The sequence below is a fragment of the Mobula hypostoma genome, chromosome 10 (assembly GCF_963921235.1).
Source record: "Mobula hypostoma chromosome 10, sMobHyp1.1, whole genome shotgun sequence".
In the NCBI taxonomy this organism is placed as follows: Eukaryota; Metazoa; Chordata; class Chondrichthyes; order Myliobatiformes; family Myliobatidae; genus Mobula; species Mobula hypostoma.
The window spans coordinates 122716500-122860678 of record NC_086106.1 but is presented as its reverse complement, the minus strand read 5'-3'; the positions used below and the strand labels follow the sequence as shown (position 1 = coordinate 122860678).

The window sequence follows — 144179 nt, the reverse complement described above, 5'->3', positions numbered from 1 at the left end:
TTTTTTATCATGCACGTGCCTGTATCTCGTAAATGTCCCTAATATATCTGCTTCTACCTCCACCTCTGACAGCGTGTTACATGCACCCACCATTCTCAGTGTGAAAAAAACCTACCCCTTATACTTCTTTTCAATCACTTTAAAATTTTTTCCTCTTATTTCTGCCCTGGGAAGAAGTCTCTGGTTGTCCAGTCCAACTATATCCCTTATCATCTTGTATACCTTTATGAAATTGTTTCTCATCCTCCTTCATCCCAAAGAGAAAAGCTCAAGCTCATTTAACCTATCCTCATAAGACATGGTCTGTACTGCAGGCAGAACCCTAGTAAATCTGCTCCGCAACCTCTCTAAAGCTTTCATATCCTCCCTTCAATGAGGCAGTCAGAATTCAACACAATGATGACCTTTGAATATGTGGGCCAACGGGGATTTATAAATAATTAGTAGGGCACAGTGTTTATTAAAGACCATGAAATTGGTAGTTTATTAATGATTATCAGAAACACAGTACTGGATTGGGCATGAAATCACTTCATGGAATTTATTTATTAAAAGACTAGACGTACATGGACTATTATTTTGCAGTAATCAGCTGGAGAGAATGACTGATTAAATTTTGAATGATAGGCCATCCATGCAGTGCTCTAGGCATCGCGAATGATTTGATCATCGATGCTACTGCAGCTCAAAGAGAACAAAGTAATCTCATTAATTCCAACGCAGAGATAGGATGAGAGTAATTTTACGTCTGGTAAGTTTGGATTACTTTGGTGAGATATTCAAATTTCTCACACAAACTTAATAAAACCTTTTGGTTTTTAGTTATTCCTGTATAGATGGTACTTTCATGCACATGTGTATGTGCGTCCACACATATGTGTGTTTGTTTGAGCATGTGTATGTGGATGAATATGTGTTTGTGAGTATGTGAGTGTTTGTCTGTGTCTCTGTGTGTTTATGAGTGTGTGTGTGTGTGTGTGTGTGTGTGTCTGTGTGAGTGTGTGTCTCTGTGTTTATAAGTGAGTGTGTGCACACGTGTGTGCTCGTATGTGTGTTTATGAGTGAGTGTGTGTGTGTGTATGTATGTGTGTTTATAAGTGACTGTATGTGTTTGTGTGTGTGTCTACTCTATGTATGTGTGTTTGAATGTATATACTGTACATGATATTCTTCCCACTGTCACTGGAAAGTACACCCTTATCTACCCTGGACCAAAACTCTGGACTTCCTTCCCAAACTCTCTCTGCCCCTTTCTATTCCTTTGCATCTCCTTAAAACACGCAACTTTTTTGAAGCTTTCAATTACTTGCACCAAGTTGCTGCCTTCAAAAATAAATTGAAGTCATGTTATTTCACAGTGAAAGTTAAAGTCAAGTTTATTATCATTGGACAAGTACATATATGCACAGGTGCAATGAAAAACTTGCAGCAACGTCATAGACCACATCGCATCATGAGTACAACATTCTGAAGAAAATCATAAATTACAGAAAGTTAGACAAGCTGGGGCACATTTCATCCCTGAGTAAGCATCCCTTTTTAAAAATTTCATCACTTATGGGAATGCTGGATTCACTAGCAAAGATAGTGTTTATAGTCCATCTCTAATCTCCTCTGAAACAAAAGTTGTCAACAGTTGAAGGTCTGGAGTCACACTGAATTCTCTAACTTCTGGTAAACTGTCTCTCCTCTGTTCCCTTCTGGATCTACCCAGTTCATTCCACACCCCCCCCCTCATCCCCTATCATTTCTACCAAAGGAGGTGTGAGGTGCTCCTTCCCTCCACTAGACTGCAGGTCACCCATGAGCAAGGTGTAGCACCTGCTTAGCCCGCTGATCAGGGTCACATGCAGCCATGGGAGCAGGTGGTGGATGGTCGTATGAGCAGTTGGTGCATATCACAAGTCCTGGTTATGCGACCACTGATGCCAGGCAGACAGTCTCTGAGGTGTGTTGATAATGGCTGGGATCACCGGTCTTGTAAAGACACTGCCTAGAAGAAGGCAATGGCAAACCATTTGTGTAGAATTTGCCAAGAACAATCATGGGCATAGACTATGCCATGCCCATAATTGCCTACGTCATACAATACAACACATTATGATGATGAACTCACCTCTATCTCTCATCACACACACACCTGGATAAGGGCAGTAGTTTTCCTTTTGTCTGATGGACATTAATGAACCAAGTGGAGGTTTCCACCAATCCCGTAGTATTATGGTTCTGTTACTGAGATCAGATTTTCCCCAAAATTGAAAATTAATTGGATTATCTTAATTTAAATTCCCCATCATCCAGCATTCAAACTTCTGTCTCTACACCAAAGGTTCTGGACTCTGGCTTCTAGTCCTGTACCTTAAAAACTAGGTATTGTGTATTTAATATTTCAGTAATGTTAGAGTAATCTCAGAGATATATTGTTTGATCAAGCATTCTTTGTTGTTTATTTAATTCCTTGCAGTTTATTTGTACAAATATGTGAATTGGATATACCATGATGCTACCACATGATATGTGCACACATTGCTTTAAGAACAAACTTAAGACTCGCATCTCCAGGCTGTCTTGTTTTCCTTCGAATTAGGTTAACGTTTTGAAACTACAAAATGTAACACTAGGCTATCCTGCTTCTTTGCTGAGGTAAAAGTTGATAATTGAACACTTATCACCTCCATGGTTTCACTGTTAAAACAAGAGCATCTGGCAAAGGGCAGCAAGAGCAGTTCAGCTGGTAGAGTTGCTGCCTCATAGCTCCAGTGACCATGTATGAAGAGCGTTTCATTGCTCTGGGTCTGTACTCGCTGGAGCTTAGAAAAATGCTGGGGGTATTCATTGAAACCTCTGGAATACTAAAAGGCTCAGACAGAGTGGATGTGGATAGTTTTCTTCCTGTAGTGGGAGAGTCTACGACCTGAGGGCACATCCACAGAATAGAATGTCCCTTTAGAATAGAGATGAGGAGAAATTTCTTTAGCTAGAGTGTGGTAAATTCATTCCCACAGATGGCTGTAGAGGCCAAGTTATTGGGTATATTTAAAGCAGGTTTTTGATTAGTAAGGCGTCAAATTGTACGAGGAGATGGCAGGAGAATGGAGTTCAGAGAGATAATAAATCAGTCATGATGTACGTTTGTAATTGTGGAGCAGACTCGATGGGCTGAATGGCCTAATTCTGCTCCTACGTCTTATGGTTTATGGTCTCAGTGTCTGAGCTGAAGTGATGTGTGTATGGAGTTTGCACGTTCTCCCCGTGAGTTTCCTCAGGATGGTTTGGCTTCCTCCAACATCCCAAAGACATGAGGACTGGTATGTTAATTGGCTACTGTAAGTTGTCCCAAGAGTGTAGACTTTTGGGAGCAGCAATGTAGTCTAGCGGTTAGCGTAATGCTTTACAGCGTCACTGATTGGGGTTCAATTCCTGTCGGTGTCTGCAAGGAGTTAGTATGTTCTCCCAATGACCGTGCAGGTTTCCTCTGGGTGCTCTTGTTTCCTCCCACATTCCAAAGATGTATGGGTTATATGTTAGTATACTGTGGGCATGTTATGTTGGTGTTGGAAGTATGACAACACATGCAGGCTGCCCCCAGCACATCCTCAGACTGAGTTGGTCATTGACACAAATGATGCTGTAGCAACTGCTTGAAAAAACACGAAAAGTAGCTGGGAAGCGAAGTGAGGGAACATTGCACTGTATGATGCGCTTCCAACTAACTGAATTCCAAGTTGAAAAAGTACACTTAATCCTTTATTACAAACCAGTTTAATCTCTCCCCGTCCCAGTGTAGAGTGCCCTCCTGCTTCAAAACATTCACCATTGTCCCTGTACCAAAAAAGACCAAGGTAACATGTCTGAACAACTGGCGTCCTGTCACACTCACCTCAATAATAAGCAAATGCTTTGAGAGGCTGGTCAAGGATGACATCTGTAGCTTGCTACCACCCACACTGGACCCCCTACAGTTCACACAACCGATCGACAGATGACGCAATAGCCACAGCTCTACTCACCATCTTTATACATGTGGAGATGAAAGATACTTACATGAGAATGCTGTTCTTGGACTACAGTTCGGCATTCAACCCCATAATTCCCTCCAGGCTCGACAAGAAGCTCAAAGACCTCGGCCTTCACCCTCCCTTGTGTAGCTGGATCCTGGCCTTCCTGTCAGATTGCCAGTGGATGGTAAGAGTGGGCTCCCTCACCTCCACCCCTCTAACCCTCAACACAGGTGTCCCTCAGGGCTGTGTCCTAAACCTACTCCTTTACTCTCTGTATTCTCATGACTGTGTCGTCACTCACAGCTCCAATCTGCTAATTAAATTTGCTGACAACCCTACACTGATTAACCTTTTCTCAAATAATAATGAGGCAGCCTACAGAGAGATCATTACCCTGACACAGTGGTGTCAAGAAAACAACCTCTCCCTTAATGTCGCAAAAACAAAGGAGCTGGTTGTGGACTACAGGAGGAATGGAGACAGGCTAACCCCTATTGAAAGGGGGGTTGAGAGGGTGAACAGCTTTAAGTTCCTCAACATAAGATGCACGACAGCGCCTCTTTCACCTTAGATGGTTGAAAAATTTTAGTATGGGCACCCAAATCCTAAGAATGTTCTACAGGGGCACAATTGTGGAAAGGTACATAAGGCGGCACGGCATGGCAGCAGATCTGATGTTACTTAAATTTAATTTTTTAAATTTAATTTTAAGGCACAATTTTTGATTAGGGCACATGGAAAACAGAGCGACCATCTACCATCGCCAGATACTGCTACAATACAGAGATCGCCCAAAAACAAATCTTCATGAAGATCTGCTGGTTAAATTACGCGACCTCGGCTTGCTGAGGGGACCGGGCCTACAGTCCTCGGAGTCGCCTGATGCCGGTGGCCGGAGGTGGGGACGCCATAAGCGGTGTGTGAGGAAGTGGAAGCGCGGCAAGCGGGCAGGAGTCCGTGCCAGGTGTTACGTACCCCGTAACTGGGTTGCCAAACCAGCAGAAATGGATCACTCAGTTGGAGTCTGGAGTACTAGAACTAAGAAAGTTTTATTAAAGAAACAAGCAACACATTAATCGAAAGGATAATAAATGTAACAGTTCAGTGATGATAAACACACATGTGCACAGAATTAAGATAACAGCATCAATCAAGCTCTATCGTTGTCTAGGGGTAAATGACCAATTTCAAAATGACTCAAAGTTCAGTCCAGTTTGTAGTTCAGTTCGCAGTAATCGTTGTCATGGCGATGGACAAGGTGGGGAAGAGAGACATAGAATAGGAACAACTCATCATTCAGCACAGCTTCACTCACAGACCAGCGAGATGGCTCACAAACAGCATTTGGGCGGGTCCTTGGTGATGTCACCTGAGGTCACCGACTGTGACCCCTCCTCCAGATGCGGTCGATCCTCTGCAGTGAACCCGGCACCCAGGCAAGGGCGGACACACACCGGGTTCCCGCTGATCGTACCTTTCCACCCTGGTCGTTGTCTGGTACTTCTCACCCACTCGTGAGAAGCGTACCGCTTCCAGGGTCTCGTTACCTCGGGTGGCGTGTGTGTCCGTCTTAGCGAACCTGTCCCTTTTTATCCCCCTGCTGGGGTATCGCCTGTCCATCACTTCAAACAGTTCAGGGTTCAAAGGGGGGAGCCGCTCCAGACAGCTCTTCCTCCCACATCCCTTCATTACACATCTCCAGACGCTGCTCCATTGTTCCTTATCTCTCCTTCCCCTGAGGGCAGGTGGCAGACCAACTGCTGATGCCACTGATGCTAGCCCAGGCCAGCAAACATCTTAATTTTATGTGTATTCTCGTAACACTTCCCCCCTTTAAGGATTTTTACCGGGAGGTAAAAATTACAAACATGACTACATTATCTGATACATACACAATATACATCTTTAACAGTTCTTTAGCTAATACAGAGAATTTGAAGCTGTCAACACCTTGACAGACAGTCATCACATTTTCTGTTCCTTTTACACGTGTTATTAATAATCCCTTAGACCAGGCTCCAACTCAGCAAACTTCAGAGTGGCCAAAAACACTGATGAATTGCGACCAATGTAACCTCTCATTTGGTTTTGTCCCGGACCACAACAACAAGGGTCGTCCCATTCCGACTCAATTTTCTCTCGCAAGGGCTTAGTAGGAGGGGGACGGGTATTGACCGCAGAGTTATTGCAAAACTTCCTGCAGTACCCCACCATCTCCAAAAGCCTTCTGAGGGCCCTCTTGTCTGTCGGGGTTGGGAGGTCAGCGATAGCCTGAACTGTAGCTTGCATCACTGCCAGCTGCCCCTGTGTCACCACAATTCCCAGATAAGTGACTCTCGTGTGGCCGAATTCATTTTTTTTTCAAGGTTCACTATCAAACTGGCTTCAGACAGCCGTATTAAATTGCCAATACACACCTCTGTGGTCATCAGCCCTTTAGTCACTGAATTACTCAAAAAATATGGGTGTTGTTTACTTGGCTACCCTATTGTAACAGACATAACCCAACGTCCCAGTTCTTTGCATTTCCTCGGGACAATCAAACACATGGGTGCGAGTCGTTTAATTACTCCTTCGGGGATTAAGGGAGAGACCTTATCAGTAGACCTGGCCAAAACAATAGCCTTCTCCCATCTGACCGATCCCATCCTAATCTTTTCAAAATGGTTTTTTCCTCTTAGCAGGGGGCCCCTAGCTTCATTGATTTCCACGCTAACACCGACTAGGTTTGTTAGCATATCAAAAGCCGGTGACCGTCTCAGTTCGCGTCGGTCATGATCAATAACATTTTTCCCCCTGGGCAGCCGGTAACTCTCTTTCATGATTCCACCAACTGTTTCCTCCAGCACCGCAAAATGTCCACCGGGGGGTACCTCGTGGGCCATGTTAAAAACCTCATCCCCATAACTCTTTTGCACCACCCCCCATTCCTCATCTGCGGGTACTGTACTTGATTTCCCTTTCTTCCTTAGCACTTCCTCATCCGCACAATAGCCTACTAGTTCCCTTGTCAAGGCTGTGTCAGAGAGAGCTGTCTCTGCAAAAACCATCAGCCCCTCGTCTCGCTCCTGCGTCTGCACAAATTCTTTCCTGGCTACTGCTACGTCCGTCCCAGCTCCCTCACTACCTCTTATCTCACTACACCCTGTCTCATACAAGGTTGGCAGAAATGTTTCAGCCAAATTCACCATCGCGGGCGGGGCCTCCATGCTGGCAGGCTGACCCGTCAATCTCACGACTGGGAACACGATTCCTCCGGCGATGTCATTACCGAGCAAGACTTCCACGTCTTTCATCGGTAATTCGGACCTCACCCCGATCGTGACTAGTCCAGAGACCAGGTTGCTCTGTAAATGTATCTGGTGCAAAGGGACTGACTCTGTCCCTTCCCCAACACCTTTGACCTCTACCTCCCCAGTCTGGGTCTCTGAGCTAAACTCTAATACACTCTTCAGTATTAGTGACTGACACGCTCCCGTGTCTCTCCAGATCCGCACTGGAACTGGTTTTAACCTCTTTTTCACTGACACCAGTCCGGCCGAGATAAACCTCTCGCGCCCTTCCTGGACTTTTTCAGACCTGTCCTTCCCTAGCGGTTCGTTTAACAGCTCAATACAGCCATTCAAAATTTCCGCTTTTCCTTTCCCCGTCTCCTTTCTTGGGGCAAAGCACCTGGACGCAAAGTGTCCGGCTTTCCCACAATTATAACAGACGACCCCAGGAGACTTCCTACCAGACTGCTCCCGGTCTACCTTATCCTTTTCACTAGTCCCCGGCTTACTTTCTGACTTTTCCGGTGGACTCTCCCCGCCGTCCTGACTACCCTTCTGGTAGCCTTTACTCGGGGCAACCTTCATTTTATGCGTCAACGCATACTCATCCGCTAACTTAGCAGTTGCGGCTAACGTGGCTGCCTCTTTCTCATCGAGGTAGGGTCTCATACCCTCAGGGACACAACCTTTAAACTGCTCAATCAGAATCAGTTGCAGCAGTCTGTCATAATCCCCCTCTACCCCTTTCGAGGCGCACCAACGCTCACAATATGTTTGCATCTCACGAGCAAACTCCAAATACGTGCGGTCCCACCGCTTCCTCGCATTCCGGAACCTCTGCCGGTATGCCTCCGGGACCAACTCATAAATCCTGAGGATGGCCTCCTTCACCACCTCATACTTCTGGGCATCTTCCGCGGATAAAGCGGAGTAAGCTTGTTGGGCTTTCCCTTTCAGTACACTCTGAAGTAAAACAACCCACTTATCCCTCGGCCAGTCCTGACTTATAGCTACTTTTTCGAAGTGGAGAAAGTACCGATCCACATCGGTATCGTCAAATGGGGGAACCAGCCTAACCTCCTGGGTCGCCCGGAACCCTCCACCTTGGTTCGGCACGAGCCCCTGCTCGGCCCTTATCTTTAACTTCTCCAGCTCACATTCCCTTTCCCTCTGTTTCTCCTCTCTCTCCAACTGTCTGTCCCTCTCTCTCTCTTCTCTCTCCAACTGTCTTTCTCTCTCTTGCCTTTCTACCTCTTTCTCTCTCTCTTGCCTTTCTACCTCTTTCTCTCTCTCCCGCCTTTCTAACTCTTTCTCTCTCTCCCGCCTTTCTAACTCTCTCTCTTTCTCCCGCCTTTCTAACTCTCTCTCCTGCCTTTCTAACTGCTTCTCTTCGTGTTCTAACTGCCGTACCCGGAACTCGTGCTCGAGTCTCAGTTTTTCAAGCTGTACCTGTACCGCGTCTCCAGCAGGTTTTTCAATAGACACCACCCCCAGCTCACCTTGGGGAAACACACCTTTAGATACATAGTGCTCTACAATAGCTCTGTGTATCTCCTCTCTCCTCATTGTCGACTTCACCTTAGCAAGATTCACCCGTTTGGCCACAGCTATCAATTCCGATTTCCTGGCATCCTCTAATGCCTCCAAGGTCGGCGCCTTTATAAATTCCTCAACCTCCATTTCTGCTGTTTGTCTTTTCTTTCTTTCGGGAATTTTAACCCAATCAATTTACTCCGTCCCAAATTTAGCGTTCAAAATCCCGGACGAGCCCCCACTTATGTTACGTACCCCGTAACTGGGTTGCCAAACCAGCAGAAATGGATCACTCAGTTGGAGTCTGGAGTACTAGAACTAAGAAAGTTTTATTAAAGAAACAAGCAACACATTAATCGAAAGGATAATAAATGCAACAGTTCAGCGATGATAAATGCACATGTGCACAGAATTAAGATAACCGCATCAATCAAGCTCTATCGTTGTCTAGGGGTAAATGACCAATTTCAAAATGACTCAAAGTTCAGTCCAGTTTGTAGTTCAGTTCGCAGTAATCGTTGTCATGGCGATGGACAAGGTGGGGAAGAGAGACATAGAATAGGAACAACTCATCATTCAGCACAGCTTCACTCACAGACCAGCGAGATGGCTCACAAACAGCATTTGGGCGGGTCCTTGGTGATGTCACCTGAGGTCACCGACTGTGACCCCTCCTCCAGATGCGGTCGATCCTCTGCAGTGAACCCGGCACCCAGGCAAGGGCAGACACACACCGGGTTCCCGCTGATCGTACCTTTCCACCCTGGTCGTTGTCTGGTACTTCTCACCCACTCGTGAGAAGCGTACCGCTTCCAGGGTCTCGTTACCTCGGGTGGCGTGTGTCTGTCTTAGCGAACCTGTCCCTTTTTATCCCCCTGCTGGGGTATCGCCTGTCCATCACTTCAAACAGTTCAGGGTTCAAAGGGGGGAGCCGCTCCAGACAGCTCTTCCTCCCACATCCCTTCATTACACATCTCCAGACGCTGCTCCATTGTTCCTTATCTCTCCTTCCCCTGAGGGCAGGTGGCAGACCAACTGCTGATGCCACTGATGCTAGCCCAGGCCAGCAAACATCTTAATTTTATGTGTATTCTCGTAACACAGGCAAAAAGCAAACCCCAGCCGGCTGGCTCTCCCGCCCATTCTGCTCTAAGATGTCCACTCCCTGGACAATAAATTAGACTACATCGGACTCCAACGAAATACTCGGTGGGAGTACAGAGTCTGCTGTGCGTATGCTTTCATGGAAACGCGGCTCTCGGATGGAATCCCAGCCTCAGTCATTCAGCTGGATGGGCTCATCTTGTTTCGAGCAGACAGAGATGCAGCTGTTTCCGGTAAGACTCGCGGTGGTGGCTTGTGTATTTACATCAATACGAAATAGTTCAAGAACCCTGTGCTGATTTCAAGATACTGCTCATCACTAGTGGAATTTGTGACTGTTAGATGCAGACCATTTTATTTACCATGGGAATTCACCACTGTCCTTATGGTCGGTGTCTACATTCCCCCCAGCCCTAATGCTAAGGACTGCGCTCTGTGAACAGTATGGGGCTATTAGCGAACTGCAGAATGCACACCCTGATGGACTGTTTATTGTCACCGGAGATTTTAACCACGCGAACCTTAAGTCAGTGCACCCCAAATTCCATCAGAACGTGGACTTTGCAACGAGAGGGGAGGACGCGTTGGACCTTGTTTACACAAATATTCCCAACGCGTACCGGGCGGAGCCCCGCCCCCACCTTGGTTACTCAGACCATATCTGTTATGCTAATCCCAGCATACAGACCGCTCGTCAGGTGCTCCAGACCAGTTCAGAAGTAGGAGAAGACCTGGCCAGCAGGAGCCATCTCTGCTCTTCAAGACTGCTTTGAGCACACTGACTGGCACATGTTTAGGGAGACTGCAACTGATGGCGACTCTACCAACTTAGAGGAGTACATGGCATCAGTGACTAGCTACATCAGCAAGTGCATCGATGCACACGCCCAGTGAATCCACAGCCACTTCCAGGACAGCGGTGACACACGGCACATGTGGAAGGGCATTCAGGACACCGCCAACAACAAGACAACACCACCTGCCTGTGCTGGTGATGCCTCCCTCCCAGATGCGTTGAACAACTTCTACGCTCGTTTTGAGGCGGAAAATGACGTGGCGGCGAGGAAGACCAACCCTCCTCCAAATGACGAGGTACTGTGTCTTACTGCGGCCGATGTGAAGAAAACCCTGTGCAAGGTCAACCCACGGAAGGCTGCTGGACCAGACAATATTCCTGGCAGAGTGCTTAGAGGATGTGCAGACCAGCTAGCAGAGATTCTCACTGACATCTTCAACATCTCCCTGAGCAGCACCGTCGTTCCTACGTGCTTCAAGGCTGCCACCATCGTCCCTGTGCTGAAGAAGTCTTCAGTGTCCAGCCTCAATGACTACCGTCCCGTTGCACTCACATCCATCATCAAGGAGTGTTTCGAGAGGCTCATCATGAGGCACATGAAGACCCTGCTGCCCCCCTCACTGGACCCCCTGCAGTTCGCGTATCATCCCAACTGTTCAACAGACGATGTCATTGCCATCACCCTCCACCTAACCCACCTGGACGAAAAAGACACGTACGTTCGAATGCTGTTTATAGACTTCAGTTCAGTTTTCAACACAACCATTCCTCAGAAACTGATTGGAAAGCTGAGCCTACTGGGCCTGAACACCTCCCTCTGCAACTGGATCCTAGACTTCCTGACTGGGAGACCTCAGTCAGTCCGGATTGGAAGCAGCATCTCCAACACCATCACACTGAGCACGGGGGCCCCCAGGGCTGTGTGCTCAGTCCACTGCTGTTCACTCTGCTGACCCACGACTGTGCTGCAACACACAGCTCGAAACACATCATCAAGTTCGCCGATGACACGATCGTGGTGAGTCTCATCAGCAAAAACAATGAGTCAGCATACAGAGAGGAGGTGCAGCAGTTAATGGGCAGGTGCAGAGCCAACAACCTGTCTCTGAATGTGAACAAAACAAGAGAGATGGTTGTTGACTTCAGGACACAGAGCGACCACTCTCCACTGAACACAACGACTCCTCCGTTGAGATCATTAAGAGCACCAAATTTCTTGGTGTTCACCTGGTGGAGAATCTCACCTGGTCCCTCAACACCAGCTCCATAGCAAAGAAAGCCCAGCAGCGTCTCTACTTTCTACGAAGGCTGAGAAAAGTCCATCTCCCACCCCCCATCCTCACCACATTCTACAGAGGTTGTATTGAGAGCATCCTGAGCAGCTGCATCACTACCTGGTTCGGAAATTGCACCGTCTCGGATCGCAAAACCCTGCAGCGGATAGTGAGGTCAGCTGAGAAGATCATCGGGGTCTCTCTTCCCGCCATTACAGACATTTACAGAACACGCTGCATCCGTAAAGCAAACAGCATTATAAAGGACCCCATGCACCCCTCATACAGACTCTTCTCCCTCCTGCCATCTGGAAAAAGGCACCGAAGCATTCAGGCTCTCACAACCAGACTATGTAACAGTTTCTTCCCCCAAGCCATCAGACTCCTCAATACCCAGAGCCTGGACTGACACCAACCTACTGCCCTCTACTGTGCCTGTTTCGTTTATTATTTATTGTAATGCCTGCACTGTTTTGTGCACTTTATGCAGTCCTGAGTAGGTCTGTAGTCTAGTGTAGTTTTGTGTTGTTTTACATAGTTCAGTGTAGTTTTTGTATTGTTTCATGTAACACCATGGTCCTGAAAAACGTTGTCTCATTTTTACTGTGTACTGTACCAGCAGTTATGGTCGAAATGACAATAAAAAGTGGCTTGACTCGACTTGACTTGACTTGAATTGAGAGCATCCTGACTGGCTGCATCACTGCCTGGTATGGGACTTGTACTTCCCTCAATCACAGGACTCTGCAGAGAGTGGTGCGGATAGCCCAGCGCATCTGCAGATGTGAACTTCCCACTATTCAGAACATTTGCAAAGACAGGTGTGTAAAAAGGGCCCAAAGGATCATTGGAGACCTGAGTCACCCCAACCACAATCTGTTCCAGCTGCTACCGTCAGAGAAATGGTACCGCAGCATAAAAGCCAGGACCAACAGGCTCACGGACAGCTGCTTCCACCAGGCCATCAGATTGATTAATTCACGCTGATACAATTGTATTTCTAAGTTATATTGACTGTCCTGTTGTACATATTATTTATTACAAATTACTATAAATTGCACATTGCACATTTAGATGGAGACGTAATGTAAAGATTTTTACTCCTTGTGTATGTGAAAGATGTAAGTAATAAAGTCAATTCAATTCAAGTCAACAATAAAATCATTTGCATTCTTCGTAATTCATGTAAGAGCAAATGGATCAAATAAATTCAAAGACAAGCAGTCAAAGATGAGCTGTCAATGAAAAATACTCACTCCCTCTCTATGCTGTCAAACGAGTGAACAGGTGACTATATTCATTTTATTTTAACAGCCATGCAATACTGCACGCTACCCACTAACCACCACCCAAACCCACATAACAAATTACTTTAACGCAGAGTAAGGATGCATAGCACAAATACAACACAGACTGACAATAAATAGATACATGGCTGTTACAGACATACTTCATTTTGCGTTTCGATGTCCCAATCTTATGCGACAAAGAAAGGTCATTCTTTCGTTTAGATTGTTTGTAGAATCTCAAGATGGGGGTTACTGTCAAAATCAACGTTGAGTTTTTGTCATTGGTGTAATGTAAAACTCAAGCGGTATCACAAGCATATACCACCTGATAAGCAGTATTGTCAAGAAAATTAACATAAATTAAACATGTATACACAATTTTTATACAAGTTCGACATGATTAGAGCAAAAATAAAGGCAATTTTAGTGAAAGGTGATCAAAGAAGTCACAGGATTGGCCAGACTGAGGTAATGATTAGGGTTCTGCTGGTTCGTTCATGGTATCCAATCCAGTGTTGCCATTGCTGCAGCTGGTTTCTGTATCTCACTCTTAGGAGAGTTGAATTATTGCATAGGATTTCCATTCCCAATGTCCCTTTGGATAACTTGGGTCAGAAGAATGGATATGTTGTCATTAAAGATGCAACAAAACACTTGCCTGAACTTCAGTCACCCATTTGTACTGTCAAAACATCTGTCAACAGCTACCCATGAATTTTGGACTGTTGGTTGTTCCTGGTGGTGTTTAGTTCCAATGAGCCAAAGTTCAAAGTAAATTTATTATCAAAATACATATATGGCTGCTGTATACTACCTTGAGATTCATTTTCATGTCGGCATTTACAGGATAAAAAAGAATTTGTGAAAGCTATTCACAAACAGAGACTGGCAAACAACCAAAGAGCAAAAGAAGACAAACTGAGCAAATAAGAAATATAATACTGAGAACATCAGTTGGAAAGATACCTTGAAAGTGAGTCTGTAGATTGTAGAATCAGTTCAGAATTGTGGTGATTGAAGTTCTCCACAATGGTTCAGGAGCCTGGGTGGTAGGGTAACAATATTTACTGAACTTGGTGGTATGGGACCTACTTCTACAATGAGGCCACACTCAGGTTTGAGGTGTAATGTATGGATCTATTTCTTTTAGAGCAATGACTCCCCTTAGCACAATGTATAGACTGATAACTTATTTATGCACATTGATCTGTTGTCTACACATGCGCATTGATCTGTTTTCTCACTGCAATGTGAATGAATGAACCAGTTAAAGCCATCTCTCGTGTGCATGCTTTTATTTTAATTGATATGAAGTTGTACGGACACCACAAATTGATGACGAGTATGAACCTGAATCTTAGAGAATATGTCCAACTACACTGACAGTTATGGGACAATTATGGGACAAGACAGTGAGAGGAAAGAGTTAAACAGTTCTGAGAAGGCCATCATGGACGCTAACAAAGGGACACGTGGGTAACTGCATAGTACACAGTAAAAGACACACAGCTAGCAAAGATAAAGCGAAAATAACGTGCCACTGACTTTAGTCAGGAAAGTTGATGAATTTGATCGTGCTAATGAAGGCTGGGAGTTACATATGGAGAAGACTGAACTGTATTGCAACATGAACAACATGCTTCTTAGCTTAATGGGTGTTGATGTACTGCCTCTAATGCAACCTAGTTACCCCTGCAAAGCCAGTAAGCAAGACCTTCGACGAAATTGTTCTAGTTTTACAAAATCACTTGAGCCCTAAACCACTGTTAATAGCTGGGAGTTTAGATTGGGGCCATTCAGGGCCCCAGATATTCCTTCCAGGTGAGGCAACACTTCACCTGTGAGTCAACTGGGGTGATATACTGTGTCTGGTGCTTCCGATGCGGCCTTCTATACATTGGCGAGACCTGTCGCAGGCTGGGAGATCATTTTGCTGAACACCTATGCTCTGTCCGCCAGAGAAAGTAGGATCTCCCAGTGGTCACACATTTTAATTCCACGTCCCATTCCATTCTGATATGTCTATCCACGGCCTCCTCTACTGTCAAGATGAAGCCACACTCAGGTTGGAGGAACAACACCTTATATTCTGTCTGGGTAGCCTCCAACTGATTGCATGAACATTGACTTCTCTAACTTCCAATAATGCCCCACGTCTCCTTTGTACCCCACCTGTTATTTATTTACTTACTTATTTTTTATTATTTTTTTTCTTTCTCTCCTTTTTCTCCCTCTGTCCCTCTTACTATACTCCTTGCCCATCCTCTGGGCTTCCCCCTTCCCCCTTTCTTTCTCGCTAGGCCTCCCGTGTTGACCATAGACTTGGGAGGGTGCCCAGGGTTCATCCTCCCATGCTTGGGCTCCCATATGATGACTAGGCTGGCAGGTAGCTCGGGGTGGCATAGACAGTGGCCCGCTAGTTGCAGTCTTCTCCCGTCAATTTTAGTGGAGAGCATCGATAGGTTGTTATAGAGCTCGACGTTCGTCATGTGCTGTTGCCAACTCACATCAAGAGCCATCCGGAGCATTCGTGTATAGCAACCATCTAGAGACTTTCGCATCGTCTTGGTGAGTGTCCACGTCTCGCATCCGTACTTGAGAATGGACTCTATGACTGCTATGAATATCCTCTTTTTAAGCCCTCTGGTCAGGTTCGACTTCCAGATTTCCTTCATGTCGTTCATAGCCCTCCACGCCAGCACCTTCCGTATCTTTATGTCCTTCTCCAAACTCATCATTCTTGACCCGAGGTACTTGTAGTCAAAGACTTTCTTAATGGTATCATTCTCTACGGTCTTGAGAGTGCCTTCATCGCAGTTAAGTGCCATATACTCTGTCTTTTTAGCGTTTAGGTGAAGTCCAACTTTATTGCACTCTATTTCCACTTTTGTCAGTAGCTGCTGTGCTTCCTCCATCTGGTCAGAGAGCAGGACTATGTCATCTGCAAAATCGAGATCTGTGAGCGTAACTGGTCTGACCCTTTTGGTTCGCCCTGGTTTTATGGTAAAACCAAGCTTGTCATGATCTTTGGTAGCTTGAAGCAGAGCGTAATCAAGGACGATTATAAAGATGTAGGGTGCCAGAGTGTCTCCCTGCAGCACACCAGCTAGAAGCTCGAACACTGCTGTTTCTCCGTCTGGTGATACAACTTTCATCATGGTTTTGGTACAGCTGGACTATAGGTTTAGCTAAAAGGTTTATCCAAACCTCTAAGAAGTCCATTAAAGCTATGAACAAGAAGAACATTTCTTTACCGCACAAGGTGGACAATTTCCTTTTTGTGTATCAGAGCACTGTTCATGTGATGACAAATCAAACACCTTTTCATGAGCAGGACTCTGAGATCTCACACAGACCTCCAGAGGGAAGTACAGAATAAACAGTTCAGCCAGTTGCCAAGTGAATCAGCAAGGAGCTTAGAGGTTAGACAGAAAGTTGTAGCGTGTGATTACTGAGAAGACAAGTGGACACCCTGCAGAATGGCTACAAGAGCTGGACTGCTGATGTATACAGTGGATTTTGGAAATCAGAAATGGCAAAGTCATATGGACCAGATACTGGATGCTCAACTGAAGAACACACCTGAGTCGATTGCATCCAACAAGACGACCACATTACAGTCACTGGACTTAACCTCTCAGTGATGCTCATGTCACTGACAGCAACGCGACACCAGAAACCGAGAACGTTGTCCTTGACAAGACACTGACCAAACCGGATGCCACTCCACAGGTCCAGAGGTGCTATCCTGAAAGAAACAGAGCACCACCCAAAAGACCGAATCTTTATTATAGTGAAGTAAGTTATGGACCATTGTTTATTTGAACGCAAACAACAGGAATTCTGCAGATGCTGGAAATTCAAGCAACATACATCAAAGTTGCTGGTGAACGCAGCAGGCCAGGCAGCATCTATAGGAAGAGGCGCAGTCGACGTTTCAGGCCGAGACTCTTCGTCAGGACTAACTGAAGGAAGAGTGAGTAAGGGATTTGAAAGCTGGAGGGGGAGGGGGAGATGCAAAATGATAGGAGAAGACAGGAGGGGGAGGGATGGAGCCGAGAGCTGGACAGGTGATAGGCAGAAGGGGATACGAGAGGATCATGGGACAGGAGGTCCGGGAAGAAAGACGGGGGGGGGGGTGACCCAGAGGATGGGCAAGAGGTATATTCAGAGGGACAGAGGGAGAAAAAGGAGAGTGAGAGAAAGAATGTGTGCATTAAAAAGAGTAACAGATGGGGTACGAGGGGGAGGTGGGGCCTAGCGGAAGTTAGAGAAGTCAATGTTCATGCCATCAGGTTGGAGGCTACCCAGACGGAATATAAGGTGTTGTTCCTCCAACCTGAGTGTGGCTTCATCTTTACAGTAGAGGAGGCCGTGGATAGACATGTCAGAATGGGAATGGGATGTGGAATTAAAATGTGTGGCCACTGGGAGATCCTGCTTTCTCTGGCGGACAGAGCGTAGATGTTCAGCAAAGCGGTCTCCCAGTCTGCGTCGGGTCTCACCAATATATAAAAGGCCACATCGGGAGCACCGGACGCAGTATATCACCCCAGTCGACTCACAGGTGAAGTAATGCCTCACCTGGAAGGACTGTTTGGGGCCCTGAATGGTGGTAAGGGAGGAAGTGTAAGGGCATGTGTAGCACTTGTTCCGCTTACACGGATAAGTGCCAGCAGGGAGATCAGTGGGGAGGGATGGGGGGGACGAATGGACAAGGGAGTTGTGTAGGGAGCGATCCCTGCGGAATGCAGAGAGAGGCGGGGAGGGAAAGATATGCTTAGTGGTGGGATCCCGTTGGAGGTGGCGGAAGTTACGGAGAATAATATGTTGGACCCGGAGGCTGGTGGGGTGGTAGGTGAGGACCAGGGGAACCCTATTCCTAGTGGGGTGGTGGGAGGATGGAGTGAGAGCAGATGTACGTGAAATGGAGGAGATGCGTTTAAGAGCAGAGTTGATAGTGGAGGAAGGGAAGCCCCTTTCTTTAAAAAATGAAGACATCTCCCTCGTCCTAGAATGAAAAGCCTCATCCTGAGAGCAGATGCGGCGGAGACGGAGGAATTGCGAGAAGGGGATGGCGTTTTTGCAAGAGACAGGGTGAGAAGAGGAATAGTCCAGATAGTTGTGAGAGTCAGTAGGCTTATAGTAGACATCAGTGGATAAGCTGTCTCCAGAGACAGAGACAGAAAGATCTAGAAAGGGGAGGGAGGTGTCAGAAATGGACCAGGTAAACTTGAGGGCAGGGTGAAAGTTGGAGGCAAAGTTAATAAAGTCAACGAGTTCTGCATGTGTGCAGGAAGCAGCGCCAATGCAGTCGTCAATGTAGCGAAGGAAAAGTGGGGGACAGATACCAGAATAGGCACGGAACATAGATTGTTCCACAAACCCAACAAAAAGGCAGGCATAGCTAGGACCCATACGGGTGCCCATAGCTACACCTTTAGTTTGGAGGAAATGGGAGGAGCAAAAGGAGAAATTATTAAGAGTAAGGACTAATTCTGCTAGACAGAGCAGAGTGGTGGTAGAGGGGAACTGATTAGGTCTGGAATCCAAAAAGAAGCGTAGAGCTTTGAGACCTTCCTGATGGGGGATGGAAGTATATAGGGACTGGACATCCAAGGTGAAAATAAAGCAGTGGGGGCCAGGGAACTTAAAATCATCGAAAAGTTTAAGAGCGTGAGAAGTGTCACGAACATAGGTCGGAAGGGATTGAACAAGGGGTGATAAAACAGTGTCGAGGTATGCAGAAACGAGTTCGGTGGGGCAGGAGCAAGCTGAGACAATAGGTCGGCCAGGACAGGCAGGTTTGTGGATCTTGGGTAGGAGGTAGAAACGGGAAGTGCGGGGTGTGGGAACTATAAGGTTGGTAGCAGTGGATGGGAGATCCCCTGAGCGGATAAAGTCGTTGATAGTGTGGGAGACAATGGCCTGGTGCTCCTTAGTGGGGTCACGATCGAGGGGTAAATAAGAGGAGGTATCCGCGAGTTGTCGCTGTGCCTCGGCAAGGTAGAGGTCAGTACGCCAGACTACAACAGCACCCCCCTTATCAGCGGGTTTAATAATAAGGTTAGGATTAGTGCGGAGGGAGTGGAGAGCAGAGCGTTCCGAAGGAGTGAGGTTGGAATGGGGACAAGGTGCGGTGAAGTCGAGACGGTTGATGTCCCGTCGGCAGTTGGCAATAAAGAGATCCAGAGCAGGCAGAAGACCAGAGCGGGGTGTCCATGAAGAAGAGGAGGGATGAAGACGGGAGAAGGGGTCATCGGTGGGGGTGGAAGAGTCCTTGCCGAAGAAGTAGGCTCGGAGACGGAGACGGCGGAAGAAAAGTTCCGCATCGTGGCGAACACGGAACTCGCTGAGGTGTGGGCGAAGGGGGACAAACGTGAGGCCCTTACTGAGAACAGAGCGTTCTGCCTCCGACAGTTGAAGGTTGGAGGGGATGGTAAAGACCCGGCACGGATGAGAGCTGGGATCAGAGGGGGGAGGGGGGAGGCTGGGGGTGTCAATGGAGAGGGGAGGGTTGGGGTGAGAGGAAGATGGAGCCTCTGAGGGCCCAGGAGCTGACGGTGGGATCTGAGGAAGACGGGGCTGCGGAGTGGTGGTGGGGGAAGGGGAGACGGGAGTCACAACAGCAGCACATAAAGACCCGGCCTGGAGTTCAAGGCTGGAGTCGCAGTTGGTGGTTGCGCGATCGCTTTGAATGTCTCCATGGTCGTTGCTGGAGTCCGGGTTTTGAATCTGTCCTGAGGTGTTGGAGCCGCCGAGATCAATGGCAGGGGCCGCAATTGAAAGTTCATGCCTGCTAGCGTCGGGGCCGGCAGGCTCTGGAGTCCGTAGATGTAAGATCTTGCGATCTTTGCCTAACATGACAAAGTCAAAGAAACGGCGATTGCAGGCGTGGATCCAACGGAGGATGAAATAGCGGGTAGGACCATTACAGACGGCGAAGAAAGTGTCCCGAAGGTGTGGAAGGGTCTGGGATAGGGACACCAAGTACCTCCTCATGGCGGAGAGCGTCGCCTTCAGAGCTTGACGGGAGAAGCGGCGAGAGGCAGAGTCAATGAAATGTGAGTACCTGGGATCCTCAGAAGGTCCAAATTGAGAGGCTTGGAAACGAATCCTAAAGCCAACTGGAGTAAGTTGGCGACGGAGGCACGTTCCAAGAAAGGATACATGGCAGTGATAGCGAGTTTGAGTCAAAGTCTGGTCGAAAAGTTGAAGAGCCGAAGAAATCACAGATGGGGAGCAGTGAGAGATGGTTTCACTGAACTCCCGTCGAAGAGAGGATCTAAACTTCTTCGGTGTAGGCATCACCGGAAGAGGCTTCGCAGTAGTGAATTTAAACGCAAACAACAGGAATTCTGCAGATGCTGGAAATTCAAGCAACATACATCAAAGTTGCTGGTGAACGCAGCAGGCCAGGCAGCATCTATAGGAAGAGGCGCAGTCGACGTTTCAGGCCGAGACCCTTCGTCAGGACTAACTGAAGGAAGAGTGAGTAAGGGATTTGAAAGCTGGAGGGGGAGGGGGAGATGCAAAATGATAGGAGAAGACAGGAGGGGGAGGGATGGAGCCGAGAGCTGGACAGGTGATAGGCAGAAGGGGATACGAGAGGATCATGGGACAGGAGGTCCGGGAAGAAAGACGGGGGGGGGGGTGACCCAGAGGATGGGCAAGAGGTATATTCAGAGGGACAGAGGGAGAAAAAGGAGAGTGAGAGAAAGAATGTGTGCATTAAAAAGAGTAACAGCTGGGGTACGAGGGGGAGGTGGGGCCTAGCGGAAGTTAGAGAAGTCAATGTTCATGCCATCAGGTTGGAGGCTACCCAGACGGAATATAAGGTGTTGTTCCTCCAACCTGAGTGTGGCTTCATCTTTACAGTAGAGGAGGCCGTGGATAGACATGTCAGAATGGGAATGGGATGTGGAATTAAAATGTGTGGCCACTGGGAGATCCTGCTTTCTCTGGCGGACAGAGCGTAGATGTTCAGCAAAGCGGTCTCCCAGTCTGCGTCGGGTCTCACCAATATATAAAAGGACCATTGTTTATTTGAATATCGTTTGTGAAAGGGAAATTCAATATTTTGTACATATATCGATTTATGCTACATTAATCTAAAGGAGGAGGAAATGTAATGTATGGATCTATTTCTTTTAGAGCAATGACTCCCCGTAGCACAGCCTATGGACGGATTACTTACCTATGCACATTGATTTGTTGTCTACGCATACGTATTGATCTGTTCTCTCTCTCTCTTTGCAGTTTGAATACACCAGTTATAGCCATCTCCCACACGTGTGCTTTTATTTAATTGATATGTAGTTGTACATAAACCACAGGAGGAGCAACACCTCATATTCTGTCTGCATAGCTTTCAAACTGTTGGTATAAATATCGATTGATCCGACCTCCGGTAGTTTTCCTGCCCTCCCACTTTTTAAATTTTCCAATACCCATTCTGGTTCCTCTCTCACCCCTTGTCTTTCCCCTCCCCTACCTATCATTTCCCTCTGGTGCCCCTCCACCTTCCCTTTCTATCATGGCCCATTCCTCTTCCCATCAGATACCTTCTACTTCAACCTTTTCCACTTATTGCCTTCTCATTTCATTCCCCTTCCCCCCCCCACCCACCTACCTTCCCCCCCTAACCTGTCTTCACCTTTCAATTGTCAACTTGTACGCCTTACCCTGTCCCCACCTTCTCAATGTGGCTTGTTCCCTCTTCCTTTCCAGTCCTGAAAAAGGGTCTCGGCGTAAAATATTGTCTGTTTATTCCCCTCCATAGATGCTGCCTGACCTGCTGATTTCCTCCAGCATTTTGTGTGTTGTTCTGGATTTCCAGCATCTGCAGATTCTTTCGTGTTTATTCACATCTATTCTTTCCTTTGTGGGAATGTTGATGGATGCAAACTTTCTTCCTCTACTTGCAGTCTGTGTTACTGCTTCAGGCATTGCAGTAACTAGCTCGGGGTCTTAAACAAAATGGTGCAATATAAAGGCAAGAGATCAACAAAGGCCAACAACTTTGTCAAAGAGCTTGGTAATTTCTTCAGCGGTTTGATCGAGGCATGACTACAAGCGTGTGAACGTCAACTAGTAAGAACAGCGAGAAGAGTTCAAAAGGAGACAGCTTTTATAGAGCGGGCAACAGAGTAGGAGGGCTTTGGTTCCACGGGGCTTAGGTGGTAACAGGTCGAGATGAAGTAGGTTACTTGTGTAGAATACAGACAGTAAGTATGTGTGTGAGGCCGGTGTTCTGTGCTTGGTGTCAGATGTGGGAAGTCCGGGAGACTCCCAGCCTCCTGGATGGCCACATCTGCCCCAGGTGCATCGAGCTGCAGCTCCTTAGGGAACGGGTTAGGTAAAGGGAGATGCAGCTCGAAGACCTTCGTCTGGTCAGGGAGAGTAAGGAGGTGATAAATAGGAGCTATAGGCAGGTAGTCACACCGGGGCCTCGGGAGATAGTCAGGAGAGGGAAGGGCAAGAGTCAGATGCTAGAGAGTACCCCTATGGCTGTTCCCCTTAACAATAAGTACTCCTGCTTGAGTACTGTTGGGCGGGGGGGGGGTGGTGTGATGGCCTACCTGGGGAAAGCAACAGTGGCCGTGCCTCTGGAACAGAGTCTGGCCCTGTGGCTCAGAAGGGTAGGGAAAGGAAGAGGATGGAAGCAGTGATAGGGGGCTCTATAGTTAGCGGGGCAGATAGGCGATTCTGTGGACACAGGAAAGAAACACGGATGGTAGTTTACCTCCCAGGTGCCAGGGTCCGGGATGTTTCTGATCGCATCCACGAGATCCTGAAGTGGGAAGAAGAAAAGCTAGAGATTGTGGTACATATTGGTACCAACGACACAGACAGGAAAAGGGAGGAAGTCTTGGAAGCAGACTACAGGGAGTTAGGAAGGAAGTTGAGAAGCAGGACCACAAAGCTAGTCATCTCAGGATTAATGCCTGTGCCACGTGACAGTGAGTATAGGAATAGAGTAAGATGGAGGATAAATGTGTGGCTGAGGGATTGGAGTAGGGGGCAGGGATTCAGATTTTTGAATCATTGGGACCTTTTTTGGGGCAGGTGTGACCTGTACAAAAAGGACAGGTTGCATTTGAATCCCAGGAGAACCAATATCCTAGTGGGGAGGTTTGCTAAGGCTATTGGGGAGAGTTTAAACTAGAATTGCTGGGGCGGGGTGGGTGGGAAATGAACTGAAGAGACGGAGGAAGAGGTGGTTGGCTCACAAATAGTGAAAGCTTGGAGACAGTGCGAGAAGGAGCATAGGTAGCTGATAGAGTAGGGATGCGCTCAGACTGATGGTTTGAGATGTGTCTATTTTATTGCAAGGAGTATTATAAACAGAGCAGATGAGCTTAGAGCGTGGATTAGTACTTGGAGCTATGATGTTGTGGCCATTACAAAGAGATGGATGGCTCAGGGGCAGAAATGGTTACTTCGAGTGCCAGGCTTTAGAAGTTTCAGAGGCCAGGGAGGGATGCAAAAGAGGTGGGGTGTGGCACTGTTGATCAGAGATAGTGTCACGGCTGCAGAAAAGGAGGAAGTCATGGAGGGATTGTCTACGGAGTCTCTGTGGGTGGAAGTTAGGAACAGGAAGGGGTCAATAACTCTACTGGGTGCTTTTTGTAGACCACCCAATAGTAACAGGTACATTGAGGAGCAGAAAGGGAGAAAGATTCTGGTAAGGTGTAATAATAACAGGGTTGTTATGGTGGGAGATTTTAATTTCCCAAATATCGATTGGCATCTCCCTAGAGTAAGAGGGTTAGATGGGGTGGAGTTTGTTAGGTGTGTTCAGGAAGGTTTCTTCACACAATATGTAGATAAGCCTACAAGAGGAGAGGCTGTATTTGATCTGGTATTGGGAAATGAACCTGGTCAGGTGTCAGATCTCACAGTGGGAGAGCATTTTGGAGATAGTGGTCGCAATTCTATCTCCTTTACCACAGCATTGGAGAAGGATAAGAACAGACAAGTTAGGAAAGTGTTTAATTGGAGTAAGGGGAAATATGTGTTCCACCGAGATGCAGCACTGAGCGTCATAGGAAGTCATTCCTGCCTGTGGCCATCAAACTTTACAACTCCTCCCTTGGAGGGTCAGACACCCTGAGCCAATAGGCAGTTCCTGGACTTATTTCCTGGCATAATTTTACATATTACTATTTAACTATTTATGTTTTTATTACTATTTATTACTTATGGTGCAACTGTAACGAAAAACTAATTTCCCCCAGGATCAATAAAGTATGACTATGACTATGATTATGACTTTATGAGGCTATCAGGCAGGAACTTGGAACCATAAATTAGAAACAGATGTTCTCAGGGAAATGTACAGAAGAAATGCAGCAAATGTTCAGGGGATATTTGTGTAGCGTTCTGCACAGGTACATTCCAATGAGACAGGGAAAGTATGGTAGGGTACGGGGACCATAGTGTACAAAGGGTGTTGTAAATCTAGTCAAGAAGAAAAGAAGAGCTTACGAAAGGTTCAAAAAGCTAGGTAATGATAGAGAGCTAGAAGATTAAAAGGCTAGCAGGAAGGAGCTCAAGAAAGAAATTAGGAGAGCCAGAAGGGACTATGAGAAGGTCTTGGCGGACAGGATTAAGGAAAAACCTCAAGGCATTCTACAAGTATGTGAAGAGCAAGAGGATAAGACGTGAGAGAATAGGACCAATCAAGTGTGACAGTGGAAAAGTGTGTATGGAAATAAAGGAGATATTAGATGTACTTAGTGAATACTTTGCTACAGTATTCCCTACGGAAAAGGATCTTGGTGATTGTAGGGTTGACTTAGAGTGGACTGAAAAGCTTGAGCATATAGATATTAAGGAAGAGGATGTGGTGGAGCTTTTGGAAAGCATCATGTTGGATAAGTCACCGGGACCGGACAAGATGTACCCCAGGCTGCAGTGGGAGGTGAGAGAGGAGATTGCTGAGCCTCTGGCTTAATCTTTGCATCATCAATGGGGACGGGAGAGGTTCCGGAGGATTGAAGGGTTGCGGATGTTGTTTCATTATTTAGGAAAGGGAGTAGAGATAGCCCAGGAAATTATAGACCAGTGAGTCTTACTTCAGGGGTTGGTAAGTTGATGGAGAAGATCCTGAGAGGCAGGATTTATGAACATTTGGAGAGGCTTAAAATGATTAGGAGTAGTCAGCATGGCTTTGTCAAAGGCAGGTCATGTCTTATGAGCCTGATTGAATTTTTTGAGGATGTGACTAAACACATTGATGAAGGTAGAGCAGGAGATGTAGTGTATATGGATTTCAGCAAGGCATTTGATAAGGTACCCCATGCAAGGCTTATTGAGAAAGTAAGGAGGCATGGGATCCAAGAGGACATTGCTTTGTGGATCCAGAACAGGCTTGCCCACAGAAGACAAAGAGTGGTTGTAGATGAGTCATATTCTGGATGGAGGTCGGTGACCAGTTGTATGCCTCAGGGACTCCTACACTTCATGATTTCTATAAGTGACCTGGATGAGGAAGTGGGGGGATTAGTTAGTAAATTTGCCAATGACAAAAAGAGTTGGGGGTATTGTGGATCGTGTGGAGGGCTGTCAGAGATTACAGTGGGACATTGATCAGGGCCTGTCTTGCTTGACGGGTCAGGGTCTTGCCTTGCTGCAGGTACCACGTGGCCCAGTACTACCTGTCTCAGGTCGGGTTGTCGGCGACTCAACTGGCACACCCCTTGGTGCACTCCGGTTAACCAGGGAGGAGGGTGTGTAGGCACCCAGCAGGACTAAAAACAAAACCTTTCAAAGGGCGGATGAACTCTTTGTGAGTCAATGGCCACCCACTGTCTGTGTGAGGAGTGGTGCGCCACCCTGTCTTTTCTTTCGTGTCTTGTAAGGCAAAGAAAAATTTGTGCCCGACACCGGCCCCCTAGGCCTGAGTCGACGCAGTAGTAGTAGTTGATCAGATGCAAAACTGGGCTGAGAAGTGGCAGATGGAGTTCAACCCAGATAAGTGTGAAGTGGTTTATTTTGGTAAGTCAAATATGATGGCAGAATATAGTATTAATGGTAAGACTCTTGGCAGTGTGGAGGATCGGAGGGGCCTTGGGGTCTGAGTCCGTAGGTCACTCAAAGCTGCTGTGCATGTTGACTCTATGGCTAAAAAGAGCATTGGCCTTCATTAATCGTGGAATTGAATTTAGGAGCCGAGAGGTAATGTTGCAGCTCTATAGGACCCTGGTCCGACCCCACTTGGAGTACTGTGCTCAGTACTGGTCGACTCACTACAGGAAGGATGTGGAAACCATAGAAAGGGGAAGAGAAGATTTACAAGAATGTTGGGGAGCATGGCTTATGAGAATAGGTTGACTGAACTCAGCCTTTTCTGCTTGGAAAGACGTAGGATGAGGGGTGACCTGATAGAGGCGTACAAGATGATGAAAGGCATTGATCATGTGGATAGTCAGAGGCTTTTTCCCCAGGGCTGAAATGGCTGGCATGAGAGGGCACAGTTTTAAGGTGCTTGGAAGTAGGTACAGAGGAGATGTCAGGGGTAAGTTTTTTATGCAGAGAGTGGTGAGTGCGTGGAATGGGCTGCTGGTGACGGATATGATAGGGTCATTTAACAGATTCCTGGATAGGTACATGGAGCTTAGAAAAATAAAGGGCTATGGGTAACCCTGGGTAATTTCTAAGTTAAGGACATGTTAGGCACAGCTTTGTGGGCTGAATGGCCTGTATTGTGCTGTAGGTTTTCTATGTTTCTATGTTCTAATAGGACAGATTGTAAGGCAGAAATTCTGGACTTTGGGCTATTGTGTAAAACTTTTACTAACAATTCATAACTTCTGCAATATTTCTGGTCATTTAACATACCAGTCCTAAGGTGCTTTTATTTATCTATCTGTCTATCTATCTATCTATCTATCTAGCTATCCAGCCATTTATTTATTTACTTTTTATTCATTTATGTATGTATGTTTGTATTTAGACATACAGCGTGGCCCACTGAGCCATGCCGCCAGCAACCCACCTATTTAATCCTAATCACATGACAATTTGCAGTGAACAATTAGCTTACTAACCGGTACATCTTTGGAATGTAAGAGGAAGCTGGGACACCCGGACAAAACCCATGCGTTTATGTGGGGGAACATACCAACTCCTTACAGACAATGTTGGAATTGAACTCCGAACTCCAATGTCCTGAGCAGTAATAGTGTCATACTAGCCACTACGCAACTGTGCTCTTATTTGGTCTTTTTCCTCTTTGAGTGGCAAAGGGTCAGTGATTCTCTTGAATGAATGAAGATATTGCATTTTTTCAAGTAGGTCTTGGGAGCATCCTTGAAGCATTTTTCTTCATTGTGACACAGTTCAGAATAGATGAGTAGGAAGCATCCCATCCAGATTTATCATGGCAACTACTCAGCCCAAGGCTGCAAGAAATTGCTAAGCGTTGTGAATGCAGCTCAGTCCATAATGCAAACCAAACACTCTCCATTGACTCCATCCCTTTGCCTCAGAACAGTGGTCAACATAATCAAGCACCGATTTCACCCTCATCTTCCTCACTTTCTCCTTCTCCCATCAGACAGAAAACACAATAGTTTGAGAGCATGCGTCACCAGCCTTGAGGACAGATTCTCTATCCCTACCGAACAGACCTCTCTTGCTAAAAGGTTACCCAGGCCATGCTCTCTCCTCATTGCTGCCATCAGGAAGGAGATGCAGGAACCTTAGGTCCTACTTGACCTGGTTCTGGAACAGCTAATACCCTTCAACCCACAGGCTCCTGAACCAGTGTGGATAACTTCACTCACCTCAGGATGAACTGATTCCACAACCTATGGACTCACTTTCAAAAACACTACAATTCATATTCTCAGTATTATTTATTTATAAATCTATTTATCTACCTATTAGTAAATGTCAGCTATTAAAAAGGGCCCAAAGGATCATTGGGGACCCAAGTCACCCCAACCACAATCTATTCCTGCTGTTACCATCCGGGAAACGGTACCACAGCATAAAGGCCAGGACCAACAGGCTCCGGGACAGCTTCTTCCAACAGGCCATCAGACTGATTAACATGCTGATTTGAGTGTATTTCTATGTTACATTGACTGTCCTATTTATCATAAATTATTATAAATTACTATGATTGCACATTGCACATTTAGATGGAGACGTAACATAAAGATTTTTACTCCTCGTGTGTGAAGGATGTAAGAAATAAAGTCAATTCAATTCAATATTTATTCATTTCTCTAGATGCTGCCTGATGGGCTGAGTTCCTCCAGAAGTTTGTGGGTGTTGCTTAAACATCTGTTTATTTGTTTTTTTTTTGCAGATTGCCTTCTTTTGCACCTTGAATATTTGTTAATCTTCACTTGTGTGTAGTTTTTCATTGATTGCATTGCATATCTTTATTCTACTGTGAATGCTCAAGAGAGAATGAATCTCGGGGTAGTATATGGTGACACATACACACTTTGATAATAAAGTTACTTTGAACTTTGAAATTTCTTCATTTCCCACTCTATCTCGTTGTGGCCCTTTGCCCTTGATTTGTCTACCTGCACTGCACTTTCTCTGTAATGACAGCACTTCATCCTTCATTCTGTCTTTTTTAAAATTTCAGTTTACTTATGTAAGGAATGAACTGTCTGGATGGCATGCAAATCAAAGCTTTTCACTGTAACTCGGTACGTGTGACAATAATAAACCATGAAGGAAATCATACCGATAGGTACCAGGGACAGAGACATAGCCACATTAGAGTTTATGGAAGCAAACATTCCATTTTTATGACCTCACAAGGCAACATTTTTAAGATCGCTGTTGCTCTCCACTGAGTGGAGTCAATGAATTCAAGCCAGATCTAAACCTGATGCTAGACCAGTAGGAAGTCTCCCGAGAATAATTCCCTGGGAAACTGCCGGAAGCAGGTTCTCTGCGAAGAGTCAGATGTCACAGTGCAAATCAACAGTGACAACCTTTAAAGATCCGTGGGAATTTTGTGTTTGCCTGGAAATAAACAGTTCTAACTGAATTACACAAGAAAACGTTGGCAGTCATACATACAACTCCTCATATTCCCCGGGAACAACTCTAAGCCTAAGTGTTTAATGTTAGCACTCTGTGTGAGATAGGAGATGTTCAGTCAACATCAAGTTTGAAGATATGGTTAGAGAGAGAAGCAAACATCTGAACAGTGAACTTACTGAAGGCGACTAATGTTGTTTATTACATCAAACATTGAATAGAGAACAGTAAAGCAGGAGAACAGACCTTCCAGCCCAGGATGTTATGCAGAATTAATTAAGCAAGTAATTAAATGCTTAACTAAACACACCTCTTCTGCCTACAGAATGACCATACCCCTCCATTCTTTGCACATTTATGTACTATCTAAAAGCTTTTTAAATACCTCTCTATGTAAAATAAACTTGCTCTGCACAACTCTCAACTTCAACCCTGGGAGATAGATACCAGCTGTCTAAAAAGCTATGTCTCTCATGATCTTATAAACGTCTGCCATGTCTCCCCTCTGCATCCACCGCTCCAGAGATATTAGCAGCATGAGATTAATGTATTGAATCAAATAGCTTTCTATCTCCAAAATAATCATAACGGAAAATATTTCACCCCGGGAAGAGATTAAACTCAGATTATCTCATCCTTGGCTATTCGAAGTATTTTTAAATATGAAGGATGAGAGTGCAGAGGTTTATAAAATTATGTGGGACAAAATAAGATAGATTTATTTTCCCAAGTAAGTGGGGTTAAGAACTAGAAGGCACAGGTCAAAGTTCAGAGGGAGAAACTAAAAGGAGATCTGAGGGATAAGATTTGTTATGCTGAAGGTAGTGGATATCTGGAATAAGCTCAAACAAGGTGGTGGATGTTGATACAATTACAATGCATAATTAGTGTTTGAACATGCATTGTGGTCGGCATGGAAGAGATGTGCAGAGATAACCTGTTTTGTGCTGGGTATCTCTATGATTTCATATAAAAATTAAGACTGTTGATTAACTGTGTCAGCCAATGAGACAGTGAGAAGATTAAGAACAGGTCTTACAAAAACGTTTACAGAAATAAGAAAAAAAATGAGCAAAAGAAAAAAAGATTTTGGAAGAGATTTGTTCTTCTCTATTAAACTGAGCATGCATACATTAGCAGATCCTCTTTTCGTACAGAAATTTGGTTCCAATGGCTTCTATAGAAATCCAGACCTTTGATTATACTTTCCAAGACGTGTTGCATACAGAGAAAGTGCTGTACTGCTAGAAGTCCTGATGAAGCGTCTCAGCCCGAAACGTCACCTGTTTTTGCTCTGTTCCATAGGTGCTGCCTGGCCTGCTGAGTTCCTCCAGCATTTTGTGTGTGTTGCTTTGGATTTCCAACAACTGCAGATTTTCTCGTGTTTGGGATGCTGGAGGCACTCTCCTGCTAATGACAGGCAAATCAGTTTCCTCAGGTGCATGTAAAAGATCATAAAGTACAGTTCTGAAGAAGAGTAGTGACTCCTCAAAGCCTTGGTTGATGGATATCATGACCATTAGATATTGCTTCTTGTGGAAGCTTAAATCTATGAATTGTCTGCTGTGTTTTCTGAAATAGAGTGGTGTTATAAAACAAAATATCTTATCTAAATCATGAAAGATACAGAACTCTGCAAAGGAAAATGGACATCCTAGTGTATGGTAAAACATTCATTAAAACTAGAACAAGTAATTCAGTAAGCAAACAGGATATTATATTTTATTTTTGGAGTTTAGTACAAAATTGTTACCAAGAAGGCATGACAACAGTTAAATTTCATTCGGAGTTTGAGGGAATTTGGTACGCCACCAAAGACACTCTCAGCATTCAGGACATCTTCAAGGAGCAATGCCTCAAAAAGGCAGAATCTGTCATTAAGGACCCCTCATCGGCTAGGATATGCCCTCTTCTCATTGCTGCCATCAGGGAGGAGGTAGAGGAGCCTAAAGGCACACACTCAGCGATTCAGGAACAGCTTCTTCTCCTCTGACATCCGATTTCTGAATGGACACTACCTCACTACTTTTATTTCTCTCTTTTTCCAATACTTATATAATTCAACTTTTTAAGTATATGTATTAAGAGATGATGGTGCCTAATGGCGACTCCTTTGCTCTCATCTTCGGAAACGGTTCTATTTCTATCCTTTATATCTCTATTTTTCCGTTCAGGGTTCTTTTGAAGACCCTGACCTGGAGTTACACGGTACGGGTTCTTTGTGAGAATGCGACCCGCTCTCGGGGTCTCACGACTCGCTGCTATTTGACACACCAAGGACGCGGCCTGAAGACTAGCGCGCCTTCAAGGTTCCTGGATTTTGTGGCTCTGGAGGCGGGCGCACAGAAGATTGGTGCTTCCACAGGAAATTGGTGAGTTGTGGGTGACGGAAGATCGAAAGCAGCAAGCTGGCTGCTGGCTGTGTGCCCAGAGACCTGAGTTCTTTGGGCACAGAGCTTAGAAAAAGCAACACAACAGACCTTTAATATCGTAAATCAGCAAGTTGTTTGTTATGTCTCCCCTCTCGCTGTAAAACAAGGACACCTCTTTTTCCCTTATTAGAGAGAGAGAACCCGGTATGTTGAATTACCACGTGATCGAGTAGTCTTTGGGGTACTGCAAGTCTGTGTCTTTGCTGCAAGCTTGAGTGCTCAGTGGGGGGTGCCGATTTTTTTGTTAGTGTGGAGGGTCGTTGCTTTGCTGCTGCTTACATGTGGGAGGGAGAGGAGCTGGGGGGGCACTTTGGGGTTCTAACATTTAACTGTCATTCATTCTTTGGGGCATTCCTCTGTTTTAGTGGATGGTTGCAAAGAAAAAGAATTTCAGGATGTATATTGTATACATTTCCCTGACATTAAATGTACCTTTGAAACCTTTGATATATAAACTTACTGTAATTTACAGTTTTTATTTATTGTATATTGCATTGTACTGTTGCTGCATAATAACAAATTTCATAACATAAGCCAGTGATATTAAGCCTGATTCAGATTCTGAAAAATGGAGAGGTTTTCTTCAGTCATATAGCATTTATGAGGCCGCATCTGGAGAAATGAGCACAGTCTTTCTTTAAGAAGGATGTAAATGCATTCGAAGCAGTTCTGAGAACTTTCTCCACTGAGGTTGGGTGATGCACCCCCCCAGTCCATGACCTGGGTTAAGAGTGAAAGGTGAAATGTTTCGGGGAACTTGAGGGGGAACTTCTTCACTCATAACACGCTGGAGCAACTCAGCAGGTCGGGCAGCATCCGTGGAAACGATGAGTTGATGTTTTGGGCCCGAACCCTTCGTCAGGACTGAAGAGGGAAGGGGCAGAGGCCCAAAAAGAAGGTGGGGGGAAGGTGGGAAGGAGAAGGCTGGTAGATTCCAGGTGAAAAACCGGTAATGGGAAAGATAAAGGGGAACTTCTTCACTTGGAGGATGGTGAGATTGTGGAACAAGCTGCCAGCAGAATTGTTGGATGCGGTTTGATTTCAACATTTAAGAGAAATTTGGATAGGTACATGGATGGAGGTGTATGGAGGTCTATGGTCCAGATGCAGTTTGATGGAACTAGGCAGAATAATTGTTTGACATGGACTAGATGGGCCAAGGGGCCTATTTCTGTACAGTAGTGCTCTATGACTCCATAACTCCTACTAACACCTGTTGTGAGTGGGTTGTCTTATGACAGAGATTGGACAGAATTGGTTTGTATCTGCTGGAGTTCGAAACAATGAGAGAGGACGATTGAAGCATATACTGGGGTGATGTGCGAGGATGTGGGGGAGACACAGAAGCCTGAAGGCACACTCAGTGATTTAGCAACAGCTTCTTCCCCTTTGCCATCTGACTTCTGAATGGACATTGAACCCATGAACACTACTTCACTTTTTTATTATTTCTGTTGTTACACTATTTAATGTACATATACACTTACTGTAATTTATTATTATTTTCTGTATTTATCATGTATAGCATTGTACTGCTGCTGCAAAGTTAACAAACACACAACATATGCCAATGATGTTAAACCTGATTCTGATCCTAATTATGTTTCGGATGTTTCTTTCTGTGGATGAACTTGGATTTGGGCAATATTGTTGAAATATAATATATCATAAGGTAATAGAAGCAAGAATAATTCCACTGGACCCTTCAAATCTGCTCAGTAACTCAAAATAATCATCTTCTCTCTTGTACACACGAGGAAATCTGCAGATGCTGGAATTTCAAGCAACACACATAAAAGTTGCTGGTGAACACAACAGGCCAAGCAGCATCTCTAGGAAGAGGTACAGTCGACGTTTCGTGCCGAGACCCTTTGTCAGGACCAACTGAAAGAAGAGCTAATAAGAGATTTCAAAGTGGGAGGGGGAGGGGGAGGTCCAAAATGATAGGAGAAGACAGGAGGGGGAGGGATGGAGCCAAGAGCTGGACAGGTGATTGGCAAAGGGGATATGAGAGGATCATGGGCCAGGAGGCCCAGGGAGAAAGAAAAGGGGGAGGGGGGGAAAAAGCCCAGAGGACGGGCAAGGGGTATAGTAAGGGGGATAGAAGGAGAAAAAGGAGAGAGAGAAAAAGAATGTGTGTATATAAATAAATAACGGATGGTGTATGAGGGGGAGGTGGGGCTTTAGCGGAAGTTTGAGAAGTCAGTGTTCATGCCATCAGGTTGGAGGCTACCCAGACGGAATATAAGGTGTTGTTCCTCCAACCTGAGTGTGGCTTCATCTTTACAGCAGAGGAGGCTGTGGATAGACATGTCAGAATGGGAATGGGATGTGGAATTAAAATGTGTGGCCACTGGGAGATCCTGCTTTCTCTGGCGGACAGCGTAGGTGTTCAGTGAAACGATCTCCCAGTCTGTGTCGGGACTTGCCAATATATAGAAAGCCACATCGGAATGAGGCTTTTCATTCCAGGATGAAGGAGATGTCCTTTTTTAAAGAAAGGGGCTTCCCTTCCTCCCCCATCAACTCTGCTCTCACTCCATCCTCCCGCCACCCCACTAGGAATAGGGTTCCCCTTGTCCTCACCTCCCACCCCACCAGCCTCCGGGTCCAACATATAATTCTCCATAAATTCCGCCACCTCCAACGGGATCCCACCACTAAGCACATCTTTTCCTCCCCCCCTCTGCTTTCTGCAGGGATGGCTCCCTACGTGACCCCCTTGTCCATTCGTCCCCCCCATCCCTCCCTACTGATCTCCCTCCTGGCACTTATCCTTGTAAGCGGAACAACTGCTACACATGCCCTTACACTTCCTCCCTTACCACCATTCAGGGCCCCAGACAGTCCTTCCAGGTGAGGCGACACTTCACCTGTGAGTCGGCCAGAGAAAGCAGGATCTCCCAGTGACAACACATTTTAATTCCACGTCCCATTCCCATTCTGATATGTCTATCCATGGCCTCCTCTACTGTAATCTGCAATAAGTCTCCCTCTAAATAACAGTCTGCTTTGAGGTTTTTCTTATCATTACCTTACATTTTCCCACATTAAAGTCGATTTGTCTGGTTTTCACCCACTCACCTAACCTATCCATACTCTGTTGCAGAGTCCAAATATCCTCTTTGCAATGTGTCATACCAACTATTTCCATGTCATTGCCAAACTTGGATACCTTGCACTCTGCTTCTTCTCCCAGCATAAATGCAGTGAAACTCAATCATCTGCAATTTGGATATTCAGACATTCCACTGATTTAGCATTTGGTTCACCAGGTACTGATTATCACACAATGGTGCCCCAGTTCCCACAATCCCTTTAATACAATGAAACGGTATCTCCACATCTCCTTTCCAAACATTGGGACCCTGATTTCCATAGTCCCCAGAAAATAATTTTGTTCCATTTCCCATGTTTCATTGAAACATATTAGATTCAATTTCCCTTCATACTTGTTGAAGAGATGTAGTTGTCTGTGTCCCACAACAAGTTCAAAACCAATGACCTCCCTTCAAATACTCAGTTCTTGACCCAACCTACACCAAAGTCAAAGCAAATTTATTACCAAAGTACCAATTCAGTAAGTTATCATATACTACCTTGAGATTAATTTTCTTGCAGGAATAAGAAAAACAGTAGAATTTAGGAAAACCTATACATGAGCAATAACTCCACCATGGAGAATCTGAAGCCTGGCTGTGAAAAGAGGAGAGTTTGGCATGGTAGAAGAGATGGGAAGAAGAAAAAGAAGGAGAAGGAGGAGAAGGAGAAGGAGGAGGAGGAGGAGAAAGATGAGGAGAAGAAGGAGGAGGAAGAGAAGGAGAAGGAGGAGGGGAGGAGAAAGATGAGGAGGAGGAGAAGGAGAATCATCTTTGAAAATGACTCTGTAGATTGTGGAATCCGTTCAGAGTAGTGGTGTGTGAAATAATTCACGCTGGTTCTAGAGCCTGATGGTTGAAGAGTAATATCTGATCCTGAACCTGAAAGCATGGGACCTAAGGCTTGAGGAATTTCTGCCTGTGATAGCAGTAAGAAGAGAGTTTTGCCTGAATCTCTGTTTCCACCACTTTGCATTACAATTTACTTTTTGGTTTTAATTATGTTCTTTCTTGCATAATTGTATACAATTTATGTTTCGTATGTGGTTTGTTTTTGTGAATGTTGTGTCCCTAATGCTGTGTGTCTGTGATACAGCTTACAAATTTTTCATTGCACCGTTGCACACATGCACTTGTGTGTGAGTGTTTGGCTTACTGGAAAATAATTTATTCTGTTGTACATCATCTAAAAAAATTAAATAATTTTAATAAAATCCAACAGTCCAGAGAATCTGCCAGTCTGATACCATCAAAGTCCCAAGTATGTTGGATTGACAACAGAGTTATGTTGTATCAGACCATAAGACCACAAGACATAGGAACAGAATTAGGTCATTTGGCCCATTGAGTCTGCTCTGCCATTCCACCATGACTGATTTATTTATCCCTCTCAACCCCATTCTTCTGTCTTCTCCCTGGAAACTTAGGTTCTTGATTAGTAAGTGCATCAATCAGCCTCCACTTTAAATACACCCAGTGTCTTGGCCTCCACAGCAATGAATTCCACAAATTCACCATCCTGAGTTATCGAATAAATGAGACCCAAGAATGGATCTTTGGGACATGCCACAAATTACATCCTACCAGGATGAAAATAGTCTGTGTGTTTCAACTATCTACCTTCAATGTGATAACGAATCACACTTCTCCCAATACCATGTGCACCAACACCCCATGGGCCTGCCTTTTCTATATGGCACATCGACAAATGCTTTCTGGAAGTCCAGATCCACTGCGTCTGCAGATTTCCCTCATTCTTTTGACTCTGTCCAATACATCCTCAAAGAACTATTTTGTGAAACCTGATTTACCTTTCATGAAACCACATGGGCTTGGTTTAATTACATTATTTTTCTCTAAATGAATTGCTGCTTCTTCCTTAATTATCGACTCTAACATCTTGCCAACAACAGATGTTAGGCTAACAAGCCTATAGTTACTCACCTTATTTTCTCCTTCTCTTCATGAACAAGGGAGTTACAATTGCCGTTTTCCAATCTGTTGATGTTCTCCTGGAACTCAGTAAGTTTGGTAAAATTTCAACCAACAGCTATCGCTGCAGTTAGTTCCTTCAAAACCCTTGGGCACTGACTGCATTGTTTCATTGCTTTGTTCTTTGTCATTGGGATTGTTACAAATTCTTCCATATCATTTGAAACAAACCCATTTTTTTTCATTCCTGATTATTTGATACATGCTGTATCAACCACCATAAAGACTGACACAACAAATCTACCATTTCCTTATAACATAGAACATAGAATATTACCGCACTGTACAGGCCCTTTGGCCCACAATGTTGTGCCAACTTTTTCTGAAACCTATCAATTATTAAAAGGCCTAGATGAGTGGACATGGAGAAGATATTTCCTGTAGTGGGCTATTCTAGCACCAGAGGGCACAGCCTCAGAATACACAGACAGAGATTAGAAGGGATTTCTTTAGCCTAAGGGTGGTGAATCTGTGGAATTCATTGCCACAGAAGGCTGTGGAAGTCAAGTCTTTGGGTATATTTAAAGTGGAGGTTGATGGGTTCTTGATTAGTAAGGGCATCAAAAATTATAGGGGAAAGGCACGAGAATGGGGATGAGGAGAATAATAAATCAGACATGATGGAGTGGCAGAGCGAACTGAATGGACGGAATGGCTTAATTCTGCTCCTGTGCCATATGGTCTTTAACTTCTTCAAGATCAATCTAATGCTTCCCTTAACATAGCCCTCCATTTCTCTTTCATCCACATGCTAATCTAAGAATCTCTTAAATGTGGCTAATCCATCTGCTTCCACCACCACTCCTGGAAGTACATTACAGGCACCCTCCAGTTTCTGCGTAAAAAACTTACTTCTGGCATCTTTCCCCCCAATATACATTCCTCCAAATACCTTACAACTGTGCCCCCTTGTAGTAGCCATTTCAACCCTGGGATAGTTTCTCGCTGTCCACTCTATTTGGCTTCTTATTGCCTTGTACACCTTTATCAACTCACCACTTATCCTTCTCCACTCCAAAGAGAAAAACCCTAGCTTCCTCAACCTGTCCTTATTAGACATGCTCTCTAATCCAGGCAGCAACCTGGTGACAAACAAGAGAGAATCTACAGATCCTGGAAATCCATGCAACATAAACAAAATACTGGAGGAACTCAGCAGGTTAGGCAGCATCTATGGAAAAAAGTACAGTCGACGTTTTGGGCCGAAATCCTTCAGCAGGATTAGTGAATCTCCTCTCATCTTCTGCATAGCGTCCATACCCTCCCTAGAATGAGGTGAACATAACTGAAAACAATATTCCAACTTCTTTCTTTTCCATTTATAAATTCCCAGTCTCATCCTATAGACATCCTACACTTATCCTGGCTACCCTCTTCCTCTACCGAATCCCTGCTAGGACAGAGATGCGTCATTTTTTCCTTTGTCTCTCAAGAGGATGATTAGTATTTGATTGGTCTTTGAATATTTTAAAAACAAAGTTAGCATGGCATAGCGTCCAAGCTGGAGTTGGTGCTGCTCCCCAGTGTTCACTCTGCAGAAGACAAGCTGTATTGTGTTCGACTGCAGACTGCTGCAACATTCATGAACTCAGGGTCTTGGACTATATCTTTTGTGTGACTATATCTTACTGATCTCTTATATGTACTTGCTATCTTATACGTGCTATATGTGCTTGTACTGTGTGTGACTATTGGTACTGTGTTTTGCACCTTGGCCCTGGATTAATGCTGTTTCTTTTGGCTGTATTCATGGGTATTCATGTATGGTTGAATGACAATTATACTTCAATTTGATAGAAACTCAGTCATAAAGTCATGCAGCACAGAACTAGATGTGATACCTTCATCTTGAGAATAACTTGCATTTCTGCTGGTGTGAATAAATCTGGAAGATTTGCAAAAATAAACACCAGTGTGCACAAGGTAAGCCACAATTTCCCAGGACCAGTGCACTTCAAAAAATTAATAAGCAATGTTCCTCCAGTTTTTTTTTTACAGCTCTGAGCAGGAAGTTTTTACATGGCCTAAGAACTGCACGGCATTTTAAATGTATTTTTAAAATTATGCATACAATGAATATTTAGAATGAAAATTGAAAAATCACACACTTTTGATTTTATTTATTAATTGAAAAGTATAATGAACTACAGTACAACAAAGAAAATCTTTCATGTTTCATAAACTTTTTCTAGCCTTGTCCATTTTCAGCTGCGCGGCAACAAAGGCTATGTGCATGGGAGCATTTCAGTAACTGCGCGGCCGCACAGCTTAGAGGGAATAGTGTTAATAAATATTTTCTGATCCCGGCCTAATCTTAAACCTGTTAAGAAACATTATGTGAGACCAGTTACCTAATTTGTCAGAAAGAAGTGTGCTAGCACATCCCACGATACCTTATACATATCCTGCTAGAGTTTACTGATCTTCAGGCTTTAACAAGACATATGGGCAAATAGCTATCTTTGGCACTGATTATACCAAGCGCATAATATAAGTTGGGAAGACTCAGCTCCATTGAACTCCTCTGACTTTTTCCATCTTTATGATAGAACTGATTCCCTGAGAGTATTCACCAAGTGCATTTCAGAGCCAATTAGGCAGAAGTGAGGCTGTGTGGAACTTGTTCACATCTAAATATCCAGCCTAGCCTCACAAGCAATTGTTCTACTCGATATAATTCTACAAACACACCATATTTTAGCAATGAACACACAAAAGACTAGATGCACTTAAGGCAAGTTTTGATTATATGTGTCAAAATGGAGATAAATAGCAAATATAATTTATTTTAAAGTGGATTAAAGTGCATTTAGGGATTGCATTTGAACTGCTGACTTTTTTGTGCATACTTAAGATTTTATCGAAGTTTATTTCAACAGTCTGCACTCACAGTATATTAATTTAGAAGACAGCTACAGCAGATCATGCCATTTATGAATTTGAAAGTATCGAGAGGAACAAGAAGAGGCTAAAGTAGTGGGTGTCCTGGGTTTGTCTTGCCAATAGATCTCAGAGAGGAGGTGGATAAGGATTAGCTTTATTTGTCACATGTATAATCAAAACATTGAGACACACAGTGGGGTGCATTATTTGTATCAATAATCAACGCAGTTTGAAGATATGCTGGGAGCAGCCTGCCATCATTGGCTCATTTCCAGCTTCAACATAGCATACCCACAACTTACTAACCCTATCCTGTATGTCTTTCGAATGTAGGCACAAACCGCAGAACCCAGAGGAAAATGTACAAACTATTTTCAGGCAAGTGTGGGAATTGAACTTCGATTGCTGGCACTGTACAGCTTTAAACTAACCCCTATGCCACTGTGCATAGGCTGTGTGTGACTGAGAGACTGAGGTTAGAAGCAGATGAGGCAAGATTATCATGGGAACCAGAAGTCTAATGTTCAATATGATACAGAAGGAGATGTATGAGGTACTTGTGTGTGTGGGCTGCCGTAACCCCAACACCACTTCTGTTCATCATGGGCCAAAGGGCCAGCACTGTGTCGTGCTGTTCTAAATTCTATTAAGACGTACTGATGTTGCTCGACTTGATGAGTTCCTCCAGTGTATTGTTTGAAAGGTAACCCATGCTCTAGTACAGCACCTACCATTGTCCAGTTTAATTTGTCTTAAATATTAGATCATGGAAACTGAATGGGAATATGAATCCTAACAACAGTTGTTTTGCAGCTAAGAAACAGCTATTCACCGCAGTGAAATCAGTGCCATAACATTCATGCGGTATAAAATGTACAAGATCTGTTTCAGCTTGGAATGCTGAAGTCACGTTGATTCAGATACACAACTGATTAAAGAGTGGCCACAATTAAAACTAAATTGTCTCAAGGTATAATTAGTTGTATGCTTAGAAGTATCATTGAAGAAGAAATGTGAAATATTAATTCAGGAGAATGAGATAGTCAAAGTCAATGTAAATTTATTATCAAACTGCATACTGTATATGTCTCCATTTTCTGCCTTGAGATTCATTTTCCTGCAGGCAGTTTAAATTCAAGTTCAAGTTTAATAATCATTCAACCATACATGAATATAATCAAATGAAACAATGCTCCTCCAGGGCCAAGGTGCAAACACATTACCAACAGCACACAGCACGCTGCACATAGTATACAGCACAAATAGTTTCCGAACAAAAAACATACAGTCTCAAAACGAAAAACATAATATAGCCCAGGTCCCCATGTGGCATGACTAGATTGATGTAAGTTGTCCTGGTCTAGCTTGTTCTTCCAATGACTGAACACCAGAGGGCAGCACTGAACAAACACATTATTTACAGGAAAATAAAGGATTACAATAGAATTTATGAAAATTATGAAAATAATAAAGACTGTAACAACAATGTGAAAAAGAAGAGAAATAGTGCAAATAAAAAATAAATAAAGAATACTGAGAATGAGTTGAAACATGGTTTAACTACATAACACCTCATAGGCCTGATTTATTCTCACAAGTCAATGAATATGTTGTAAAAAAAAGATCACTCCCTACTTTGTACATAGTTTTCTTCTTTTGATTGTACTTTCTTTCCTCTTCTTTCTATAAGTGTATACCTCAGGTAAATATTATGTGCAGATTTGTGACAAATATGATTATATGATATATATCATATATATGACATATGATACATGATATATGATATATTCCAGTGTCTGAAATACATCTTACGGAAATGTTTGTTTGATGATGAACTTCAATAAAAAGTAAATTACAAAAAAAATGAGAATGAGTTGTAGAGTCTGTGAAAGTGAGTCTGTAGGTTGTGGAATCAGTTCAGAATTGAGGTGAGTGACGTAATCCACATTGGTTTAGGAGCCTGATAGTTGTATGGCAAAAACTGTTCTGACCTGGTGGTGTACCTCTTGCCCAATGGTAGTAGAAGAGAGTATGGCCTGGATTGTAAGGGTCCTTGCTGATCGATGATGCTGTCCTAAGGCAGCGGTCCTAGTAAATGTGCTCAATGGTGGAAGCAGCTTTGCCTTTGATAGACTGGGCTGCATCCACCATTCTCCCTTGACTTCTCCATTTCTGAGCACTGGTGTTTCAAAACCATACGCAGATGCAACCGATCAGAATACTCACCTTCAAGAGAAAATTTACAGATGCTGGAAATCCAAGAGAACACACAAAATGCTGGAGGAACTCGGCAGGTCAGGCAGCATCCATGGAAAAGAGCAAACAGTCAACATTTTGGGCCGAGACCCTTCATCAAGACTAGGAAAAAAGATGTGAAGTCAGAACAGGAAGGTGTGAAGAGGGGAGGAAGAAGTGCAAGGTGGTAGGTAATAAGTGAAACCGGGAGAGGGAGAGTGGTGAAGTAAAGAGCCAGGAAGTTGATTGGTGAAAGAGGTAAAAAAAAAAGCTGGAGTAGGGCGAATCTGATAGGAGAGGGTAGAAGTCCATGGAAGAAAGGAAAGGTGAAGGAGCACCAGAGGGAGGTGATTGGCAGATAAGGAGATAAGATGAGAGAGAGAAACAAGAATGGGGAATGGTGAAGGAGACAGGCTGGAGTCTATTATCAGATGTTAGAGAAATCAATGTTCATCCCATCAGGTTGGAGATTACCTGGACGGAATATAAGATGTTGCTCCTCCAAACTGAGTGTGGTTTCATCGGGGCAATACGGGAGGCTGTGGACTGACATGACAGAATTGGAATGGGAAGTAGAATTGAAATGGGTTGCCACTGGGAGATCCTGCTTCTCCCCATACCCTTTGATGCCTTGACTAATCAAGAACCTAACTATCTCTCAGGGGGTCAGTGTGGACATGGTGGAGGATTACAAATACCTGGGAATACGAATTGACAATAAACTGGACTGGTCAAAGATCACTGAGGCTGTCTACAAGAACGGTCAGAGCCGTCTCTATTTCTTGAGGAGACTGAGGTCCTTTAACATCTGTCGGATGATGCTGAGGATGTTCTACGAGTCTGTGGTGGCCAGTGCTATCATGTTTGTTGTTGTGTGCTGGGGCAGCAGGCTGAGGGTAGCAGACACCAACAGAATCAACAAACTCATACGTAAGACCAGTGATGTTGTGGGGATGGAACTGGACTCTCTGATGGTGGTGTCTGAAAAGAGGATGCTGTCCAAGTTGCATGCCATCTTGGACAATGTCTCCCATCCACTACATAATGGACTGGTTGGACACAGGAGTACATTCAGCCAGAGACTCATTCCACCGAGATGCAACACTGAGCGTCATAGGAAGTCATTCCTGCCTGTGGCCATCAAACTTTACAACTCCTCTCTTCGAGGGTCAGACACCCTGAGCCAATAAGCTGGTCCTGGAATTACTTCCTGGCATAATTTACATATTACTATTTAATTATTTATGGTTTTATTACTATTTAATTATTTATGGTACAACTGTAACGAAAACCAATTTCCCCCGGGATCAATAAAGTATGACCACTACTACTACTACTACTCTGCCTTAAATAACACCCAATGACTTGGCCTCCACAGCTGCTCGTGGCAACAAATTCCACAGATTTACCACCCTCTGACTGAAGTAATTTCTCAGCATCTCAGTTCTAAAAGGACGTCCTTCAATCTTGAAGTCGTGCCCTCTTGTCCTAGACTGCCCTAACATGGGAATAACTTTGCCATATCTAATCTGTTCAGGCCTTTTAACATTCAGAATATTTCTATGAGATTGTCCCCTCATTCTCCTGAACTCCAGGGAATACAGCCCAAGAGATGCCAGATGTTCCTCATACGGTAACCCTTTCATTCCTGGAATCATTCTCATGAATCTTCTCTGAACCCTCTCCAATCTCAGTATTTCCTTTCTAAAATAAGGAGCCCAAAACTGCTCAAAATACTCCAAGTGTGGTCTGACGAGTGCCTTATAGAGCCTCAACATCACATCTCTGCTCTTAAATTCTATACCTCTGGGAAATGAATGCCTATAATGCATTCCCACTCTCTATTTTCTGCCGATCAGCCAATGCTCCAGCCATGCTAGTAAATCCCTGTAATTCCATGGGCTCTTATCTTGCTAAGCAGCCTCATGTGTGGCACCTTCTGAAAATCCAAGCACACCACATCTACTGCATCTCCTTTGTTTACGCTGCTTGTAATTTCCCCAAAAAATTGCAGTAGGTTAGTCAGGCAGGACTTTCCTTTCAGAAAACCATGCTGGCTTTGGCCTATCTTGTCGTGTGCCTTCAGGTACTCTGTAATCTCATCCTTAACAATCGATTCCAACAACTTCTCAGCCGTAATTTTCACTGCACATACTTCACTTCCCTGATACTCTCGAATGTCTGGTATACTGCAGATGTGTTCCACTGTGAAGACTGATGTAAAATATGTATTCAGTTCCTCTGCCATCTCTGTTTCTCTCATTACAATATCTCCAGCATCATTTTCTATTGGTCCTATATCTACCCTCAACTCTTTTACCCTTTATATACTTTAAAAAGTTTTTAGTATCTTCTTTGATATTAGTAGCTAGTTTCCATTCATAATTCATCTTTTCCTTTCTAATGACCTTCTTAGTTTCCTTCTGCAAGTTTTTAAAAGCTTTCCAATCCTCTTTCCAATTACTTCTGACCAAGGATGAATTTTTGTTCATAACTATTTAATAATGGGTTTAAAATTTAAAATTATACATTTCTACAATTCTATCTTGATGCTGTTATCCCCATCTTCAGATTTCTTGATCACCTCTTCTTCGTATCACTGTTGACTCACACCAATTTTTATCGATGAATCATAGAAAACTTTCCATCAGCATGCATCACAGCTTAGTAGCACCATTGTTCTTTCCTGTGACTTCAAGAAACAGCAGAGAGTCGTGGACACAGCTCAGCCCATTATGGAAACCAGCCTCCCCTCCATGGACTCTGTCTACGTTGCTCACTTTCTCAGTAAAACAGCCAGCATAACCAAGGGCCCCTCCCACCCTGGATGTTTTCTCTTCTCAGCCCCTCCCATTGAGAAGAAGATATTGTACCTTGAAAGAGTGTACTTTTTCTCACTTTTGACCCCCTGTTGTAAGACAATTGAACAGTTCTCTAGTACAATAAGGTGGATCCTTGACCTCACGATATACCACGTTATGGCCTTGTACGTTATAGTATGCCTGCAGTGCACTTTCTCTGTAGCATTTTGCACTCTGTTCTTGCTTTATGCCGGCATTACCTCAATGCCCTGATGTAATGAAATGACCTGTACGGATGGCATGTAAAACACTTTATCACTGTACCTCAGTATATAGTAAACCAAGATACCTTCAGGGGTGTGTGATTAGCCCACTGCTCTACTCTCTATATACACATGACTGTGTGGCTAGGCATAGCTCAAATACCATCTATAAATTTGCTGACGATACAACCATTGCTGGTAGAATCTCAGGTGGTGACGAGAGGGTGTACAGGAATGAGATATGCCAACTAGTGGAATGGTGCCACACCAACAACCTGGCAGCCAACAGCAGTAAGATGAAAGAGCTGATTGTGGACTTCAGGAAGGGTAAGAGGAAGGAACACATACCAATCCTCATAGAGGGACCAGAAGTGGAGAGAGTGAGCAGTTTCAAGTTCCTAGGTGTCAAGATCTCTGAGGATCGAACCTGGTTCCGACATATCTATATAGTTATAAAGAAGGCAAGACGGCAGCTATACTTTATTAGGAGTTTGAAGAGAATTGGCATGTCAACAAATACAGTCAAAAACTTTTATAGTTGTACCGTGGAGAGTGTTCTAACAGGCTGCATTACTCATAAAAGTTGCTGGTGAGCTGTCTGGTATGGAGGGGTTACTGCACAGGATCGAAAGAAGCTGCAGAGGATCATAAATTTAGTCAGCTCCATCTTGGGTTCTAGCCTACAAAGTGCCCAGGACATCTTCAGGGAACGGTGTCTCAGAAAGGCAGCATCCATTATTTAGGACCTCCAGCATCCAGCATGCCCTTTTCTCACTGTTACCATCAGGTAGGAGGTACAGAAGCCTGAAGGCACACACTCAGCGATTCAGGAACAGCTTCTTCCCCTCTGCCATCCAATTCCTACATGGACATTGAATGTTTGGACACTACCTCACTTTTTTTTAAACATACAGTATTTCTGTTTTTGCACATTTTTATAAAATCTGTTCAATATATATGTAATTCATTAACTTGTTTATTATTATTATTATTTTATTTATTATTTTTTGTTTCTCTGCTAGATTATGTATTGCATTGAACTGCGGCTGCTAAGTTTACAAAATTCATGTCACATGCTGGTGATCGTAAACCTGATTGATTCTGATTCTGATCACTTCCTCTAGATTTAACACAAAATGAACTTTTACTGCTACTCCACACACCTGCAGTGACCTATTCACCAAACTGCCAACAGGGAGACGTTACAAGTCCTTCACCACCAGGACTCCACGTCATCTCGGAAACTTCTTTCCTGTAGCCATCCAGCTTCTCAACAAAACTTACTCAGGTGTGATAACCTAACTGTCCCTGCATAATATCCATTAAATGATCTTTCCTACTGTCCTTGTTCTGTTCATATGCTCACATTTATTTAAGTTGGATTACTGATGTATGTCTTTTATGAGTAATGCAGCCTGATGAAGGTTTAAAAGATAATGAGAAAATGCCTATGCAGGTTCTCAGTCAACCAGGTCATTGTATATCAAGCAATGGTAAACAAGGCAACTGGATTTGCTGTGTTCTCCAGAAGATGTTTTGCTACTTATCCGAGAGGCTTCTTCAGTTCAAATCCATGGTGGGTAGTTTTCCAGTTTAGAAAGTGAGTCATTTAAATGTATTGCAATCACATGAGGGTTGTTAAAAGTGGTAGAGGTAATGAGAGGATTATTAGTGTTATCTTTGCATGAATGGAGGTGTGAACTGTTGTGGAACTGTGCGTGGGGTAGAGATGTTAGTACTGCATTGTACATCACCACCTATCAGCTACTTACAATGCAGTCCGAACATCTCTACCCCAGCATCTCCACAACAGTTCACACCTCCATTCATGCAAAAGTAAGCCTAATGACCCTCTCAGTATCTCTACGACTTTTAATGACTCTCATGTGATTGCTATATCTTTAAACGACTCATGAAGTTTCTAAACTGGAAACTACCCACCATGGATTTGAACTGAAGAAGCCTCGCGGATAAGTGGCAAAGCGTCTTCTAGACAACACAGCAGATCTAGTTGCCTTGAAATATTATTGCTTGATATTTGATTATTGACGTTTGTGCACGTGACCATCCTGCTAGTTGTTGATTACCCATGGCTGTTTGCACTTTCATAAATCGTTGGTTGCTGTTGTGTTGTCTGTTATGGTATTGTCCTGTTTTTTATGCTTGGCACCAAACCACAATCAGTTATGGTAGGTTTCAGATACAGGCAATAAAGTAATTCCGATTCTGATTCCATGCATCTTCCATCATGCAGCCAATGTTGCTCCCAATGCCAGCACAAGTGGAAGGACAATCCTGGTCTCATTCCACATCCCTGTCCAGTTTGGATGTCACTTCACCCCTCTGCCCAAGCTCTCCCATTAACCTTCACATTCTGTTTGAAACTTCATTCACAGCAAACAGAATGTGTGGTTACACTTGTGGGCTTCCCACAGCAGATCCTCAGATGATGTTGGCAAATTATACATCTCACTTTATGTTTTGATGTACACATGATCAGACAGTGGTCGGCACGTAATGTCCTGCAGGCACTGCAGGAGGAGGATGTGATGGACACAGTGGGGTGGTTCCCTGAGCAGACCGTCCAGTTCATCTGGCAAAATGCTTCATCGCCAGACCTCACCAACAGGCACCAAGACCTCGCCTGGCTGGCGGTGAGAGAGGCCCTCCCAGTCAGATCCCTCCTGTACGCCCGGAACGTCGTCTCCACACCCCGCTGCCCACAGGAGGACTGCAGTGAGGAAGAGTCTGTGATCCACCTCTTTGCTCACTGTGAGTTCGCAGAGAGGGTGTGGAGGAGGATGGACGGGCTAGTGTCACATTTTATCCCCAGCAACTGCATAACAGAGGACTCTGATCTACGGGCTGTTCCCGGGGACGCATACGGAGACCAACATCCGGTGCTGCTGGCAGATCATCAACTCGGTGAAAGACGCGCTTTGGTCGGCCCGAAACTTGGTGATCTTCCAGCACATGGAGATGTCCGTGGCAGAATGCTGCCGACTGCCACATTCTCGGCTGCAGGAGTACGTGCTGAGGGACGCACTGAAACTTGGTGCAGCCACCGCAAGGGCCCGGTGGGGAAGGACCACGGTTTAGGGTTCTTCTCCCGCGGGAGTGGGAGGGGTCGGGTGGTGGGAAGTATACCCCTCAACAATGATGTGGAAAGAAGAAACAGCAGAGTGCCACGTGGGTGGCTAAAAGTGTGGAAATGTCATCTGTAAAGGATTGAGAGTGATTGAATGGTTTATTGCACATAATTTTATTTTTGAATAAGGTATATTTTGAAAAAAAAACACACGATTAATAAATGCATCAAAAAAAATCTAAAACAAAGTTTGCAGTCATTGTACCATCTCTGCTAACATATCCTGTGCTTAGTCCTTTGTAAAGCACCTTGGAACACCTCCCTGTGCAATGTTTGTGGCTGTTGTTCAGAACAGCTTGTAGCCTGCAATAAGTGGTCCCATGTCAATTGATACATTTTGTTGCTGTCCAATAATTCAGTTAAATTGCTGTCCTCTATCCTTGTCACTCAATTTGAATTTACAGCTTCAGGAAATATTCATCACTGAGACAGTGAGTTGTTCACCATTTACTGTACTGTGGAGTGTTTATTGTTTAACTGCATGCATTTTGAATTGTATTTATTAACATTTGTGGTAATATTTTGTTTTATGTGCCATGTGTGATATATGTTTTATGGTCCGGAGCAATGTTGTTTCCTTTTGTTTTATATACAGTACAGTCAGATGAAAATAATCTTGAACTTGATTGTTCAATTCACTGATCCTTGACGGTTTTTATATTCCATACAACCTCCTCCCACCCCTTTATCCCTCTTGATCAGTATATTCTCTGTTCATTTCTCTCACTTCTGCTTGTATGTCTTCCACTCAAGTGTGTTCATGACATCCTCATGAGCAATAGTGAAAAAAAAAGATTCAGAATTTTAGAAATATTCTTTGATCTGCAAACATCATAAAGGACCCCTGCCATCCAGGCCATGCTCTCTTCTTCCTACTGCCATCGGGCAGCAGGTACAGGAGCCTTAAGTCACACACCACTAGTTTCAGGAACTGCTCAGGAGCCAGCGTGATAACTTCACTCACCTCAACACTGAACAGATTTCACAACCTACAAACTCACTTTCAAGGACTTTACAACACATGTTCTGAGTATTATTTGCTTACTATCTGTCTATCTATCTATCTATCTATCTATCTATTTATTTATTTATTTATTAATTATGGTTTTTTTCGTATTTCCAGTTTGTCTTCTTTTGCACATTGGTTTTCCAGTCTTTGTTTGTGTGTAGTTTTTCATTGTGTTGTACTGTGTATTGTTCTACCTTGAATGCCTGCAAGAAAATTAATATCATGCTTGTATATGGTGACATATAAGTACTTTGAAAATAAACTTACTTTGAAATTTGAACTTTAATTATCACTGTACCTATTTAGTGGGTACAGGAGACATATATTTCTGCTTTGCTCAAAAACAGGTAATGTGAAATAGAAATGGAAATTCTGTATACCAGCATTAACCCACCCATCCACCTTTCCCCCTCACCTGGCTTCACCTATCACCTGCCAGCATGTACTCCTTCCCCACCCCTCCACCTTCTTATTTTGCCTCTGCCTGTTGTCTTTCCAGTCCTAATGAAGGGTTTTGGCCTGAAATGTCAATTGTTTATTCTTCTCCATAGATGCTGACTGACCTGCTGAGTTCCTCCAGCAGTTTGAGTGTGTTGCTCTGGATCTCCAGCATCTACAGAATCTCCAGTGTTTAGCATTAGCTTAAAACTTTATCAGTTTCTCTCTCTCCACAGCCATGATGAGCCTAACATTGGTGGTGGGAAAATTACTGGAGGGGACTCTGAAAAGCAAGGTCTATCTGCATTTGGTGAGGCAAGGAATAGAGGCTGTCTGCATTACTTCATACATGGAATTAGAGCCTTACGAATTTAAGTGAGTTTTTTTGAAGAGATAACCAAGAGGATTGATGTGGGCAAGACAGTAGATATAATCTACATGGAATTTAATAAACTCTTGTCCCTCAAGGTAGGTTGGTTGACAAGGTAAGATTCAGTGTAATGATTATGATAATGATAATGATCAGTGTATTAATGAAGGTAAGATTCAGGTTTATAAATTCATGAGAGCCATAGATAAGGTGGATGGTCAAGGTTTTCTTTTGTTGTTGAGGAGTCTAAAATTAGAGTGCATAGGTTGAAAGTGATAGAAATAGATATACAGGGGCAGGTTTTTCACACAGAAGATGATGGAGGCGATATCAGATGTATGACAGCTCTGGCAGGGGCTGCAAGACATTACTTCCTACAAATGAAACCCAAAAGTATGAATTGTAGTGATGCTTCACTACCAGATGAACTCAATGCCTTCTATGCATGCTTTGAAAGGGAGAACACAACTACAGCTATGAAGATCCCTGCTGCACCTGATGACCCTGTGATCTCCGTCTCAGAGGCCGATGTTAGACTTTCTTTAGAGAGCGTGAACTCTCGTAAGGCAGAAGGTCCTGATGGAGTACCTGGTAAGGTTCTGGAAACCTGTGCCAACCATCTAGTGGGAGTATTCAAGGACATTTTCAACCTCTCACTGCTACGGGCAGAAATTCCCACTTGTTTCAAAAGGCAACAATTATACCAGTGCCTAAGAAGAATAATGTGGGCTGCCTTAATGACTATCGCCCGGTAGCACTCACATCTACAGTGATGAAATGCTTTGAGAGGATGGTTATGTCTAGACTGGACTCCTGCCTCAGCAAGGGACGTGGACACGTTGCAATTTGCCTGCTGCCACAATAGGTTAATGGCAGACGCAATCTCACGGCTTTAGACCACCTACACAACACAAACACCTACGTCAGGATGCTGTTCATCGACTATAGCTCAGCATTTAATACCATCGTTCCCATAATCCTGATTGAGAAGTTGAAGAACCTGTGCCTCTGTACGTCCCTCTGCAATTGGATCCTCGGCTTCCTAACCAGAAGACCACAGTCTGTGCGCATTGGTGACAACATATCCTCCTCACTGACGATCAGCACCGGTACACCGCAGGGATGTGTGCTTAGCCCACTGCTCTACTCTCCGTATACACATGACTGTGTGGCTAGGCATAGCTCAAATTCCATCTACAAATTTGCTGACAATACAACCATTGTTGGTAGAATCTCAGGTGGTGATGAGAAGGTGTACAGGGGTGAGATATGCCAACTAGTGGAGTGGTGCCGCAGTGACAACCTGGCACTCAAAGTCAGTAAAACAAAAGAGCTGATTGTGGACTTCAGAAAGGGTAAGATAAAGGAAAACCTACCAATCCTCATAGAGGGATCAAGAGTGGAGAGAGTGAACAGCTTCAAGTTCCTGTTCTAACCTGGTCCCAACATATTGAAGTAGTCATAAAAAAGGCAAGACAGCGGCTATACTTTATTAGGAGTTTGAAGAGATTTGGCATGTCACAAATACACTCAAAAACTTCTATAGTTGTACCGTGGAGAGCATTCTGACAGGCTGCATCACTGTCTGGTATGGAGGGGCTACTGCATAGGACCAAAAGAAGCTGCAGAAGGTTGTAACTCTAGTCAGCTCCATCCTGTGCACTAGCCTACAAAGTATCCAGAGCACCTTTAGGGAGCGGTGTCTCAGAAAGGCAGCGTCCATTATTAAGGACCTCCAGCACCCAGGGCATGCCCCTTTCTCACTGTTATCATCAGGTAGGAGATACAGAAGCCTGAAGGCACACACTCAGCAATTCAGGAACAACTTCTTCCCCTCTGCCGTCTGATTCCTAAATGGACATTGAATCTTTGGACACTACCTCCTTTTTTTAATGTACAATATTTCTGTTTTTGCATATTAAAAAAAATCTATTTAATATATATAATTCATTTACTTGTTTATTTCTTATGTTTTATTTGATTTATTATTATTGTTATTATTATTCTTTTCTCTCTCTGCTAGTCTATGTATTGAATTGAACTGCTGCTGCTAAGTTAACAAATTTCACGTCTCATGCCGTTGATAATAAACCTGATTCTGATTCTGATTCTGATAGATACATATATGAAGCAAGCTATCTCTACATTGTAGAGGCAGGTACAATTACAACAAAAATTGACAGGCATGTGGATCGGAAAGGCTTAGAGAGATATGGGCCAAATGTGGGCAAGTAGGACTAGCTCAGGAAAGCCCCTAGGTCCATATGGATGAGTTGAGCCGAAGGGCCTGTTTCCATGGAGACTGCAGATGGTGGAATCTAAAGCAACACACAAGATGCAGGAGGAATTCAAGCAGTCAAAGTTCAAAGGATTTATTATCGAAGTCTATTTATAGGACCATATACAACCCTGAGACTGGCTTTCTTGCAAGTATACTGAATTAATCCAAACATCATAATAGAATTATTGAAAGACTGCACCCGACAGGATGAATAAACAACCGAGGTGCAAAATACAATAAACTGCAAATACAAAAGAAAAAAATAAAAAATAATAAATAATAATAAATATAAATATACAATAAATACAAAGAACATGAGATGAAGAATACTTGAAAGTGGGTCCATAGGTTGTGGGAACGTATCAGTGATGGAACTAATGAAATTGCGTGGCTATTCCCCTCTGGTTCAAGAACCTGATAGTTAAGAGATAATAAATGTTCCTGAACCTGGTGGTTTCTGGCTTGAGTCTCCTGTACCTTCTACCTGATGGCAACAGTGAGAAGGGATCATCACCTAGGTGATGGTGATTCTTGATAATAGATACTGCTTTCCTGTGACAGCATTCCATGTAGATGTGCTCAATGATGGAGAGGGCTTTACCTGTGATGGACTGAATTGTATCCACTACTTTCTGTAGGATTTTCCATTCTTGGGCATTGGGCACTTGTGTCCCATACCAGGTTATGATGCAGCTAGCCAATATAATCTCCAGCACATATCTATAAAAGCTTGTCAAAATCTAAGGAAGTGGAGACACTACCATGCTTTATTCATAATTATGTGCTGGACCCAGGACAGATCGTCTGAAATGATAACACCAAGGAATTTAAAGTTGCTGACCTTCTCCACCTCTGATCCCCCAAGGAGGACTGGGTCATGGACCACTGGGGATTCCTCCTCTTGAAGTCAATAATCAGCTCTTTGGCCTTACTGACATTGAATAAGAGGATGTTGTGGCACCACTCAGCCAGATTTTCAATCTGCCACCTATATGCTGAATCAGCCAACAACAGTGGTGTCATCAGCAATCTTAAATATGGCATTGGACCTGTTTCTGGCCTCACAGTCATTAGTATAATGTGAATAGAGCAGGCAGCTAAGCACACAGCCTTGTGGTGCACTAAAGAGAGTTTATCGTGAAACAAACAGCCCCACCTTTTCCCTTCTTCGAATCAGCAGTTCGGTTCATCTTGTGCATCGAGAAGCCTTCAGGTCTTATCAGTGCATCAGGATTGTCTGGAGTGAGCCACGTCTCTTTGAAACACAGAATGTACCAATTCCTCATTCCCTTCCGATACAGCAATCTTGCCCTTAGCTCCTCAATCTTGTTCTCCAGCAACTGTACATTTGCTAACAAGATGCTGTGTGTTTTGGTGTTTCAGCCTGCCTTGCTTCTGGCCATGGCAATGAACCTTTGTCAGCTTAAAGGTGCATACCTGCATGATTGAGAGTTAAGTCCGCCAAGCTCTTCAGAAGATCGTAAAATCTGTAGTTCACTTAGATGGTTTTAAAGTACGTAGTGTAAAGGGAAATTACACACCGAAGATCACAAATGGCAAATATTTCAGAAGAAGAATATTTATAAGTTTTATAAGCAGCCTGCAGAAAGTTGCCATGGTTCACCAGTGCCATCTTGTCTGCGGCATCTAGGGAGGGAAATGGACAATCAAAGATTTGGATCAAGCTTCGTCATCTGGACTGATAGATAAAAGGGGAGCTAGCCAGTAGCAAAAGGCAGTAAGGCTAGAACTGATGGATCCAAGTGAGGGGGGTAATAGGCAGATGGAGGAGGGAAGTGAGGAAATAGTGATAGAAGCTGGGAGGAGACAGCTGACAGCTGGAGGAAACAAAGAGCTGCAAAAGATATCAAATGACCGGCAAGTAAGGTGGAGCATAAAATCAAATGAAGGAAATGGGGATAAAGAAGAAGGAGGTGCTTCAGTAGCATAGCGGTTAGCACAATGCTATTACAGCTCAGGCCATTGAGGTTCAGAGTTCAATTCTAGTGTCCTCTGTAAGAAAACTTGTATATTCCTGTGCGTATGATTCCTCTGGACGTTTCTATTTCCTCCCGCAGTTCCAAGACGTTAATAGGCTAATGACCATTGGAAATTGTCCTTTGATTAGCCTAGGGTTAAATCAGCGGGTTGCTGGGCGGTACGCTTGGTAGAGCTGGTAGGGACTATTTTACACTGTAGTTCTCTAAATAAATAATGAATGAAAGGAAAAATTAGCAGGCCAGTGGTATAGTGGCATCAACACCAGACGTCGAGGTGTTTGGTCCCAAGTTTGAATCTGCGTGGCTCCTTGCTTGCTTTCCATCTGTGCTGGGTTGAGCATTAAGCTAGCAATTTGCCCTCATATAAAAAAACAAACAAAATAACACGGAAAGAATAAAAAAAATGTTGGCTGATGTGTCACAAGGCGAGAAAAGGAACAACAACAAAAAGAAAAAGGAAGCTATGCAAATATAATATAGACGCTCAAGAGACTCTTGGATTGGGAAATGAATGTACAGGAAATGGAAGGATATTGACACTGTATGGGCACAAAGAATTAGATTACTTGGGCATTTGGTTACTAATTTAATGAATTTGAGTTGAAGTGCCTGTTCCGCTTCTATATTGTTCTATGCTCTATGTCCTAGGTTTGATGTTCTATGTTCTTTGCTCTATGTTCTATGTTCTATCTCAGATATCATGGAGCAGAAAACCATGACGTATCACTCTATGACTTTCTGAATTTACGTCAATTCTTGCCCTCCTGCTGAGTGTTTCCCGTATTCTTTGTGTAAATTTTTGCTTTTTAGTTTTGTTTTGGAATTAGGTCCAATTCTCTCTATGAATTAGGCTCCCGCATTGTGTTAAAACCTTCTGTACTGTAAACTTTTAAATATAAATGTATGATTTCTATGAGTGGTGGTGCGAATATGGATTATTCATAGTGTCAATTGTAATTGATTTATTTTGAAGAAAATTATGGGTGATTCTGTGGTAAAAGAACTTGAAAAGAATTTTTCATGTGCTCTGAAAGTTTATGCACCAACCATTGGAAAGATTAGTGAAAACTATAGTGAATATATCGGGCTCTGAAAATTTATGGATAAACTATTGAAAAGATTAATAGTGCTCAGTGGATGAGAGCTACCTCAAAGATAATCTGACCTTGCCTTTATTCTTAGCCTATCTTCAACATATTGTCATAAAAGCCCATCTGACTCACTCATGTCCTTCAATGAGACATTTGCTATTTTCAACCATTTTGACCTAGTGTGGCTCCACTCCCATAACGATGCAGAAGCTTGTGCTTCAAATCATAGAGTCATAGAGTATTACAGATGGAGAAGATCCTGAAAGGCAGGATTTATGAACATTTGGAGAAACATAATATGATTAGGAATAGTTAGCATGGCTTTGTCAAAGGCAGGTCATGTCTTGCGAGCCTGATTGAATTTTTAGAGGATGTGACTAAACACATTGATGAAGGTAGAGTGGTAGATGTAGTGTATATGGATTTCCGCAAGGCATTTAATAAGGTACCCCGTGCAAGGTTTATTGAGAAAGTAAGGAGGCATGGGATCCATGGGGACATTGCTTTGTGGATCCAAAACTGGCTTGCCCACAGGAAGCAAACAGTGGTTGTAGACAGGTCATTTTCTGCATGGAGGTTGGTGAACAGTGCTGCACCTCAGGGATCTGTTCTGAGACCCCTACTCTTCGTGATTTTTATAAGTGACCTGGATGAGGAAGTGGAGGGATGGGTTAGTAAATTTGCTGATGACACAAAGGTTGGGGGTGTTGTGGATCATGTGGAGGGCTGAGCAGATGCAAAACTGGGCTGAGAAGTGGCAGATGGAGTTCAACCCAGATAAGTATGAGGTGATTCATTTGGGTAGGCCAAATATGATGGCAAAATAGAGTATTAATGGTAAGACTCTTGGTAGTGTGGAGGATCAGGGGGATCTTGGGGTCTGAGTCCAGAAGATGCTCAAAGCTGCTGCGCAGGTTGACTCTGTGGTTAAGAAGGCATACGGTGCATTGGCCTTCATCAACCGTGGGATTCAGTTTAAGAGCTGAGAGGTAACATTGCAGCTATATAGGACCCTGGTCAGCCCCCAGTTGAAGTACTGTGCTCAGTTCTGGTCACCTCACTAGAGGAAGGAAATCACAGAAAGGGTGCAGAGGAGATTTACAAGGATGTTGCCTGGATTGGGGAACATGCCTTATGAGAATAGGTTGAGTGAACTCGGCCTTTTCTTCTTGGAGCGACGGAGGATGAGAGGTGACCTGATAGAGGTGTATAAGATGATGAGAGGCATTGATCGTGTGGATAGTCAGAGGCTTTTTCCCAGGGCTGAAATGGCTAGCATAAGAGGGCACAGTTTTAAGGTGCTTGGAAGTAGGTACAGAGGAGATGTCAGTGGGTAAGTTTTTACACAGAGAGTGGTGAGTGCGTGGAATAGGCTGCCGGCAACGGCGGTGGAGACGGATACGATAGGGTCTATACAGGAGTCTTAAGAGACTCCTGTATAGGTACACGGAGCTTAGAAAAATAGAGGGCTATGGGTAACCTTAGGCAATTTCTAAGGTAAGGACATTTTCGGCACAGCTTTGTGGGCTGAAGGTCCTGTATTGTGCTGTAGGTTTTCTATGTTTCTATGTTAGATTTGTCAGGCAAGGTATTCCCTTGAGGAAGCCATGCTGACTACGGCCTATTTTATCATGTACTTCCAAATACACCAAAACCACAACCTTAATCGATTCCGACATCTTCCCAACCACTCAGATCAGATTTATTGGCCTATCATTTCCTTTCTCCTTCCTCTCTCCCTTCTTAAAGAGTGGAGTGATATTTGCAATTTTCCAGTCTTCCAGAACCATTTCAGAATCTGGTGATTCTTGAAAACTCATTACTACTGCCTCCACAATCTCTTCAGCCACCTCTTTCAGAACCCTGGGGTTTACACTATCAGGTCCAGTTGACTTATCTACCTTCAGACCTTTCAGTTTCCCAAGAACCTTCTTTTCTAATTATGGTAACCTCACAAACTTCTGACTCCTGACATTTTGGAACTTCCACCATACTACTGGTGTCTTCCACAGTGAAGATTGATACGAAATACTTATTCAGTTCATCCATCATTCTCTTGTCCCCCAATTACCATCTCTCCAGCATCGTTTCTCCAGTGGGTCTGATATCCACTCTTGCCTCTCTTTTATAGTTTATGTATCTGAAGAAACTTTTGGTACCCTCTTTAATATTATTGGAAAGCTTATTTTCATATTCCATCTTTTTCCTTCCCAATGACTTTTTTAGTCTGCTTCTGGTAGAAGTCCAGGATTCTACAGCTGTAACGTGGAGAGCATTCTGACTGGTTGCATCACCACCCGCTATCAATGGGCCACTGAACAAGATCAAAAAGTGCAGCTGAAAATTAAAAACTTAGCTAGCTCCATCATAGAACTTGCCTCCGCAGAATGAAGGACATCTTCAAAAGGCAGCATCTATCATTAAGGACACCCATCACACAGGGCATGTCCTCTTCTCATTGCTAACCAGGAAAGTTGATGACGGCAAGGCAGTTCGATTTTGTACAGTTTTGGTCACCTGTCTACAGGAAAGATGTAAAAAAGTTTGAACGAATATAGAGAAAATTTACCAGGATTTTGCCAGGACTGGGGGACCTGAGTTATAAAGAAAGACTGAATAGGTTCAGACTTTATTCCTTGGAACTTAGAAGACGGAGGGGAGATTTGATAGAGTCATACAAAATTCTGAGGGGCATAGATAAGGTAAATACAAGCAGGTTTCTTCCTCCAAGGTTAGGTGGGACGACAAAGAGGTCATGGTTTAAGGGTGAAAGGTGAAATCTTTAAGAGGAGCATAAGGGGAAACTTCTTCACTGAGAGTGTGGAATGAGCTGCCAGCACAAGTAGTGTATGCAAGTTCGATTTTAACATTTAAGAGAAGTTTGGATAGGTACATGGATGGTAGGGGTATGGGGGGGCTATGATCCGTGTGCAGGTTGATGGGAGTAGGCAGTTTAAATGGTTCGGCATGGACTAGATGGGCTGAAGGCCCTGTTTCTGTGCTGTACTTTTCTATGACTCTATGGCTGTATAACTCTATCAAGGTGGTGGCACTGGAGCCTGAATACACACACTCTTCCCCACCGCCATCAGATCTTTGAATGGACAACGAACCTCTATTTCTTTCACAAACAGGAGAAAATCAGCAGATGCTGGAAATCCAAGCAAACTTTCTGATCAATGCTTTGATCTGTTCTGTGCCACAGTAGTGCAGTAGTTACGTGACATTGTTGAAGCTCGGGGCATCGGACTTTGGAGATCAATTCCAATGTTACCTGTAAGAAGTGTGTACGTCCTTCCTGTGAGCGCATGGGTTTCCTCCCAGGTTCCAAAGATGTACTGGTTAGCAGGTTAATTAGACACTGCAAATTGTCCTGTCGTGAGGCTAGGGCTAAATAGGTGGGTTGCTAGGCAGAGCAGCTCGTTAGGCCAGAAGGCCTGTTCCGCACTGTATCTCTAAATATATAAAAAACAAAGAATCACTTCAGAAACCTAATGTTCCTAAAATGTTGAAAAACTATAATTTTAATGTAATTTGAATTTTAATATAAACTATTGTTTGCAAATACAAGCACCACATCGGAATGTAGAGATAGTTATAGATACAAGCCAATTTTAAAACACTGAGTGACTCTGATCTATATTCTACTTAACTTTCCTGACCCTACGGCAACCCTACCATTCTTTCATCAAAAATCAATTAAACTTTGATCAGCAGGAGTTAAATTTATATTTTGAGAATCAGACTTTAAAGGCACAGCACAATAATGCATGGTGATTTACAACAAACAGCCCATGTGCAGTGAGTAATTCTGTAAGAGAATTACCATTAATAGATTATAAATATGACATTATTATGCATTTAGTTTGTTACAAATATGATGCATCATTAAAATATTTCATGCTTCTGGCAAAGAGGTAAAACCAATTTGTTGACTTATTAAAAACAACATTTGAACAAAATGATGAATTCCGATTGGCATACTATTAGGACATATAAGATTCAAAGTTATTTGCTTTGTGAAAAGAGTTTAGATACATTTATTAACTTCCCTTGTAAAGAAACATACAATGAAAACTATCGTTGCCAATAATCACACACATAAAATAATGATCAATATTAATAGTCGGCTGTGTACTTGTGGTGATGCCTGGAAGTATATACTCAGTGGCCACTTTATTAGGTACATCTATTAACCCGCTTGATAATGCAAATATCTAATCAGCCAATCACGTGGCAGCTAGTCAATGAGAAAAAGTATACAGACGTGGTCAAGAGGATCAGTTGCTGTTCAGACTAAACATCAGAAGGTTGACAAATTCTGATTTAAGTGACCTTGACCATGGAATGATTGTTGGTGCCAGATGGGGTGGTTTGAGTATCTGCTAATCTCCTAATGTTTACAGTGAATGGTGCAAAAAAACAAACAAAAAAAAGTTCAGTGAGCGGTACTTCTGCGGGTGATCATGCGTGATACTGAGAGAGGTCAGGCGAGAATGGCCAGACTGATTCAAACTGACAAGAAAGTGAGAGTAACCCAAATAAACACGCATTACAACAGTGGTGTGTAAAAGAGCATCTCTGTTTGCACATGTTGAACTTTGAAGTGGATGGGCTACAGCAGCAGAGCATCAGGAACATAAATTCAGTGTCCAATTTACTAGGTACAGGAGGTACATATAACTTCCATATTCATACTTGGAACTTTATTTTATATAATTCTTTATTCTTTATAATTGTTGCATGGTATTCAAGCACACAACAAATTCATAACCTGTGTAAGCCTCTGCTGAGCAACTTTCCTTTTAAGGTGTGCCAGTGTGTGCACGTGCACACATCTTTTGCTACTAGCGCACAAAAGTTCGACACTCTCTACCTTGTTGGTATGTTAAGTATATTTCATGATAGTACACAATCACATTTCCTTTTCCCATTTCTGATGCTGACGGAGCTGACGACATGGAGTTTGTGATAATTTGTCTGCAGATTTTAGAACTGGATTATTTATACTGCTTTATTGAAGAAATTATTGATTCACTATGTCAAATTTCAAAGCAGCGAAAGGTGTGAAGTGTAAAAGAACTACTAGTTCATTTAAAGCAGAATGGCAAACACCTTTGTCAGGATGCTGTTCATTGACTATAGCCATGCATTTAACACCATCATTCCCACAATCCTGATTGATAAGTTACAGAACCTGGGCCTCTGTACCTCACTCTGCAATTGGATCCTCAACTTCCTAACCAGAAGACCACAATCTGTGTGATTTGGTGATAACATCTCCTCCTTGCTGACAATCAACATTGGTGCACTTCAGGGGTGTGTGCTTAGCCCACTGCTCTACACTCTCTACCCATGACTGTGTGGCTAGGCAAAACCCAAATCCATCGATAAATTTGCTGATAATGTGAGCATTGTTGGTAGAATCTCAGATGGAGACAAAAGGGCCTACAGGAGTGAGATATACCAACCAGTGGAGTGGTGTCACAGTAACAACCTTGCACTCAACATCAGTAAGACGAAAGAGTTGATTGTGAACTTCAGGAAGGGTAAGACAAAGGAACGCATACCAATCCTCATAGAGGGATCAGAAGTGGCGAGAGTGAGCAGTTGTTTCAAGTTCCTGGGTGTCAAGATCTCTGAGGATCTAACCTGGTCCCAAAATACCGATGCAATTACAAAAAAGGCAAGACAGCACTGTACTTCATTAGGAGTTTGAAGAGATCTGGTATGTCAATAAAAACACTCAAAAACTTCTGTAGATGTACTGTGGAGAGCATTCTGACAGGCTGCATCACTGTCTGGTATGGGGTGGGCGGGGGGGGGGGTCGACTGCGCAGGACCGAAAGAAGCTGCAGAGGGTCGTAAATTTAGTCGGCTCCATCTTAGCAACTAGCCTACAAAGTACCCAGGACATCTTCAAGGAGCGGTGTCTCAGAAAAATAGTGTTAATTATTAAGGACCACAGCACCCAGGGAGTGCTCTTTTCTCACTGTTACCATCACATAGGAGGTACAGAAGCCTGAAGGCACACCGTTAGCGATTCAGGAACAGCTTCTTCCCCTCTGCCATCCGATTCCTAAATGGACATTGAACCCATGAACACTACCTCAATTTTTCAACATATATTATTTCTGTTTTTGCTCAATTTTTAATCTATTCAATATACATATACTGTAATCTATCTATCTACCTATCTATCTATCTATTTATTTATCTTCCATATTATGCATTGAACTGCTGCTGCTAAGTTAACAAGTTTCACGACACATGTCGGTACTAATAAACCTGATTCTGATTCTGATTCTGGCTTAGGGAAACAGTGGGAACAGCTACACCAAAAGCTCATGAGGTCAGGAATTTGCAGTTCTGAGAAATAGTTATGTGCAATACAGAAACTTGCGTGTATAGTTGCAAAGCAAAAGTTGCTGGAGAATTTGCAAGTGGTCAGCAGTGGAGTGATATTTGGAAACTTGATGTTTTAAAGCATCATTTAGCAAGCAAATCACTTTTGCATGGCCTGTCAAAGTTCCAGCAAGAAAATTCTAATTCTTCATTAACCGCTAGAGGTCTGCTACGTATCTTTTGAGAGAGTGCAGATAAGTGAGAGCAAAACTATCAAACCCAGAGGAATCAAAGTAATTATTGACAATGTTTTGCTAGCTGTTAAAATAAATGCCTCTATATATAAAATTCCGTGTGCAGATGTTGTTAATGGACAAAAATTTGCAATACACGTGATTTTTGCGCTCACTGGTCATTACAAATTAGAAGGAACATTGCTGCTGAGGATTGATAAGGCATTGGTCAGACCTTACCTGGAGTATTGTGAGCAGTTAAGACCATAAGACTATAAGATATAGGAGCAGAAGTAGGCCATTCGGCCCATTGAGTCTGCTTCGTCATTCAATCATGGGCTGATCCAATTCTTCCAGTCATCCCCACTCCCCTACCTTCACCTCATACCCTTTGATGCCCTGGCTAATCAAGAACCTATTTATCTCTGCCTTAAATACACCCAATTACTTGGCCTCCACAGCTGCTTGTGGCAACAAATTCCACAGATTTACCACCCTCTGACTAAAGTAATTTCTCCCCCTCTCTATTCTAAATGGACGTCCTTCAATCCTGAAGTTGTTCCCTCTTGTCCTAGACTCCCCTACCATGGGAAATAATTTTGCCATATCTAATCTGTTCAGGCCTTTTAATATTCAGAATATTTCTACGAGATCCACCCTCATTCTCCTGAACTCCAGGGAATACAGCCCAAGAGCTGCCAGATGTTCCTCATATGGTAACACTTTCATTCCTGGAATCATTCTCGTGAATCGTCTCTGAACCTTCTCCAATGTTAGAATATCCTTTCTAAAATAAGGAGCCCAAAACTGCACACAGTACTCCAAGTGTGGTCTCACAAGTGCCTTATAAAACTTCAACATCACATCCCTGCTCTTATATTCTATACCTCTAGAAATAATTGCCAACATTGCATTTGTCTTCTTCACCTGAAGATTTACTCTTAGGGTATCCTGCACAAGGGCTCCCAAGTCCCTTTGTATCTCTGCATTTTGAATTCTCTCCCCATCTATAGTCTGCCCATTTTTTTCTTCCGCCAAAGTGCATGGCCATACATTTTCCAACATTATATTTCATTTGCCACTTCTTTGCCCATTCCCCTAAACTATCTAAGTCTCTCTGTTTCCTCAACACTAACCGCTCCTGCGCCTATCTTTGTTTCATCGGCAAATTTAGCCACAAATCCATTAATCCCATAGTCTAAATCATTGACATACATTGTAAAAAGCAGCGGTTCCAACACCAACCCCTGTGGAACTCCACTGGTAACCGGCAGCCAGCCAGAATAGGATCCCTTTATTCCCACTCTCTGTTTTCTGCCAATCAGGCAATGCTCCACCCATGCCACTAATTCCCCTATAATTCCATGGGCTCTTATCTTGATAAGCAGCTTCATGTGTGGTACCTTGTCAAAGGCCTTCTGAAAATCCACGTACACCACATCTACTACATCTCCTTTGTCTACCCTGCTTGTAATTTCCTCAAAAATTGCAGTAGGTTTGTCAGACAGGATTTTCCTTTCAGGAAACCATGATGTCTTTGGCCTATCTTGTCATGTGCCTCCAGGTACTCCGTAATCTAATCCCGAACAATCGATTCCAACAACTTCCCAACTTCTGATGTCAGGCTAACAGGTCTATAGTTTCCTTTCTGCTGCCTCCCACCCTTCTCAAATAGTTTTGGTCTCCTACCTAGGAAAGGATTTGCTGACATTGGAAAAGGTCCAGAGAAGGTTCACAAGAATGATCCCAGGTATGAAGGGTCAATGTATGAGGAGCATTTGATGGCTCTGGGACTGTACTTGCTGAAGTTATAAGAATGAGGGGATACCTAAACAAACTATTGAATATTGAATGGCCTACATAGAGTGGATGCGGAGAGGACGTTTCCTATAGCAGGGCAATCTCAGACCATAGAACATAGCCTCAGAATAGAAGGATATCTCTTTTGAAAGGGGTCAAGGCATAATTTCTTTTGCCATAGGGTGGTGAATCTATGGAATTCATTGCCAAAGATGGCTGTGAAGACCAAATCATTTGGTATGTCTAATGCCGAGGTTGTTCGGTTCCTGGTTAGTGATGGTGTTTAAAGATACATGGAGAATTCAGGGGAATGAGGTTGAGAGGGTTAATAAATCAGCCATGATGGGATGGCAGAGCAGACTCAATGGGCCGAATGGCCCAATTCTGCTCCTTTTTCTTATGGTCTTATGAATGTATATGGCAAATAAATTTGATTATTGAATGTCTCACCCAAAAGATGATAGCAATGACTATTCTAGTGTATTGGCCGAGATTTTGTGTGCAAACCTACGGGAAAGGCATGACCAAGCATCCATCTAATTTGAAATGTCATTCACTAAGTAGTGGATGACAAAATGCTTCAAGATGTTTCCCAGCGCATTACTAGATTTGTTGGTAATTGCTTTACTTTGGATAAATAGCAAAAAATCAATGAATACTTCAAATGGTGTAAAGAGAATTGATTCAGGATTATTCCCTGTGGAATCCCACTGAGTCAGGATTGATTCCTGTGGAGTCCAACAGTTGTTGCTCAGACTAAAGTGATAATGAGTTAAAGCAAAGCATACTCTGGAAATATGAAATAAAAACAGAAATTTGGAATTTCCACTTCCCGTACTCCTCTGGAACTTCCTGAGGTATTAAATTCTTGACATCAGAATTACTTTTTAGCTTTTCTTCTCAGCTTTATTTCAATTCTCCTCAATATGCAATTGATTCTGGATTTAGCATAACCTTAAGAGATTCTGTGGATGCTGGAAATCTATATACATTTGGAAAGCGGTGAAATGATCGGACAAAGTCAGCATGGATTTGTGAAAGGAAAATCATGTCTGACGAATCTCATAGAATTTTTTGAGGATGTAACTAGTAGAGTGGATAGGGGAGAGCCAGTGGATGTGGTATATTTGGATTTTCAAAAGGCTTTTGACAAGGTCCCACACAGGAGATTAGTGTGCAAACTTAAAGCACACGGTATTGGGGGTAAGGTATTGGTGTGGGTGGAGAATTGGTTAGCAGACAGGAAGCAAAGAGTGGGAATAAACGGGACCTTTTCAGAATGGCAGGTGGTGACTAGTGGGGTACCGCAAGGCTCAGTGCTGGGACCCCAGTTGTTTACAATATATATTAATGACTTGGATGAGGGAATTAAATGCAGCATCTCCAAGTTTGCGGATGACACGAAGCTGGGTGGCAGTGTTAGCAGTGAGGAGGATGCTGAGAGGATGCAGGGTGACTTGGATAGGTTGGGTGAGTGGGCAAATTCATGGCAGATGCAATTTAATGTGGATAAATGTGAAGTTATCCACTTTGGTGGCAAAAGTAGGAAAACAGATTATTATCTGAATGGTGGCCGATTAGGAAATGGGGAGGTGCAACGAGACCTGGGTGTCATTATACACCAGTCATTGAAAGTGGGCATGCAGGTACAGCAGGCGGTGAAAAAGGCGAATGGTATGCTGGCATTTATAGCGAGAGGATTCGAGTACAGGAGCAGGGACGTACTACTGCAGTTGTACAAGGCCTTGGTGAGACCACACCTGGAGTATTGTGTGCAGTTTTGGTCCCCTAATCTGAGGAAAGACATCTTTGCCGTAGAGGGAGTACAAAGAAGGTTCACCAGATTGATTCCTGGGATGGCGGGACTTTCATATGAAGAAAGACTGGATGAATTGGGCTTGTACTCGTTGGAATTTAGAAAATTGAGGGGGGATCTGATTGAAACGTATAAGATCCTAAAGGGATTGGACAGGCTAGATGCAGGAAGATTGTTCCCGATGTTGGGGAAGTCCAGAATGAGGGGTCACAGTTTGAGGATAGAGGGGAAGCCTTTTAGGACCGAGATGAGGAAAAACTTCTTCACACAGAGAGTGGTGAATCTGTGGAATTCTCTGCCACAGGAAACTGTTGAGGCCAGTTCATTGGCTATGTTTAAGAGGGAGTTAGATATGGCCCTTGTGGCTACGGGGGTCAGGGGGTATGGAGGGAAGGCTGGGGCGGGGTTCTGAGTTGGATGATCAGCCATGATCATAATAAATGGCGGTGCAGGCTCAAAGGGCCGAATGGCCTACTCCTGCACCTATTTTCTATGTTTCTATGTTTACATAATGCTTGAGGAACTCGACAGGTCAGGCAGCATCAATGGAAAGGAATAAACAATCGATGTTTTGGTGCCAGCGGCACCCGACCACAATGGAAAAAGCCTGCTTGCATTTACCGCATACTATCCTTCATTGTTCTGTATTCCTCTGTCAAATCGTCTCTCATTCTCTTATTCAACCTTTACCCGTGACTCAGGACCTCAAGTCCTGGCAAGATCCTTGAATATTTTCCCTGCACTCATACAATCTTAATGATATCTTCTCTGTAGGTAGGTGACTGGAATTGCACACATTACTCCAAATTAGACTTCACTGATATTTTATAAGATCGCAACTTCTGTACTCTCCGCTGCATCTAATCCTGGGATGAGGCTTTCTTTTCCAGGACATCAGAGCTGTGAGATACGAATGTCTTCACTCGCATCTCAGAATCTGAGATTATTGTCACCAGCATGTGCCGTGATATTGGTTAACTTAGCAGCTGCAGTTCAATGCGATACATGATACAGAAGAAAAAATAATAATAAATAAGTATTTAAGTAAATCAATTACTGTATACGTATATTGAATAGATTAAAAACCATGCAAAAAAACTGAAATAATATATATTAAAAAAGTGAAGTAGTATTCAAGAGTTCAGTGTCCATTTAGGAATCGGACGGCAGACTGGAAGAAGCTGTTTCTGAATCGCTGTGTGTGTGCCTTCAGGCTTCTGTATCTCCTACCTGATGGTAACAGTGAGAAAAGGGCATGCCCTGGGTGCTGGAGGTCCCTAATCATGGATGCTGCCTTTCTGAGACACCGCTCCTTGAAGATGTCCTGAGTAGTTTGTAGGCTGGTACCCAAGATGGACCCAACTAAATTTACAACCCCCTGCAACTTCTTTCGGTCCTGTGCACTAGCACTCCCCCCCCCCCCGCCCCATATCAGACAGTGATGCAGCCTGTCAGAATGCTCTCCACAGTACATCTATAGAAATTTTTGAGTGCATTTGTTGACACACCAAATCTCTTCAAACTCCTAATGAAGTATAGTCGCTGTCTTGCCTTCTTTATAACTGCATCAATGCGTTGGGACCAGTTTAAGTCCTCAGAGATCTTGACACCCAGGAACTGGAAGCTGCTCACTCTCTCCAGTTCTGTTCCCTCTATGAGGATTGGTATGTGTTCCTTCCTCTTACCCTTCCTGAAGTCCACAATCAGCTCTTTCATCTTACTGACGTTGAATGCCAGGTTGTTTCTGCGGCACCATTACACTAGTTGGCATATCTCACTCCTGTATGCCCTCTCATCACTATCTGAGATTCTACCAACAATGGCTGTATCATCAGCAAATTTATAGATGGTGTTTGAGCAATGCCTAGCCACACAGTCATGGGCATAGAGAGAGTAGAGCAGTGGGCTAAGCACACACCCCTGAGGTGCACCAGTGTTGATCGTCAGTGAGGAGGAGATTGTGGTATGCTGGCATTTATAACAAGAGGATTCGAGTACAGGAGCAGGGAGGTACTACTGCAGTTGTACAAGGCCTTGGTGAGACCACACCTGGAGTATTGTGTGCAGTTTTGGTCCCCTAATCTGAGGAAAGACATCCTTGCCATAGAGGGAGTACAAAGAAGGTTCACCAGATTGATTCCTGGGATGGCAGGACTTTCATATGAAGAAAGACTGGATGAACTAGGCTTGTACTCGTTGGAATTTAGAAGATTGAGGGGGGATCTGATTGAAATGTATAAAATCCTAAAGGGATTGGACAGGCTAGATGCAGGAAGATTGTTCCCGATGTTGGGGAAGTCCAGAACGAGGGGTCACAGTTTGAGGATAAAGGGGAAGCCTTTTAGGACTGAGAGTAGGAAAAACTTCTTCACACAGAGAGTGGTGAATCTGTGGAATTCTCTGCCACAGGAAACAGTTGAGGCCGGTTCATTGGCTATATTTAAGAGGGAGTTAGATATGGCTCTTGTGGCTACGGGGATCAGGGGGTATGGAGGGAAGGCTGGTGCAGGGTTCTGAGTTGGATGATCAGCCGTGATCATAATAAATGGCGGTGCAGGCTCGAAGGGCCAAATGGCCTACTCCTGCACCTATTTTCTATGTTTTCTATGTCTACGTTTCTATGTCTGTCGGTTAGGAAGTCAAGGCTCCAATTGCAGAGGGAGATACGGAGCTCCTGATTCTGCAACAGCTTCTCAATCAGGGTTGTGGGAATGATGGTATTAATTGCTGAGCTATAGTTGATGAACAGCATCCTGACATGCGTGTTTGTATTGTCCAGGTGGTCTAAAGCTGTGTGGAGAGCCATTGAAATTGCATCTGCCATTGACCTATTGGGGCAATAGGCAAATTTCATTGGGTCCAGGTCCTTGCTGAGGCAGGAGTTCAGTCTAGTCTTAACCAACCTCTCAAAGCATTTCATCACTGTTGATGTGAGTGCTACTGGGCAATAATCATTAAGGCAGTTCACATTATTCTTCTTAGGCACTGGTATAATTCTTGCCATTTTTAAGAAAGTGGGAGCTTCCGCCCGTAGCAGTGAGAGGTTGAAAATATCCTTGAATACTTCAGCCAGTTGGTTGGCACAGGTTTTCAGAGCCTTAACCAGGTATTCCATCAGGACCTTGCCTTGCAAGTGTTCACTCACTTTAAAGACAGCCTAACATCAGCCTCGGAGACAGAGGTCACAGGGTCATCAGGTGCATCAGGGTTCTTCACAGCTGTAGTTATATCCTCCCTTTCAAAGCAGGCATAGAAGGCATTGAGTTTGTTTGGTAGTGAACTATCACTGCCATTCATGCTATCTAGTTTCGCTTTGTAGGAAGTAATGTCTTACAAACCCTGCCAGAGTGGTCGTACATCCTATGTCGCCTCCAACCTCATTCGAAAGTGTCTCTTCACCCTTGAAATAGCCCCCCGCAAATCATACCTGGTTTTCAGGTACAGTCCTGGGTCACCAGACTTGAATGCCACAAATCTAGCCTTCAGCAGACGACGTACCTCCTGGTTCATCCACGGCTTTTGGTTTGGGAATGTACAGTAAGTCTTTGTAGGCACACACTCATCCACACAGGTTTCAATGAAGTTAGTAACAACTCATCCAGATCTCTTCCTTTTCCTGAACATCCACGCTCACCTCATCTCCTCGCCGCCTTAACAGTGATAGAGTTCTTCTTGTCCTTACCTACCGCCCCATGAGCCTCCACATCCAACCCAGCATTCTCTGCAACTCCCGCCATCTCCAGGGGATCCTACCACCAAACATATCCTTACCTTTCCCCCTCTCCACTTTCAGCAGGGAACACTCCCTCCATGATTCCATTGTCCATCTGTCTCTCCCCACTAATCTCCCCCCCTGCATGAGGCATTACAGGGGGGGTGCTACACCTACCCATTTATCTTCTCCCTCACCTTCAATCAGGGCCCCAAGTGGTCCTTCCAGGTGAGGCAATTCTTCACCAGCGGATCTGCTGTGGTTGTCTATTGTGCCCGGTGCTCTCGAAGCAGGCTCCTCTACATTAGTGAGACCCATTGTAAATTGCGCAACTGACTATTAAGTAGCTCCGCTCCGTCCGCCAGAGTGGAACTTTCCAGTGACCCAAACATTTTAATTCTGATTCCCATTCCCGTTCTGACGTGTCGGTCCATGGTTACACCCATGACTGTGTGGCTAGGCGCAGCTCAAATGCAATCTATAAATTTGCTGACAATGCAATATTTGTTTGCAGAATTTGAAATGGTGACGAGGAGGTGTACAGGAGCAAGATAGATCAGGTGGTTAAGTGATATTACAGCAACAACCTTGCACTTAACATCAGCATGACCAAAGAACTGATTATGGACTTCAGAAAGAGTAGGACGAGGGAGCACACACCAGTCCTTATTTAGGGTTCAGAACTGGAAAGGGTGAGTAGTTTCAAGTTCTTGAGTGTCAACATATCTATCCTGGGCCCATCATATAGATGCAGTTACAAAGAAAGCATGACAACAACTATATATCATCAGGAGTTTGAGGGGATTTGGTATGTCACCAAAGACTCTTACAAATTTCTACAAATGTACCGTGGAAAGCATTCTAAATGGCTGCACCACCATCAGGTATGGTGGGAGGAGGTGAGTGGGGTGGATTGAAATAAGTTGCAGAAAGTTGAAACACAGTCAGCTCCATCATGAGCTCTAACCTCACCAGCATCCAGGACATCTTTAAGGAATGTTGTCTCAAAAAGGCAGCATCCATCATTAAGGACCCCCCATCAGCCAGGACATGCCCTCTTCTCATTGCTGCCATCAAGGAAGAGGTACAGGAGCCTGAAGGCAAACACTCAAAAACTTCATCCCCTCTGACATCTGATTTCTGAATGGACGTTAAACCTTTGAATACTACCTCACTACATTTTTATGTCTATTTGTGCACTACCAATTTAATTTAACTACTTAATATACATTTATACTTACTGTAATTCACAATGTTTCCTATTATTAAGTATTGTATTGTAATGCTGCTGCAAAGACAACAAATTTCACAACATATGCTGGTGATTCTGATTTTAATTGTTATAGGTGAAGCCAGGTGGGTTAAAAAGTTCAAGACCTGGAGAGGAAGGAATCTGATAGGGGAGGAGAGAGACCATGGGAAAAAAGGAAGGAGGAGGGAAACCAGGGAGAGGTGATAGGTAGATGAGAACAGGTGAGAGTGGGGATTAGAAGAAGAGAGCAGGGGAGGGAATTTTTTTTTAATAGTAGCCCAAGTCCTTGAGTGGCATGGTGCAAAGATTGATAGTGCATGGGATGTTGGCATGAAGCCATGTTTCTGCAATAAGAAGCACGCAGCAGTTACTCATCACGCTCCAGTGCAGCTGCAGATGAAGGCAATCCAGCTTGTCTTTGACAGAGTAGCACTGACAGAAGGGTCCAGCCCTCAACCTAGCTGCACCTGTTCTCTCTCCCACATAGCCTCAAGTGCCTCCTCCCTGGGTGGGTGCAACAGGCCATGGCATGAGGGTCTGGACCACAAACAACCGAGACTATGCAGCTCCCCTGCTATCGGTCTCGTCAGTGAAAAAGAGTTGCAGTATTCTACTTTATCAATATCCAACACGGCCTTGTGATCACAAGGAAAACATCCAAGGCAAGTTTATATGAATGTGTATTATAAAAACCTCTATAAAATTATAATTGTGTTTTTATTTTTTAGCTGGTTTCATGAATAAAATTGCTAACATACCCATTTCGGATTATCATATTGAAGAAATGATGGACTTCTGATCGATCACCCCTGATACACATTTCATGGATATTGACTCAGACCACTTGGATCTCCTCTGCGTTCTCTGATTTCCATCCACATTCCAAAGATGTATGGTTAAAGTTAGTCAGTTTTGGGCATGCTATGTTGGTGCCAAAATTCACAGAAACACTTGTGGGCTGCTTCAACATATCGTTAATGTGTTGGTCATTGGTCATTGGTTATTGACAGAAACAATGTTTTAACGTACATGTAACAAATGAAGCAGATCTTTATCTTTATTATCTCTGACTTGGAGGTAATACTGCTGCCTATAATCCTCCCATTATTGAATGTTTATGACGTAGAAATCACTTGGAAAAGCAATTCTGTTGATTCCCCCACTACTCTGTTCTTCTCTAACTTCTTTTTCCTGTTACACAAAATACTCTGCAGATGCTGGGGTCAAAGCAACACTCACAACACGCTGGAGGAACTCAGCAGGTTGGACAGCATCCGTGGAAACGAACAGTTAATGTTTCGGGCTGAGACCCTTCGTCAGGACTCAAGAGGAAGGGGGCAGGGGCCCTATAAGGAAGGTGGGGGGAGGGTGGGAAGGAGAAGGCCGGTAGGTACCAGGTGAAAAACCAATAAGGGGAAAGATAAAGGGGTGGGAGAGGGGAGGCAGGAAGGGGATAGGCAGGAAAGGTGAAGAAGGAATAGGGGAAAGCACAATGGGTAGTAGAAGGAGGCGGAACCATGAGAGAGGTGATAGGTAGCTGGAGGAGGTGGCAGAGTGAAATAGGGATGGGGAAGGGAGGGGGAGGGAATTACCGGAAGATGGAGAATTCAATATTCATGCCAAGGGGTTGGAGACCACCCAGATGGTATATGAGGTACTGCTTCTTCAACCTGAGTTTGGCCTCATCATGGCAGTAGAGGAGGCCATGTATGGACATATCCGAATGGGAATGGGAAGCAGAGTAGAAGTGGGTGGCAACCGGGAGATCCTGTCTGTTGTGGTGGACGGAGCGGAGGTGCTCGACAAAACAGTCCCCCAACCTGCGCCGGATCGCACCGATGTAGAGGAGGCTGCACCGGGAGCACCAGATGCAATAGATGACCCTAACAGACTCACAAGTGAGGTGTTGTCTCACCTGGAAGGACTGTTTGGGGCCCTGAATGATGGTGAGAGAGGAGGTGTAGGGACAGGTGTAGCACTTACGCTTACAGGGATAAGTGCTGGGTGAGAGATCCGTGGGGAGGGACGTGTGGACCATAGAGTCACAGAGGGAATGATCCCTGTGGAAAGCGGAGAGGGGTAGGGAGGGAAAGATGTGCTTAGTGGTGGGGTCCTGTTGAAGGTGGCAGAAGTTGCGGAGGATAATATGCTGGATCCGGAGGCTGGTGGGGTGGTAGTTGACGACAAGGGGAACTCTGTCCCTGTTGTGGTGATGGGAGGATGGGGTGAGGGTCGAAGTGTGACAAATGGAGGAGATGCGGGTGAGGGCATCATTGATGACAGCAGAAGGGAAACCACGATCCTTAAAGAAAGAGGACATTTGAGATATCCTGGAAAGGAAAGCCTCATCCTGGGAGCAGATGCGGCGGAGACGGAGGATCTGGGAATAGCATTTTTGCACGTGGCAGGGTGGGAAGAGGTATAGTCGAGTTAGTTATGAAAGTGTTACGTACCCTGTAACTGGGTTGCCAAACCAGCAGAAATGGATCACTCAGTTGGAGTCTGGATTACTAGAACTAAGGAAGTTTTATTAAAGAAACAAGCAACACAGTAATCGAAAGGATAATAAATGCAACAGTTCAGCAATGATAAACACACATGTGCACAGAATTAAGATAACAGCATCAATCAAACTCTATCATTGTCTAGGGATAAATGACCAATTTCAAAGTGACACAAAGTTCAGTCCAATTTAGTTCAGTTCGCAGTAATCGTTGCCATGGCGATGGACAACATGGGGGGAGAGAGAGAGAGAACGGGAACGACTGATCATTCAAACACGGCTTCCACTCACAGACCGGCGATAATTGCTCACAAGCAGCTTTTGGGCAGGTCCTTGGTGATGTCACCTGAGGTCACCGACTGTGACCCCTCCTCCAGATACGGTCGATCCTCTGCAGTGAACCCGACACCCAAGCAAGGGCGGACACACACCGGGTTCCCGCTGATCGTACCTTTCCACCCTGTGCGTTGTCCGATACTTCCCACCGACTCGTGAGAGGCGCACCGCTTCCAGGGTCTCGTTACCTCGGGTGTCGTGTGTCCTGCCTTAGCGAACTGGTCCCTTTTTATCCCCCTGCTGGGGTATCGCCTGTCCATCACTTCAAACAGTTCAGGGTTCAAAGGGGGAGCCGCTCCAGACAGCTCTCTACATATCTCCAGGTGCTGTTTCATTGTGTCCCTTATCTCTCTCTTGAAGACAGGTGGCAGACCAACTGCTGATCACACAGGACAGCTAACATCTTATCTATGTGTATTCTCGTCACAAGAGTCAGTGGGCTTATACAGTAGAAGATGTCAGTGGTCAGTCTGTTTCCAGGGATGGAGACCGAGAGATCGAGACAGGGGAGAGAGGTGTCCGAGATGGACCAAGTGAATTTGAGGGCTGGGTGGAAGTTAGAAGCAAAGTCGATAAAATTGACGAGCTCAGCATGGATGCAGGAAGCAGCACCAATATAGACATCAATGTAGCGAAGGAAAAGTTAGGAAGCAGTATCGGTATAGGTTTGGAGCATAGACTGTTCCACATAATCAGCAAAGAGGCAGGCATAGCTGGGGCCCATGCAAGTGCCCATAGCTACACCCTTGGTCTGAAGGAAGTGGGAAGAACCAAAAGAGAAGTTATTAAGTGCGAGTACCAATTTCACCAACCAGAGGAGGGTGATGGTGGTGGGGAACTGGTGAGGTCTATTGTCCAGAAAGTAGTGGAGGGCTTTGAGGGCTGCTTGATGGGGTATGGAAGTGTATAAGGATTGGACATCCATAGTGAAAATGAAGCGGTCGGGACCAGGGAACTTTTTCCTGTTAATTCTCCAACTCGCAGATTAAAGCGTCAAGCAAGATTGAAATTAATGAAGATGTGCGGAAGGTGAGCGGATGTTCAGCAGCATCTGCCTGTGTTTGACCAGTCTTTCTCTCCCTCTCACTCCATGCTGCTGGAGGATAGTGCCAGAGTCTTAGGTCTTGGGCACGATTTAATTGACACGGTTTGTGGATTGCACTCCAAAGTTCATGTTATACATATGTACTTCAGGTTTCTGTTTACTTCTTTTTCATTGCTATTTTGTGTAACTTTGATCGGGGTGGACTGGCTCTATGGCCTGTAGTCAACGAATGTTACAGTGCTACATTGAGATGATCTGAACTAAGCTGAACATTCTTCGACTGTTTCAGTGACTCTGTAGTTTGATGTTTTATATTATGTGCTTTCACTCTTTTTGCCATTTGCGTGATTTGTTCTTTATTTTGCATGTTGGGTGTTTGATGTTTCCTTTGAATGGGTTCCATTGTGTTTCTTTGTTTTGTGGCTGTCTGTGGGAAGACGAATATCAAGGTTGTATACTGCATACATACGTCAATAACAAATGCACTTTGAATCTTTGAAAAACTTGGAGGAAGCTGGTGGCTATGGCGGATGTGGGTTCAATTTCAACATTTAAAAGAAGTTTGGATAACCACATGGATGGGAGGGGTATGGAGGACTATGGTCCAGGTGAAGTTGATGGGACTAGGCAGAACAATAGTTCAGTATGGACTAGAAGGGCCAATGTGTCTGTTCTGTGCTGATGTGCACTATGACTCAATGACTAAGAATTAATAACCCTTCCTTATCTTTGAACTGCAGAAAATTGAAGAGAATTCACCCTAAATCTAGCCTCCTTTCCTTCCTTGGGGATTAGTAGCAGTCCCTTGCTGCTCTAAGAAATTCTCAAATTAAGTGCAAAATCTTGCTGCATGGATACATGGGCAATGTTTAACCTCTCTTCTCTGCCAATGTACCAAAATATTACTGCATCAAGTCAGTAGTTGCATTAACAAAAATGCAGGAAATGCTCATCAGGTCCGGTAGCATCTGAGGAAAGAGAAACAGCTAATGTTTCAGTTGACATTAATTATAACTCAGATGTAGTGTCAACTTTTTAAATTATTTAAAGTTCAATCTAACCCTTCCCTGCACATGGTCCTCCAGATTTCCTTCATCCATGTGCCTATCTGAAGAAATTTAGACAGAGGGTTACATGGTATTTTGTTACAATTTAGCCATGAACTCCAGTGACGAGTGAACTGATCTCAACATGCTAACTGTTTGATTCTGTTCTTCTATGTGAATTGCAATCACCCTTTCCTTTTGCAACTATTCTGTTCTTATCTGGAGACAACTTTTCTCTTTTTTCATATCTGAGGTGAGCGTCCTCCAACAGGACCACAACCTTGTCATGATTTGGAGGCTCAATGATCCTGGGAGTTATAGAAACATAGAAACATAGAAAATAGGTGCAGGAGTAGGCCATTCGGCCCTTCGAGCCTGCACCGCCATTTATTATGATCATGGCTGATCATCGAATTCAGAACCCCGCCCCAGCCTTCCCTCCATACTCCCTGACCCCTGTAGCCACAAGGGCCATATCTAACTCCCTCTTAAACATAGCCAATGAACTGGCCTCAACAGTTTCCTGTGGCAGAGAATTCCACAGATTCACCACTCTCTGGCTAGTGTCAGAGCCTTATGCTTTGGTTCTTGGTAGGGTAACCCATGCCAGACAAGTCAAAGAGTAGAGGCCAGACAAGAGTGGTCTACTGTTCCTTCAGTGTTAGGGTTTCAGATCAGGGTTAACAACCCTGACTGGTCAAATAAAACTGTTATAGAAACAGCAATGAAGAATCCTTCTACATCTGAGTGTGACAGTATTCCTGAGTCTCCACTCTGGACTTGCAAGGCTGACAGCATTGAAAACTGAGAGGAAGCTACTGGCATGATGAAGGAAGCCCTATTGGCAAGGACAGACAAAGATGGAGGACCCTCATTGCTGCCTAAACACAGCAGGTCTAATTGTCAGTAAGTAAGGAAGATGAGTATGGACAAGAGATGACAGTGCTGTACTATGTTCCATGTTCAAATGTAGAATTACTTCAGCAGTTGATCGGGAAGAAATAACATTATCTAACAGTATATTTACAGCATGCTTCATTTTATATCATGTAAAATTAAAGAAAACACATAAATTGCTGAAACATCAGTGGATCAGGCAGCATCTGTGGAAGAGAAAAAAGTATATGCATTTCACATGAAAGAAAGATCCTTTATCAGAATTGGGAAAGAGAGGTAAGGAAATAGATTCTTAAGTTGCAGAGATCGCAATGGGAGGAATGGATAGGACAGAAGTAATATCTGTGCTAGGGTAACGCACAGAATGCTGGAGGAACTCAGCAGGTCAGGCAGCATCTATGGAGTAGAATAAATAGTTGACATTTTTAGCTGAGACCCTTCATCAGGACCCAAAAAGAAGGGAGAAGAAGCAAGAATAAGAACGTAAGAAGAGGGGAAGGCGTACAGGTTAGAAGGTGATAGCCAGATGAAGCCAGGTGAGGGGATGCGTAGCTGGGGGAAGTGGAATGGAATGAGAAGCTGACAGGTGGGAAAGATAAAGGGCTGAAGAAAAAGTAATCTGATAGAAAAGGAGAGTGGACCATGGAAGAAAGGGAAGTAGGAGGGCATCAGAAGGAGGTGCTGGGCAGGTGAGAAAAAGAGAAGGGGAAAGTGGTGACCAAGAATTGGGAATGGAAAAGTAAGAAGAGGGGTAGGAGGAAATTAGTAGAGAGTGTTCATGATATCAGGTTGGAGGCTACCCAGACGGAATATGAGATATGCCGGAGTGGGTGTGGGAAGTAGAATTAAAAATGGGTCACCACCAGGGAAACCCTGCAGATTCAGTGAAGGTTCTCGACAAAGCTGTTCCCAATATACGTGGTGAGACCAGGTGAAATGTTAATGAGGCGGTGAGAGGATGATTAGGCATTGTTATTTTTGTTTGGTATTGCTGGTAGCAGGGCTAAAGGGTATGCCCAGCTAGTCAATCTATACATCGATTTTCATAACGTTTTGCATAAAAAAGCATTTGATGGACAATATGGGAACAATAGCAGGGATGTTCCAATGGGCATTATTCTAATATGTGCCATCTCATTTTTAAACTCTCGATTAATCCAAAAATGAAGTGGATTTCATTCAGTTTTTAAAAGCATGTTACTGTGCCCAATTCTTGCAGTCAAAAAACGGAAGTGTGGCTTAATCAGGAGCTTACTATTTACGTTGGTAAGTAAATTTCTTCTAATTGGATGACAGCTTGTAGAATGCGTGAAATACAGTAAAATGTGGTGGAAATGCAGGTGCTTATGGAGAAAAGCACAAATTAAATGTTATCCAGAGATATGAAGAATAATTGTTGATCTGGGAGAATATCACAAAGATACCTTAGATAAGGCACTCTTTCCGGCTTAATAGCTGGAAATGTTATCAATGAAATGTTATCAATTCTTCTCTTATCCAGGAAGAATTACAGCAAATTAGAAAAGAAAGGTTTAAAGTCTCCACATGTTAAGGTTTTTATAACATCTGCGATATCCATTAAACCCTGCATAGCAGCTATTTATTACTCAAAATTGACAGAACTACTGAAGGATTTTAATCTGAAAAAGAGATCTTATACTGTCAATGTTCTGTATCAAACTTAATACATTTTGACGCATCATAATTCCGAAACAGGGACATATTTGGTGATGCCTTGGGCGATATTTATACCCTGACAGTCGAAATTACTTTTCCATGCATGTGACTGTTCGAAAGAAAATGAGATAAAGTAGCTGTGGTTGATGACATCTCAGCTTCTGGATAATGAAGGCCTAAAATTCAGAAGGAGTCTGCCCCAATGCTCTTTAGTCAAGCTACCTGAGAGCAGAATTATTCTTAACTGTTTGAGCATGGACCTGCTACAGTGCATGCACTCAGAAATATGCACTCACCTTTGCTTGCAAAGGAATTTCTTCTGGTGGGATTTTCTCAACATTCTTAGAGCAATGTGAAATAGCATCAAGACAATGGAGGATTTGGAATAGAATTCCTGATGGAACGTTTTCCTGCAAAGGAAGTGTCGTTACAGGTAGAAAGGGTGGTGAAGAAAGCCTTCATTGCCGTACATCAGCCAGGCCACTGAATATAGAAGTTGGGATGCATATTGCAGTTGTAAGAGATTACTGAAAAATGTGCTCAATTTTGATTACCCAGCTAAAAGAAAATTGCTGTTAAGCTGGAAAGAGTGCAAAAAATGGTCTCAGTGCAGGTTGATGGGAGTAGGTAGTATAAATGCTTTTAGCATGGACTGGTCAGGCCAAAGTGCCTGTTTCAGTGCTGTGTTTCTCCATGACTCTAAAAGATCTATGAGGGTGTTACATGGATTGAAAGACTGAAATACTGAGTGATTTTGAGCAGGCTAGGACTTTTGTTGATTTGAGCACAGGAGAATGAAGTGTGATCAAGAGGATCTTGACAGTTTGGGTCTATCTTCTTCAGAGGTCAGAAGAAAGCGATGTGACCTTTTGCATATTGTGTATATGGTACAGTATAATTTCCCACAGTGACTTAACAGGGCAGCTATTTTCATTAGTGGAGGAGTCACAAACAAGGGGACATAACTGTAAAGGGTTATGCTAGCCTTTATGCCACTATGATAAGAAATAACAAATAGAGTCCCTATTCTATTCACTTAGGACTGTGTCCCACAGATGAACTCAGAGACTGTAGCAGGAAGACAATTCTTTAAGGCTAAGAAGAACTTGAAGAACTCTTAAGTGTAACAAATCACCCTGGCTCGCAAAGCCTCTCTAGCCTTGAAACCCTTATGTGTGACAGGGATAAATACGATGGGACAAAATTGCGCGATTGAATTGAATTGAGTGACGGTGACAAGAAACGTATGGACTTTGTAGTGAGCAGTTTAAGAGCTGAAGGATTGCGGGTTGACCCACTTTTGACACCTTAGATCATGGGCTATGATGTTAAAAATGAAAGACAAACTCATTCTGACATAGATCAGTTCAGATCAGTCCAGCATAACAGCAAAACACATAAGTAGAAATATCAAAAGCTCCATGCACCTCTTAGATCTGAAGGAAGATTTTTTTTGCAATCTACTGGCGAATTCTGTAAGAAAACTCAGACAGAATTAGTCCTATTCTGAATTATCTATTGTGGACATGATATCTATCTTGTGCAGTTCTTTTGAGCTGAAGCAGGTGGTCTGTGAAAGCCTTTTGATATATTGCCAGTTATATATCTCTCTCTGTGCTTGTCTTTGCCTGAACAAAGTGATCTTACTGAATTACAGAATATCTTGCCAGCCCTTGAAAACTGTGTGACATGTCACTTGAATCCACTAGGAATTTCTATTTGGAAATCTCTCAAGCACAAATAGTATTGAGTGTAAGATGTGGACTGAAAAATATCAAGGGAGTCAGAAGGATAATCATTTTCTCATTGGAACTTCCAATGAGAGGGAAGGCAAGGTCTGCATTGCAATCAAAGACCAAAATCCCACACCAATTACTGGAGGACACATATTCATATTTAATGCTGGAAGTCTCTGTTTGTTATCGATGATTATCTACTTTGCCATTAGATTCACTTCTGCTGCCTTCGCTTGAGAAGTGATTTAAAAAAACACCTGACAAAACTGCTTCAACAATTTATGAAAGATTCTTGCTATTAAAATGTTATGTTTTCCTGAATGAGGTGCAACTGGGTGTTTAATAGTGCATTAAGCTATCATCAACACCTAATAAACTCTCTGGCCCTAAAAGAACTACTTCTATGCACGCGGATTGACATTCCTCAGGTAACTATGTCATATATCTTAAGATCTTTGGAAGAGTAATTTCTGAACATTACTCGCGATGCTCCTGCTCCCATCTCAAAATTAGAGATTGTTATGAGCCTCATTTATCACTCCTGAAAATATTCTTAAAATAATAATAAAAAAGTGATCTTTTCTGATTAAGGGTCTTGGTCCGCAACATTGACTGTTTATTCCCTTCCATAGAGGCTGCCTGATTTTCTGATTTCCTCGAGCTTTTTGTGTGTGTTACTCTGGATTTCCAGCAACTGCAGAATTTCTTGTGTTCATGATTATTACTAGCTTGATTGCAATAGTCTCATTGAGTCATGGGGAAAAAAATGCAAAGACCAGGTCATTCAGCCCAACTTGTCTACGCTGACTGATATGCCCAGCTAAGATAGTCACAATTCTGAGAATTAGGCCTCATTAATGTACTTGTCCAAATGCTTATTAAATGTTATTGTTGCACTTGATTAAACTATTTCTTGTGGTTTATTCCATATATCCTCATCATCAATGTGAAGAAGTTGCCCCTCAGACTCTTTTTAAACTTTTCTTTCTCACCTCAAGCCTATGTCATCTGGTTTTTAATTCCATTTCTCCGGGAACAATAGACCTTGTGAATCCACCTTTTCTATGCCCTTTGCAATGCATGCACCTCTATTAGAAAACAGAGGTGCAGAACAGCACAGCACAGAATGGGCTTCCTGACATTGTGCCTTACTCCGTGATTAATCTAACCCTTCACTCCTACACAACCCATTAACCTCTATTAAGGATCTCCATTCAGAGAATACGGGAAGCCCTCAATTACCTACAATACAAGGAATAAAGTCCCAGCCTATCCAACATCTCCCTGTAACCCAGGGCCTCAGGTTTTGTCAACATGCACATAAACGTTCCATTGAATTTATTGATGTCTTTCCTATAGCAGGGTGAGCAATCATATGACCATAAGACTCAGGGGCAGAATCAGGCTACTCAGCCCAAGTCAACTCTGACATTCTATCATAGCTGATTTATTATCCCTCTCAACCCATTCTTCTACCTTATCCCAGTATCCTTTGACGACCTTACTAATCAAGAAACTGTGAACCTCTTGCTTTGAGTATACACAACGACTTGACCTCCTCAGTTAACTGTGGCAATGAATTCCACAGATTCACCACCCTCTGGCTAAAGAAATTACTCCTCATCTTTGTTTTCAAAGGACATCTTTGTATTCTGAAGCTATGACCTCTGTTCATAGAATCCTCCACTGTTGGAAACATCCTCTCCATGTCCACTCTATCTAGAATTTCAATATTCGATAGGTTTCAATGGATTCCGCCTCATTTTTATAAACTCCAGTATCTGCCCAGAGATTTTGAATGCTCTTCATCCCTTAATCCTTTCATTCCTGGGGTCACACATCTAATGTACACAATGCCCCACATGAGGTCCCACCAATGTCTTGTACCACTGCTGGCTGTGAGAATTCTTATTTCTGATTGGTTGTTCAACTCTGTATGATGATGTCATTGCTACATGATGTTAAAAGACCCCATTGATTGACATATGACAGCAAGTGATATCAGGAGAGATGACAGGCATGATTTAATCCTTGCGACCAACTTTATAGAGATCGGTGGAAAATACCATTTACTTACAGAAAGGTTGAATAGGTTTGGACTTTATTCCCGAGAAAGTGGAAGACTGAGGGGAAATCTGATCAAGGTATACAAAATTATGAGAGGTATAGATAGGGTAAATGCAAGCAGGGCTTTTTCCTCTGAGGTTTAGTAAGATTAGAATTAGAAGCCATGGGTTCATGACTTTTTAAAATATTTCACTTCTGACTTTAAACCTAAGACTTTATTCCCTGGAGCATAGGAGCATGAAAGGAGATTTGATAGAGATATACAAAATTATAAGGGGTATAGATAAAATGCAAGAGGCTTCTCCCACCGAGGTTGGGTGAGAGAAGAAACTAAAAGTCGTAGGTTAAGGGTGAAAAATGAAATGCTTAAGAGGAACATGAGGGAGAACATCTTCACTCAGAGGGTGATGAGAGTGTGGAGTGAGCTGCCATCGGAAGTGATGGATCTGAGGTCGCTTTCGGCATTTTAGAGAAATTTTGATAGATACATGGATGAGATGGGTATGGAGGGCTATGGTCTGGGTGTAGGTCAGTGGGACTGGGCAGATAATGGTTCAGCATGGACTAATTTCAGACCAGGTCTGAAAGGCCTGTTTCAGGTGCTGTGGTGTTCCATTACTCTCTTACTCAATGACTTGCTATTGACACAAAATCCAACCAACTATAAAACACAGAATTATAGTGTGATTGACATTCACTGTCCAGGGCCCTTTGGGCCTTTTTGCCAAGCTTAGGTTTCTAACACAGCAGCTGACACCTTCAGGGATCAAAAAGTTGTTTTGAATAAGTTAAACTCCAAACCATTACTTCTTACTCAGCTTCCTGTTGTAAACAAGAACCAGTTTTCAGTTCTTCATGGTATTTGCAAGCAATAATCAATCTGAAGTTAAAATGGCAGCTTTGCAAACAAACAGTACTATCTGTAGAGCACAGGCTGCTGGTCCACAGCACACTGGCTGCTCCAGAGATGTGAGTTGTAATAGTGTCTGAAGAATTTTATCTAAATTTAATGTGTATCACTAAAAATAAATGGACTGTGTTTAATCCACTTTGTTATCTGGAAATACCCCCTTTCTGGTAGGGAGGGGGCCCCACTGCTCAATCGTGGGCATTAGCAGCTAAATGTGCTAAGGGGGATGAACAGGGAATTGATCTAGCCTTTGAAGAGTACATGACTACCGTATAATCTCCCTATAGTGAGGGTCCCATAGGTATCTCTGTCAAGTAGGGCTTAAGATCTTCATCTGAGTTCAGAACTTCATGGTCAGCAAACCCAGTTCCATCACATTACAATGAAGTATTTTGATTATGTGTCAGAAATGCAGAGGCTACACAGTGTACAGCAAGCTCTCAAAGTCATTACTTTAATAAGAAGGCGATAATCTGTTTCAATAATTTTGGATGTAAGTTGTATATAGGATAAAATTAGTCATTAGTGATAAATGCTGGCCTAGAAAACAATGCTCTTTCATCAAGTGAGAGTTTCTTAAGGAAATGCAATAACTTCAGTTCTCATTTAAATGGGATCGGGCTTAAGATCTTCATTTGAGTTCAGAACTTCACAGAGCACAAAACCAATACCATCACAATAGAGTCACATCAGAGCAGAACTTTCAATGTCTACAGAGGAAATACTGTATGTGTCAGGACTGATGACAGTAATGAAGAATTTTGTCACAAGTAGGCAACTCTAGAAAGACAATAGAGAAAGAAAAAAGTGTTCAAACTTTAATTGCAACTTGAGGGAAAAGAAAATCCCACATTTAACTTCTCAAAATCAGATAATCCATCTAACTTTGTTACAAGTATCACCACATCACCAGAAGTAGCAGATTCCCTTTGGAGATCCTTGTCAGGGTTGCTATGGAAACATTCATAAAAGACAGAGCAAATAAAAATTGTATCAGATGCTTTGAATCTTTCTCACCAGTTGAGATTATATATTTGCATAAAGGGACAAATGTAAATTAAAGTAAATGAATAAAAAGAAAACAGATTAATGCAGAAAATGGATTTGGTTGGTCTTGAACCGTGTGTGTGAACGGTTTGTCCTCATGAGCTCTTTCTAGCACCATTGTCCTTTGCTCATTCAGACTGAGCCTTGAGGAAAGTGTGTTTATGACCACGCTGAAAAGAGATCTGGAAATTAAAGTCAATTCTCCCACAATAATTGCTATGGCAACAGTCTATGTCTTTGATGACAAGGCTGACATTTGGATGTGAGAAAACTTCATTGGCAAGACATTCAGCAAGCTTATTTTAGCATCTAACACAATATCAGAGGCCATTTTATTAAACTATTATGTAAGAGTTTGTGGGAGTCATACACAACAGTTTGACTTTATGGAATGTTTTAGGAAATCACTTCAAGATTCAAGGCCAATTTATTCCAAGTTGTAGTTTTAAGACAGACCTGCTATGCACTTTTTACCAATGTAGTTTGATTTTTGGATTGAATTTTAATTTTAATTGTTTTTAAGAGCACCCAAATATGAAAGCCTGAAAAAAGCTTTTGATTGGGTCCGTTCATACCACAATTAATTATTCTGTACTAGGTTTGTTGATTAGATAAATTTCACTCATAAATATCAAATCTTTACCATTTTAAAGAAGCATATTTATAAATAGATTCACGGCTGTAATGAAGTTTGATGTTTTAAACAACTGACAGGCCTTTTCTGAGTTTCTGCATAAGAAATGGGAAGAGAGACAGACAGACTGAATGAAATTAATTGCAGAGAAGTGCAGGAGACTAGAAGGGCAGTTAACCTATTAAATGCGCTGAAAATATGAAACAAGAGGCTGGGGGGCTGATCTATGCTTGTTGTTTCCTGATGCGATGTCTTATACTGATGGTTCATGAACAACAGAGTAGGGTGTTGGCTTGACTCCATGCTTCACTACGAGTGATTTATAATCTCGGTCATTCACTCACAAAGAGTGAGAAAGCCAGAGAGCCAGGAAATCTTAGCAGTTCCCACTGGCTGATAACTGCGGTGAATGCTGTCTGCTGGCTCTGCTACTCAGACAATGATGTTCTGTGGAGGGCCATAACACAAAATGAAATACGTCTAGCAGAAAGATCTGGTGAAATTTTAGAGCTACTGAATTGTTTCATTTAAACTTTCAGCTAATTGAAAGTTCAAAGTAAAATTTATTATCAGAGTACATACAGTATATGCCACCATTAACAACCCTCGTGGGGTTACTCAGCAAATCTATAGAATAAAAAATATAAACAGGATCAATGAAAGAGCAAGTGTATAGAAGACAATGTAACTATAAATAAATAGTAATAAATAATGAGAGCATGAATTAACAAGATAAAGAGTTCTTAAAAAGAGATCATTGATTGATAGAACCAATATAATTATCCTCTTTTGTTCAAGAGTCTGATGGTTGAGCAGTAGTAACTGTTCTTGAACCCAGTGGTGCAAGTCCTGAGGTACTTGTACCTTCTGCCTGACGGCAGCAGTGAAAATAGATCATGGCATGGGTAGTGAGGATCTTTGATGATGGATGCTGCTTTCCTACAACAGCATTTCATGTGGATATGCTTAATGGTTGGGAGGGCTTTACCTGTGATGTACTGGGTCAAATCCACTATCATTTGTAAGATTCAAGATTATTTAATTTCATTTGCAGTATACAAGTGTAAACGAGAACAAAAGGAAAGCAAAATAATTATTGTTGCTCTGGCTCTGATGCAGCATGGAAAGAAACACAATAAGATATAGAACACAATAATAAAAACACAATAAATATAAATACATAAGATACTTATATACGTAGATTGATTGTATGTCCATAAAGTGATGCTAGGTACAGCAATGTCTGTACATAATGTGACTCTGACAGGAAATGACAAAGTAGTGATGGTTGAGGGTGTGGAGGGATGATTAGTGGGTGGAGGTGTTGATCAACCTCACTGCTTGAAAAAAGTAACTGTTTTTGAGTCTGGTGGTCTCTGGTGATGTGGTTGCTACGTAGCTGCCTTCCTGTTTTGGAAGTGGGACAGTCCATGAGCGGAGTGGGTGGGATAGTTCATGATGTTACTGGCCATTTTCTGACACTCTTCTGTATATAGGTCACTGATGGCCGGTAGAATCTTTGTGAACTTAAACATTGCTCTGCTGATCAATTTCGGCAAAGCCGAAGTTGAGTTTATTGTCACCTGTACGAATACATGTATGCACAGGTGCAACGAAAAGCGTATGTGCAGTAGCATCATGGACACATAACTGTTACACTCTCAGCTTCTTCTCCTTCTCCTCTAAGGAAAACAAACACATCCTGCTGTCACGGTGTGCGCTGACAGATGACTGAACCTAGGTGTGGAGGGATGACAGAAATAACAGTTTGTTCATAGGAATTCCTACAGAACATCGCTGACTCAACCATGCAACACCATGCAATGAATCATTCTTGAAAAATAAGGACCCTGTGATCGGCGCTAATTGGGAGTCCACTTTAAATAATCACAGTATGCGGAAAACCCATGCCATTAAAAATGAACTTGATAAGATTATACAGAAAGTACAAGAGTTTAACAGCTCAAGATAAGCCAACAATGGACAAATACAGATGCACAGGCCCGCAGGTTCATGACAACCTTCTCTCTTTCTCTCTCTCTCGCTCCCTGTTCCCCCTCTCCCTCTCTCTCGGCCCCCACTACCTCTCCACCTCACCCCCTTTCTCTCCCTGATAAATAGAATAAATCTCATACCAGAGGGCTTGCATTTAAGCTGATGTTGGTAATTTCAAGGGAGATGTGTGGGGTAAGTTTTTTACACAGAGAGTGGTGCTCTGCCTGGGATGGTTCGGAGACAAATATGATAATTATTCAAGAGACTCTTTGATAGGCTCATGAATGAGCAGGAAATGGAAGGATATGTGGACTTACGTGATTAGTTCAGTTCTGCATTTGATTACTAATTTAACTAGTTTGGCACAACATTGTAGGCAGAAGGCCCTGTTCCTGTTCTATATACCTTCTCTCTTTCTTTCTCTCTCTCTCTCACACACTCTCCCTCTCTCCCCCACCTTTCCCCCACTCTCTTTATCTTCTTCTATCCCTCTCTTTCCCTCTCTCCTCTCTCTCTCACCCACTCTTTCTCACTCCCTCTCACTCTCTACCTCTTTCATCCACTCTCTCTCTTTTCCCATAGTAAGATATTCAGTAACTCAAACTAACAGTAAGGGTCTTTATTGAACAAAAGCTTTTAGTAAAGGCAAGCATTCTTTCAGTGTGCCTCCCTCCACAGAGACAGCTCCAGGCGAGTTCCACACTGAAAGCCTGTCTGGCAATAAAGAAAATTGTTAGCAGAGGGATACGAGCCTTAAAGTGGTACATTCTTAGAAGAGCAGGGATTGTCATTTGACATGTTATGGAATCACTGGCCCTTTGCAATAAGTAAAAACTCAGCACAGTTTTCCAGATTACAGTTGACAAAAAGCTTTCAGTATGTGGTAACTGAAGTGGAACGTAACAGTTATCTTACAGGACAGTTTCATGGATGGAATTATGGTAGATGAGACTTAGAATATAAGACCATAAAACTATAAGATAGAGGTGTAGAATTAGGCCATTTGGCCCATTGAGTCTGCTCCACCATTTCATTATTGCTGATCCAATTTTCCTCTCAGCCCCAATCTCCTGGCTTCTCCCCATATCCCTTCATGCTGTGACTAGTCAAGAATCTATCAACCTATACCTAAATACACATAAAGACTTGGTCTCTACCGCTGCCTGTGGCAAAGAATTCTACAGATTCACCACTCACTGCCTAAAGAAATTCCTTCTCATCTCCAATCTAAAAGGACATCCCCCTATTCTGAGGCTGTATCCTCTAGTCTTAGACTTTCCCTCTGCAAAAAACATCCTCTGCACATCCACTCCATCTCGGTCTTTCATCATTCAATAGGTTTCAATGAGGTCACCCCTCATTCCTCTGAATTCTGGTGAATACAGGCCCAAAGCCATCAAATGCTCATTGTCTGACAAGCCATTCGATCATGGTATCATTTTTTTTAGATTATGAGAACACTCAGTCCTCTTTTATTGTCATTTAGAAATGCATACATGCATTAGGAAATGATACAATGTTTCTCCAGAGTGATATCACAGAAAATAGGACAAACCAAAGACTAACACTGACAGAACCACATAATTATAACATATAGTTACAGCAGTGCAAAGCAATACCGTAATTTGATGAAAAACAAACCATGGGCTCGGTAAAAAAAAGTCTCAAAAGTCCCCGAGTCGATCGACTCCCGAGTCCCCGATAGCAGGCGGCAAAAGGGAGAAACTTCCTGCCATAAACCTCCAGGCACCGTCAACTTGCCAATGCCTTGGAAGCATCCGACCACAGCCGACACTGAGTCCATCCATCCGAAAACTTCGAGCCTCCGACCAGCCCCTCCGATACAGCCTCCCCAGTGCCTTCGACCTCTCCCCGGCCGCTGCAACAAGCAAAGTCAAGGATTCGGGGCTTTCTGCTCCGGAGATTCCGGTTACCACACAGTAGCAGTGGCAGCGAAGCGGGCATTTCAGAAGTTTTCCAGATGTTCCTCCGTACTCTCACGTCCATCTCCATCAAATCAGAATTATGCACGGTCCCCTACTTGACAGATGACAGATATTCATCACCGGAGAGGCCGCGTGCACTGCCATCGCGCCGCCATCTTTCGTGAACCTCCTTTGAACTTCCTCCAGTTTCAGCACATCCTTTTCAACATAAGGGGCCCAAACTGCTCAGAAAACCCCAAGTATTGTGAAACATAGAAGAGTACAGCACAGGAACACACCCTTTGGCTCATGGTGTCTGCAGGGAATACAGTATTAAATTAAACTAACTGGCTCTGGTGCCTGAACATGGTCCAAACCCTTCTACTCCCTGTGGTCTGATCTGCCTAACATCCTCTCAGACACCTTTATCATATCTGCATTTGCCACCACCCCAGGCAGCCCAGCCATGGCCCTCACCAATCTGTGTGTAAAAAAATCTCACCCCACTCATCTCCTTTAAACTTTCTCTCTTCACCTTAAATCCATGTCTTCTAGTTTTTGATATTTCTCCTTTGAGGATAAAAGGTTCTGACTGTTTAATGCAAAGAATTGTGTGGTAATAGATTTGACAGGAAAGTGAAGAAACACAATTTGAAGTTAATGTTGACACTGAGACAGCCAAAGTGATGGAGGAATTTAACATGTTTGGCAGAACCTAAGAAGAGAAATTACAAAAATCAAAGTAAATTTATGACCAAACTACGAAGATATCACCTTGGGATTCATATCTTTCAGACTTTTACAGGAAAATAAAGAACTACAATAGAATTTATGAAAAACTATACATAAACAAAGACTGACAAACAACCAATGTGCAAAAGAAGACAACTTGTGTAAATAAAAATAAATAATACTGAGAACATCAGCAGTAGAGTCCTTGAAAGTGAGTTTGTAGGTTGTGGAATCAGTTCAGAGTTGTAAAGTTATTCACCATGTTTCAGGAGCCTGATCTTTGTAGAATAATAGCTGTTCCTGAGCCTGGTGGTGTGGGATCTAAGGCTCTTGTACCTCCCACCCGAGGGTAGTATTTGAAAAGAGAGCATGGTGGGGATCCTGATAATGGATGCCACTTTCTTGTGACAGCGCTCCATGTGAATGTGCACAATGGTGGGGAGGGCTTTGCTTGTGATGGACTTGCTTGTATCCATCACCTTCTTAAAACATAGAATAGTACAGCACAATACAGGCCCTTCGGCCCACATTGTTGTGCCGACCCTCAAACCCTGCCTCCCATATAACCCCCCACCTTAAATTCTTCCATATACCTGTCTAGTAGTCTCTTAAACTTCACTAGTGTATCTGCCTCCACCACTGACTCAGGCAGTGCATTCCACGCACCAACCACTCTCTGAGTAAAAAACCTTCCTCTAATATCCCCCTTGAACTTCCCACCCCTTACCTTAAAGCCATGTCCTCTTGTATTGAGCAGTGGTGCCCTGGGGGAAGAAGCACTGGCTATCCACTCTATCTATTCCTCTTAATATTTTGTACACCTCTATTATGTTTCCCCTTATCCTCCTTCTCTCCAAAGAGTAAAGCCCTAGCTCCCTTAATCTCTGATCATAATCCATACTCTCTAAACCAGGCAACATCTTGGTAAATCTCCTCTGTACCCTTTCTAATGCTTCCACATCCTTCCTATAGTGAGGTGACCAGAAATGGACACAGTACTCCAAGTGTGGCCTAACCAGAGTTTTATAGAGCTGCATCATTACATCGCGACTCTTAAACTCTATCCCTCGACTTATGAAAGCTAACACCCCATAAGCTTTCTTAACTACCCTATCTACCTGTGAGGCAACTTATACGGATCTGTGGACATGTACCCCGAGATCCCTCTGCCTCTCCACACTACCAAGTATCCTGCCATTTACTTTTTACTCTGCCTTGGAGTTTGTCCTTCCAAAGTGTATCACCTCACACTTCTCCGGGTTGAACTCCATCTGCCACTTCTCAGCCCACTTCTGCAACCTATCAATGTCTCTCTGCAATCTTCGACAATCCTCTACACTATCTACAATAACACCAACCTTTGTGTCATCTGCAAACTTGCCAACCCACCCTTCTACCCCCACATCCAGGTCGTTAATAAAATTCACGAAAAGTAGAGGTCCCAGAACCGATCCTTGTGGGACACCACTAGTCACAACCCTCCAATCCGAATGTACTCCTTCCACCATGATCCTCTGCCTTCTGCAGGCAAGCCAATTCTGAATCCACATGGCCAAACTTCCCTGGATCCCATGCCTTCTGACTTTCTGAATAAGCCTACCATGTGGAACCTTGTCAAGTGCCTTACTAAAATCCATATAGATCACATCCAGTGCACTACCCTTATCTATATGCCTGGTCACCTCCTCAAAGAACTCTATTAAGCTTGTTGACAAGGTCCCACACAGGAGATTAGTGTGCAAACTTAAAGCACACGGTATTGGGGGTAAGGTATTGATGTGGATAGAGAATTGGTTAGCAGACAGGAAGCAAAGAGTGGGAATAAACGGGACCTTTTCAGAATGGCAGGCAGTGGCTGGTGGGGTACCGCAAGGCTCAGTGCTGGGACCCCAGTTGTTTACAATATATATTAATGACTTGGATGAGGGAATTAAATGCAGCATCTCCAAGTTTGCGGATGACACGAAGCTGGGCGGCAGTGTTAGCTGTGAGGAGGATGCTAAGAGGATGCAGGGTGACTTGGATAGGTTGGGTGAGTGGGCAAATTCATGGCAGATGCAATTTAATGTGGATAAATGTGAAGTTATCCACTTTGGTGGCAAAAATAGGAAAACAGATTATTATCTGAATGGTGGCCGATTAGGAAAAGGGGAGGTGCAACAAGACCTGGGTGTCATTATACACCAGTCATTGAAAGTGGGCATGCAGGTACAGCAGGCGGTGAAAAACGCGAATGGTATGCTGGCATTTATAGCGAGAGGATTCGAGTTCAGGAGCAGGGAGGTACTACTGCAGTTGTACAAGGCCTTGGTGAGACCACACCTGGAGTATTGTGTGCAGTTTTGGTCCCCTAATCTGAGGAAAGACATCCTTGCCATAGAGGGAGTACAAAGAAGGTTCACCAGATTGATTCCTGGGATGGCAGGACTTTCATATGAAGAAAGACTGGATGAACTAGGCTTGTACTCGTTGGAATTTAGAAGATTGAGGGGGGATCTGATTGAAATGTATAAAATCCTAAAGGGATTGGACAGGCTAGATGCAGGAAGATTGTTCCCGATGTTGGGGAAGTCCAGAACGAGGGGTCACAGTTTGAGGATAAGGGGGAAGCATTTTAAGACTGAGATTAGGAAAAACTTCTTCACACAGAGAGTGGTGAATCTGTGGAATTCTCTGCCACAGGAAACAGTTGAGGCCAGTTCATTGGCTATATTTAAGAGGGAGTTAGATATGGCCCTTGTGGCTACGGGGATCAGGGAGTATGGAGGGAAGGCTGGTGCATGGTTCTGAGTTGGATGATCAGCCATGGCCTACTCCTGCACCTATTTTCTATGTTTCTATATGTTTCTATGATCTGCCCTTCACAAAGCCATGCTGACTGTCCCTGATCAGACCATAATTCTCTAAATGCCCATAGATCCTATCTCTAAGAATCTTTTCCAACAGCTTTCCCACCACAGACGTAAGGCTCACTGGTCTATAATTACCCGGACTATCCCTACTACCTTTTTTGAACAAGGAGACAACATTCGCCTCCCTCCAATCCTCTGGTACCATTCCTGTGGACAACGAGGACATAAAAATCCTAGCCAAAGGCTCAGCAATCTCTTCCATCGCCTCGTGGAGCAGCCTGGGAAATATTCCATCTGGCCCTGGGGACTTATCCATCCTAATGTATTTTAACAAATCCAATACCTCCTCTCCCTTAATATCATCATGCTCCAGAACATCAACCTCACTCATATTGTCCTCACCATCATCAAGTTCCCTCTCATTGGTGAATACCGAAGAGAAGTATTCATTGAGGACCTCGCTCACTTCCACTGCCTCCAGGCACATCTTCCCACCTTTATCTCTAATCGATCCTACCTTCACTCCTGTCATCCTTTTGTTCTTCACATAATTGAAGAATGCCTTGGGGTTTTCCTTTACCCTACTCGCCAAGGCCTTCTCATGCCCCCTTCTTGCTCTTCTCATCCCCTTCTTAATCTCCTTTCTTGCTTCCCTATATTCCTCAATAGACCTGTCTGATCCTTGCTTCCTAAACCTCATGTATGCTGCCTTCTTCCACCTGACTAGATTTTCCACCTCACTTGTCGCCCATGGTACCTTCATCCTACCATTCTTTATCTTCCTCACCGGGACAAATTTATCCCTAACATCCTGCAAGAGATCTCTAAACGTCAACCACATGCCCCTAGTACATTTCCCTGCAAAAACATCATCCCAATTCACACCCGCAAGTTCTAGCCTTGTAGCCTCATAATTTGCCCTTCCCCAATTAAAAATTTTCCTGTCCTCTCTGATTCTATCCTTTTCCATGATAATGCTGAAGGCCAGGAAGTGGTGGTCACTGTCCCCCGGATGCTCACCCACTGAGAGATCTGTGACCTGACCCGGTTCGTTAAACTTTCCCATTCCTGCACATTGGTTTTTCTAAAGCTAAGAAATTAGGCAAAACATGACAAAACACAGGAAAAGTGCCCTTGACCTGAAGCACTAGCTCTATTTCTCTTTCCACACGTACATCTAACCGACACATGAAAGATTCTGAAAATGCTGGAAAACTTAAACAACACACACTAAATGATGGATGAACTCAGAAAATCAGGCAGCATCTATGGAAGGCAAAAAGAAAACAACATTTCAGGCTGAAACCCTTCATTCTTCCATAGAAAGGAAGGGGCAGAACCCAGAATAAGAAGGTGGTGGGGGGTGTGAGGAGTATAAGCTAGCAGGTTATCCGTGAGACCAGTTGAGGAGGAAGTAAGAAGCTGGAAGGTGATAGGTGGAAAAGATAAAGAGCTGAAGAAGAAGGAATCGAATGGGAGAGGGCAGTGGACCATGGAAGAAACGGAAGGAGGAGGGGTGAGAAGGGAATCAGAATGGAGAATGGAAAAAGAGAGGTGGGGAGAAATTACTGGAACTCATTCTCCCACAGTTTTGAAAAAGAATTGGATAGATATCTCAGGGATAAAACAATACAGGGCTACAAACTGAGAGCAGATGAAAGGAATAGTCTGGATCGATTTACAAGGAGATGGCATGGTAACATAGCAGCTAATCCTGCCTCACACCTCCAATGACCAAGACTGGGTCCTGATGTCGAGTGCCATTTATGTAGAGTTTGGACGTTCTATCTGTGACCGCGATGACCTTCCCTCAGCTGCTCTGTTTCTCTTTCACATCTGGAAACATGTTGCTGTGTTAAAAGGCTCCTGTAAATTATTCCTGGTGTAGGGGATTGGCAAGAAAATTAGAGAGAATCTTAATGGATATGTGGACATATGCACTGTGTACGGATATGGTGTCCCTGCATTAAGAAAAAACATCATTAAACTGGAAAGGGTGCAAAGAAGATATACAAGGATGCTACCAGGACTAGAGAGGCTGAGTTCCAGGGAAAGTTTGGGATGCTAGGACTTTATTCTTTGGAATTTAAGAGATTGAGGCGTAACCTTATAGAAGTGTATAAAATTATGATGGGCATAGATAGTGTAAATGCACACAGTATTTTTCTTTGGGAGGGGGAACTAGAATCTAGAGGGTGCAAGTTTAAGTGAGAGGAAAAAGATTTTAAAGGGACCTTGGGTGGGACACAACTTACTTCACATCGAGGATGGTGCATATATAGAACAAGCTGCCAGGGCAAGTGGTTGAAACAGGTATGAAAACAAAGCTTAAAAAAAAACTAGGATAAAACTTAAAAAGCACTAGGATAAGTTCATACATTCATGGATAGGAACGATTTAGAGCAGGGGTTCCCAACTTGTGGTCTGTGGATCCCTCATTAATGGTAGGGGTCCAGGGCATAAAAAAGATTAAGAACCCCTGATTTAGAGGGAAGTGTCCCAAACACAGGCAAGTGGAACCAGCATAGTTAGCATGGATAAGTTTGGCTGAAATCCTTTTCCTGTTGTGTTACTCTGCGACCCAGAAGAAACTTGATGGGCTTGAATGGTTTTCTTCTGTATCATCGTGTGTAATTTGCTGCTTTGGTGAACTAAACAGCCTCTTTCTGTGCAGTGTGGTCTGACAATTTTCTACACTATAGGTTTCCACAGAAGTCTCTTCATTTGAGTATTAATCATTTTGTGTTGAAGTTGTGCTGAGATCGTTTGGACATACATTTAATTAGACTTCATTGCTGGTGTAATCCATAAGTATTTCTGATTAATTCACTCCTGTAGCCTAATGCCTTTGTTCACACTTTATTTTTAAGCTTCAATTCATTAGCAGATGACAATATTGATCTTTAATACGCTTAAATTCGAAGCGACTAAAATAACCCTTTTTTGCAAATTTTGTTTAGACTATAGGTTTAAGTCAAAAGTTATTTAGTATATGGTCTTGGAACTAGCCAAGAGGATGCTTAGAGCTATGTGTACAACCAGTCCTATAAACCAAGCAAACAACAGGAATTCTGCAGATGCTGGAAATTCAAGCAACACACATCAAAGTTGCTGGTGAACGCAGCAGGCCAAGCAGCATCTGTAGGAAGAGGTGCAGTCGACGTTTCAGGCCGAGACCCTTCGTCAGGACTAACTGAAGGAAGAGTCAGTTCCTTCAGTTAGTCCTGACGAAGGGTCTCGGCCTGAAATGTCGACTGCACCTCTTCCTACAGATGCTGCTTGGCCCGCTGCGTTCACCAGCAACTTTGATGTGTGTTGCTATAAACCAAGCAGCTTGGGCGCAACTCTGGAAATATGGGGTTCACTTGTCTTGATTCCATAAGACCATAAGAGCAGAATTAGGCTATTTGGCCCATCGAGTCTGCTTCTCCATTCAACCATGGCTTATTTATTTTCCCTCTCAACCGCATTCTCTTGCCTTCTCCCCATAACCTTTGGCGCCTTTGTTAATTAAGAACCTATCATCCTCTGCCTTATATGTAACAAATGACTTAGCCTGTATAGCCATTTGTGGCAATGAATTCCACAGACTCACCACCATCTGGCTAAAGAAGGTTCTCCTCATCTCTGCTGTAAAGGGATGTCCTTTTATTCTGAGGCTGTGCCCTCTGTTCCTGGACTCTCCCACTACTGGAAACATCCTTTCTATGTCCACTGTATCTCGGTCTTTCAGTATTCATGTTTCCTCTGAAAAGAAAACGTTTGAGCTGTCAGTGAAGCCAACATTGATTCTATGGAGTAAATTTATGTATGTTGGAATATGTAAGAAATGTTGAAGTGACTGCTCATTCAGGGACCTTTAATCATTCATTCAATGTATACATATCATCTCTGAGAAGACAATCTCCTAAATCTTCCCCATTCCCATTAGCCTCCCATTCCCTATATTCAACAAGATTCTGCCATAGTCTACTATCCTCTCCTATCAGATTCCTTCTTCTTTGGGTTTTACTTTATCCACATATCACATCAGCTGCTTACTTCATATAATTTGAACACTTCAGCAGAGGAAAAGGCCCTTCAGTTCACAATGTCTGAGTCAGACATACAGTAATGCTAAATTAACCAAATCTCTTCAGCCTGCATCTGATCCATGTCCTTCTATTTTCTGCATACACATGCATTAATCTAAAACCTCTAAAACACCACAATTGTATCTTCTTCCACCACTATTCTTGGTAGATCTGTTCCAGACATTTATGACTCTGTGTATAAACTTGCCTTGCACATCTCCTTCAAACTATCTCCCACCCACCAATACAAATACATGTCCTTCAGTATTTGACATTTCTGCCCTGGGGCAAAGATTCTGATTACCTACCCTATCAATGTTTCTCATAATTTTATAAAGTTCCATCAGGTATCCTTTCAACCTCCAATGATACAGAGAGGGGTCAGTGATAGAAAAGGTGAGTAACTTCAATTTATTGGCCATCAATATCTCAGGGAACCAATTCTGGGCCCAACATATTGATGCAATCATGAAGAAAGCATCCCAGCAGCTATACTTCATTGAGTTTGAGGAGATTTGGTATGTTACCAAAAAAACTCTTGCAAATTTGTACAGCTGTACAGTGAAGAGCATTCTTGCTGGTTGCATCACCACCAGGTATGGAGGCTCCAATGTGGAGGATTGAGAAAAGCTGCATGGGGTTGTAGCTTCAGCCAACTCTATCATGGGCACAAGCCTTCCCACCATCGAGGACATTGTCAAAAATTGCTAAGACAAGAAGGCAGCATCCATCATTAAGGACATTCACCATCCAGGACATGACTTAAAGTTCAAAGTTCATAGTAAAATTTATTATTGGAATATGTACATGTCACCGCATAAAACCCTGAGATTCTTTTTCCTGTGGGCATACTCAGCAAATCTCCAGAATAGTAACTGTAATAGTAATCGCCTTCCCTTTTTTAATATTAGGCATCTTTTTAATATCCTATATTCATCTTCATCAGGGATTCCTGAATGAGTTATTTCTCTTGATGCTGAAAAGGCATTTGACTGGGTGGAGTGGCACTATTTATTTGCCGTTTTAGAAAAATTTGATTTTGGATATAATTTTATTAAGTGGAATAAGATACTATGTTCTCATCCAATTGCTTCAGTTTTGACTAATTCTCAGCAATCCCAACCATTTGACCTTAAATGTGGCACCGGGCAAGGATGCCCTTTAAGTCCTCTGCTACTTGATCTGGCAATCGAGCCATTGGCAATTGTGTTTCGCAGTTGTACTGAGCTGACTGGGATTTGGAGGGGCAGTCTTGAGCACAAAGTCTCTCCATACACCGATGATTTGTTACTTTTTATACCAAAATCGACCACCTCCTTACCTTTGATGTTTTCACTTCTTAATAAATTTGGTCCATTATCTGGATACAAACTTAATCTACGTAAGGTTGAACTTTTTCCGATAAATAAGGAAGCACAGGCATTAGAATTTCAAAATCTCCCTTTTAAAGTAGTAAACAATTGTTTTACTTATCATGGTATTATGGTAACAAGGAATTATAATCGCTTTTTTGATGAGAATTTCAATAATCTTTTAAATTCTACAAAACAGAGTCTAGCACAATGGTCACCTCTGTCTATGTCTTTAATTGGGCGAATTAATGTAATTAAAATGTATATTCTTGCTAAATTTTTATACTTATTTCAATCTTTACCTATATTTATTCCTAAATTTTTTTTTTGATTCCTTAGATTCTGTTATCTTGTCATACCTATGGAAGGGTAAACAGCCTCAACTTAATAAAGCTCATCTTCAAAAGCCTAAAAGAGAAAGTGGCTTGACGTTGCCTAATTTTCATTCATACTATTGGGCAGCCAATATTCACAATATTATCTTTTGGTCCTACTTTTATAATCAGTCTATTTGTCCAACATGGGTGGCAATGGAATTGAACGCTTATAAGAAATTATCCATTTCAGCTTTACTTGGATTTATACTTCCTTGCCACTTGCTAAAATCTATTATTAATCCTGTAATCAGGCATACTCTGAGAATATGGGCTCAATTTAGAAAATATCATGGCTTTTATAGTTTTTCCCTTTATAGTCCTATTCTATACAATCATTTATTTCAACATTCTGTGCAGGATTCCGTATTCCAAGACTGGTGTAGGAGAGGTATCAGGTGTTTTGAAGATCTTTTTATAGACCATCGGTTTGCGACTTTTGAACAGTTGTCCACAAAGTTGAATTTACCGAATACTCATTTTTTTAGATATCTTCAAATTAGACATTTCATTAGCCCTTTAATACCACATTTTCCTGAACAACCTGATAAAAATGTTGTAGACTTGTTTCTTCAAATGAACCCCTTGGGTAAAAGTTTAATTTCTATTATTCGTTTCAAATTTATGAATCTCAGACAAGCCCTTCGTGATAAAATTAAAACTGCTTGGGAGCATGACTTAGGTTTTTCTTTGTCCGATGAGGTTTGGGATTCAATTCTTAAGTCAGTCAATTCAATTTCTTTATGTGGTCGTCATTGTCTTTTGCAGTTTAAAGTCATCCACAGGACTCATATGTCTAAAACCAAACTGGCGATGTTCTATCCTGATACTAGTCCCTGGTGTGACAAATGCAAAGGAGGTGAGGCTTCCCTTATTCATATGTATTGGGCCTGTCCTACTTTGGAAAAATTTTGGAAAGATGTTTTTTTAACTTTATCTTCTATATTAAATTGTCATTTGGAACTTGATCCTTTGATTTCTCTTTTCGGTATTTCTTGAGACCTTGATAAGCATTTGATCCCGGCTAAACGATGAACATTGTCTTTTGCCTCTCTTTTAGCTAGACGTGCAGTACTCCTTAAGTGGAGAGATGTAGTTCCCCCTACCCATGTTCAATGGCTTGGGGATATTATGTCTTGTTTAGATTTTGAAAAGATTTACTATAGAGGGATAGCTCAAGCGAAACGGCCAGTGGAAAGCGGCCAGTGCGTGAGTGCGCCAGTGAAGGAGTGGAGCTTTGAGGCTTTGACTTGAGAGATTCTGGCAGTTTTAGCAGTTGGTCTCTGCAATCAAGTCAATCAAGATTCGAATAGATCAGCAGAAAGCCGTTGATTAGACAATCAAGATTTGAATAGCTCAAGCTCAGCAGAAAGCAGCTGATTGGGCAGTCGAGGTCAGGTGACCAAACATTTTGAAAAGCTCAAACAGATAAATAGAGGGATAGCTCAAGCGAAGCGGCCAGTGCGTGAGTGGGCCAGTGAAGGAGTGGAGCTTCGAGGCTTCGACAAGAAGAGGCAGAGGATGAGCTAGCTCGCAGTTAGTTTTTACAATGTCTCCTGAGACGGTGATGTGCCTCTCATGTGAGATGTGGCAGTCTTGGGGGAACTCCCCTCTCCCGTAGAGTCACATCTGCCAGAAGTGCATACAGCTGGGCAATCTGGAAGACCGTGTAAGGAATCTGGAGCAGCAGCTGGATGACCTTTGACTCATAAGGGAGAATGAGGCAGTCATAGATGAGAGCTACAGGGAGGTAGTCACACCTAGGCTGTCGGAAGCAGGTCGTTGGGTGACAGTCAGAGGGGGGAAAGCGAAGGTGAGCAGACAGGTAGTGCAGAGCACCCCTGTAGCCATTCCCCTGAATAATAAGTTTACCGTCCTGGATACTGTTGGCGGGGATGACCGACCAGGTGTGAGCCATGGTGGCAGGGCCTCCGGCACTGAGTCTGACCCTGTGGTGCAGAAGGGTGGGACGGAGAAGAGGAGAGCTGTCGTCATTCGAGACTCTATAGTCAGGGGAGCAGACAGGAGATTTTGTGGACGTGAAAAGGACACCCGCATGGTTTGTTGCCTCCTGGGTGCCAGGGTCCGGGATGTCTCTGACCGGGTGCACGATATCCTGGTACGAGAGGGAAAGCAACCAGAAGTCGTGATACATGTTGGGACCAACGACATAGGCAGGAAGAGGGATGAGGTCCTGAAGTGTGAGTTTTGAGAACTTGGCAGAAGGCTGAAGAACAGGACCTCAAGGGTGGCGTTCTCAGGATTGCTGCCAGTGCTACGTGACAGTGATGGTAAGAATTGGAGGAGATGGCAGTTGAATGCGTGGCTGAGGAGTTGGTGCAGGGAGCAGGGTTTTAGATTTTTAGAACATTGGGATCTCTTCTGGGGAAGGTGGGACAGATTGGATGGGTTGCACCTGAACTCGAGGGGGAGCAATATCCTTGCAGGTAGGTTTGCTAGCATGGTTCGGGAGGGTTTAAACTAATTTGCGAGGGGGAATGGGATTCAGAGCGATAGAGCAGTGAAAGAAGTGCATGGAGTAAAGCCGGATCTAACATACAGAGAGGCTATGAGGAAAGAGAAGCAGAATAAATGGTGTAAAGACAGTAAGGTAGAAGGGCTGAAATGTGTGTACCTCAATGCAAGAAGCATCAGCAACAAAGGTGATGAACTGAGAACTTGGATACATACATGGAATTGTGATGTAGTGGCCATTACAGAGACTTGGTTGGCACCAGGGCAGGAATGGATACTCAATATTCCTGGATTTCAGTGCTTTAAAAGGGATAGAGAGGGTGGAAAAAGGGGAGGAGGGGTGGCATTACTGGTCAGGGATATTATTAGAGCTACAGAAAGGATGGGTAATGTAGCAGGATCCTCTTTTGAGTCAATATGGGTGGAAGTCAGGAACAGGAAGGGAGCAGTTACTCTACTGGGGGTATTCTATAGGCCCCCTGGTAGCAGCAGAGATACAGAGGAGCAGATTGGGAGGCAGATTTTGGAAAGGTGCTAAAATAACAGGGTTGTTATCATGGGTGACTTTAACTTACCAAATATTGATTGGCACCTGATTAGTTCCAAGGGTTTAAATGGGGCAGAGTTTGTTAAGTGTGTCCAGGATGGATTCTTGTCACAGTACGTGGACAGGCCGACCGGGGGAATGCCATACTAGATCTAGTACTAGGTAATGAACCGGGTCAGGTCACAGATCTCTCAGTGGATGAGCATCTGGGGGACAGTGACCACCGCTCCCTGGCCTTTAGCATTATCATGGAAAAGGACAGAATCAGAGAGCACAGGAAAATTTTTAATTGGAGAAGGGCAAATTATGAGGCTATAAGGCTAGAACTTGCGGGTGTGAATTGGGATGATGTTTTTGCAGGGAAATGTACTATGGATATGTGGTCAATATTTAAAGGTCTCTTGCGGGATGTTAGGGATAAATTTGTCCTGGTGAGGAAGATAAAGAATGGTAGGGTGAAGGAACCATGCGTGACAAGTGAGGTGGAAAATCTAGTCAGGTGGATCCAGGGAAGTTTGGCCATGTGGATTCAGAATTGGCTTGCCTGCAGAAGGCAGAGGGTGGTGGTGGAGGGAGTACATTCAGATTGGAGGATTGTGACTAGTGGTGTCCCACAAGGATCTGTTCTGGGACCTCTACTTTTCGTTATTTTTATTAACGACCTGGATGTGTGGGTAGAAGGGTGGGTTGGCAAGTTTGCAGACGACACAAAGGTTGGTGGTGTTGTAGGTAGTGTAGAGGATTGTCAAAGATTGCAGAGAGACATTGATAGGATGCAGAAGTGGGCTGAGAAGTGGCAGTTGGAGTTCAACCCGGAGAAGTGTGAGGTGGTACACTTTGGAAGGACAAACTCCAAGGCAGAGTACACAGTAAATGGCTGGATACTTAGTAGTGTGGAGGGGCAGAGGGATCTCGGGGTACATGTCTACAGATCCCTGAAAGTTGCCTCACAGGTGGATAGGGTAGTTAAGAAAGCTTATGGGGTGTTAGCTTTCATAAGTCGAGGGATAGAGTTTCAGAGTCGCGATGTAATGATGCAGCTCTATAGAACTCTAGTTAGGCCACACTTGGAGTACTGCGTCCAGTTCTGGTCACCTCACTATAGGAAGGATGTGGAAGCATTGGAAAGGGTACAGAGCAGATTTACCAGGATGCTTCCTGGTTTAGAGAGTATGCATTATGATCAGAGATTAAGGGAGCTAGGGCTTTACTCTTTGGAGAGAAGGAGGATGAGAGGAGACATGATAGAGGTGTACAAGATAATAAGAGGAATAGATAGAGTGGATAGCCAGCGCCTCTTCCCCAGGGCACTACTGCTCAATACAAGAGGACATGGCTTTAAGGTAAGGGGTGGGAAGTTCAAGGGGGATATTAGAGGAAGGTTTTTTACTCAGAGAGTGGTTGGTGCATGGAATGCACTACCTGAGTCAGTGGTGGAGGCAGATACAATAGTGAAGTTTCAGCAACTACTAGACAGGTATATGGAGGAATTTAAGGTGGGAGCTTATATGGGAGGCAGGGTTTGAGGGTCAGCACAACATTGAGGGCCGAAGGGCCTGTACTGTGCTGTACTAGTCTATGTTCTATGTTCACTTTTTGATTCGGACATAAAGTTCCATAAGGTGTGGGGACCTTTTCTTGAATATTTTCATAATTCTCACCTAGATTGACAGGTGTATTTTTTTTCTTCCCTTAATATTCAGATCCTGCATTTCCAGCTGTCTTTGATTAGGTAGGAGGCTGCTTTTTTTATTATTATTCATTTCTCTTTTTACTACAATATATAGTTCTGGGGTGACAAAAGTTTATCTCAAATGCCCTTTCAAATATTTATGCTTATAATACAATGGTTGGCTTGGGGTTGGTTAGTGGGTGGGTTGGGTGCTTTCCTTTTTATTTTTTCATTTTTAATACGGGTGACTTGCTCATTTGTTAAGATATGTATTATTGCTTTTTTGTCTGTATTGCAATGATCCTCTATTTATACTATTGATTTTTTCTTCTATGCTGTAGTTTGTAGAAAATCATAAATAAAATATTAAAATAAGAACAGTAACTGTAAACAGGATCAATGAAAGAGCAAGAGCACAGAAGACAACACACTGTTGAAATGCAACTATAAATAAATAGCAATAAATAATAAGAGCATGAAATAACAAGATAAAGTGTCCTTAAACTGAGATCATTTTTTTGTGGAACATCTCAACAGATGAGTGTAATTATCCTCCTTTGTTCAAGAGCCTGGTGGTTGAGGGGTCATAACTGTTCTTGAACGTGGTGCGAGTCCTGAGGCACCTGTACCTCCTGCCTGATGGCAGCAGCGAGAAAAGAGTTTGGCCTGGGTGGTGAGGATCTTTGATGATGGATGCTACTTTTCTACAGTAACATTTCATGTCGATGTGCTCTATGGTTGGGAAGGTTTTATTCGTGATGTACTGGGCAAAAGCCACAACCATTTGTGGGATTTTCCACTCAAGGACCTGGTGTTCCCATACCAGACCATAATGTAGCATGTCAGTACACTTTCCACCACACATCTATAGAAGTTTGTCAAGGTTTTTGATAAGATATTGAATCTCCACAGCCTTCTAAGGAAGCAGAGGCTCTGTCATGTTTTCTTTGCAATTACTTTTGTATGATGGGTCCAGGACAGTGTCACAACCACGAATTCAGCAGTACAGCAGATTTGGCAATTGCTCTTGTAAATATGCAAGTGTCAGCTAATTATTATTTCATTGTGATGGTATTTAACACCATTCTTTTCGTCGTAGTGCTTCTTGAGACTTGAGCAAAGTACAGCAACATTTCACTGCTTTCTTGCATTCGGTCTTGCCTGAGAAATTGGAATGTCGCGTCAACTGACTTTGAAGACTAGTGGCAAACAACAGGAATTCTGCAGATGCTGGAAATTCAAGCAACATACATCAAAGTTGCTGGTGAACGCAGCAGGCGTCGACTGCGCCTCTTCCTATAGATGCTGCTTGGCCTGCTGCGTTCACCAGCAACTTTGATGTATGTTGCTTGAAGACTAGTGGCATTCGTTTTATATTTAGTTATTTCTTTCAGCTGCAGTGTTGGCTTCATTTTCCATTTGAAAGTTTTAGTCAATGGCCCTGTTTGGCCTAGTGTTTATTGTTTTCTGTTCCCTCTAACTGCTCATATTAAAGTCTATGAACTATCTACCCGCTTCAGTGTCTCTCGCTGTGCACTTGGGCCGTATCTGAACGTAATGACAGACCGGTGCTCTGAGATAGTGACACGCAGGAATTTAAAGTTACTGACTCTCTCCACCTCTGATCCTCTGATGAGGACTGGCTCATGGACCTCTGGTTTCCCTCTGCTGAAGTTTACAATCAGTTCCTTGGTCTTGCTGACATTGAGTGAGAGGTTGTTGTTATGACAATACACAGACAAATTTTCAATTTCCTTCCTGGATGTTGATTCATCACTATCTTTGATACAGCCCACAACAGTGGTGTCATCAGCAAACTTAATTATGGTGTTGGACCCCTTCTCATTGTTGCCATCAAGAAGAAGGTGCAGGAACCTGAAGACCTGAACACAGCATTTTAGAAACAGCTCATTCCCCTCAACCAACAGATTTTTGAATACTCCGTGAACAGTACCTCATTACTCCTCTTTTGAACTATTTATTGATTTATTATGTAAAGTATATTTTTCATATCTTGCACTCTACTGGTGCCTAGAAACAATAAATTTCACGACACATTCCCACCTTAGAACCATAGAACCATAGAACATTACAGCACAGAAACAGGCCTTTTGGCCCTTCTTGGCTGTGCCGAACCATTTTCTGCCTAGTCCCACTGACCTGCACCTGGACCATATCCCTCCATACACCTCTCACCCATGTACCTGTCCAAGTTTTTCGTAAATGTTAAAATTGAGCCCTCATTTACCACTTCATCTGGCAGCTCATTCCACACTCCCACCGCTATCTGTGTGAAGAAGCCCCCCCCATGTTCCCTTCAAACTTTTCTCCCTTCACCCTTAACCCATGTCCTCTGGTTTTTTTCTCCCCTAGCCTCAGTGGAAAAAGCCTGCTTGCATTCACTCTATCTCTACCCATTATAATTTAATGTACCTCTATCAAACCTCCCCTCATTCTTCTATGCTCCAGGGAATAAAGTCCTAACCTATTTCCCTGTAACTCAGTTTCTGAAGTCCCGGCAACATCCTTGTAAACCTTCTCTGCACTCTTTCAACCTTATTAATATCCTTCCTGTAATTTGGTGACCAAAACTGTACACAATACTCCAAATTTGGCCTCACCAGTGCCTTATACAACCTCACCATAATATTCCAACTCTTATACTCAATACTTTGATTTATAAAGGCCAATGTACCAAAAGCTTTCTTTACGACCCTATCTACCTGTGACGCTACTTTTAGGGAATTTTGTATCTGTATTCCCAGATCCCTCAGTTCTACTGTACTCCTCAGTGCCTTACCATTTACCCTGTATGTTCTACCTTGGTTTGTCCTTCCAAAGTGCAATACCTCACACTTTTCCGTATTGAACTCCATCTGCCATTTTTCAGCCCATTTTTCAGCCCATTTTTCCAGCAGGTCCAAATCGCTCTGAGAGCTTTGAAAACCTTCCTCACTGTCCACGACACCTCCAATCTTTGTATCATCAGCAAATTTGCTGATCCAGTTTACCACATTATCATCCAGATCATTGCTATAGATGACAAATAACAATGGACCCAGCACTGATCCCTGCGGAACACCACTAGTCACAGGCCTCCACTCAGAGAAGCAATCCTCCACTACCACTCTCTGGCTTCTTCCATTGAGCCAATGTTTAATCCAATTTACTACCTCTCCATGTATATCTGGCAACTAAATCTTCCTAACTAACCTCCCATGCGGGCCCTTGTCAAAGGCCTTACTGAAGTTCATGTAGAAAACATCCACTGCATTGCCTTCATCCACTTCCCTGGTAACCTCCTCGAAAAACTCTAATAGATTGGTTAAACATGACCTATCACTCACAAAGCCATGTTGACTCTCCCTAATAAGTCCCTGTCTATCCAAATACTTGTAGATCCTATCTCTCAGTGCTCCTTCCAATAATTTACCTACTACAGACATCAAGCTTACCGGCCTATTATTTCCTGGATTACTTTTAGAGCCTTTTTTAAATAACAGAACAACATGAGCTATCCTCCAGTCCTCCTGCACCTCACTCGTAGATACCGACATTTTAAATATATCTGCCAGGGCTCCTGAAATTTCAACACTAGTCTCCTTCAAGTTCGGAGGGAATACCTTGTCAGGTCCTGGGGATTTATCTACTCTGATTTGCCTCAAGATAACAAGCACCTCCTCCTCCTCAATCTGTATAGGTTCCATAACCTCACTACTTGTTTGCCTTATTTCCATTGTCTCCATGCCAGTTTCCTTAGTAAATACAGATGCAAAAAACCCATTTAAGATCTCCCCCATTTCTTTTGGTTCCATACATAGTCGACCAATCTGATCTTCAAGAGGACCAATTTTATTCCTTACTATCCTTTTGCTCTTAATATACCTGTAGAAGCTCTTTGGATTATCCTTCACCTTGACTGTCAAAGCAACCTCCTTTTAGCCCTCCTGATTTTTTTCTTAAGTATTTTTTTGCACTTTTTATACTCCTCAAGCACCTTATTTGCTCCCTATTTCCTATACATGTCATACATCTCTCTCTTCTTCTTTATCAGAGTTCCAATATCCCTTGAGAACCAAGGTTCCTTATTCTTATTCACTTTGCCTTTAATCCTGACAGGAACATACAAACTCTGCACTCTCAAAATTTCTCTTTTGAAGGCCTCCCACTTACCAATCACATCCTTGCTAGAGAACAACCTGTCCCAATCCACGCTTTTTAAATCCTTTCTCGTTTCTACAAATTTGGCCTTTTTCCAGTTTAGAACCTCAACACGAGGACCAGATATATCTTTATCTATGATCAAGTTGAAACTAATAGTGTTATGATCACTGGAACCAAAGTGTTCCCCTACACACACTTCCGTCACCTGTCCTAACTTGTTTCCTAATAGGAGATCTAATATGGCATCCTCTCTAGTTGGTACCTCTATATATTGATTTAGAAAACTTTCCTGAACACATTTTACAAACTCTAACCTGTCTAGACCTTTAACAGTATGGGAATCCTAATCAATATGTGGAAAATTAAAATCACCTACTATCACAACTTCATGTTTCCTGCACTTGTCTGCTATCTCTCTGCAGATTTGCTCCTCCAATTCTCACTGACTATTGGGTGGTCTATAATACAAGCCCATTAATGTGATCATACCTTTCCTGTTTCTCAGCTCCACCCATATGGCCTCGGTAGACAAACCCTCTAATCTGTCCTGCCTGAGCACTGCTGTAACATTTTCCCTGACTAGCAATGCCACACTCCCATCCTTCATTCCTCTGCCTCTATCACATCTGAAACATCGGAACCCTAGAACATTAAGCTGCCAGTCCTGCCCCTCCTGTAGCCAAGCTTCACTACTGGCTATAATGTCGTAATTCCATGTGTCAATCCATGCCCTCAGCTCGTCAGCCTTCCCCACAATACTCCTTGCATTGAAATAGACACACCTCAGAAGATTATTACCACCACACACAACCCTTCTATTTGTGACTTTGCATGAACTTTTAACATCATTTATTTTCACCCCCGCTCCACTATCTGTTCAGTAATTAGTACCTTCTTCAGTAATTAGTTGAACCACCTCTTGCAGCTATTACAGCTAGTAGTCTTTTTGGATAAGTCTCTATTAGCTTTGCACAATTAGCTAGAGCAAGATTTTCCCATTTTTCCCTGCAAAATTGCCCAAGTTGCAGGTGGTTGGGGAGTGGTTGAGATCTTATCAGAGATGTTTGATAGGGTTAAGGTCAGTACTCTGACTGGGGCACTCAAGGACATCAATTGTCTTCATTTAATGCCGGTCCATGGTAGCTCTGTCAGTGTGCTTTGGGTAGTTGTTCTGCTGAAAGACAAACTTCATTCCATGTTTAAATTTTCAGGCAGAGGGTAGCAGGTTTTTATCCAGGATCTTTCTGTATTTAGCAGCATTCATCTTCCCATCAGTTCTGACCACATTTCCAATCCCTGCTGATGAAAAGTATCTCCAAAGCACGATGCTACCCCCTTCACACTTTACAGTTTTCTGGATGATGTGCCGTATTAGATTTATGCCACAAGTATCCTGTAGTGTCGAGGCCAAAAAGTTCCACTTTGGTCTCCTCTGACCACTAGACCTTTTCCACATCTTTACAGTATCTTCTAAGTTACACTTTGCAAAGTCCTTACGGGCAAAGATATACTTGTAGCGATGCGCTACACGCAGAGCTAGAAATAACGACACGCAGTCTGTAAGTCGCTCTCGAGACTCGTTTATTCAAACTTCGTGGCACTGGCTTTTAAGCAGTTCCCTTCCAGCCTTCTCCGGGTGGAAATGACGTCAGAGGTGCATTACAAAAGTCTCTCCCTGTGCGCGGGCTATTTGGTGAGCTGGTTCGCTTGTGTAGAAAGTGGGTCGCCACATACTTTTATTTTCTTCTGTCCTGATGTACCACGCCATGTGCCTCTGCAACCAAAACACCATTCTCCATAACTTCCGCCATCTCTAAAGGGATCCTACCACCAAACATATCTTTACTTTCCCCCGCCCCATCTCTGCTTTCTGAAGGGATCGCTCCCTCCATGATCCCCTTGTCCATTTGTCTCTCCCAACTAATGTCCCTCCTGGCACTTATCCCTGCAAGTGGCCCAAGTGCTACACCTGTCCATTCTCCTCCTCCTTTCCTCCTTCACCTCCACTCAGGACCCGAAACAGTCTTCCCAGCTGAGGCAATATTTCACATGCAAATTGGCTGGGGTTGTCTATTGTATTTAGTACTCCCGATGCAGCCTCCTCTGCGTTGATAAGACCCGTTGTAGTTCAGGGGACCACTTTGATGAGCACCTCTGCACCATCCACAAAAGGTGGAACTTCCCATTGGCCCGACATTTTAATTCTGATTCTGATTCCTGTTCGGACATGTCAGTCCATGGCCTCCTCTTGTGCCATGATGAGGCTACCCTCTGGGTAGAGGAGAAACACCTTATATTCTGTCTTGGTTGCCTCCAAGCTGATGGCATGATTATTAATTTCTTCTTCTTCTCCTCCTCCCCTCCCCTCTTGTTCTGTTTCCCACTCTGGCATCTTACCTCTGCTCTACCTGTCTATCCAATCCTCCCAGTGTCCCTTCCTCCTTCCCTTTCTTCTACGGTCCACTCTTCTCTTCTATCAGATTCCTTCCTCTCCAGCCCCTTACCTTTCCCACCCTAATGTGTCCCCTCCCCCCCCACCTTTTATTCTGGCATCTCCCCCCTTCCTTTTCAGTCCTGAAGAAGTGTCTCAGCTTGATATGTTGACTGTTCATATGTTTCCATGAATGCTGCTTGACCTGCTGAGTTTCTCCAGCATTTTGTGTGTGTTGCCTGGGTTGTAATACACATTTATGTGACCAAAGGGTTGGAGGGCTGATTACTTTTTCAAGGCTCTGTATGTCAGTGAAAATAAACCCAATTCTCATACTGAAACAATACATGTTTGCCCAACCTCTCCATATAGCTGTACTTTAGACAGCCTCCTGGTAAACATCCTGTAAAGCATTTCCTAAGCTTTCACATCCTTCCTGTAATCGGGGGGATCAGAATTCAATATGCTTTAATCCAAGTCCAAGTTTTAAATCCCTTATTTTTATTCTCAGCACCCCAACAATTGAAAGTAAGCACGCCACACACTTCCTTTATCACATTATCTACTTATGTGGCCTCTCACAGAATCAGAATCAGAATTAGGTTTAATTAGGGAGGAGGTACAGGAGCCTCAGTGATTCAGGAACAACTTTTTCCTCTCTGCCATCTGATTCCTAAATGGACATTGAACCCATGAACACTACCTCACTACTGTTTTTTTCTTATTTTGCACTACTTTTTAAATGTAACTATATATATATTTGCTGTAATTAACAGTTTTTATTATTATATATTGCAATGTACTGCTGTCACATAACAAAAATTTTTGTGACATACGCTGGTGATATCAACCCTGCCTCTGATATCACTGGCGTATCTCGTGAATTTGTTGTTTTGCAGCAGCAGTAAATTGCAATACATAATACTTGGATTTTCAGAAGACCTTTGACAAGGTGCCACACATGAGGCTGCTTAGCGAGCTACGAGTCCATGGTATTGCAGCAAAGATCCTAGCATGGATAAGGTAGTGACTAATTGGCAGGAGACAAAGAATGTGAATAAAGGGGGCCTTTTCTGGCTGACTGCTGGTGACTAGTGATGTTCCACAGGAGTCTGTGTTGGGACCGAATCTTTTTTACGTTATATGTTAATGATTTCTATGATTGTATTGATGGCTTTGTTGCAAAGTTTGCGGACTATATAAAGAAAGGTGGAGGGGTAGGTAGTAGGGGAAGTAGAATGGCTACAAAAGGACTTAGAAAGGACAGGAGAATGGGCAAAGAAATGGCAGATGGAATACAGTGCCTGGAAGTCTATGGTCATGCATTTTGGTAGAAGAAATGAAAGGGTTGACTATTTGCTAAATGGAGAGAAAATAAAAAAAACTGAGGTGCAAAAGGACTTGGGAGTCTTTATACAGGATACAGGCAGTTTTGAGCCCCTATCTTAGAAAGGATGTGCTAAAACTGGAGGGGGTTCAAAGGGGATTCATGAAGATGATTCCAGGATTGAATGGCTTGTCATGTGAAGAGCGTTTGATGGCTCTTGGCTTGTATTCACAAGAATTCAGAAGAATGAGGGGTGACCTCATTGAAACCTATCAAATGATAAAAGGCCTAGATAGAGTGGATGTGGAGAGGATGTTTCCTGTGGTGGGTGTGTCTAAGATTAGAGGACACAGCCTCAGAATAGAGGGACATCCTTTTAGAACAGAGATGAGGAGGAATTTCTTTAGCCAGAGAGTGGTGAATCTGTGGAATTCTTTCCACAGGCAACTGTGGATTCCAAGTCTCTATGTACATTTAAGGCAGAGGTTGATAAATTCTTGATTGGTCTGGGCATGAAGGGATACAGGGAGAAGGCAGGAGATGGTGGCTGAGGGGAAAATTAGATCAGCCATAATGAAATTGCGGAGCAGACTCGATGGGCCAAATGGCCCAATTCTGTTCCTATATCTTATGGTTTTATAATAATAAAAAAAATAAATTACAATAAGAAATATATATAAAAAGAAGTAAGTCATACAAAAAAAGAGGAAAAAAATATATAGTGAGATAATGTACATGGGATCATTGTCCATACAGAAATCAAATGGCAGAGGGGAAGAAGCTGTTCCTGAAATGTTGAGAGTGTGCCCTCAGGCTTCTGTATCTTCGTGATGATAGCAATGAGAAGAGGGCTTCATGAAGGTGCCCTTAATGATGGATGCCTTTTGACGTTTTTGAGGCATCGCCTTTTGAAGGTATCCTTGGGGAGGCTAATGTCTAGGATGGAACTGGTTGAGTTAAAACTTTGTGCAAATTTTTCTGATCCTATGAAGTGAACCTTCCACATCAGACAGTGATGCAACCAGTTAGCCTGCTCTCCATGGTGCATCTGTCAAAATTTGCGAGAGTCTTTGGTGACGTATCAAGTCTCTCAGAGGGCGATGGATTTAGACCACATGATCTTTCTGTACATCAGTGCTGTTAAGGGTCTTGCCATTAACCGCATACTTTTTCCTCCCATTAGTGGTAGATGTTACATCATCATAAAAAGGAAACTTTTCAAAACTTGATTCTAAAATGCTTGGAATTTTTTGAGTTCAGGACAGACAGAACAAAAAATGTAAATCTTTCTCTACTGTGGTAAAAGTTAAATGGTTAAATTTAATTATTTTTTAAAATATGTTCGCAGAATGACTTAATATTATTCTGTTGAAACCAATTACTTTTACTTTATTGATGAATTCAACTCCACTTTTGCTTTTAATTAAAATATCAGGCATGTAATAACATGGCACAATTTGAAAATTATGCTGAGTAATGCAATAAATGGTAGAGGAACTCAGCAGGTCTGGTGGCAGCGATGGAGGAGAATAAACAATTGATGTTTCAGTCTGAGACTCTTCATCAGTACTGGAAAAGAAGGGGGAAGAAGCCAGAATAAAAAGGTGGGAGGAGGGGAACGAATACAAGCTGGCAGGTAATTGATGAAGCCAGGTGAGGGGAAGGTGGATAGGTGGGGGGGGGGGGGATGAAGTAAGAAGCTGGGAGCTGATAGGTGGAAGAGGTTGAAGAAGAAGGAATCCGACAGGAGGGGGTTGTGGACCATGGGAGAAAGGGAAGGAAGAAGTGCTCCAGAGAAAGATGACGGACAGGTGAGGAGAAGAAAAGAAAAGAGCTAAGAAGGCAGCTTGAATGTGGAATGGAAAAAGATAAAAGGGGAAGGGGGAGAAATTGAAGTTCATTCTGTCAGGTTGGGGGCTACCCAAAACAAATATGAGGTTTTATGTGGTGTTTACATTTGAGGCACTGATGCATAAAAGTACAGATACTCGTAAATCCTCAATGTCTCTTGTAGCTTTGATAATGTGATAAAAAATGTTACCTAAGAAAATGTTCACTCAGTGTTCTGATTAAATTGAGTTGAAATTTAACAGTGTTCTGAATGTGGGATGATCTGTGGCACCCAAACCGATTGCTACCTTGATTTTTTTTTACGGCAGGACCACTGGATTCCCAAGTGGAGATGAAGTCCTTAAAAGCTTTGATGGATTCTGATAGATTCTGGATGGATTATTGAGAATGGAGTGATAGAATTTGGAAAAGCATTCAGTCTTAGGGCTGAGAGGAGCAGAATTTCTTCACTCACGGTTTGTGAGTCTTTGGGATGGTATTTGAGAATGTGCTGGTGAACTTACTTGGTGAATTGCAGACCAAGTGATTCCACTGTGCAGTTAGGATGGATGTTCCAGGATTTAGACTCAGACTCCATGAGGTCAAATGTTCATGGGTGTTGGGTTAACAACAGCAGTCAATGATGAGCTGTAATTGAACTGAAGGTTAGATTTCACTTGTGAAGTGTCATAGACCCTGGGTTAGTGATAATTGACCATAAAACCATGAATCATATGAGCAGAATTTGGCTATTTGGCCCATCAAGTCTATTTTACCATTCAGTCAAGGCTATTTTATTATTCCTCTCAACCCCAATCTCTCCCTCACCTTTGTCATCTTTACTAATTAAGAACCTATCAACCTCCATTTTAAATATACCCAATGACTTGGCCTCCACAGTCATCTGTTGCAATGAACTCCACAGAAGCACCGCCCTCTAGTTAAAGAAATTACTCCTCACCTCTGTTCCGAAGGGACATCCTTCTACTCTGAGGGTGTGTCCCCTGATTCTGAACTTACCCACTTTTGGAAGCATCCTCTGTATGTCCACTTTATCTGGCTATCAATATTTGATAGATATCAATGTGATCCCCCCTCATTCATTTAAACTGCAATGAGGTCCAGCCCAGAGCCACCAAACACTCCACTTGGACGATGTTTGCTACATTTAGCAAAAGTGCTGGTCCCACTATCACTGGCCACAACTGTAAAACAATTTCCAACATCCACATAACTTGTTGCCTGTTATACATCTGTGATGGACACTTAATTTTCTCCAGCTTCCCTCCTTCCTTATTCTGCCTCCTGAATCTCTGTGGTCTCACTTATCCAGAAACTTCTCACTATTCAGCTGTCCAGTTGAACTGAGCAATCTCACTGGGGTCTGGAAATGGAGGGGCCTTGCCAGTGCAAAAGATAGGAAATTCCGTGCTTCCAAAGATTCATGTCTCCCAGTGATCAGGTTCTTAGCAACAGAGTAATCAGGGAATGATTTCACTGATCTCAACACAGTTGGAAACAAAAAAAACGGAGAAAAAAATCTGATCACGAAATTGTACCTTCTAGCCTGAGGTGGGATGGTGGCATAGTGGTTAATGTAACACCTTACAGCACCCAACTGTAAGATTGGAGTTCAATTCCCACCACTGTATGTAAGGAGTTTGTATATTCTCCCCGTGACATGTAGGTTTCCTCCGGGTGCTTGGGTTTCCTCACACATTCCAAAGATGTACTGTCATCATCATAGCTTGTCACACTAGACAGCCAGCCACTCTCGTGTTGTTTGGTTGATGTTGAGCAGGTCAGTGTCAGCTCAATCAGGTGAGAGTGGGCAGTTGCGCAGAACGTGTTCAATGTTCTGCACCCTTTCGCCACACTCACAGGATTCGCTGGTCTTTAAACCCCACCTCACCATATTCTCTCCCGTCCTACAAACCCCCGCTCTCGCTCTGTTGAGAGTGCACCACTTCCGTCTGTCGAGCAGTGCCCCATCTGACAACATTTCTGTGGGGTCCTGCACTGTATTGTTTGATGGGGTTCTGGCTCCTGTTTGTTGCCAGAGGTCAATCCTGTATGTTTGGGGGGATGTTCTGTGTAGTAGTTCCTGCACTGTAGCAAAGCTTTTCCTCGATTTTAGGCAACCAGAAACTGGCACATGATGATGTAGTGGGTGCCGTGGGTCTGAGTACTGTTGACCTTTTTCAATTTTTGTTGTAGTGTGTCTTCGGATCTCTGGGGGAGCAATGCCTGCAAGTCTGTAAATGATGTTAGTGGGTGTGGGATGCAGTGTTCCCGTGATTATTCAGCAGGTTTCATTAAGTAATGGGTCTATTTTCTTCGCATGAGCTGATCTGCCCCACACAGGTGCACAGTATTCTGCAGCTGCATAGCAGAGTGCTAGGGCAGTTGATCTAGGTGTGTGAGCATTAGCTCCCCATTTCGTGCCTGCTAATTTTTTCAAGAGAGAATTGTGAGAGCCAACTTTCCCTTGGAGTGTTTGGATGTGGGTGGCAAATGAGAGCATCCTATCCAGTGTCACGCCCAGGTCAATTAGAGTCGGATGGTGCTCGAGCTCCTTCCCACACCAAAAGATCTTGAGTTTCCGAGCTGCTTCTCGATTCCTCAGGTGGAATGCACATACTTGAGCTTTTAATGGATTTGGGTTCAGAGACCATTTTTCATAATACTGCTTCATTGCTTTGAGGACTGCTATAAGTCGTACTTCCACTTCTTGGAAGTAGTTAGCTTGTGTTGCTATGCATAGGTCGTCTGCATAGATAAACCTGTGTGTGTTAGGAAAGGTTGGTTGGTCGTTTGTGTACACATTAAATAATAGAGGTGCCAGGACTGATCCCTGTGGTAGTCTGTACGGTTAGTGTTAGTGAGTTGTGGGCATGCTACGTTGGCACTGGATGTGTGACGAAACTTACAGGCTGGCCCCAGCACAATCGTCACTCATTTGATTTGATATAAGCAACACACTTCACTATATGGCTTGAGGCGCCTGTAGCAAATAAAGCTAATCTTATCTTGAAAAATATTTTAATCGTAGATATGTTTCAAGAACATATAGGCCGCATGTCTCCATATAACTAAAAATTGTGATTTAGCTTCTGGTTACTTGCTCTTGCATATATTCTAGAGAAACTTGGTTGTGCACAGTCAGGCCATTCAGCTTTTGTTTGTATTATATTTCTGTCTAATCATTCCAATCATAAGTACACAAAGGTAGTAGGAAGGAAAAAAAAGAATGCAGAATAGAGTTGGAAACAAAAACAAAGACCAAATGTGATCCTGAAATTCAACCGACCTCAGGTCTCCAATCATGGGACTCATTTACCTCTGAACTCTGACCCCAGGACTGGCTGACCTGGCTCTCATTCTTGGGGTGCTGCAGACCTCAGATGTTAGACCACCATCCTTGAGAACCCCAACTTCGAAGTGCTCCTGACTGTGACCTCCGCTTCCTTCCCTTAACTTTTCGTTTATATCCCCTGAACTCTCACTCCCTTTATCCCTATTGCTGCTGCTAATGTGGCCCCATGCTGTCCTCAAAAACTAATCTTACAAACCTATAAAACTAGGTCTGAACCATAGACCCAAGGCCAAAGTAGATTCTTAAAAAGCAAGGTGAATGGTCAACTGAATTTGGAGTTGTCGTTCTAACCAATAATGCATGGTCTTTTTGCACAGTAGACCAGAGGGTCCAAATGACTAACTTAGTTTTATATATGAATGAATTAAAAAAAAATGCTCAGTAATGTGAGCAAAGTCATATAGCTTTGATTGAACTCTGATCTGAACAGACTTAAGTTAAAACTAATTTTGCAATCATGTACTGTACTGCATAAGCCATGACAGCTGACCTAAACCAATTTAGATTGGTAATAGATTACAGTGGAGATGAAAATGGCAGAGCCAAGTGTCAGCTACTCAGATCAGCCAAGGGCATAGGAGTTGCAAATATATATTCCACCAGCTGCAAGGTGATTTTCATTTTCAATTTATTTTCAATTAAAAAACTTTCTTCAAGCAAAAGTCTTCATCTCAAACGTAGTGTGTTCAATATTCTCCACAAAATGGAAAGGTTACTCATCAAAGAGAAGGGCAGTTTTCAAAGAAAATGCCGACCAGTATTTTTATAAAGTTTAAACTGGGATGATATCCTTTAAATAGAAAATAATGCAAAATCGAATTGAAATCCAGAACTGAAAAAGGCCAAACCCCAAATCTGTCGGGAAAGTCAGAGTGAGAGATTGAAACATTACTCTGTCTGTATGGGCTATCTCAGGTGCTCCCTGATTTCTGCAGATGTGCGTACCATGGAGAGCATTCTGACTGGCTGCATCTCTGCCTGATATTGTGGCTGCAAAGCTCAGGGTTGGAGGGTTGTATATTCAGCTCTCTTCGTCAGGGGCGCTATCGAGGACATCTTCAAAAGGCAATCCCTCAAGAAGGTGGCAAACATTATTAAGGACACCGCTCATCTAGAACATGACCTCTTCTCATTAAAACCATCAGGGGGGTGGTACTGAAGTTTGTAGACACACACTCAACATTTTAAGAACAGCTTCTTCCCTTCTGCCGTCAGATTTATGAACCCATCAACAAACAATACCTCATTATTTTTTGTTCTCCTTTTGCACTAATTTAGTTAATTAATATATATGTATATCTTTCTTATTATAATTTATAATTTTTTTATGTATTACAAAATACTGCTGCCTCCAAACCACAAATTCCACATGCTAGTACTAATAAAACTGATTCTGTGAATTGTGACCATCAGCTGTGTTACTGTAAATGACATATGAGTGTAATTACATGGTGTATTGTGAGCAGTTTATTTTTTATTTTAGTTTATTTCAGTGATACAGTGAAGCCACACCGCCCCAGCAAACCCTGACAAACCCAATTAACCCTAACCTAATTACAGGACAATTTACCCTGAACAATGAACCTACCTGGTATGTCTTTGAACTGTGGGAGGTAACCTGAGCTACTGGGAAAACTCCCACATTCCACTGGGAGGACGTACAGAGACTCCTTATAAAATGGCGCCTGAATTGAACTCTGAACTTCAGAAAGCTCTGAGCTATAATAGCATCAAGCTAACCGCTACGCTACCGTAGTGCCACCTCATCTCTTATCTAAGAAAGGATATGCTGGCATTGGAGAAGGTCCAGAGGAGTTTCATGAGAATGACTCCAGAAATGAAAGGGTTAAAGTATGAAGAGTGTTTGATAGCTCTGGGTCTGTAGTCTCTGTAGTTTAGAAGGGGAGGGGGGATCTCTTTGAAACCTAATGAATATTAAAGGATCAATAGAGTGGTCATGGAGAGGATGTTTCCTCTAGTGTGGGAAGTCTAGGATCATAGGTCACAGCCTCAGATTACAAGGACATCTCTTTATAACAAAGATGAGGAGAAATTGCTTTAGCTAGAGTCTGATGAATCTGTGGAATTCATTGCTTCGAACAGCCATGGAAGCCAATTCATTGGGTATATTCAAAGAGAAGGGTGATAGGTTCTTGATTAGTGAGGGTGTCAAAGGTTACGAGGAGAAAGCAGGAGAATGGAGTAGAGAACAATAATAAATCAGCCATGATTGAATGGTAGTGCAGACCTGGTGGGACGAATGGCCTAATTCTGCTCCTATGTCTTATCGTCTTATGGTCTTATGATTTGTTTCTCCACCTAAGTTGATTCTAATTCTACAATATTCCATTATTTGCTGAGCCAAGATTATCACGTACAATTGCATGAGTGTCATCCCTCAAGGATCAAAAATCAGCAGCGAACTTTATTCGCCATATACATTTATATGTATTATATTAGGAATTTGCTGTGATGTGTTGATCAGGGTGTGACATGCAACAAAAAACAGCATTCAAACATTATAAGGAACAAAGAATTATGTAAAAACATATTCAGAGGTTAATGTATGAACATGGAATAAAATGAGTATAAATACATGAATGCAATTATATTTTTACAATGTAATCAGCATTATAAAAATTGTTTTAAAGTGTTAACAGTGCAGTGACTGAGGTAACAGATAGAACAAGGTGGGGGTGGATAATTAGAATGGTTTATCACATTAACTGCCTGGGGGAGGAAACTTCAAAGATGACTTGAAGATCTTGAAGTCCTGCAGCAATGGTAGACTGCAGACAATGACCTTTCTGCTGTCCTGAGAGTTTTCCATAGTTTTTGTATATTATGAGACGATACTGCAACAAACCAGATAGTAATGGTTGATGTGACAATGCTCGCTATGATGACAGTGTAGAATTATACCAGTATGTTCTGGCAAAGATTGAATTTTACCAACTTCCACAAGCCTTTCTGCTAACAAAGGAGATATGGTTCTCCCACCTAAGGTCCTGTGAAATGATGATGTCCAGAAACCTGAATGTTAAAACAGCGCTAACTATAAAGTTCAATGATGAGTGCGTGCCAAGGATTTGTTTTTGCACTCATTAATAGTGCTAAACCCACCTCTTTTTCCTTTGCTACTGTTGTTTCTCAATATTTAGATCCCAGTTTTGGTTACTGGAAAAACACATTTCTGTAATGAGTTAGATGATATCCACTGCTAAGTACTTGGTATTTCATTTACAATTTTGTAGATGGAACAACAACATCGATAATTGCTTACTTACTTAATTAAGCCCGTCACTCCTACTGGGCCATAGGCCGCTGATAGCAGCTCACCAGAGTCCTCGGTACTGGGCCAGACTTTCAAATTATCCCCAGGAGTGTCCCATCTTCAAACATCCCCTCCCAGGGGTGAGGTCTTTGGAGCTATTGTTGGCATTTCTGTAGCACTGCATTTTTATGGGATGAGATTGCGGGCTGCATGTCTAATCCCCTCCCAGGGGTGAGGTCTTTGGAACTTCTGTTGGTGTTTCTGTCAGTCTGGAGTTTTATGGGATTTTTACACGCTTGTGTCTTTCTTTTTATGGGAAGACATTGATAGTCCCATGCCTAACCCTTCTGACAACTCACGGTGTCTAAACTATAACATTTCCCACCCTGCCTCCTGTAAAAATGACATTCCTTTTTCTCAGCTCCTTTGTCTCCACTGTAATTTCTCCTCGGATGAAGCTTTTCTTTCCACAACTTCACTTCTTCAAAGAATGTGTTTTCCCTTCCTCCACCATTGCTGTTGCCCTCACATGCACATGTCAGACATCCCTGCTCACCCCATCTTCCCACCACCTCAATAGGGATAGAGATCCTCTTGTTCTTACCTACCATCCATGAGCTTTTACATCCAACACATCATTCTTCAAAACTTCTACCATCTTCAACGGGATCCTACCACTAAACATATCTTACCTCTTCCCCATTCTAATCTTTCCACAGGAATCACTCCCTCCATGATTCCTTTGTCCATTCATCCTTCCCCATTAATCTCCCTCCCAACACTTTTCCCGGCAAGTGACAGAAGTGCTACACCTGCCCATTCACTTTTCTCACCTCCATTCAGGGCTCCAAGCAGTCCTTCCAGGTGAGGCAAAATTTCACCTGTGAATCTGTTGGGGTCTTCTACTCTATCTGGTTCTCCTGATGTGGTGAGACCTGATGTAGATTGGGGGACCACTTTGTTGAGCACTTCCACATCTGCAAAAAGTGGATTTTCCCAGTGGCCAACCATTTTAATTCCATTCTCCATTGCTGTTCTGACATATCAGTCCTTGGCCTCCTCTTCTGCCATGATGAGACCACTCTCAGGTTGGAGGAGCAAGAATTCATATTAGGTCTAGGTAGCCTCCAGCCTGATGACCCGAACATCAATTTCTCGACGTTATGGTACTTTTCCCTCTCCTACTTCCCTCTTTTTCAGTTCCCCACTCTGGCCTGTTACCTCTTCTCCTCACCTGCTATCACCTTTCCCTGGTGTCTCTTCTCCTTCTCTTTCTCCTATGGTCCAGTCTCCTCTCCTATCAGCCCTTTACTTTTTCCACCTATCACCTTTCTGCTTCTTACTAGATCCCTCCCCTTACCCACCCAGTTAGCTTCACCTATCACCTTCCAGCTTGTCCTCCTTCCCTTAACCCCACTTTCATATTCTGGCGTCTCGCCTCTTCCTTCCCAGTCCTGATGAAGCATCTTGACCCAAAACATTGACTGTTTATTCATTTCTATAGGTGCTACTTAACTTAATGAGTTCCTCCAGCATTTTGTGTATGTTCCTGTGGATTTCCAGCATCTGCAGAATCTCCTGTGTTCACAGCTTACCATCACTATTTTTTACTTCAGAGGATTTGTAATGGCATTCAGCAAGATGAGACATCAGAGGTCCGAGTCAGTGAGTCCTGGGCCGAAGTGTGGTGGTCAGAGGCAAGAAAGTGGCCTGTACCGGGATTGGAGGCCCAAAGTTGAAAGGTCAAGAGGTCGAGGAGTCCTGATCTAGTGGGGGATAAGGTGTAGGAACAGGTGTTTTTTGCTGTTGTGTCTGTCTTTTTGTATGTTGGCTGCTTGTTGTCCTGCTGAATACTTTGGGCATGCTCTGTTGGTGCTGGAAACATGACAACATTTGCGGACTGCCTTCAGTACATTCTCAGAGTCTGTTGGTTGTTAATGTAAATGATGCGCTTCACTGTATGTTTTGATATACATACTAATAAATAAACACAAACAAACAAACAAACTAATTAATTAAATAATAGAGAGTGATAGAGCACTCTAGGGTGCGTAAGACTTTTACACAGTATTGTAGTGCTTTTATGTATTGCACTGTACTGTTGCCATGAAAAAATAACATATTTCATTACATTTGTGAGTGATGTTAAACATGATTCTGATTTGACACAATGACTCAATGACACCATGACACTATGACTCTTCTTTCATAATGGAATATCTCCCAGTGCACTGATGGCCATGAGAATGACCTGATTCTGAATCAGTATACTTGATTCTACTGGGGAGTGAGAGTGGGAAGGGGGCAGGGAGATGGGAATCATGGTTTGGAAAAAGGGAAGGGAGAAGGAAGGAATCAGGAAGCACCAGAGATACTTTCTGTGATGATCAATAAACCAGTTGTTTGGAATCAAATGACCCTGCCTGGTATCTCAGGATTGTGTGTCTGCATCTGCATCACTCCCCACCTTGGTACTCTTTCTCTGCCACCTGCCCCATACCCCTCCCATAGCATTTGACCCTTGTCATTCCTAACATCCTTTGCTCCCGCCAGATTTTCAAACTGGCTATCTGCTCCACGTTGACAAATACAATACTGAGCAAAGATTTTAGATACCCTAGCTATACATATATGCTTAAGACTTTGCATAGCACTGTAGTCTAATATAATTTAATCTAAGATATTCAATATTATTGATCATTACAAGAAGGGTATTTTTTTCTTTGTATAACTCAATGATACGATTGATCGACAACAATAATGGAATATCTCAATGGCACTATGACTCTACAACATTATGATACTGTGACTCTACATAAATAATTGAAGATTTCTACAACACTGTGACTCTCCAACACTGTCTCTACAACACTGTGACGCTATGATTCAATGACACTGTGACTCAATGACACTATGACTACAACAATAATGGAATATAAAGAGGGTTTGATGGTATTGGGCCTGTAAGCGTAATTCAGAAGAATGAGGGGTGACCTTATTGAAACCTATTGAATGTCGAAAGACCTCGATAGAGTGAATGTGAAGAGGATGTTTCCTCTTTTAGGGGAGTCTAGGACCAGAGGACACAGCCTCAGAATGGAGAGGTGTCCTTTGAGAATAGAGATGAGGAGCAATTTCTTTAGCGAAAGAGTGGTGAATCTGTGGAATTCATTGCCACAGACTCCTGTGGAGGCTAAGTCATTGGATATATTTAAGGCAGAGATTGATAGATTCTTGATTAGTCAGAGCATGAAAGGAAAGATTGAAAGGAGAATGAGGCTGAGAGGAAAAATGGATCTTCCATGATGAAATAGTGGTGTAGTCTCAATGGGCTGAATGGCCTAATTCTGCTCCTATGTCATATGGTCTTTTAGGATATCTCCCAGTGCACTGAGAGCCACTGGGAACACTTTGTTTATAAATTGTATGTATGAAGTCTTTATTACAAGCCATAGTAATTATTCTTGTTTTCATCATCCTCTAATCCTTTGGTTTTAACGGATCCAATGTGATGGACAGTGTTTATCTTTTCCTTAAATCAACCATGACCAACCTGTTATGTGAAGTATCAGTGACACTATGCCAATTTTTCAAAGTATTTCTTCAGATTACCTCCTATTGGCATACCAGCTACATGAGAGAAAACCTCAGCAGGATTATGGAGGGATTAGTCATTTCAGTTTGATTAAATTGCCTTGAAGGAATTGCAAATTATGAAGCTCAATATCACTTAATAGTTTTATAAGGCATTGTTCTATATTGCAAAGAGGCCTTATTGAAGCTTTATGTACTCCCTCAACCAACACAGGATTGATGGGGTGGGGGTGAGGGTGATGGTGGTAGAAATGCATAAATTTAAATCACTCACCGATTACAGATATCTGACCTCTTGTAACAAAACCAAGTGCCAGATCTTTGCATTGGTGAATTCATAATAATAGTAAACTATGGCATTTTGTTTTGGTTAACATATAAGGAAAAACTGGGTTAACAACTGCTATATTTCAAAAATCATGGCTATGCTTAATATATAAAAAAAGTTTAAAGTAATTTTTAAAATTTTCTTACAGATGTTTACAATTGAAAAGACAAAATACAATAGATCCAGTGAAAAACTACACACAAAGACTGACAAACAATCAATGCACAAAAGAACGCAAACTGCAATAAAAAATATGTAAATAAATTGATAGATTGATAGATAAATAGAAGTGAAAATGGTTTTAGAGTCCTTGAAAGTGAGTCCATAGATTATGCAATCAGTTATCAGTTGAAGTGTGTGAAGTTAAGAATGTTGGTTCAGGAGCTTGATGGTTGAAGGATAATAATGTCTCCTGAATCTGGTGGTGTGAGGCCTAAGGCTCTTGTACCTCCTTCTTGATGGCAGCAACGAGAAAAGTATGTCCTGGATATTAGAGTTCAAAATCGCTGACAATATGATGATGTTGCATTAATTTTCATTTTTATACCAATTTTAAGATTGATCTGTGGTTGTTGAATACAGAGGAGGGTAATGTGGGATTATGCACCTGGGTAGAAGAATATAGGTGCCGACTATTTTCTAAATGGGGAAAGAATTCAGAATTCAGAGGAACAAGACTTGAGAACCCTAGCTCAGAATTCCCTTAAGATTAACTTGCAGGATCAGTCAGAAGGCAAATGCAATTTTATAGTGTATGGATTACAATGTTGGTAAAGATGTGAGGTAAACCGCTTTGTAACGAAAAATGGAAGATCAGATTATAAAGTAAATGGTAGTGGGTTTAGATTTTTTTGTATAATAAAATTATTACTTTTCAATACTATGATTCAATTTAATTTACATGAATATGGGGTAATGAGACTATAAGTGTGATTTAAATGTATTGTAATTGATATATAATATATATCCTCCTGTACTCTGTATTCTTTTATGTAAGAAATCAATAAAAATATTGAAAAAGAAGATAAAGTAAATTGTGAAAGATTGCAGCCTGCTGTTGTGCAGTGGGATCTGGGATTGTTTGTGCATGAATCTCAAAATGCTGATTTGCAGTTGCAACAGGTTACCTGGAAGGGAAATGGGATGTTGGCCTTATTGCAAGAGGGATTGAATTAAAGAGCAGGAAGGTTCTGCTGCAATTGTACAAAGTATTAGAGAGGCTGCATCTGAATTATTGCATACATTTCTGGTCTCCAAAATTGAGGAATGATAAATTGGATCTTGAAGTTATACAGAGGAGGTTCAGCAGCTTGACTTCAGAGAAGAAGAGGTTAGCCAAAGAGGAGCATTTGAGTCACCTGCCACTATACTTCATGGAATTCAGATGAATAAGACAGGACCTTATTGAAATATACACTCATTAGCCGTTTTATTAGGTACAGCTGTTCACTTGCTCGTTAATACAAATATCTAATCAGCCTATCATGTGGTAGCAACTCAATGCATAAAAAAGCTGCAGATATGGTAAAGTGGTTCAGTTCTTCTGAGCAAACATCAGAATGGGGAAGAAATGTGATCTAAGTGACTTTGTGGCGAGATTATTGATTTTGCCACTCAGGGTGGTTTGAGTATCTTAGAAGCTGCTGATCATGCACAATGGTCTCTAGAGTTTACAGAAAAATTAAAAAATTCCAGTGAGCAGCCGTCCTCTGGACAAAAATGCCATTTTTATTGAAAGAGGTCGGAGGAGAATGGCTCGACTGGTGCAGGCTGACAGGAAGGCAACAGTAACTCAAGTAGCCACGCATTACAACAGTGGTGTGCAGAAGAACATCTCTGAATGCACAACACATCGAACCTTGAAGTGGATGGGCTACAGCAGCAGAAGACCATGAACATACAATCGGTGGCCATTTTATTAGGTACAGGAGGTACCTAATGAAGTGGCCGCTGAATGTATAAAATTATGAAAGGTATAGATAAGATATTGACAGGTGAGTTTTTTTTCTTCAGATAAGTGAGACTAGAATGAGGGGGCATAATCTCAAGATTTGGGAGAATAGATTTAGGATGGAGAACTGTTTTTCCAAAGGAGTAGAGCATCCAGGGAATTCTCTGCCAGGGAAGCAGTGGAGGCTACCTTACTAAATACATTTAAGAGGCAGTTAGATTTTTGTACAGCAGGGGAATACAAAAAAGGCAGGTAGGTGGAGTTGAGTCCATGGCCAAATCAGGTGTGATCTTAAACACAAAATAATCTGCAGATGCTGGGGTCAAAGCAACACTCACAACGCGCTGGAGGAACTCAGCAGGTCGGGCAGCATCCGTGGAAACGATCAGTCGACGTTTCGGGCCAGAACCCTTCGTCAGGACTGAAGAGGGAGGGGGCAGAGGCCGTATAAAGTAGGTGGGGGGAGGCTGGGAAGGAGAAGGCTGGTAGGTTCCAGGTGAAAAACCAGTAAGGGGAAAGATAAAGGGGTGGGGGAAGGAAGGCAGGGAGGTGATAGGCAGGAAAGGTGAAGAAAGAATAGGGGAAAACACAATGGGTAGTAGAAGGAGGTGGAACCATGAGGGAGCTGGTAGGCAGCTGGGGGAGGGGGCAGAGTGAAATAGGGATAGGGGAAGGGAATTACCGGAAGTTGGAGAATTCTATGCTCATACCAAGGGGCTGGAGACTACCTAGACGGTATATGAGGTGTTGCTCCTCCAACCTGAGTTTAGCCTCATCATGGCAGTAGAGGAGGCCATGTATGGACATATCTGAATGGGAGTGGGAAGCAGAGTTGAAGTGGGTGGCTACTGGGAGATCCTGTCTGTTTTGGCGGACGGAGCGGAGGTGCTCAACGCAGCGGTAGTGGGAAGGCTTGACTGGCCAGATGACCTTCTCCTGCTCCTATTTCTCATGTTCGTATGTTTTTAATTCCTTGTAGTTGGAATCAAACCAAAATGCCACCCTGTTACAAGAAGGACAGTATTAACCTGGAAAGAGTGCAGAGAAGATTTTGTTTTTTAAGATTCATCATGGTAACCGGTCTTCTGGCTTAATGAGCCTGCACCTCTGAATTACAATCATGTGAGAATTAACCCAATAAACCGCACAATTTTGGAATGTGGGAGGAAACCACAGCACACGGAGGGAACTCGTGGTTATGGGGAAAACATATAAACTCCTTACGGATGGTGTGGGAATTGAACCCCAGCCACTGGCGCTGTAAGGCGATGCGCATTACCTTGTCGGCCCATGGCATCCCCATTTGTGAGGATGCTATCGGGATTTGAAGCTTAAGCTGAGGCAGTTTGACTAGCTGGAACTTTATTCCAGGGACCATAAGAGATTGAGTGGTGACCTTATAGAGGTGAATAACATCCTGGTGGGTATACATCACGGGGAACTAAACACCACTGGAGGACATCAGTTTAAAGTGAGTGTGGAAAAATTTATAAGGCACCTGAGGGGCAACTTCTGCACGCAGAGAGTGTGTGTATATGAAATGAGCTTCCAGAGGAAATGGTTGAGACAGGAAGAATCATAAAATTTAAGACATTTGGACAAGTACATGGATAAGAGGAGTTTAGAGGGATTTTGGGCAAACATAGGCAGATGAGACTACCTTGGTGGGCACGATTGCCGGCAAGAATGGGTTGGGCTGAAAGGCCTCCTTCCATGTTGAATTATTCTATGACACTCGCTTTCCAGTTCCTTTCTGGATTATGCAAACACACTATCAGTTAAGTCATAGCTGATGGGTGAGCTGCTTGCCAAAGAATTTCGACTCAGGAGCTCAGTTGATCAAGACTCAATTCTTAGTGCTACATGTAAGGAGTCTATACATTCTTCCCATGACAGTGTGGGCTTCCCCCAGAGCTATGGTGTCCTCCCACATTGCAAAGACGTATGGGTTTGGGTTAGTAAATTGTGGGCATATTACATTGGCACCGGAAGCATGGTGTCACTCATAGGCTGTCGCCAGCATGACCTTGGACTGTTTTGGTCATTGATGCATTTGAAGCATTTCACTGTAGGTTTTGATGTGAATGTGACAAATAAAACTGCTGACTGTAACTCACTTGAATGACCACACACTTCCTGTCTCCCTAAATCTCCCCACAACCTCAGACTGTGTTGGTTGCTAACGCAAATGATGCATTTCACTGCATATTTCAATGTTTTGGTGTACATGTGATCAATAAAGGTGATCTTTTATCTTTTAATCTAGTCTGTAAGAAACTTTCTAGTTTCTAATACAACTGATGTAATATTGGAAGCCTATTTTATAGGGCATTATAATGGACTGAATTGTCTCATCCTGTGGCATATTATTTCATGAAGATTTGTGTCAAGGCATGATTTTGTTATGAAGCATATTTTTTCTGATATTTGTGCTTAGTTCTGGGAAACTCATAATTGAGGTATTATTGAAAACTGTGATATTTCATTACAAATTTCTAACATGTCTCTTCTCAAATACTTATTTGAGGTGATGCACCTTGACATGCAAATGTCATTTCATCAAGGATAGAAATTTAGAGATAGCACTGGAATATATCTTATCATTCATTTGAATTAACAGTATCATGCTAATATATCATCTTGCTACTACATTATTTAACACATTATCCAAAGTAAATATGAATTAAATATTGAAATGTTCTAAGCGAGATCACTGGGGAAAACTGGTCATGTGGTGGTGTGAATGCATCCCTGGAAGAAGAAAATTGCAGATTATCCCTCAGCAAATCAGACAACATCTATGGAAGGGTATAAATAGCTGACATTGTTTATTCCTCTCCACAATTTCTTCTGTTTGTGATTTGGCATTTTACCTTAGTGCACCATGTAATGATTTGATTTGGATGAACAGTATGCAAGACAAACTTCATTATTGATTTTGTTCGGGAAAAAAGCATAGAATATAAAACATAGAACGCATAATACAGAACAGTACAGTATAGTAGAAGCCCTTCAGCTCACCATGTTGTGCTAACTTGTCCTGATGAAGGGTCTTGGCCTGAAATATGACTCTGCTCCTTTCCAACTATGCTGTCTGAACTGCTGAGTTCCTCCAGCATTTTGTGTGTGAGTTGGGCTTGAATTCCAGCATCTGCAGAATCTCCTGTGTTGCTTTAGTCCTAGCTGCTTTAGTGTGGCAGCCGTTGAGATGGGTTCCAGGTCTCCATTCAGATGATGGTTCATTTTCATGGGCCGGATATTGTGATACCAGTATGTTCTGATACTCCAAAAGGTTTTGGATGTAGGTCAGCCATCATGGGAAGCAACCTCCCCTCCATGGACTCTGTCTCTATTTCTGGCTGCTTTGGTAAAGCAGCTAGCACAATCAAAGAACCCACCCTCCCTAGACAATCTCTTTTCTCCCCAGCTCATTGGGCAGAAGATACAAAAAATTGAAAACACCTACTATCAGTCTCAAGGACAGCTCCTGTCCCACTGTAACTGTAGCATTATATTCTGCATTCTACTATCCCACTACCTCAAAATACTTTTAAATTAACTGTATGGGTGGCTTGCAAAACTAAGCTTTTCACTGTGGCTTGGTATATGTGACAATACCAATTCCAATATTACTCTCCTGAGTTCACCTCTCCTGAATTGTGAAGGCCACTCTTGCTGGGTTAAGAATTTCAAATGCAAGCAGCAAGCCTATCAACTGTGCCTTGGACTTGAGTGAACAGACAGAGTGAGGTAGATGAACAGAAGAAGCTTTGCCAATGAAGTTCCTCTGAAAAGCCCCGCCCCTCACTTTGCCAGCTGTCAAAGCCCTCAACATTTTGCCAGTTCTTCTGAGTGTCTGAGCCAAACATATGCACTTCAAAACTATCGAAAGCACTATCAGTTTTAAGAATTTTATAAGAAAATACTTTTAAATAATTAAAATCAGAACACAAATATAGCAGAATATAGTACTAATAGTATTAATGGTAAGACTCTTGGCAGTGTGGAGGATCAGAGGGATCTTGGGGTCCAAGTCTGTAGGACGCTCAAAGCAGCTGTGCAGGTTGACTTTGTGGTTAAGAAAGCATATGGTGTATTGACCTTCATTAATCATAGAATTGAATTTAGGAGCCGAGAGGTAATGTTGCAGCTATATAGGTCCCTGGTCAGACCCCACTTGGAGTACTGTGTTCAGTTCTGGTCGCCTCACTACTGGAAGGGTGTGGAAACCATAGAAAAGGTGCAGAGGAGATTTACAAGAATGATGCCTGGATTGGGGAGCATGCCTTATGAAAATCAGTTGAGTGAACTTGGCCTTTTCTCCTTGGAGTGTCAGAGGATGAGAGGTGACCTGATAGAGGTGTATAAGATGATGAGAGGCATTGATCATGTGGATAGTCAAAGGCTTTTTCCCAGGGCTGAAATGGTTGCCACAAGAGGACACAAGTTTAAGGTGCTGGGGAGTAGGTACAGAGGAGGTATCAGGGTGTTTTACTCAGAGAGTGGTGAAGTGCGTGGAATGGGCTGCCGGCAACGATTTTGGAAGCAGATACGATAGGGTCTTTTAAGAGACTTTTGGATAGATACATGGAGCATAGAAAATAGAGGGCTATGGGTAAGCCTAGTAATTTCTAAGGTAGGGACATTTTCGGCACAACCCTGTGGGCTGAAGGGCCTGTATTGTGCTGTAGGTTTTCTATGTTTCTACATTTCTACAAATAGTTGCACAACTTTGTCTTCTTTTAACCTTATTTTTCTCTTTCTTATCCACAGCTATGCAATCCAGATTCAAATACCCTGCACCATGTCACACCTAGAACAAGACCTGAAAGCAGATACTGCAGCACAGATATCGGCAAATTCCAACTCTGCAGCTGGGGAAATGTAGCTGGGATATCTCGTCTTGAAATGGGCCAAGGGATCAAGTACTCTTACCTTTGTAGGGTGTCCCAAAACAAATCAGAACTAACCAAAAGATATAATAGCAGTTGTGTGCATAAATTAGAGCAGGAGACAGCAAAGTCCTGTGAATTCTACACAACTTGTGGCTCCTTCAGTTGCATCACACTATTATGTTATCTTGTAATGCAGTGGTGAATGACTGAAAATAAATGGGCTCTAAAGTTAGGTATTGCACTGGACAATATAACTGCTGGAGATGGCTTTGTTCTGCTCTCCACGCTTGTGTCACATATTGTCACTGTGAATGTTGCAGGCGAATTTATCTCTGTTGAGAATCTGATGCTTTCAGTAGTTGTTTTAGCATATCTCCTTCCATTATTGCTCCTCAATAGAGAAACTATGTTGAGGCAATATTAACTGATTCTTGTCCTATCAGCCCTGATTAATGGTTCAAGTGTCCTGAGTACTGTCTGATTAAATACATCTGCAAACAGAAATTGTTGCAACAGTCGAAGGTTTTTCTTGTTTCCTGTCCAATTTCAGGATCTCCTCATTGGATACCTGTTATCTCTGAATAATGCTTACATGTCCGCAACAGCTGTCTCACTTTTAATTTGTCTTTGGTTTAGATTAATTGGGCTTTTTCATCTTCTCACTAAATTTGTGGGAGAAGTTGAGAATTTTTAAAAAATGCTTCCACAGAGGTAATTTTGTCTTGGTGGAGGCACTTTTAACAAAGTGTGCACCATTTAGTGTTTCCCAAACCTGGGAAATGTATTGCAGCTATTCACATTATCTGCATCCTTCATGTCTTTATAAACCTCCTTCAGGTCATTCTGCAGCCTCTTATGCTCCAAGACAAATTTCCACCCAGTCTTTCTTTATAGCTTAGACTCTCCAGTCCTGATAATGTCCTTGTAACTCATGTTTTTGTAGCTTTTTCAGTTTACTTACATTCTGTGGTGTATGTAATAATCCAAATATTATCTCAGATCATAGAACATAGAACAGTACAGCACAGGTCCTTCAGCCCACAATGTTGTGCTGACCTTTCAACCTACTTCAAGCTCAATCTAACATTTCCCTTCCACAGAATTTTCTATCAACCACATTATCAACAGCACATCAGCAGAAAGATGTCTAGTGGTTCCATTAGCCAGACGCAGCATGGATTCAAAAAGGGCATGTCCTGTTTGATAGACTTACTGGAGTTCTTTTAGGACATAATGAGTGCAGTGGATAGAGAGGAACAGGTGGATGTCATGTACTTGGATTTCCAGAAGGCGTTCGATAAGGTGCCGCACAAGAGACTTAGAAATAAGATACGGATGCATGGAGTCGGAGGAAGAGTATTGGCATGGATAGTGGATTGGTTAACAAATAGAAGGTAGAGAGTTGATATAAATGGGTGTTTCTCCGGTTGGCGGTCAGTGGTGAGTGGGGTGCCGCAGGGGTCGGTGCTGGGCCCACAGCTGTTTACCATTTACATTGATGATTTGGAAGAGGGGACTGAGTGTAGCGTAGCAAAATTTGCTGATGACACTAAATTGAGTGGAAAAGCAAATTGTACAGAGGATGTGGAGAGGAGTCTGCAGAGGGATATAGATAGGTTAAGTGAGTGGGGCAAGGTCTGGCAGATGGAATACAACATTGGTAAATGTGAGATCATCCACTTTGGAAGGAATAATAGAAGAGCAGATTATTATTTAAATGGTGAAAGGTTGCAGCATGCTGTTGTGCAGAGGGACTTGGGAGTGCTTGTTCATGAATCGCAAAAAGTTAGCTTGCAGGTACAACAGTTTATTAAGAAGGCAAATAGAATGTTGGCCTTAATTGCTGAGGGATTGAATTCAAGAGCAGGGAGGTCATGCTGCAACTATACCGGGTACTGGTGAGGCCTTACCTGGAGTACTGTGTGCAGTTCTGGTCTCCATTCTTGAGGAAGGATATACTGGCTTTGGAGGCAGTGCCGAGAAGGTTCACCAGGTTGATTCAGGAGATGAAGGGGTTAACCTATGATGAGAGATTGAATTGACTGGGACTATACTCTCTGGAAATCAGAAGAATGAGAGGGGATCTTATAGAAACATACAAAATTTTGAAAGGGATAGATAAAAAATAAAAATAGGAAAGTTGTTTCCATTAATTAATGAGACGAGAACTAGGGGACATTGCCTCAAGATTCAGGGGAGAAGATTTAGGACAGAGAGGAGGAGAAACTGTTTTTCCCAGAGAGCGGTGAATTTGTGGAATTCTCTGCCCAGGGAAGCAGTTGAGGCCTCTTCACTGAATATATTTAAGATACAGTTAGATAGATTTTTACATAGTCCGGGAATTAAGGGTTATGGGGAAAAGGCAGGTAGATGGAGCTGAGTTTACGGACAGATCAACCATGACCTTATTGAATGGTGGGGCAGGCTTGAAGGGCCGGATGGCCTACTCCTGCTCCTATTTCTTATGTTCTTATGTATAAATTTGATGTAAAAATAAATGCCTTTATTGATGCAGTATGTGCTTTTAGCATTAAAGCTACACATTGCAAAGTTTTATGGGAAGATTACATGGAGAAGATCTATTTCCCCAACATGTCCTCTGCATTCAGACAACATATTTGGTCACCTAACCATATTTAGTCCAGATCAGGAGTTCCCAACGTGGGGACTATGAACCTCTTGCTTAATAGAACATAGAACTGTACAGCACAGTACAGGCCCTTCAGCCCACAATGTTGTGCCGACCCTTAAACCCTGCCTCCCATATAACCCCCCACCTTAAATTCTTCCATATACCTGTCTAGTAGTCTCTTACATTTCACTAGTGTATCTGCCTCCACCACTGACTCAGGCAGTGCATTCCATGCACCAACCACTCTCTGAGTAAAAAACCTTCCTCTAATATCCCCCTTGAACTTCCCACCCCTTACCTTAAAGCCATGTCCTCTTGTATTGAGCAGTGGTGCCCTGGGGAAGAGATGCTGGCTATCCACTCTATCTATTCCTCTTACTATCTTGTATACCTCTATCATGTCTCCTCTCATCCTCCTTCTCTCCAAAGAGTAAAGCCCTAGTGCCCTTAATCTCTGATCATAATGCATACTCTCTAAACCAGGCAGTATCCTGGTAAATCTCCTCTGTACCCTTTCCAATGCTTCCACATCCTTCCTACGGTGAGGTGACCGGAACCGGACACAGTACTCCAAGTGTGGCCTAACCAGAGTTTTATAGAGCTGCATCATTACATTGTGACTCTTGGTATTGGTCCATGGCATAAAAGAGGATGGGAACCCCTGGGTCTACATGGAGGATTTAAATGTTAATCAACATATAAAATATACATCAATAGTCTAAGTAAAGGCCCAGCAATGGTGAAAAACTATTTCCATCTTGACTTTAAATAAATGGTAATGTAGAAAGGATCCTTAACACTATCTTTCAAATTGTGCATTAACAAATCAGTATACCTGTCAGCATAATGTTACAAACAGTAATATTCCAGAGTTTTGCAACACTATAAAGACAGATTTGTCACACTGCTGTCTGACTGAATGCATGTTTTTCCCATATTCTGCTATTCAGACTGCAGGGATGGTAATTTAAAAAAATTATACACTTACATCTTTTTCTCTTTCATAGGCTATTATGATCGTGCTTCTACCTGGTTAGATGTTCCGTGTCACCGCATTATATCTGATCTGTTCCTTAATGTTGGCATTGGTGTTGGTTTATTGGTTTATTATTACCATTTGTATTAAGATACATTGAAAAGCTTGTTTTCCATGCTGTTCATACAGATGAAATCATTACACTGTACTTTGAGCTAGGATGAGGTAAAACAATAGCAATACAGAATAAAGTGTACAAGCTACTGAAGAAGTTCAGAGCAAGTAAACAATGACATGCAAGATCGTAATGGTACGGCAGTGTAGCTGTTAGCGTAATGCACAGCACCAGCAACCTGACTTCAATTCTGCCAGTGTTGTCGTCATCTTCTTCTGACGTTTTATGGCGGCTGGCAAATAGCTTTAAGGTGCTTTACCGCCATCCGCTGCTGTCCGTAAGGAGTTACTATGTGCTTCCCATGAACACAGGGGTTTCCTCCAGGTGCTCTGGTTTCCTCTCACATTACAAATACATATGAGTTCATTTAGCATCAAAGTATGTATAAATAATGCATCATTGAGATTCATCTGTAACAGGCATCCACAAAGCAAGGAACCTGAGGGAACCCAATTTAAAAATTAAGAGACCAACACCCTCTGTGCAGAAAGAGGGAAAAACACACACACATCACACAAACAATAAATATAAGCAACAGCATTTAGAATGAGATTGAGTTCGGAGCAGCCAGAGTAGGCCCTTAGCCTCAGTCTCAGTTCATAACACAGCAGGGCAAAGAGTTGCAAAGCTCACAGGCATGAAGTGTGTAGCAGCCTCACAGCTTCAGAGCCATGGAGAGTGGAGCGAATTGGTTAATTGGTCACATGGGAGTAATTAGGTGGCCTGGGCTCATTGAGCCAGAAGGGTGTGTCACCGTGCTGTATGTCTAAATAAAATAAAATAACAAGGTAGATTGTGAGGCTGAGAGACCATCTTATCATTCAAGAGTCTGATAAGAGTATGATAGAAGAAGTCTTTGGGCCTTGTGCGCCTGCGGGCTTTTGTATCTTCTGCCTGATGAGAGGGGGCAGAAGAGAGAATGTCCAGAGTGGATGGGGTTTTTGATTATGCTAGCTGCTTTATGAAGCAGCAGGAAGTATATACAGAGCAGAGTCCATAGGGGAGAGTCCACTCTTTCTTGTGGTCACGTGCATGTCAACTGCCATACCAAACTGTTATGTGTCTAGACAGAAAGTTTTCCTTGATGCATTGAGAAAAGATGGTGAGAGTTGACAGGTGGATGCTGAATTTCTTTAGCATCCTGAGGAAGTAGAGGTGTTGGTGAGCTTTTAGGCTGTGGCATCAACATGGTTAGACCGGGACATGTGATGTTCACTCCTAGAAACATGAAACCCTCAGCCCTCTCAACTTTAGTTATGTGCTCACAAACCAGTGAAAATAGCTTGAAAATTTAAACCCTTTTATGAGACTTTGTCTTACAGTCTTTTTTCCTATTCTCTTGTCTAACCTCTAAAATGATGACAATGTAGATTTTATCACCACTTCTGGCTGTGTGCTTAGCCCTCTGGTCTGTTTGATTTACACTTCTGACTGTGTGGCAATGCCATTTTCAAATCTGTTGATGACACAACTGTTGCTAGCCAAATCAAAGATGGTGATAGGAGGCAGATTGAAAATCTGGCTGAGTGATGCCATAATAACAACCTCTCACTCAATGTCAACAAGACCAAGGAGCTGATTATTAACTTCAGGAGAAAGAAATGAGAAGTTCAAGAGCCAGCTCTCGTCAGAGGAGTAGAGGTGAAGGGGGTCAGGAATTTTAAATTCCTCTGTGTTATTATTTTGGGGATCTGTGACAGTGCCCTTACTTCCTTACAAGTTTGCAAAGGTTTGGCATGATATCTAAATCTTTGACAAACTTCTATAGATGTATAGTGGAGAGTAAATTGACTGGTTATATCATAGCCTAGAATGGAAACAAAGGAAAATCCTACAAAAAGTAATGCGCCAGTCTATCCCAGGTAACAACCTCCCCCCCACTGAGCATACCTTCCCAAAATCAGCAACCATCATCAGGGACCCCCACCACCCAGGACATGCTCTCTTCTTGCTGCTATCATCAGGAAGAAGGCACAGGAGCTTCAAGACTCACACCACTAGGTTCAGAAACAATTACCCTGCAACCGTCAGGCTCTTGAACCCAAGGGAATAACTTCACATGCCCCATCAGTGAAATGTTCCCACAACCTATGGACTCACTTTCAAGGACTCTTCATCCCTTGTTCTTGCTATTTATTGCTCATTTATTTATTATTATTATTATTGTTATTCCTTTTTTGTATTTGCACAGTTTGTTTTCTTCACACGTTGGTTGGCCAATTCGTGTGGTCTTTTGTTGATTCTATTATAGTAATTATTCTATTATGGATTTATTGAGTATGTCCACAAAAAAACGAATCCAGAGGTTGTATATGGTGTATATATGTACTTTGATAATAAATTTTCTTTGAACTTTGATAATATTTTTGAGCTGCAGATGATTAGTGTACCATAACTGGGATTAATATGGTAGACGATCTTAGAACACATAACAATATAGCCCAGGAACAGTCCCTTCTGCTCATGATGTCTGTGTCAAACACAGTGCTAAATTAGACTAATCTCTTCTACCTGTACCACGCCCTGCGTATTCATGTGCCTTTATAAAAGCCTCTTGAACACTACATCATATCTGCTTCTATTACCACCCTTTGCATCCCATTGCAGGCACCCTGGGTAAAAATCTTGCCACGACTGGGTTTCTCATGATTCTCGCTGCTGTCTGTAAGTAATTTGTAATCCGAGTGCTCCAATTTTCTCCCACATTCCAAAGTAGTATGGGATTGGGTTAGTAAGTTGTGGGCAATGCTATGATGGCACCAGAAGCATGGCAACTCTTGTGGGCTGTCCACAGCACATCGTCAGACTGTGTTGGTCATTGATGCATTTGACTATATGTGTTCAATGTATATGTGACAAATAAACCTAATCTTTGTCTTCAAGCTTTCCCCCTCTCTCCTTAAAGCTACGCACTCAAGTAGTCACTATTTCTACTCTCAGAAAATGATTTGGTCTATCTATGCCTTTCTTAATTTTATAATATTATATCCAGATTCTTTACAGCCTCTGACGTTCTAAAGAAAACAATGCAATCTTGTTACAACATTTCTCAATAGCTAAGATGCATCTGACATGGGCTCAGTTTAACACACCACTCTTCTCTCAGTTTTGGAGTAGCCTCAATCATCATATTCTTTTTCAAATTTCAAAGATGTTTATTATCAGAGTATGAATACATTATACAACTTTGAGATTCGTTTCTTTACAGGCAGCCACAAAACAAGAAATCCAAAAGAACTTATAAAGAAGACCGACAAAGACCCAATGTGCTAAGAAAGCAGAAAAAAAACAACAAATTGTGTAGACAATATAAGTAAGAAAATAGCATTTAGAACAAAAGTGAGTCCTCAGACATGAAGCCCAGAGCAGCGAGAGCAGGCCACAGCCTCAGCTTCAGTTCAGCATGTAGTGGAGAAACGTCGTGGAGTTTACAAACACGAAACCCGGAGCAGTCAGAGCAGTGAAAAGCAAAGTAAAAGTTGCCTCTGGTCCCAACTCCCTGCCTTTTTAAGTGTAACAGATTGCTTAGTTTCTTGAGAAAAATAACAGTATAATCCAGCCCATTATAATTGCAAACAAAATTGTTTAATTTTTGTTTTGTCACCGATATTAACCAAAAGAGTAATGATTACTCTGGAAACTTTACAGTGATAATTCTCACTAACCATCTATTGGCCTATGATGAGAATAGTTCCCACAAGGATGCATATTTCAGCAATGAACTAAGTGGATGAAAGTAACAAATCTTGGAAAAATGGAAGATCAATTTACTGTTTCTAGATTACTGATGCACACCCACTTCACCTCAGAGGATGACTAGCATCACTCAATTTTGATTGCAGTTATAATGGGCTAGATTATACGGTCATTTTTCTTAATAATAGTGGCATAGTCAGATCAAATAACAGTGCAGCCCTGATGTGTTTAATGGAGAGTCCACATTAATTCAGGAATCTAGAAAACTCAAAACAGCAAGACTCACTCAGTGGCCACTTTATTAGGTACAACTTCTCATTAATGCAATTATCTAATCAGCCAATCATAAGAGAGCAGCTCAATGCATAAAAGCATGCAGACGTGGTCAAGAGACTCAGTTGCTGTTCAGACCAAACATCAGAATGAGAAGAAATGTGAACAAAGTGACTTTGACCATGAACTGATTGTTGGTGCCAGACGGGGTGGTTGAGTATCTCGGAAACTGCTGATCTCCTGGAATTTCCATGCACAACAGTCTCTACAGTTTACAAAGAATGGTGTGGGGAACAGAAAAGGACATGCAATGAGCGACAGTTCTATGGTGAAAACACCTTGATATTGAGAAAGGTCGGAGGAGAATGGCGAGACTGGTTCAAACTGACAGGAAGGTGGCAGTAACCCAAATAACCACATGTTACATCAGTGGTGTGCAGAAGAGCATTTCTGAATGCACAGTTCAAAACTTGAAGTGGATGGGCTGCAGGAGTGTTGGTTATTCAACTTGACCAAACTCGGCACCACAGTGAAGCCGCTGGTGGAGATGCTATCTCACAATTCCAGCAACCAATAAGACCATAGTGCCATAAGACATAATAGCAGAATTAGGCTATTCAGCCCATCGAGTCTGCTCTGCCAATTGATTATGGCTGCTTTATTTTCCCTTTATGGCTTCAAATGTTAAAAACAGGGCCTTGAGTCCACAATCTTCGTGATTCCAAAGTGAGTTCTTTGCCTATTACTCACTGGTTTAAATAAATTCAGAGAGTATCAGTTATTTGCGTCCATGTTCATACTTTTATTTATTTCGAGATATAGCACAGGAACAAGTCCTTTTGGCTGAACAATCCTGATAGAACACTATAACATTATGAAAGGCAGAGACAGAGTAGAATGCAAGGACCTTTTCCCTAGAGTAAAAGTGCAGAACATTAGAAAGCGTAGCTTAACTTTAATAAACTTTCTCACTCTCCAAACTACTCTGAGACTGCTGAATTTATTTGGAGATATAGCATGGTTATAGGCCCTTCTGGCCCAACAAGCCCACCCCACCCAATGAAATCCACATTCAAGTTCAAGTTTATTGTCATCTGACTGTGTAAATATACAAACAAATGAAACAACGTTCCTCTGACCACGGTGCACCACACAACTTATATCACACATAGCACATAAAACAAAATATTACCATAAATGTTAATAGAATATTATTCAAAATGCATGCAGTGAGCAGCACAGGTAAACAGTAAACAGTACAATGAACAGTTTCTGAGTGATGAGACCTTGGTGGTGGCAGGGTATTCATTAGTCTCACAGCCTGAGGGAAGTAGCTGTTACCCAGTCTGGCAGTCCTAGACCTGATGCTTCTGTATCTCCTTCCTGATAACTGTGGGATGGGCGGTGAGGATCCTCAATTATGCTTCAGGCCTTTCACCTCCAATACTCCCAGTAGATGTCCCAAATAGTGTGAGGGACACACCAGTGATCCACTCAAGTGGATTTTACTATCCTCTGTTTCTATATCACACAATAATGCAGCCAAACAGGATACTCTGATGTTTTTAGCTTTTAGAATGGGGGCAGAGAGCCTTGCATGCCTAAATCTCCTCAGAATATGTAGACACACCTGTGCCTTCTTGACTAATAAGGAGGTGTTGTGGGTCCAGGTTAGATTGTATGTTATGTGCACACCAAGGAACTCTGTGCTCTTCACTCTCTCCACAGCAGAGCCATCGATGTGCAGTGGAGATTGGTTGATCTGTGCCTTTCTGAAGTTCGTGATAATCTCTTTTGTCTTGTCCACGTTGAGAATCAGGTCATTGCTCTTGCACCACTTGACAGGGCCTCTCTCCCTCCTGTCTGTATGCCAGCTCATTATTGTTGCTGATGAGGTCTACAACTGTTGTATCATCAGCGGTTGATGATGTGGTTTGAGTTGGATCTAGTAATGCAGCTGTGAGTCAGCGGTGTGAACTGCAGCAGGCGGAACACACGGCGCTGGGGGGCACCAGTGCTCAACGTGATGGAACTTGAGGTGTTGCAGCCGACTCAGATTGACACGGTCTTTCTGTCAAAAAGGCCATGATCCAGTTACTGAGAGGAATGCTGAGTCCCAACGAATACAGTTTACCCACCAGCCTCTGTGTTAAATGGCGAGCTGAAGTTGCTGAACAAAATTCTGGAAAACAAGATATTATTTTCGAGGTGGGACAGGACGGAATGGATGGCCGAGGCTATGGCACCATCAGTAGACCTGTTTGATTAGTAGGTGAACTGGAAAGGGCCTAGTGTAGCTGGAGGTTGGATTTTATATGACCTACCAGCCGTTCAAAGCACTTCATGATTGTTGAAGTCAGTGTCACTGAGTGGTAATCATTTAGGCCAGTTACCTTCACACTCTTGGGCACTGGAATGCTGCCTTGAAACTTGCAGGGACAGTGGACTGTTTCAGAGAGATATTAAAGATGTCCATTAAGATCTCTGTTACATGGCTGCACAGCCCCTCAGCAGCTATTGTTTGGCTCCGCAGCTTTGCGTGAGTTTAACCCTAGCTAGGATCCTCCACACCCTGGCAGCAGTCAGACAGGGTGCCTGTTCCTCAGGGTGAGAGTGGGCTTTTCTTGATGACATATCATTCAATGGCTCAAACCATGCAGAGAGTGCATTCAGCTTATCAGGAAGGGAGGGTGTCACTGTCTTTGATGCACAGGGTGGGCTTGAAATCAGTTATCATTTATATACCTTGCCACATTTGCTGCGTATCCCTGGTGTCACAAAGGGTCCATGAATTTTCTTTGCCTTCCTGATGGCATAGGAGAGCATGGCTATTTGAGTCGTCCTGTCACTGATCTGAAGGTTGTGATCCCTAACTAATGCATGAACCTCTGCAGTCAGCTATGGTTTCTGGTTTGCCCTGGTAGTGTAGTGTTTAATCACGGTAGCATCCTCAAAGTATTTTCCAATGTAACCCGTCACTGATCGCACATACTCATCAATATTGATGTGTTGATCACCAGCAGACACCCCCCTGAATATGCTCCAATCTGTGCTTTCCACGTAACCAATTAATCTACCAACGCATGCAGTATGTCTTTGAAATGTGGGAGCAAACCAGAACCACTGGATAAAATCCACGTGGTCATTGGGAGAACACGTTAACTCCATTCAGATAGCAGTGGAATTGGACCTGTGTTGCTGGTGCTGTAATAGTGTTACACTAAACGCTATGCAACTGTGCAGACTTGTACAACAAGAGCAAACTTAGGCCATTTGGTCTGTCAAGTCTTCTTCACTATTCAAACATGTTGATTTAGTATCCCTCTCAACTTCATTCTCCAGCCTTCCCCCATAACCTTTGATGCCCTTACTGATTAAGAATCTATCAACCTCTGCATTAAATATACCCATTGGCTTGGCATTCACAACCATTTGTGACAATTAATTCTACATATTCACCACACTCTGGTTACAAAAATTCTTCGTTGACTCTTTCCTAAATTGATGTCCTTGTATTTTAAGCCTGTGTCCCCTGGTCCTAGATTTTCCAACTGCAGGAAACATCCCCTTCATGTCCACTCTATCTAGGCCTTTAAATATTCAATAGGCTTCAATGAGATCCCCTTTCGTACTTCTAAACTCCAGTAAGTACAGGCTCAGATCCATCAAACGTTCCTCACATATTAAATCTTTCATTCCTTGGATCATTCTTGTGAATGAACCTCCTCTAAACCTTCTCCAGTATCAGCACGTCCTTTCTTAAAGAAATAGCCCAAAACTGCTCACAATACTTAAAGCCTCAGGTGAATTATGATATTGGACTAGCACACAGGAGTTTGTGAGGTTGATGTTCAATGTCTCCTGTACAATAACCCACAACATGTCATCATTACAGACTCCATAAATGCAAAGCTACAATTCACACTGAAGAGGTGATTTGCACTGCCCCAAGTTGCAAGGTTGAAAATAGACTCAACATGTTTGAACACTTCCCTAGCAATCTGGTAACCTGTGGGCTCTAAACTGGCAGGTAATCAGAGAAACTATCTTGTTTGCAAGCTTTTGATTCCTGAGCAGATTACTTAGAAATACAGTAAGTGAATAAAGAGCAAAAGATTTCTATACTCTGTGCTCTTGCTTGCAATTAACATTGAAAATAAATCTCTCAAATGTCCACTGTCCCATTGTTGCGATGTCATCTTCACTTGCCCATAATTGAAGAGTGTTTTATACAGTCGCGATTATTCCTAAAAGATTTAATTAACTGTACGCAGATTGCTGTGTCTTGTGGACAGATTTTCTGCTAGTTGTATTATGTTGGAAGTACTCCCAGAGAAGGCAGTGGTAGGGGAGTGTGGGTGGTCTTAGATGGTTTTAGATGATGAAGAATCCCTGTTTTCTTTCCCTGTAATTAACTTGCTGCTAACAATATCAGAGCAACTCACAGCAGTGCAATACCTCAAGACATTACTAATAAATGGCCAGAGATCTAATTCTCATTGATCTTGAGCTGATTTAAGTGAAGCTTTACACTCATTGCAATATATTTTATTTTCCCAAATACCCTTCAGTGTTTTCTTCAATCAAATGTAGTCTTCAAGTTATCATCCTAGAAGTCCTGAGCTCTGGCATTTGAAAATTTTGCTCCCTAAGGCTGCAGCGTCATTTGCATTATTGATACTAAAGGACGAGATAATTAAAAATGCAATCCGAAGGTGAAGTTTCACAGATCCCTACCCAGCTAATTCTATTTGCAGACTGAAATGAAAACTTCACAAGAGACCTGAACCCACTGGAAGGTCATAAGGAACTACAATAGCTCATGGAATAAAAGCTATTTGCAGTCTGACAGTGGAGCATTTGAGATTGAAGGCTTGTTCCCTATACTATGCTGAATTACCTCAACAGAAAGTTTTGAGAACAATGCAATTATCCATAGTTCACCTCAAGAATGATCAATAAGACAAAAGCTCATAACCCTTTTTTCTGTGTTGATCTGCACACTCACACTAATCACAGTGGAGAGTTGAAAATGAGTACTTCTTTGTTTATGCAGCTCTTGTAACCCTGGTTTAATCCTGACTTCTGATGCTGTCTCTGTATAAGGGTGGCACAGTACCATAGTAGCTAACGTAATGCTTTAAAGTGCCAGTGATCAAGGTTCAACTCCAGCAGCTGACTGGAAGGAGCTTATACGTTCTCCCTGTGACTGAATGGGTTTCTTCGGAGTGCTCCAGTTTCCTCCCATATTCCAAAAAAAAAATGATAGTCAAATTAGTAAGAGATAGTGTCAATGAAAAACGAATCTATGGACCTGACTTTAAATGGTGGTACCTATAGTCAGCATGATATCATGGAAAGCTTTCAGAAATATGCAAGGCTCTGAGTTACAGAGTAATTTTGGCATATATTTATACTGATGAACAAGCAAATATACATGAGTACTAGTATATGAGTGTATCTGTTACACAAGCAAACATATGTGACCAGGAACAAGTGAGTACATCAATTATACAAGATACTTTTAATAATAAACTACTCAAGTGGCTAACTCATATGAGCGTGTGTTTCTATTTTCGGCCATCTGCACTCAGTGCTGCATCCTGGCTATGAAAGGCTGTATGCCCTCTGCAGGTCTAAGTTCAGGACATTGGGTTACAAAAGGGTTTCAAAGTTCAAATGGAAAAATGCAAGTTAGCTAGTTAGTTCAATGAAAGTTAGTTCATGAACCCTTTCGCTGACCCCTTCTACTACAGTTAGCAAATTGTGGGCATTCTATGTTGGCACTAGAAGCATGGCGACACTTGTGTCCAAACCAAGCACGTCCTTGGACTGTGTTGGCTATTGATGCAAGTGATGCATTTCACTGTATCGATGTACATCTGACAAATAAAGCTAATCTTTATATCTTTTTGTGGAATATAATTGGTCTCCCTGTGACCGCATGTGTTTCCTCCCGCTGCTCTGGGTTCCTACTACATCCCAAAGACATTTAATAGTTTGACAGGAGACTGTAAATTGCTCATTGTGTAGGAAGGTGGCAGTGTCAAGAGGAGTGAAGTCAATGGGACTGAGTCATAGAGTGATTGCAAAGTACAGCACAGTAACAGGCCCCTCAGCCCAACTAGTGCATGCTGATCTAATTAAATTGCCTTCTCCCATCAACCTGCACCTGGACCATAGCCCTCCATTGCTTAAGCATCCATGTACCTATCTAAACTTCATTTAAACATTGAAGTCGACCTCACTTGCACCATTTGCACTGCCAGCTCGTTACACACTCTTACGACCCTCAGAGTGAAAAGGTTTCTCCTTGTGTTCCCATTAAACTTTTCACCCTTCATCCTTAACCCATGACCTCTAGTTGTAGTCCTACCCAATCAATGTGAAGAAAGCCTTTCTGCATTTACCCCATCAATACCCCTCATAATTCGTCCTGACGAAGGGTCTCGGCCTGAAACGTCGACTGTGCTTCTTCCTATGGATGCTGTCAGGCCTGCTGCGTTCCACCAGCATTTTGTGTGTGTTGTTTGAATTTCCAGCATCTGCAGATTTCCTGGTGTTTGCCCCTCATAATTTCATTTTTTTTATTTTATTGAGATAGAGCATGGACTAGGCCCTTTCAGAACTTCGAGCCATGCCACCTATCAACCCCTGATTTAATTCTAGCCTAATCATGCAAAAAATTACAATGAGCAATTAACCTGCTAATCGGTATGTCTCTGGACTGCGGGAAGAAACTGGAGCACCCCGAGGAACCTATGCGGTCATGGGGAGAACATACAAACTCCTTAAAGGCAGTGGTGGGTGGTGGGATTTAACCTGGGTCATCTGTACTGTAAGGTGTTGCCCTAACCACTATGCTACTGTTCCGCCT

The 144179-nt window shown here is 42.8% G+C and overlaps 1 long non-coding RNA gene across 1 annotated transcript; it reads right to left on the bottom strand.

Moving 5' to 3' along the window:
• Nucleotides 1-73073: 73073 nt before the first annotated feature.
• LOC134353425 (uncharacterized) lies at nt 73074-133226 on the bottom strand. The gene is made up of 4 exons (XR_010019622.1): nt 133171-133226; nt 131461-131570; nt 95483-95634; nt 73074-74796 (listed from the first exon to the last, which is right to left on the bottom strand). It is a non-coding gene; the product is annotated as an uncharacterized LOC134353425 (long non-coding RNA).
• Nucleotides 133227-144179: the final 10953 nt, after the last annotated feature.